This window comes from Micropterus salmoides, unplaced genomic scaffold, assembly GCF_014851395.1.
Source record: "Micropterus salmoides isolate LMB-PRFRI ecotype aquatic unplaced genomic scaffold, ASM1485139v1 Ms_hic_scaffold_8, whole genome shotgun sequence".
NCBI lineage: Eukaryota > Metazoa > Chordata > Actinopteri > Centrarchiformes > Centrarchidae > Micropterus > Micropterus salmoides.
The window spans coordinates 11429694-11550689 of NW_024044570.1; the positions used below are offsets into that span (position 1 = coordinate 11429694).

General features: G+C 39.7%; 4 protein-coding genes across 7 annotated transcripts; 2 read left to right on the forward strand and 2 right to left on the reverse strand.

The window, feature by feature from the left end:
- Positions 1-1325: 1325 nt before the first annotated feature.
- On the forward strand, positions 1326-6463 carry avpr1aa (arginine vasopressin receptor 1Aa). The gene is made up of 2 exons (XM_038706749.1): positions 1326-2374; positions 3326-6463. Exons 1-2 carry the CDS (start codon positions 1426-1428, stop codon positions 3613-3615), a joined length of 1239 nt encoding a protein of 412 aa, XP_038562677.1. The 5' UTR covers positions 1326-1425; the 3' UTR covers positions 3616-6463.
- An 11531-nt stretch (positions 6464-17994) lies between these two features.
- ppm1h (protein phosphatase, Mg2+/Mn2+ dependent, 1H) lies at positions 17995-52036 on the forward strand. Its single transcript, XM_038705935.1, is given in 12 exon segments — positions 17995-18463; positions 18466-18577; positions 28291-28456; positions 31180-31536; positions 38156-38268; positions 38422-38506; positions 38717-38835; positions 44251-44314; positions 46111-46218; positions 49792-49834; positions 49837-49942; positions 50295-52036. Coding segments are annotated over 12 exon segments (1539 nt in total). The 5' UTR covers positions 17995-18345; the 3' UTR covers positions 50443-52036.
- Positions 52037-58887: 6851 nt separating this feature from the next.
- mon2 (MON2 homolog, regulator of endosome-to-Golgi trafficking) lies at positions 58888-98151 on the reverse strand. 4 transcript variants are annotated; one of them, XM_038705340.1, is made up of 36 exons: positions 97655-98151; positions 89469-89532; positions 88214-88341; positions 85408-85539; positions 84867-84996; positions 84229-84326; positions 83679-83804; positions 83224-83418; positions 82738-82862; positions 81732-81871; positions 81207-81360; positions 80070-80260; positions 79613-79694; positions 78890-79071; positions 78057-78169; positions 76644-76748; positions 76330-76410; positions 76148-76221; positions 75602-75692; positions 75256-75357; positions 73550-73552; positions 72535-72645; positions 68673-68848; positions 68377-68539; positions 67654-67947; positions 67185-67383; positions 65783-66426; positions 64916-65059; positions 64112-64129; positions 63483-63611; positions 62164-62354; positions 62013-62073; positions 61806-61929; positions 61319-61526; positions 60079-60161; positions 58888-59630 (listed from the first exon to the last, which is right to left on the reverse strand). In XM_038705340.1, exons 1-36 carry the CDS (start codon positions 97781-97783, stop codon positions 59467-59469), a joined length of 5154 nt encoding a protein of 1717 aa, XP_038561268.1. In that variant the 5' UTR covers positions 97784-98151; the 3' UTR covers positions 58888-59466. The 4 variants fall into 4 exon arrangements, with proteins under 4 accessions (XP_038561268.1, XP_038561269.1, XP_038561270.1 ...); XM_038705341.1 differs by lacking the exon at positions 73550-73552; XM_038705342.1 differs by lacking the exon at positions 64112-64129.
- A 1372-nt stretch (positions 98152-99523) lies between these two features.
- slc6a13 (solute carrier family 6 member 13) lies at positions 99524-119634 on the reverse strand. The gene is given in 16 exon segments (XM_038706419.1): positions 99524-101345; positions 104079-104249; positions 104531-104631; positions 105006-105108; positions 105537-105674; positions 105863-105975; positions 107017-107141; positions 107347-107450; positions 111488-111622; positions 112115-112247; positions 112580-112661; positions 113448-113588; positions 114709-114843; positions 115595-115642; positions 115645-115803; positions 119459-119634. Coding segments are annotated over 16 exon segments (1860 nt in total). The 5' UTR covers positions 119466-119634; the 3' UTR covers positions 99524-101180.
- Between the last annotated feature and the right edge of the window lie 1362 nt (positions 119635-120996).

Here is a 120996-nt window from a genome sequence, read left to right on the forward strand (position 1 = left end):
ACTGGGATACTGAGGTGGCGTTGCGAAAGATACTGAATCAAAGAACTGCTAGACAAGTGTGCAACAGTGAAGACTGGAAGGAAGCTATTGAGAAAAACCAAAAAACAGAAAAAAACACGCAGGCTCCATCCCCTTCCACTCAAATGTGTTTTCCTATTGTTAATTCATGTGGATAACTGTCACTGTGCAGAATGACGCATGTGCAGAGATTTAAACTAAAGGCTGTTTTCAAATGAATCTGCTGAAGGGGGAAATTTCCCCTGTACTTATTTTTAAATCTGAGTTATAGACATGACCATGAGCATGAGCTAGTTTGGAAGCTAATCGTAGTCCCAAAAACTGAACAACTGCATGTGGAAACCTGAAACATCTGGTGCACATACATTATGTTATGTTATGTTTAAAACATATCTTCCAATGAGATATAGCCATGAGATAAATTCTGGTGGTATTTGCAGACATTTAGCAATGTCCACCTCTGAGATTTCTGCTTCCACATCAAAAAACTGTGGGGGAATGGAATTGTGTTTGTGGTAAAAAATAAAATAATATAATAAATAAATAAAATAATAATTTATTAATCAACAAAACCAGTTTCTTGCAGTTTGAAATTTGACTTGAAATGGCAGACACTAAACTGGTGATTTTGTGAGCAGATCACTTCACAAGATAAACATTTTTAGTCAACAGTTCATCACTGCACAAGGCCTTGCTCTGCAGACGGCAACATTCCAGTGTGTTAGTCAGTGCATGCAGTAAATGCAACATCACTGTTAAATAGCTATGTTTGACATGTCTTCATATAGCACTTTGAAATATTTATATATTCTTATTATAACTGTGTGTTACCCATCTTGCTCCCTCGTAGTTTAGCAGATTTATTTATTTATTGACTTTTTAATGCACACAAAATTGCTTTCTATATGACTTAGGCTATGACTGGGAAGATCTGTGGTGATGTGGAAGTTGTGCACACCATGGGGAAGGACTTTGTTGTGCACTGCAAAAAATACTCATCCATCATCTACTCAAAAGGTCGCAAAACAAGTTTCGTTTAAATATATCTTGATTCAGTAAGGCTCTAAATCAGTGCAATTTCAAGAAAATGTGCCTTCAAATAAGTTGCACGAATCATGAACACCTATGTTCCTTATAAATGCCAAGTCCTGCACGGTGCACATATATAAACTTGTTTTAGGACTTATCACCGTAAAAAATAAATTTTGACGGTGTTTTATTTTTTGCAGCGCATTCGCGTTACGCACACTATGAAATTTGATTCAGTTTAAAAAGCCCCGACAGCAGCCCAAGTCAGAGAGCAACGTGTTCCTCTCTGAGCATCAGGTAGCTCCATATACGGATTGGAGAGGCACTTCACAGCCCCTCTGGCACTGTATCTGTTAGGGCGCATAGAGGGGCAGTGCCATGCACACTCCTGACTATGCGCTGCTCCTGAGCGGAGGGAACCAGTCTCTGGTTTTCGGTCCCACTAATGACCTAGCGATGGGAACGGCTGGAAACTACACCGTCTACCCGAACGGGTCCGATCCGTTTGCCCGAAACGAGGAGGTGGCCCAAATCGAGATAATGGTCCTGAGCATCACATTCGTGGTTGCTGTGATTGGGAATGTGAGCGTCCTGCTGGCAATGTACAACACTAAGAAGAAGATGTCGCGGATGCACCTTTTCATCAAACACCTCAGTCTGGCTGACCTAGTGGTCGCCTTCTTCCAGGTGCTGCCGCAGCTCTGCTGGGAGATCACCTTCCGCTTCTACGGTCCAGACTTTCTCTGCAGGATAGTCAAGCACCTCCAGGTGATGGGGATGTTTGCGTCCACCTACATGATGGTGATGATGACCCTGGACCGTTACATTGCCATCTGTCACCCTCTGAAAACCCTCCAGCAGCCCACCCAGCGCTCCTACACAATGATCATCTCCACGTGGATGTGCAGCCTGGTGCTCAGCACTCCGCAGTACTTTATCTTCTCCCTGAGCGAGATCAAGAACGGCTCGGACGTCTACGACTGCTGGGGTCATTTTATCGAGCCGTGGGGCGTCAAGGCGTACATCACCTGGATAACCGTGGGCATCTTCGTCGTGCCCGTGGTCATTCTCATGATGTGCTACGGGTTCATCTGCCACAACATCTGGAAAAATATCAAATACAAGAAAAGGAAAACGATGGCTGGCGCCTCGAACAAGAAAGGGCTAATTGGGAAGAATTCAGTCAGCAGCGTTACGACTATATCAAGAGCCAAACTGAGGACTGTTAAAATGACTTTTGTCATAGTTTTGGCGTATATTGTTTGCTGGGCGCCGTTTTTCATAGTACAGATGTGGTCTGTGTGGGATGAAAACTTCCAGTGGGCTGGTGAGTACTGACGAAATGAACGTAGAAATGTATTAATCATTTCTCAATTTGAAAACTTTTACAGCTTTAGGAATGATGTGAAGTAAAGCCAAAAAATAACAGCACACAGCATGCACTTACCAGAAAGAAAATCTCACCATACCCAAACAAAATTCTTATTTGGCACACAAAAACAAAAATATGCGTAGTGTAAACAATGATAAATACTACTACGATAAATTATTTTTAAAATCGATCTATTCTATACAAGCCGCTTCATTTAGCCTACATGAAATAGCTGAGTGCAGCACTGCGAGCCTTCAAAATAAAAATGTCACCGTTTCACCACTTATCTACATTTAATGAGGGTTAAACTAAGAAATCTGGGGTCCCTGATATCTTTATTTTAGTCTTCCACTTTCTCAAAATGTCAGCCTCCTCAGCTGTGGGCTCTTAGAAATGCCACCACCTTTCACTTCAAGCCAAATCTATTCTTAAATTTTATCTAAAATATTTTATCCATCCATCCATCCATCCATCGTCAACCGCTTATCTTGTGTACAGTGTCGCGGGGGGGGGGGCTGGAGCCTATCCCAGCTGACACTGGGCGAAAGGGTATGCCCTGGACAGGTTGCCAGTCCATCCCAGGGCTTAAATATTTTATCTTGAAATAAAATTACTGGAATTAGGTGATAAAGTCCCTTGTATGCACTTTCTTTTGATTTTTGAACTTTTCAGACAGCAGCAGACAGGTTGCTTCACTATTATCAAGAAAATGATCAAATATAAATTTGATTTGCAACTTGTTGAAGAGTGTGCATTTGGCAGATTGTTTTCTTCTTTCAAGAAAAATTAGGCTTTACATTTCAACACCAGATGAACTGACTTACTGAGGCATTACTGCAGCCTAGCCTGTACCAGATGTTTTGTGGATTAATCATCCTTTTCCTCTTTCCTCTCTCTGTTCTCTAGATTCTGAGAACACAACAGTGACTCTGTCTGCGCTCCTTGCCAGTCTCAACAGCTGCTGTAACCCGTGGATTTACATGATCTTCAGCGGTCACCTCCTCCAGGATTTTGTACACTGCTTCTCCTTCTGCCACAAAGTGAACACTGACTTCAAGAAGGAGGACTCTGATAGCAGTCTACGCAGAACAACGTTGCTGACTAAAATGACCAATCGAAGCCCTACGGGCAGTTCTGGCAACTGGAGAGAGCTGGACAATTGGGCTCCCAAGTCCTCCATTCAGATAGATAATTAAATTATGTCTGGCAATGGCATCAAGGTACATATAGCACGCAGTATTAACTCATCTTAACATTAGGCATGATTGACAGTAGTTGAAATGCCCCCCAAACTCCAAAAATCTATAAAGCAAATCAAGCTTTTTGCATGTAAATCAAGACACAGGGTGAAGACATATGGTGGAGACAGGAAATATGGACACAGTACTTGTGCTTCTTCTTGCTGGATTTTGTGTGCATATTTGTTTTCAAAAAACATCAACAAAAATGTAAGTTTTAAACGGGAAAGGGAGTGAAATTGCAAAGTCACGCTTTTATATCACCACAATTGTTTGGAAAATCACTACATGCTGATGGTTGTGTTGTGTTGAATTTAGTTATACTTTTTCTGGAGTCTTAACATGATTCCTTTTGATGCTTTTAATAGAAAAACACTTTTCCAGTAATACTGATGTTTTTACTGGCGGTTATGTCTCCCAGCAGTGCCGCCGAACACCCTTTCCTGTTAGAGTGTTTACAGAGACAAAACTTACGTAGCAGCCAGGAGGTGTGTAGTGGTGAAAACAACTCTTCCGGACCGCACGTTTCTAAGTAACCAAGGCAGTCACCTCATCCTTTGTGATAGCTTTCCATTTTGTTGTTTTTCTCAGAACCAGATTTAATGGCTTTTGTAAAAATAAAAAATAAAAACGGAAAGAAACCAACCTTTCCTGTGACCTATGAAAAAAAGAAAACATTTTTTGCTTGTGCTTGTGGTTTAGGCTGCATGTATTAATTGGGCCCTTGCGTGCATCCATATTTTTTTTAATTATTTCATCTTGCAGGCAACATGCTGTGTGGATCCCTAAAGAGTGGCTGTCAGTTCTGTTGAGCAAAGGCAGATGGGATCCCCTTAAAAATAGTAGGACATTCATTTAACACACACACACACATGCACACAGTGTATGGGATGGCGGGTGTTTGATGAAGTGAGATTGGCCACAGCTGGAGGAGTCTACCTACCCACCCCCAGACCTATTCCATGGCTTTCACAAAATTTTGGGGAGAAGGTCACACATTCCAAACACTCTATGTACTATTCCTGATTTTTTTTATTTTTCTGACATCCTGCACCTGTTTGTTTATTGGCTACATTTACATTCTACACAGAAACTATTTTCTGAAATTTGAATTTTCTTCTACCATTAATGTGATGTGCAGCACCGCAATGGTTGTCAGACCACCATGAGAACCCCCCAAAAAATATGTATGTTGTAATGTATCAACTAATTTCTTTATGCGTGTATATTATTTTTGTACATAAAAGGCACATAAATATTTGTAAATAGGAGTAATATATGTAAATTGTTCGACATGAATTATATGTGTCTGTAATGGCTTGTGCACATTGAAAATAATCTAAATATCCTATAAATATATATTATAATAATGATGCACTGAATATTACACTGGCTTTGTCTCCTGTTTTCACAACCATGGCAAGGATGGCTTCACTGTTTATGCTTCATACAGTTGCTACACAACCATATAAATCTGTGATGTTATTTTTGCTGAAAATTGAGCAATTTGGAACTTATATCTCTAGCCAATCTAAGCACTTTCAATCTGCCAAGCATCAGAATTATGCAACAGCATGACCTTTCAATTGAAACTAATGCAAAAAAGAAGTTCTGTTAAAGAGTGGCTTCAAGCCAACAAGCTGTCCACCCACACAAAACTTATAATATATGAACAGATACTGGTAATAGCTTCTAAGAATGCAAATTTACCTTTAACTTTCATCATGCTCATTCACATGGTAGAAAGTAGTTGCAAAGAAGAGTGGTTACAGCAAGACTTATAAATTGTTGGGTGTAACATTGATGTCTTTTCTGGAAAGATGTGTTGCTATTACATTTTTAAAATCTTATTTTTCTGTGTCTTGAGAAACCACCAATGTATTGGTGTGGTGTTATAAATCAAAGGAAGATCTCAAAACCTGGGCAAATCAAATCAAATCTGCATGACACCACTTGAGTTCAGTGAGAAAATATTTTTGATCTGACACTTCAACTATCTACTAGACTCCACCAAGTAATTTGACTTGATTATTTAATGATATTATTGTCTAATTGAATTATCACATTCTTAAAAAAACATGTTACACCTCTTTTAAAGTCATAATGTAATAATGCAGTGATATTCAGTCATTAAATACATTTTTTATTCTTTATTGCATCATTGACTAATCTGAGCCAGATTTTAAACATTGTTTTGAAGAGTTGGTGATCAACTATTTTCGCAGATTTCCCTTATAGTAACTAAACCCTCCAGAACACCTTGATTCGCTATAGTTCAGTTTATCTCTGACCATCCAACCTCATCTGGTAGTCATATCACAGAGATATATGAGAGGGGAATCAAAATACTTTGGTATTTTGTATTTTAAAAAAGACTGTAAAATACGTAAGAAGTTTACATGATGACATTATAAAAAAACAACAAAGTAATTTGCTCAGACTTGTTGAGATCAGAACAGAAAATTGATCCAGACGAGAAGAAGGTGAAGATGTAAAGCTGTCCATCGATTTTTTTAGCATAAATTGCTACAATTCTTAACAGTTCCAGTTTTGGTGTTCATTTTAGTAGCGTAGGGTAAATCGTTTACCAACTATTTCACCTGAGTAGCAGTCCTCACACTTAACGTTAGCTTACTATTTTCAGCCTAATTCAAGATTTTATCAGTTGTGCGTGAAAAAAATTATGAAGCTTTTTAGAGTTATTGTACATTACTTTATAATGCCAAGAGATGGTGTAACTTGTTAAGTTGCCTTATTGTCATTAACGTTGTGCTGCCATGCCATTAAACAACAGGTTGTCAACCCATCCACAATTTGTGTTTGTTGTAGCTCACAATTTCTTAAGTCAAAGTGTGAAATGGGGGCTATTTTGTGTTTTGTGAGAATTGTTCCCAAATAAGTCTGCTATTTAACAAGATTGTGTGAGCATTATATGAGAAAATGCACACTTCCAAGTGTTTCTCCCTCATTTGCTAGTCAGAACGAGATCGGAGGCAGACATAGGAGCATGGAGAGGCAGTAACCTATGAGGAGAGACATAAGTGAGAGAAAGGCAGAAAAAGAAGAAAGTGTTAAGGATTCACGCAAGTAGGAGTTTATAGCCTATGCTGCACACCTGAAACACTCATTCATCAGTGAAAAATATAATTGATCCCTTGCAGCTGCCAACCTGTTTTACATGCAGTTAAATTCCATTAATAGTATTGATTCCTCCAAAGCTACTGGATACAATTATGAGTCATTAATGTTAGTTAAAAATTGAACTGTTGGTTACTTTAAAACTAACCTTTATCTGTGAGGTCACAGGGACCTGTGAATAATGAGTCATTAGGCAGAGAAAAGCTGATGATCTCAAACATTGGTCACTTAATCAACCGAGTCAGCGTTCTGGTGAAGGGATTGATCAAACAGGTCGATAGATAGAAGGTTTGTGAAGTGATTTCATGGAACATTTTGAAATACTAAAATATTAATTTATTTTGATACATGGCGTGACTGCTGTATTTTGTAGTTCATTTTGATACACTAAAAATTAGGGTATTTGGTGTTACAGGGTGTGGTGTGTGGACAGAGGACCCAAATGCAGCACTCTGAGGGAAGGAGGTTTATTTAGGGAAAAAGGGTGAGAGGGACTGGAGTGGAGGGAGAGGAGGACGTCGGGGAAGTACAGGCACAGGGAACCAAGGAGTCAGGGGACCAGGGAGCCGGGGAACACAGGGGCCGAGGAAGCGAGGAGAGGCGGGGAAACAGGGAGGACGCCGTGAGGGAAGTCCAAAGAGGAGTGGGCCAGTGGATGAGCCCAGCCAAATGGAGGACGAGGGTGAGTGTACCTGGGAGGGAAACAGACAGAGAGACAAGGTTAGGGAAGACAACGACAAGGCACAGGGTAAGTGTGAAAAAAAAACAAGAAACATGGACGCTTGAACACAGAAGTGGCACCAGGTATGGAGCAACGACGATCAAGCGAGGATGGTGTGGAAAACCGGGGTTGAAATACAGGCAGTCATGAGGTGATTACTGGCAGGTGTGGCAGGCTGACGAGGTGGCTGATGAGTTGCAGGTGCAGGTAGTTGGCTGGGCTCAGGAGCAGAGGGAGAGAGAGCACACAGGGGAGAAAACACAGGGAGGCGGGCAGAGAACAGGAAACCAAGGAAAAAAAACAGAAAAACTGATAAAAAGGAGAAAAAACCAGGACACTCACCGTCAGCCGGGCTGCCACCACAACAATTTGGTATCTTATTGTCCCGCGACCCTGTACGCAGGACAAGCGGTTAACGATGGATGGATGGGTATCTTATTGTAAAATACATTTTGATGTATCTTTGCCTATGTCTGCCTACCATAAAGGAAGGAGGTGTTCATTATGAGCAAAAAATGAGAACAAAACAAGCATCAAGCAATACGGTTGCTGTAGCTATGAACATATCTCAAATTCCCAGTGTAGCACTTGCTCTGCATCTCAAAAGACATGCCAGTCATCAAGTTCCATGCTTCTGAAAGTCTGGCCATGCTTACATGATCTGGGCTAAGGTCATCAGTCAGAATCTAGACCAAGCAAAAGTCTATGTCCAGAGAGATTTGAAAAACTATGACTCTAACTTAGGCAGCCAGAAAACAGTCACATCCTATTATAAGGATAACAAAACTAATAGCAGTGCCATAAAAGAGGCTTTTTGTTCCAGTTCAACACTGACTTTTCTGCTCATAAAAATAGACACGTTCCTCTTTCCATTCAACACATTTCTCTTTTTAAAATGTGTCAACTGTAATTGATCAGTTTCATCATTAGGTTCTTTTGCACTTGGGTCACTTTTATTTTGCCACGACACAGGAGAAAAAGAATCACTAAGAAAATGTGTTTCCCTTTATAGTCTTTCATTCATACAGTGTAGTATGAAATTAATGGAGTAAGAAAAAATACCTGGGTCCGGGGTCTTTGAAGAGCAACAGCAACACACCTTTATGTTCTCTGAGTGTTTTATGTATCAATACAGTACAGGCAAAGCAAGCAAAATCATAGGTGGAGTGGAAGTAAAGAGGACGAACAAAGAAGTGGAATTTAACAGATCTGTGTCCTTAGTATAGAAAAACATTTGGATAGTGCATTGTGCTATAAAAGTAAACAACTTCCACCATGTCTTTCCTTCCTTTTCTGTTTATCTGTACACAGCTGGCTTTCCTCCGCCTGGCACGCTGGTCTTTCCTCAACAAAATACCAAAACCATTATTGGCCAGCAAGCATAAACGAAATAGGCTAAAGCAGAAAGGTTGATTTTTTACAAATGGAAATTCATATTTGTGGCTCAATTAGACTACTGTTGGTCAGTGTTAACCTAGCAAGACAGATGTGTTAGTTATGAGTGGATTGGACATGAACAAGTCTTTAACACAGGAAGTTCTTTCAGCACTCTGATCGGAGGAGTTGGATGAGATGAGGCTCTCTTGGCATCTCTGCCTCCATTACGTGAAGACTCCCCCTTCCTGCTCCATTGTTCTCCTTCCATCGTACTTGAAAACAACACACATGTCTATTTACTGTTGTGTTGTTTAATCACTCCCCAGGGGTCATTCATTTTATTCAAACAAGCAGTTCTAAACATGCTGATACGCAAACTCTGGAATTCGATCAAACGTTGTTTTCTGAAACTTGTCACATCCTTTCAGTGTGAAGAAGACAGAATAGTAAGAAATGTAAAGAAGAGCACAAACACCCACTAAATCAAGTTTGGAATAAATCACCGCATATTGACACCACTACCAAGGAAAGTGATAACTGCTGCTGCATAGCTTGTCCTATTTATGTGTTCAGAGGGGGGTTGCTTAACAAAACTCTTAAAACACTGTAATCAAAACTTTTTACTTCTGATGTGTATAGTTGTTTGTCTTTTGTCTACTTCCAGTCTAAACTGTCAGCATATTTCTTGGGTCAGCTCAGTGGCTATAAGTTATTGTTTCCTATGAGCAAAGGAAGCTATTCCTGGTATTCATTGCTGAGGTCCTTGAAAGGGGGACCACAGGTCATGACTGTAATTTGGATGACACAAGAACATAAAATTTGTCTTTGCTAATATTCCAACAGAAAAAACTTTATCAATAAAGTAAAATGGTGGTGTCCGTCAAGTGTGAGAAAATCTGGTGGGGAAAAAAACTATGTGTTGAAGCGCTGATACCTTTAAGGAACATGACCTTTTCTCTATCATGACCTTCAGCTCAAATATTACATTTTCTCCCAAAATTGGTAAGGATCTAAAAAGGAAGAAAAAAAACTCAATGTCTGCAAACAACCAATAACTAATTATGAACTGACAAGCTCTGACTCAGCTTCACACAGCTAATAGCTATACAGCCCTTTACTCCAGTTTCTCAAATAAGTCATCAAATATTTAATTTGTTGTAAGATCCCGCAGCATCCCGTCACTTGAAGGCTGCACACAGATGATAGACTCACTCTGTGAACGTCCAAACCAGGTGGGAACCAACGGCAGAGCTAGGGAGGTGAGATGCGAAGCTACTACTACTACTACTACTCCCTCATCCAGACGCCACATGTACCTGAATGCATAGAACATACACAATACAAAACATATGTGAAAACAAACATAGGTAACACATCTGTGCCTTATTGAAAAATGCTCAACAAAAATAGTTGCAAGATATACAGTCTGTTATATAGAATATATAGTGCTATGTATACATTCTAAATATACTGTATGTGTGTGTTTATTTGACACAAAGATGTTAAGCTTTATTATTAGAGATGCACACCACAAGCACTAAAATATGAGACGCATGTGATGCCTTGTTGCGTTGTTACCTAGAAACCTATGGCAGTTTAAATTGGCTTGGTGGACAATGATTAATGAAGTGTCACTGCAATAGTTTTTACTGCTCATGCCACAGGCCAGGGAAAAAATGGACCATCTGTAATTATGAAAGCCTTATTTGTACTAGTGGAGAGAGGTTCTTAATGCCTTCCTGCTCGGTTAATGCTGCATGTTCCAGCATCTTACAGAGGCAAACAGTTGTCTTCCTAGTAATGTGTTCAGTTATAAGTGACTGGATTTTGGTAATTTTTTTTCTTGCATTATTGCATAAGAGCATAGAGAATGGAGGTTGGACGTAGGATGACTAGCTGGCATGCTGCGAAAGTTCTGCATGTAGCATTTCATCCAGTTATATTTGCAATCAGATCCAAAGACAAAATCCTCAGTCAGACAACTGAGTTGTGGGATCTCTTAAACACACACACAAATAAAGATCGATGGCTAATGGTCGATGTTTCTAGTATGGGAAATGAGGCTAAGAGTCAGTTTATGAGCAAGCTTTGTAAAAACTATGGAAAGCGCAGTATTTCTCTTTATTTTCATTATTAAATCTCTAACCAGCAGCTAAGTGTTGGCCAATCAGTAAAACCCGGAACACACACAGGAAACAGAGTGACAAAGACTTACAATGTGGTGAACTTCTTTGCACAGAGATGTAACCCACCAAGCATGTGTGCAGTTTGATCAACAACTCAATTATTACAGCAGCCCATCTCCAGTTCTGTGATGTAAAGTAAAATCCCTTTGCACTGTGAAAAAAACACCACTGTAAAACATGTGCCTGTGGGTCATGTGGTCTTCTGATGGTCTACTTTAGGCTAATGTCTCAAAACTAAAGCAGTTGTGATGGACTATATGCAGCCACTTTAAATTATTTGAGTAATTAATAAACTTACCAGGTAGTAATTTTTTTTTGCATTTCAAAATATAAATAGAGTAAAGGCCATGATTGTGTTGTCTGAGTTGGCTGAATGTTTTTTATTGAAGGGTCTATTGGTGCCTATAGTTGCTTAAGCTCATTAAAATTTAAAATATTCTGACTAAGCAAAGAGTTTTCTTTATCATTACACCAGGTAAAATAGAGGCATTATGTTTCCATCTCTCCATTTACAGCGTAGGCTATGGAGTGTTAGAGACTACTTCATGTGTCATTGTCTTGAGGTATAAGGAAGCAGTAACTAACAATTTCTACGTAATAAACAAGGTGTTGTTCTCTGTGATTACACTTGGGCTTCTTTTATGATGATGTGTGCCAATCAGGCATATGAAGACACCAAAATTATCAATGTGGAACTGGTACAGGCACAGTTAATGGATAATACAAAAAAAAACAATAACAACAAGTAACATATCAGGGAGTGATATCTTACAAAATGCATTTTTTGCATTCTAGAAATAAACTTAAAATTGTAAACCAAGAATTACATGTTAATGCAGCTTAGACTGATGTCATCACACTAAAAAATACATTCCTAAAACTTATTTCCTCCCCTCATGTGAATGTAATGGCACAGATCCCTGGAACACAATTTTGATTCTAAACTATTCCAGTTATTTCACTGCAAGTACTTTCAACAAAACACTGATTTAATTTGTAATTTTCTTTCCCTTGGTGCTTTGTTATTATTGCCGACTATCTTTTTAAAATGACTGTCCTAATGAAAGATACAAAAACAAGGGGGTGACTCTTCTATGAAATACATATGACCTAAACTGAAAAAGCAGTAGTGAGTCAAAAGAGGCCCTTCTTTTTGTATATCGGAGAAAGCAACAGTCGTCCAATAATATGTCATACAAGAGCGGGAGCAAACATTGCACAGTTTTATAATATTAATTGACCAGACACTACAGTTAACACATTCTTTGTTTTTCTTTACTCTACTTTAAATATGTCCCTCTCCAGTAATAAAAATATTATATAAGACCAGAGCTTGTGTGATTGGTGAAAGTTCTCCAAAAACAACACATACACGTGCAACAACAACATATGTATCCTGCTTTTCCATTGGCAGAGACAAACTAACTTTGCAGGAGGAAGGTGTTGTTTACTGTGAAGTGAGGACGGCAATAACAAATGGTCAGAGCCCTGACCACCCCCTGCTTTACCCTCTGACGGGCCAGATGGGAATGGAATCTGAACTTATCAACAGCAATAAATCACACACCAGCCCTGGTGGTGGTGTGTGGCCGGTGCAATGTTAGTATTCTCTCATTGCGTCACACAAAAACACACCACCTGTGCTTGGTTTTGTTGGCTCCACGTGTATCCACCGTAGACATGCAGACATATGTACTTAAGGTAACACAGGCACATATGCATACACACACAAACAAATCAACACATTCCTCTTTTTTTGCAAAATAGTGGTCAGATAAAGTTTCTCCTGAAAGATTATCGGTACTCTGGTGACATCTGCTGGTCAAAGATTAAAACGACAAGCTGCTCACAAAACGTGAGAGAGGAAAAATCCTTGATTTTTTCAGCAGACCAACACACACACACACACACACACACACACACACACACACACACACACACACACACACACACACGCACATGCATTCATAGAATCTATGGCCAATATCGTTTTACTCTAAAATGAACACTACATACAAAAATCTTAGAGAGTCCTTTTCAGTGTGTTAGTGGCAGGATAAGTAGCAAATTAGTAATTGTAAATGTTCTAGCACAGTATATTAACAGAAGTACTGCAGTAATGTGCGGCAGCACGACTAGTAGCAGTATAAAAAAGGGTAATAGTATCATTATTGTATTTATAGTTGTGTGTGGTGATGTTGCATTTAGTGCAAACCGTGGAACTGCCTCCCAGAGGGTTTGAGGGAGTGCACTTATGATGAACAGGTTTCAAAATTCTGAATAAAGGCTGACATTTTCAGCCTCACTAGTGGCATGGCTCTGTGGATGGTGATTTCAATTGGCTGGTCTGTCTGTGCATTGCAGTTTTTTTTAATTGCTAGCATGCAGTGGTAGAAACTGAAGCAGCTTTTTCAAAACTCAAAACAGTCTGCATTACCAACATTCATCTTGGCCAAACCGACCACAACACTGGGAGCAATTTTCCCTCAGATAAACCTGACCTAGAAACACTAAGAACATGCAGCATTACATAAATGATGCTTTTTTTATCTTTGAAGTTAGAATGATTTCTTGCATAAATCAGTATTTCCTGATAGAATAAGAATAAAATATTTTCACTGTATTGATTGTACTAAAGCATATGTAACAAGAATACATCAGAAATGTAGACATTTGCTTCAATATCCTTTACAGCATTTTTTCTATATCACTGCATATAGTAATTTACTTACAAATTTACAAACAAATTCCTAAACTTTCAGTGTTGCAAAACAGTTTTTTCTAAGTTGTTTATACAGTAACACTTGAAAAACAATGACCACAACCTTTAATTCATGTACCAACCCCAATGAACCAAGTCCGCTGAAATGCATGCACATTTCCTGCTTTACACTCAGACTGCAGTTCTTTAGTGTTTTCTCAATGACATACGGTGTAGGCAATGAGAAATTAAGGAATTTGTGTGTAGAGTTTAGAGAAATGGTGTGCTTTTTGAAAAATGGAGTTATGGTTTTGAAATTTTAGTTCAATAGCCTGGTTATAGTGTTTAACAAGCATGTTTTTTTTTGATTTTAAGAAAAATATACAAATTCTCTGATTTCAGCTTCTCAAATGTGAATATTTTCAGGTTTACTCCTCTAGGACAGTATACTGAATATCTTTGAGTTGTGGACAAAACAAAACATTTGATGATGTCACCTTGGGCTTTGAGAAACAATGATTAACATTTTTCACCATTTTATGACATTTTATGGACCAAACAACAATTTGATTAATGAAGCAAATGATCAGATTAATCCATAATGAAAATAATCATATATATTCAGACATATATGTATAATCTCCTGTGAAATATGAGTTTACTTGATTTCTATAGTATGGAATAGACCAGGGTCCCATTTAGTGTTCTGGTTAATGTTTACTCACTATGTATGCTGTTTTCCCTGCCTAAGGTAAAGTACGTCCTCTCATGCATTCCAGGACACAAACTGGCTTATTATGCGTAATTAGGTCAATAGAGCTCTTTGCTGGCAAACTCATGAATTATTGATTGGATATAGTCTGCCAAACTGGTAACTCTACTTTCTTTGGAGTACATTCATTTTCACTGGAGACATTCTGTACAATGAGTGAGCTCACAGTTTTAATGGGTATATAAACTTATAATACGAAAATAAGGTACTTTACACTTCAGAGAGTCACATGCTGTGCACTGTCAGAAACAATCAACTTCAAACCTTACAAAAAAGCACATGCGAGTTTATTGCATGAAAAAAACACTTCACATGTTTATCACACATGGAGCCCATTTCATACGTAGAAAGGTTTACACTCAAAACAAGAATTTCACGTGTGATCTGAGGTCATGAAGGAAGTTGCCACGCCACCAATCCCCTTCACACTGGAAGTCTCCACTGGACAACAATTTTGAGAATAATCTAAAAGTTTCATAGCATGTCTGAGAATTGAATACACCATGTAAGGCTTTAGTTTAAAACTTTAATTCTCTAACAACTTTAAACTCTTGGTTTAGTAAATATGTATTTAATAGGGACATGGGGAGACATATCACTTGTACAACCCATTCTCCTACAAATTACATTCATATGCAACTAAGTTTCACTTCTTAATATGTTTTGGAATAAATGTAACACTATCCAGCTCATGTTCAAAGCTCCAAAGGAGGAAGTAATTTGGCATCATATGTCAGCAAAAAAGCATAGAGGTGCTTGTTGTATTCTTGGATGGTTACACAAAGCATGTGACTTTGAAACGAGGAACCGGGTTTCATGCTTCAAGTCAGTGTTTACTTTTTCAATAATACTTTTTTAATCCAACCATAATCTTTTCCATATCACTAAACAAGGATTCACTGTCGACATATAACAAAAACTGAACAAAACAAAACAGAACTTTGTCAATGATTAATTTTATCAAATGTAACCTGGATGGGAGAAGACATTTTTTGCCGCACAGATACATTTTTTGTAAGAGTGATCTTGTGGTCCTGTGATGTAAAGGGGCCATGTGTTAAAATCTAATTCTAAGACTTAATTGTTTTACATACATTTTGTTTTAATCTCATTTCCATGTAGTATTATTTGAGTATACTGGTGTCTGGGTGTACAAGGAAGCAGGAGTTGGGTGTGTCAGGGGCCAGTGAGGGCTGATAGAAAAGTTTTGGCCTGGGACAACCAAACAGGTTAATCTACCCATTGTTGACTTGAGACTTAAAGCAAATAAGTAATTCTCACATACCTGTAGAATTAGTTGTCCTACAAACATGATCATAAGAGATATAAATGTCTTAAATCAGTTGTACTTGTGATTATGTTGCAAAATGTGCATTTGAAGGCTGATCAGATGTCTGCTAACTCTTAATAGACTCAAGCTAAATTTGGCTTAAGGGTTGTTGATAGAAGCAGACTCTGTCCAAATGGCAACATTTTCCAGTGAACATTTGGCCTAAATGGATCTGAATTATCATTCCCAGATGAGTCCCAGAACAGTGCCAATTTGTCACAGCCTTTCTATCACCAATGTTTGGGTCTTTTTAAAAGTTCTTCAGACTGTCATGATTTAAAACTTCACCTTTCAACACTGCAGGTTCATGAATAGAAAGAAGCCTGTGAGTCTGATCTGTGGGTTGGCTGGCCTGCAGACTGTGCTATTGTATAAAAGATCATTTCGTGAGCTTTACTTCTCCAAAATGCAGCTCTAAGTGTATCCACAAGTTCTTGATGTCTAGACACACTTCCTGGTGGGTTGGCAGAACGCCCAGCCAATCAGATTTAAACTGAGTCACAGGGCAGAACAAACTGGAAAAAAAAAATTAAATGACAAAGTAATATTAAACTGTCCAGATACATCATATTTGCAGTAATATCTCTGGGTTTAACTAATGTGTTGTGGTTATTGTAACCTCATCTAGGACAAAAGCTGATTTCTGTGTACTGAATTCATTACAGAGATCAGTTTGTTAAGTTCAGTGTCTGTCAGTTTGAAAGTACAGTGAACTCACTTTGAGGAAATGAAGATGCCAGAGTCCCATGTCTCAATTCTTCTATTTTATCCATATGTATTATTTACCTTTTCCTCTATCTGCTATAATTATTGCCTCTTTTGAAGCACTGGATTACTTGTTTATATTATTATTATTACTATTATTATTATCATCATCATCATCATCATCATCATATTATTATCATCATCATTATTATTATTATTACTACATGGATCATTTCATATATGAATTGCTTATTTGGTTTCTTCTCAATTACATTCTAGGTTGTCCACTCCTCTTATTTACAATGGATGTTTTATCAGGTACAAAGGGCATGCCAAAGTCAGCTGACTACACTCACACTGGCTTCCTGTGTTTGGTGTGTGTGTGTGTGTTTGTGTGTGTCATTTTTAGGTATCTTTTTATTCTTGAAAAGCTATCGTGATCAGGGATTGTGACCTTTAACATAATTAGGATTAAATCTAGCTGTTATAGGGGAACAATTTGTGTTAATCCTTATGCTCTGTTTGGCGGCCTGGGAACACTGACTCCTCTTTAACAGATCAACAAACACATTCAGCATTTTTTTATCAGCTTAATGCTTTCATGACCTTTCCCAATTTATGAGAACTGCCTGAATTGGAACTGTTAGTAGTTACATAAAATTGCGCATTACTTCTGTTTGGGGTCTAAATACAATGGATTTTCATGTGGTATATATCTATGACTGAAGGTGACAGTAATTTGTATGCAGCACCATTCCTCTCAAATCTTAAATCATTCTAATTCCATTTCTGTTATTGGAGTATTATCAGATGAGAGGTCTAACAGGGATTTAGACCTCTCAGGGTCCTAATTGACCCCAAAAGTACAGTCACAAGTAACATCACTCTGTAGGATTATGTACATATATTTGTGTATGAATAACTTTTGACAAACAAAACAAATATATTATATTTGTATATATATTGCATTTCTGTATAACTTATATAAACATGCACAAATGAAATATTGAAACATGAAATATTTTCTTATTTGTTGTAATAACAATGTTTAATGGTCATTTTAGAATTTTGTCACCTTCATCATGAGCAAGGCAACCTGGAAGGGTTACCACTTCTATATTTTAGGTTTTAATGAGGCCAGAACAGTTTTTGCAGTTAATATTATTAACACATGTAGATTACAGCAGTGGGTTTGTGGGATCCCAAAAATTAGGAAGTAAAACCAGTGTCAACATGTGAAACATATTATACTAAATATAAACTGCAATTGTGAATATTATGTGTGTGTGTGCGTGTGTGTTATAACTCTCTTAGAATAATTGGATGAATGAAATAACTTCACAGACATGTGTGTTAATATGTTTTAATATGTAGTCCAAAATGAGGGCCCACTTTTCAGAGCATGGGTTAGCCCTTCATTACGCTGTACCTTGCCCCAAGAAGTAACTCCGGTATTAAGCACCTTTGACCTCCAGCACTGTCAACAGTAAGCTGCTCACTGAGTTGCCAGTGCGGCCAAATCCACCAGCAGCAACCGGTTTGTCACGTGACTAGCGTGCAGCGCTGCCTGCCTATGTGTGTGTGTGTGTATGTGGCTTTATTTCCGTGTTCACAGGAGGGCGAGCTGAGCTGAATGAGTTTTCACGGCGGCTGTGTGTCTGTCTTTCACGCCGCGAAACTGCGTCTCAGTGCGGGGATCTGTCGGGCGGGGGAAAACTCGCTCATTCGCATCTCCTGGACCCACGCTGCTGCAGGACCATGCTCACGCGGGTGAAATCGGCAGTGGCCAATTTTATGGGAGGTATGGTGGCTGGTGGCCCCAACGGTGATCATCCCGGCGGCTCGGATCTGCCGCTGAAATTCCCGTACAGCAGACCGAGTTCCTGGGACTTTCGCCGGACGAGGTCGAGTGCTCGGCGGATCACATTGCGAGACCGATCCTCATAGTGAAGGAGACCAAGCGGCTGCCGTGGTCCACCGGCTACGCAGAGTGAGTAACTTGTATGCGTCCATCTTTTCTTGCACAGCACACACAGCATCCTTCGGGAAGTGAGCGCGTCCTTACTGGACCACTGAGATCACTCACCAAGACATAAACAAAGGCACCAGCCGCTTCTAATATTATTATGTCAGCTTTTATGTGCATATGCTTGTTAAATTAAAAATCAGGTTAAGGCGCAGCAGCTGGCCTTTCTTGTAAATGACAGCCTACATTACTGTATAAACAACACAGACTCCTATGAGGCCAAGACCATGACACATAAGCATGCCTATCTACCAAAAGACAGGGTCTTTAGCCTTTATGGCCTTATAGGAATGCCTTATTATTGTGATAGTGTCGTTAGTAGATGGAAAATACCATTAAATAGGCTATAATAAGGTCAAGTAAGCTAATAGTGCAGACAGATAATAAGGAGATCAAGAGTAAGCTGCACCCTCAAAAGTAGGTTTTATTATATTATTTGATATTAAATAGCAATGACATGTTTTATTGGCATAAGGCTCAGCAGGAAACCTCTAAAAAATAATCACCAGCGAACCACTTCTCCTGTTCCAGTGTTTTGTTGTGTGCACAGTCTTGTATTATTGTATTAATAGTTATTATTTTGCTTTTGTTATCTCAGTAAAGCCGGTACAACTTGACCTTTAGATGTATGTTATGTGAAACACAACACGCACCTAAGATAATCTTTTTTATTATTGATATCACATCTTATGTTTGGGCATATGGAATCCATTTGCCACCCTGCATCCTCCTGCCACATGTGTAATAAACCAGCTATGTTTGATTTTAAAGAGAGCTATTACAAACAGTTTCAGTTCAGTGTAGCAGCTTGACTCATGAAAACCTAAGTACTTTGCTTCTATAAACGGTGCACAAAAAATGTCACAACAAACATGAGATGATGCAGACTTGGTGAAATATTTTGACTTTTTCTAACAGCAACAAACAGGAGAGGGAAGTAGGGGATTACTTTATTTCCATGCTGGTTAGAGCAGCGTGCTGTACCCCACCCTCAGACTAAAACAAGACCTTAACTACACAAATGCTGATTTCATATAGTTTACATTCACCTTTGATAGGACATAACACAAAATATGTGATAGAGTCTTGTTCTCATCATTATCTAACGCCCAAGAGCACAGTCACAACCGCTTCTAGTCATGCAGCCCCATATAAAGTATCCGGGTGGTCTTGTGGTTAGTCAGGCTGTCTAATAACTATAGAGGTCACATTTCATTCCTTGAGGCAAATCTAACTCCACAATGTGTGAAACAGGCAGTTAAGTGCCTGTTTTACACATTCATAAATTCACAAATAAGAGTGAGTTTGTTCTGTGTTTTTCCCTCGACATAGTCTTATCTTCATGCTGCTGATAGGCTGTTATGACAGAGTGCCTTTTTCCTTGAGCTTCATTGTTTAATCGATGATGTTATATGTGCAGTAAGATCACTGTGTGTAGAAACTCCCCCTATCTCTTTGCATCTATAGTTTCAACTTCTGCTGTCCTTCTGTGAACCCAATTTAGATGAACACTTTATCAGCAAAGAGAGACATTAGGGCTACAACTACAACTGTTGATCCTTGATTCACTATTTCAGTACTAAAACAGATGTATAAGGTCTCCTCTTCCTATAGAATGAAATAGAAATTTTGAAATTGTTGGATTCTCATACATGCCCTCCTCTATGCTTTTTCCTCATGCTATATCTGCCATGAAATTTCTTTTTTTTTTTTCTTTTTATCTCAGAAAAGAAAGGATGATAATTCGCTTCTGTGAACCCTCACCCAGTATGTTCTAAAGTGGTTCATATAATTTTAGTTGCAATGAAAATACAGATTTTTGGGCTAGATATCGCCAGGACAGAGCCATACTGGGGATTTGTCAACAGCTGGTTGACCAGCAGACTTTGTTGTTGTGAAAACTCACTGTCGGTGGAAAAATCCTGAGCCCATATAAGATGATGTGATCCATACAGATCCACAGGTTAAGAGGGTCAGACAGGCTACCAATGGATCTTACTGATAAAAGCCAGGATAGATACTTAGTAGTGCATCTAAAGAAGATCATCTGGAGGTTACACTTGCCTGGGTAGCATTGAGAGCGGTTCTTATGTCTGATGCTATTATAAAGTCATTACTTTTTTATATCTTCTATTGGTTGTCATAATGTTAATACTCACAAGTTGGCATCTTTCTCTATTGTACCATCCATCCCATATGACATTGAGTACTCTTAACCTTGTTTATATTTTCACATATACTAAGATGTAACATGCAGTATTTAAGACTGGCTAACAGGAATACAAAACAGATACTTTGAATTAGTTGTTTTTCTTTAAAGAAAACACGGTTTTAAGGGAATCTCTGAGATGGTAAAGTGTGTGTATCCTAGGGCTGCCCCGGTTAAAGATTATCCTTGTCGACTAGTAGTTGTTAGTTTCAAGCCATTAGTCAACTAATGGCCACTTCGGTGGACCAAAGCTCCTGTCTTAGTGGTTTAAACAAAAACCTACACTCTACGCACGGTACTCCAAACTCCAAGTTCGGGTAGAGTCAGCTAACTGAACTAACTAGCTAATGGCAGCTAGAGTTATCAGAAGTGCGCCAGTAGGTGACTTCTTTGTTTTCAGAGAAAAGTTCTGTTTTGCAACTTTTAAACTTTATCTATAGAGCACATATCAACAGAGTACAAAGTGCTTCACTTCAGAGACAAGGATGAAATAAAATACGACCGTGATAAAATACAAGAAAAATAAGAAGTAAAAAAAAGAAAGAATATGCTTTCCTATAAAAGTGCGTTTTTAGAAGTGATTTAAATAAACACACTGACTCTGACAGCCTTATTTCCTCAGCCAGGTTGCTCCAGGGCCTCGGTTCAGGGAGAGACTGGAGACCCCTGCCCAAGAGACAATTTTAAGAGTCGAAAACAGGTGTGATGTTATCGTAAAACTGGGTTGTGGTTAAAAGCCTAGCAGCTGAGTTCTGTACAGTCTGTAGTCGTTTCAAGTCAAATCAAAAGTCAAGTCAAGTCAAGTCAAGTAGTACTTTATTTTCCCCCAGAGGGCAATTCGTTTTGCAGCAGAAAGAACACACAGAAACCACGCTACACACACAATATCACACAAATATCAAAAACAGTTTTTACCAAAGGTTGTAGAGAAAAAGCTTTTGCAAGGCGTAATCCCCTGATACTTTGGTCCCGATGACAAGGAAAGGCTCTCAAATGGAGTGTGAGGTCTTAGTTGTTTTTTCTGCGACCAACTGACCGGTTTAGTCGACTATTAGGGGGCAGCCCTAGTGTATCCTGCCAATTTTGATAAATGTTACACTCATTCTCAGAATATTTGAGAAATAGTTACTTTGCTGCACTTCTTATACTTTTCTTTCAAGATTCATATGCTAAATTATGTAAAAGGATTCTGTAGTATCAGTACCAGTATTTAAAGATAATTTTCTTGAAAATGTCAAATCAAAGTCTAGGGACATGCAGGATGAATTGCACATCCCTGCTCTGTACTGTGTTTTTCTCCTTCATGTTGCTGCCTGTCTATGAGTAGACCTCTCTGAGCTTTCTGGGGTTATCTTGGGTTATTGTGTTGCTCCCTGTGGAGACAAGAAGAGCAGTTCTGCTTTATGAGGAGGATTTTGATGCACTCTCTCCGAGTGGGCACTCTGACTGTCAGGCCCAGTGAGCATGATCATTTAAATGGATCAGTGAGTATTGCTCACTCTAACTTGTGTTACCCTTTTTTCACTTACTGGCCTCACTTTACGGACAGGCTACATTTAGTGCTGATTCTCTGAATATATTACAGTCCAGCACAATATCATCACTCTGCTAAAAACATGTAATTGAATTAACACCTTCACGCAGTGTCAAAAAGCTTTATGACAGAACAGTTGCACTGGATTGCATTAGATTGTACAGGTGTTCCCAATAAAGTGGCCACTGAGTGTATCACAGCTAACATACCTCATATTATTAGTTGTGGTACAGTCAGTGATGTTACTACATACATCACCACCTTCAGGTTAGTGTACAAATGCAGCAGTTTGTGCACATAGACACATTGTGCACTTTAAGTAAGTTATTAAAGGCCACCTCATTAAGTGTAGCTATTTAGCAGTGTTTCAGGAGCAGAGCCATACCTCAACCATGTCAATTCTGACATTTCTATAAATGCCATACTAACCCATACACGTTCTTTGCTCTTGCGTTCTGCACCCCTCCCTACCTACTTCTTTCTCCTGTTTGATCTTCTGCTTCCTCCTCTCCGTTGGGTTATGAGGGGTCTGTCGTGAACCAGGTACTACGGTGGATTTCACATCAAAGCTTCCCCACATAGAAACACAGCTAACCAGCAGATCCAAGCCTTGCACAATCATTTTGTTCATCAATAAATCATTTCAACGCATATATTGATGGCGTGGTCCTTGCTAGTGATAGCCATTACCACTTCTTTGGGTGCAGTCAAATGATACGTTAAGTGATTGATTAATCAAGGAAATAATTGGTGGATATATAGATTATGACAGCAATAATTAGAGGCAGCCTCTATTATATGATTAATTAACCTGGTGTGACTTCAGTCTGATTCTAATTGGGTTGTACTGTTTGGTTCTAGCCTTTATCTGACTGTTTGCTCCAAGCTACGTTTTGGAGGGTGAACATACATGGGACAATATGTAGCTCTAGTTTAGATAAAGTGGGGTTCAACTCACTGTGGTCATGAAAACAAATCAAGGGTGACAGTCAGCATAAAATATAATAGAAAGCTTCTGTCCAGTGGTGGGATGATTATGCCAAAAACAATTCTTTTTCTGAAGTAGCCTGAAGAAGAGGTTCATTAAGAGCTGTTAGAGGAACTTTATCAATTGGATAGATCCAATTTTGATGATGGTGTAGCAAAAACCAAATGCGCTTCACCTGAATTCCCCCTCTCTTCACCTATTCCAACTTGCTTGTTGGTATAGGGGGGTAATGGCACTGAGAGTGTAAAGAATAATTTGTGAAAAAGCTTTGCTCACTCACTCACTCTAATGACTGAGTACCAATAACGCATACCCCTGCAATGTCAGCAGCAATCTAATCAATACCTAATCAATATGTCTGTAAGCTAAACACTAGCCCCATCACTGCCTTTTGTATGTTTGTCAGTTCTTTGGCTTATGACTAGAAGGCTGTAGGTTGGCAATCTCTGCACTTATTTTGTTTTCATGTAAAACACTTTGAAATAATTTTGTGTAAGATTGTGCTATACACATTAGAAAATTTGAAGTTAATTGAATTAATATCTGAAATAAACCTGTAGTGCGGAACTTTTGTCTAATTTGTCTAATTACATAAACACTGTCTTCACATGCACATGACGTATGCCTACAGGTGAGCTCGCCCCCGACTCGTGTTCAGAATTAGCTACAAAAATATAGAGACATTTCCACAGTTCTAAGACCATAATCAATTGACCCTTCGCTAAGCCCCGCCCCCTTAGTTACTGTTGCCACAAGAGTGTGATTGGCCAGCTGTGTATTCGGGGCATTGCCTAGCGAAGGGTACATGTAATAGCTACATAGCCTACTCCAAATATTTTACAAGTTCCAACCTGTCCAAGAGCAGTAATGCAGCATCTGCCTTCAGTCTCTTCTCTTAAGTGCTCTCCAACAAGGAAAAGCTATAGCAATGGTTATCCGTGTTTGTTTTTACCGTCCTTCACTTTCTTTTTTTGACTGTAATTCTTCCTCTGAATGCAGAGTTTCTTTTTTTTATCTGGAGCGTCAGAAACTTTTATTGGACGCCTCATGGGTTTTTCTTCCATAGGCTCTTCCATACTCCTAGTGGCTGTAGCCTCCTCCAGAGTTGCGTCACCTCTGTTCAGTTTCAAATCGGGTGTTTTTTTTGGTATGTCTGCTTACAATGCAATGATGCCGGGGCATATTAACGCAAACTATGCAATCATAATTAACAAAATAAACCATAAACAATTCTTGTTTTGTTTTGTTTACACAATGGTTGATCATGGAGTTCTCTGATGGCTCTGGGTTGCTTCCTCGCTCAGCTTTTGGAAACCAGTCATTGCTGGTTGACATAAAATGCATCATTACTGGTGTGCCAGCGCTGGAATGACGCCTCAGACACCATTTTTAAAGACGCTAATATGCTGTGAAACACAGAGGGATTTACCTGGTGGTGATAGGCTTAATCAGCATTGTGTGAACTCGTTTGGCAAGAGCTTGAATGTGATAGACGTTTGTTTATACGTAAAAGTCCCGCACTCCAGCTTTAAGGGAACAGAGATGAGAAAGTGGCAGCTCCAGAGTGTTTAACAGTGTTAAGCGGTAGTTGTTGAATGAACTTAGGGTATGCATGTTCAACAAATACTTACAACATAAAGAAGGCTTAAAACACATTGTAAACACCACAAAAATGCTATTTTATTGTAGGTTTACCTATAATACTGTAGGGCTGGGCGATATGGCCTAAAAATAAAATCTCCGATTTTATTTACTTTAATTCAATTTACGATTTTTTCCGATTTCCCCCCTACTTAAGGAAAGCAATAAGGTTTGTTGGTCAGTGCGGCTTTGTTCATCGCGGAGAGACTGGCATTTTTCATATTCGGCTGGATGTCTCTGTTTCAGGTGTTGGAATAGGTTTGTGGTGCTGCTGCCTTTCACTGCGATAGGCTTTAGGCAAATGTTGCAGCGTGGTGTCTGTTGTTCCACATCTGTCGCAGCAAACCCATACCAGTTCCAAACAACAGATGACTTTATTCCTTTCTTGGGAACAAACTTCCCGCTCTCACCGGTAGCCATTTTGTCGCTTGCTGTTGCTGTTTAGTGTATGATGTTGTCGCTATGGGAAACGAACACTACGGAAACCCCGGGGAGCCAAAATGTGCTATTACACAAAAACTCGATTTACTTATTTTTTAAATCGCCCGCAACAAAAAATTCGAATTAATTCATTCAATCGATTTTTCGCCCAGGCCTATAATACTGCTTGGTTTTTCTTCTGACTCTTTCTCAGCTTTTTAAAATATTATTCCATTGTAAAGGTCTGATTAAAATAAGCCAGTGCTCATGGGCATTGTCTGTGGAGACAATGCCCATGAGCAGCACTTTTTACATATAAAGCCTCCCAGTGCTCAATCACATGATGCAGCACATGTTATGGCGCGTCACAGCACATCACTCTGAGGCAGAAACAACAGAATGCTGTTTCACTTCAGTGTCAGCTTTCCTTAACATGTAGCTTAACTTTGAGTTACCACTGAACAAATGATCTCTTTGTGGAAGCTGAAATGTTACAGCCGAAAGTAATAAATAGTAACAGCAATAAAAAATAAAAAACAAAGAGAAACCTGAATACAAAGGAATGTAGCAAAGAAGAATATCTAAATACAGATCAAATATGCAATAAGAAGTTATTTTAAACATTTAAAATTACGAATGTAGGTAGGTACACAATATATAAAAGCGGCAGTAATTTTGGGATATAAAGATAGGCGTGTCAATGTACACATACAAATATCCAAAATCTGACCTAATTCTCATGTCAACAGGAGTCATACGGTGCATAATAAGAAATATTTAACATAAAGAATGTAGATGTGTTTAAAAAAATCTTAACTGAAATTGACATTTTGCAAATTTATAATATCGTAATGCCCTAAAACCAACTTGGTTGAATCTGATAATACCTTTGGAGTAAAACGTCAGGTCAAGTGTTACTGAAAAGGAAAAGAAGTGCAATGTAGATTACAGCTCTGACAGGGTAATTAAGGTCATGCCATTGTCTCAAATGTGAAGAAATAAAATGAGGTAACCGAATATGACAGCCCTGCTCTCGGACACAGATCATCCCTCGGGGGGTTGATGGCTTTTCCTCTTATATCAGAGATGAGTTTTGATAAATCTTGTGATCTTCCAGGGTCAAATGAATATCACTCCATCCAGTGCTGTGGTCTCAGACATGCATGATGGTGCATGAAGTTTGTGGCCTTTATTCAAATGAAGTTAGGGAAAGGAGTTAATAGGGCATGCAGTAGGTTTAGCATTTTTTAACCTAATAACTACATATTATTACACTGTGTGTTTACATTACTGTTGATCTTCTTCCAGACCATAACATCATTAAATTGACCATTTTTAAGAGACTTGTGAAAGAAAAAAAAGAAAAACAGAACAAAAAAACTAACCAAATATTAGCACACATTTGACTGATAGATGACTTAAATGATTATGTAATTATAAAAACAGTTTGAGATAATTGATATTTGTGTTGAAAGACTATTCAATTAATTGACTAATGTTCAACACTATTCTTATTCAATGTGTGCATCTTGCCATGCCACTAATGTAGGAAGGTGTGAATTCATAATAGTTGGGTAGCTGTGTAGGCAAATGTGTGTGTTTCCTTTAAACCTGTCTTATTGACACAATGCAAGGAGTGTGCAATTTTTAGGTTTTAGGATCAGGGAAGTGGTAAATAGCCCATTGTGTAAGACTTGTGTAAACCTTACTGAGTGAAGATCTGCCCAGTCAATATCCGTCAGTTTTACAATAGGGTTTTGTTAGCTGGAGACAGAAGATCTCTTCTCTGCATGTTCATCCTCATTAAACAAGGAAGTATTCATGGCTGCCTCTTATATTAACATATAGCCATATAATATCTCATATATTTGATATGATTATGACTTGAGACATTTTGTAAATATTTAGAGGCATGATACCAGTCTGTACATCTTTAAGCATAAACATTGTTAGTGTTATGACAATTATATGTTGAGAGCAGAAACTGACTGCAAGTTCAAAGTGAAAGAATACCGCCAACACACACACTTTCCACAAAAAAGGTCCTGCGTGCCTCTTGCTTGTCTAGCTCTAATTTCAAAAGCTACTATATGCACAGTTTTAATAGAGATACTGTAGACCTAACATCTCCTGCGGTGTGGCTAAATTGAGAACGCCTAGAGTATTGTTAAGCAGTGTGTTCTTGTCCATGACTACAGCAGCTCGCAGCAGCAGTGCACCATCTGCCAGGTGTTGTATAATGCAGTATTTATGTGTCTTTCGGTCCTCTACCCTACATGCGTGGGTCTCAAATTGACATACATGTGTATGTAAAGAGTGTGTGTCTGCCGACTTTATCTCTCATTGTCTCACTTTGAAATAACCTTTTGAAAAGTTTAATCCAAGATACTCATTCTGTTTCTGATAGAAGAGAATATGAAAAAAAAAAAAAAAAAAAAAAAAAAAATATATATATATATATATATTATATTATATATATATATATATATATATATATATATATATATATATATATTTCATATTAGTATTATTATTATTATTATATAGTGGATGTATATTACCTATTGCACATATATTTTGTATACTTTAATGTAATTTGATGTATATTGTATTTGTTATTCATACTTAGGGTTAGGGTTACTTACAATTATACATGCATGCATAGTATACACTTATCTTAAGGTTTTGTAATGTATACAGTACAATGCATATGGCTTTTAAATTAATGTTTTATGAAATGTTTCATGCCATATTTCTCATTAAATTTCTTTAATAATATAATATATCTTTAAATTTCAGTTTTTGTGATATCTTTATCTCATAACATGTCCTGTTCATGTCCCTTTTTTTTGTTCTGTGTGTTGTCGCCTCTCTCTGTTATCCAGGGTGATCAACGCAGGAAAGAGCACTTTAAATGAGGACCAGGCTTGTTGCGAGGTGCTGGTACTCAAAAGGAGACCTGCAGGAAGCTCTGCGCCCAACAGGACCCCCATGACCCGCAGGAGGTCTTCCCTGCCCAATGGAGAGGGTTTAGGCCTCCGGGAGTGCCTGGTCAGTCCAATTAATGGGTCTGGTTCAGTTAGGAAATATTTACCTTTTCCATGTGTCCAACTTGAATGACATTCTGCAGACACATTTTATGAACACAGGAAGGATAAGTTAAGAATGAACAAAATGCAACTGCAGTGAGATCTATTACCTCCCTAGAATTAATAACATACTGACAGGACGGATAAACATGTGTGCTGGTAACATCATGATTTCTGGGTATTGAAGTAAAAAAGAATTTCTGCCATCTGCTGAGGTGAAGTGGAAATTCTTATAAAAACGTGAGTGTAGGAGTTTAACAAGTCATATTCTTTTTTTCTTATATTTTTAAGAGCAAACATTTAAAAAAAATAATTTTAAAGAACAAATAAGAGCTGAATTTTATCATTTGAATTCAAATGCTATTTGGGAGTGGGCCATCATTTTGATAAAATGTTAATGATGGTCACAGATTGGAGTCTACATTTAAACATTTATTCACTGATGAATAGCAGGTAATGATAAGAGTTGATGAAGTCTTTGAATGTCCCTGGGGCCTGCTGTTAGGAACCACTGTCCCCTTATCCTGTGCCATCAGCAGTTTATTGGGGCGTATAGCACAGCGTCCTTTACACACCACAGTTGCCTTTAACAGCTCTTGACAGCCACTAACACGGGCAGGCAAATGCGAGTACGTTTGCTTATAGAAACAAACAAATAGCCTTTAACCTTAGTTAAATATTAAATATTAATTAATAATAGTCCTTCCACGTGTACAGTATGTCGTGTACAAAAGAAAAGTGTTTGTCATTATAAAAATAAACTTACTGCTGTTTGCTTTTGTAGGCCAGTGTACTACATTTACACAGTATATTGACACACTTAAGTCAGTCAGTGACAATGGTGGCTCTGTTCCTTTTTGTTAGAAGGCTGAAAATACGATTAAACTAGTAAACATTGATGTCTATCCCCTGTATTTCACTGTCTTTATGATTTGACATGCACTCTGTGATTTCTGTATTTCCTCATTGTTTGTTCATCTCTAACCCTTTCATATATAGAACTTTGTGATTTCATTTCTAAAGGCAACATGTATCTATATATATAAAGTAATACTTCTGCTAAAAATGTCCCCTCAGTCTGCAAGTATTTTACTCAGGCCCTCCCAGAGCCTACAGCAAACTCATGCAAGTACCTCATGACTCACTACTGCAGTGATACTAGACCAATGAGAGTAGTGTAGAGCTTTTCTAGTGCTCTTTGTTTGCTTCATAGGCTAAAAGTTGTACTGTCTGCCTGCAGTATATTTAGAAAATCAGAGCTTTAGTGTGTGCAGAAATATGTGCAAGCAATCATCTATAATCAGTGACCAGAACATACGCAGTATAAACCCTGTCCCTGTAGAGGTCAGTCAGCCCTCTCTTTTTTACTTTATATATGTATACTATACGTTTTATTATATGTGACTTAATTACTAAGATTGAGTTGTATTTATCAGACATGGAAAAATCATGGCCATTGGTTCCTGGAGTGCGGAAGATCATAGAGTTGCTGCGACAAACTCACAGGAGTACAGTGAATGAAGCAGATCCCAAGACTCTTTGTCTAAACGTTATGTGGAGGTGGCACTTTGAGGATGAACACAAAAGACAATATTCAGTTTTGTAACATGCAGTGCATCATGGCGTTTCTATTAAAACCTGCAGATTGAAGCATTGATGAGCCTACGTTAACATCACAGCAGACCATCAAGGGTATTCTTTCATCAAAGGGTTTCATTGAATTGATCAGTGCAGTCCCCCTGAAAGCGTTCCCACTGAGCATCTACAGAATGGGGTGAATTGAAATGCAGTAGAATATAATGTAGCTTTCACTCATAACACCTGGACCATACAGCTTCCTGTCTGAGTCTCTGGCAGCTGTACGCGGGGCTAAAGTTGGTCCAACGAACAAGGGTTTCTATTCTTCTGGTCACCGAGACAGTACCACTGATGTGGTTCCCAACCTTTTTGGCTTGTGACCCTTTACAAATAATCTCCTCATGCCACCTGCCACAGGTTGCAATACAATTTGTCAGTTTCAAGCAATTTTATCAGTGTTGTTCCCCCCCTTTCATTTGAATATGTTTTAGAAAAGAAGTAAAATCAAGCAGAATTTCATAAAAAAACAACAACAAAGATCAGAGAAAGGCACAAATTTGTATAGCAGAAATCACTTTGTTTTTGTTCCCTTTTTTTTCTTATTTCCGCCTAAGATGTACAGTATCTTTAGATTATTGGGCACTACACTGCATTTTATCATATGACTACAAGAAGAAATTAAGTTTTGACTTATACCATATTCACACTTATATAATGTTGGATGATGAGTCTTTACATTTTGTACATTTGATAACAAATATACTGTACCTTGTAACTGGAAATCATAAATCCCAGTATTGGATGCAGCTGTTGCCCAAGGATCCATTTAGAGATGATTACCGTATTAGATCTTGAAATATCTGATTGGCTGTTATCAACTTCTAATTGATTACTACTACAAAAAGTTAAGCCATGGCTAGTATTCTCAGCTTTTCACACACTGGATGAGTTTACTCCATAGAAAATACAGACATTTTCAGTCACTGTTTGGTTGATCAGTATGAATGTGAAGTCTGACAAAACTCCTCTACTTACATTCTACATCCCGCAGGTGTAAATATTGACACAATTGAATAATGTGTCTGTGTTTGACTCCTCTATATCCAGGACAGCTCTGAAGACCTAACCTTGCACTATTGGGCGTTGTTTGATGGCCACGCTGGCTCTGGGGTGGCTGTTGTGGCTTCCCACCTTCTGCATCACCACATCGCACTGCACCTTCAGGAAGTGATGGAGATCATCTGCACTCCAAACCTGGTGCCCCCCACATGCCTTGGGGAGGAGCCTATCAATCACCACCTCACCCCGACATCCCAACGCGCCCTCACCAGGGCCGCCTCGCTCCGTGGTGCCGCAGGGGCTCCGGGTTCTCCCAGCACCCCACCTATGCGCTTCTTTACTGAAAAGAAAGTTTCACAGGAGAGCCTGGTGATTGGAGCCATCGAAAACGCTTTCAAAGACATGGTAAGAGGCATGTGCTTGGTATGAAGTAGAAATCTGAAAGTTGTCATTAAATAAGGTGCCGACCTTTTGGCAGATAAGATCTTGGATCACCTGTCTGATGTGCAATGAATATTCAATACACACCATTCAAATTACAGAACTTAAATAAATGTTTTCTCGCTGCTCCTAATCCCTTGTTGTACAATGAAAGACAATTTTAAAGATACTGTCCCTGATTCTGTTTTTGTACACATTTGTGCCCCCTAATCTTGTCAGCCTAACTTTGATGTTAAAAGTTGAGTTTCATAAAAAGTGAGCTGGGAGGAAACTTTTCAGCTCTATATTATAATTAGGCATTTTATCCCTAAACTTATGTACAGTATGTTATCAGTTTATGATGTCTAAAAGTATTTTAACTGTTGTTTTTCTGAATATAGACTCTCCTTTAATGTCACTTATGTACTGCTATTTTAGTTAATCATTTCCTATAATCCCCAGAACAACATTGCTTGCCATCCTCCTGTGAAATCACCCAGAGTTGTATCTTCCATCTGTGGTTTTATCTGTATGTGGGGGGAAAAAAGGGTTTTTTTCTGTTGGTACTGCTAACAGAAAAAAAATAACAGTTAATCTGTATTTTTTTTTTCTTTCCTTGCATGTGCTATTTACTATTACTATTTACTTACACAGATACAACATAACATAACTTGGTAAAAACTACACTCTGATACAGACTCTTGTACCAATTTGTGTCCAGCATTTCCAATCTACTGTTGATTCACACAGTAGGCTGCCACATCAGTATCATTGCACATACGGAGGATTTAGTATGGTTATTTAACATCCATTAAAATCGAATTACTAAGTCAATTGATATTGATTCACTGTAATTAGACGGTCAAGCGTAATGCACACAAGCCTCCCAGTTTCCTGCTTTTGGTTTACAAGAACCATTTCCCTGTTGTTGACCTGGGGACACAGCGTATAGAGTATACTTTATAGCACAAACACCCTTGTTTTATTACATATCTCAACCCTGAAAATGATTCAGTCATTCAGTGGAAAACATATATCAAAACTCTTCAAATCACATTAACCCACCTCTCTTCTGCCAATCCATGTGCTCAGTATGTTCCAAACAGTTAGTATTTCACCAAACATGCTTATTGTCGGACTCATTATGCAGCTGTCAAGCCAACATTGGAGTATTAGCATTTGATACGCAAAAGTAGGATTTTTAGGTATTTACTGTACTGCTGTAAGTTGACATGAACTCATCTGGAGTGTTGTTCCCTTTTAGCAGCATATGGTGTCTGTCAGTCAGTTGGCAAACAGCACAAGAGCCAGGAAAAGTGATGTACTTTTCCCTTATAGTTGCTGCAGGTGACACACACTAGCCATCTGGCCGTAAGTGGATGCTGGAGACTTAACTCATGCATGCCAAGAGATCAAGACCAGAGCCAATCAAAACAGTGCGAGCCTGCCTGACAGGCTTTGAAGGTGAAGAAGTCAAAGGTCCCTGCCCTCAGTTTCAACGTCAGGCTTTTGATCAACAGTCTCTGTTATTTTTGTCCTTGTTTGGGTTTCGAAAGAGTAATGATCTTATGTATAGCTGCACTGAGAGATTAGAGTCACACGTCTTGTTCTGAAAGTGGTTTTACTTGCAGTAAATTATAGATTGCCATGTAGACAGTATAATGCATGCCAGCAAAATTTAAACAAGCAAATGACTTACTTAAAACAAGAGGAATTAAACTATTACACAAAAATATAATGCTCCACCCTTGTTGCACCTACAACTAAACTAGATGCAGTATTTATAATGATTAAAGCTACAACTAACAATAATCACCAGTTACTCTTTTTAGCAATTACCAAAAGTTGTCAGTGTCAAAAATCATAAGTTCTCACAGGACATGGTGAATGTGATGTCTTGTTTTGTCTCACCAACAGTCAAATGCCCACATACAGTATCTCACAAAAGTGATTACACCCCTCACATTTTTGTGTGTGCACTGAAGAAATGACACTTTGCTACAGTGTAAAGTAGTGAGTGTACAGCTTGTATAACATATTGCTGTCCCCTCAAAATAACACATCACACTGCCATTAATGTCTAAACCGCTGGCAACAAAAGTGAGTACACCCCGAGGAGAAAATGTCCAAATTGGGCCCAATTAGCCATTTTCCCTCTCCGGTGTCATGTGACTCGTTAGTGTTAGAAGGTCTCAGGTGTAAATGGGGAGCAGGTGTGTTAAATTTGGTGTTATCGCTCTGACACTCCCTCATACTGGTCACTGGAAGTTCAACATGGCACTTTAGGCAAAGAACTCTCTGAGGATCTGGAAAAAATAATTGTTGCTCTTCATAAAGATGGCCTAGGTTTCCAAATTATTTGCTAAAAGCTAACATTTGTATTGTGGGTGAGATCACTTGGGGTTAAATCAGATCTTGACAGAGGGCAGTGCAGACCAATCTCATTAGAAAATATAATTTCTCAGTGCATCCTGGTGTTTTCACCTCTTTACCACTAGATGGCAGTGTGCAGTTAAATATTTTTTACCAAACTACATGGCCAGAAAAAGGGAAACAGTGCATGGAGATACTTGTGGTTTGGTGTGTCTAGGTGTGATTAATGCTTGATCAGTTAATTAATTGAAAAGTCTATTTAGATTTTTTGGTTAATGATAAGGTGTCATAAAGATCGTGTTTTGAATTACTTATGATAACGATAGAACTACAGTTGGACAGTTTTAGAGCAGGATTGAGATCATAGGATATTGAAGTTATGATCCACTACTACACACTAAAGTCAGTACATATTCTGACTGTACAATGCAGTATTTTTTCTCTTTTGGCTTTATTCTTTTCTCTTCATATTTTCCTTCCAAAAACATATATGTCCACGACAGAGTAATCCGCAAACATCAATATGTCTCCTCTCACATGCCTCTCTATTTATCCAGCTCTGAAGCTGCACTTTTTAGCCCTCTCTCTTAAAGTGGAATTCAGTTGAAATCCACCATTTCAAACACTGCAGTTGCAGCGTACCTCAAACCTTACTGCTACAACTGTCTTTAACTGTCATTAATTGTTCATCAAGGTCGTCACAACATTTCTCTCCTCACATGTGGGTTCTAATTACAGTGCCTACTTTCTCACACAGCTGTCATGTATTTAAATTTCAGTGACCATTTATGTAAAATTAGACTCAATCTAGTTCAAGTAGTACACATTTCTGTTTGGAACAAAAAAACTGTCACTTCTACTTTTGCTCATTCTTTATGAAAATGGGAACTGTCAGAGAATCTTGGGAAGGTTTGGTATCACTCTAAATCTTTGTATCAGATTATACAGAACCTGTATCTCATCAGCGAGATGCGCATTTAATTCTTCTCTCGGCCGACTCACTGCATTCCTGTGGAAGTGGCCGGTTTGTGTAGAGCAGCTGATGAAGCCCAGTAAACACTCAGGGATGTGTAAACATAAAAAGGAATGTGTAGCTTGAGACAAGGCTTATCAGCCAAATAGTTGGTTGGCCTGCGACAGTAATAAGACTTGAGATAACTGGCTTCGTATGATCCTCCTCAGTATAAGACATTTATTTGTAGCCCCTGTACCTGGTGTGTATATGTGTTTTTGGTCATGTTGAGCTGGACTACCATGCAGACTGTCACTTGACATCTTCAGAAGAATCAGAAACAGGTTTGATACTTATTGTCTTTTGGCATACAAGGAATTTGCCTTGGTATTTTGGTGCATAACAATAAACAGAGTTAGAGAAAAGAAAAAAATACTACAAAGGTCAAAAACCATAAATATAAACATTTACAACAGAAAATATGATGTTTTTAAAAATGAACACTGCTGTACTCTGTATGAAATGAGGAGATTGACCAAGAATCTGCAAAAGTTAAAAGTTAAGTATAAAGTATATGTGCAATGTACATTGATAACAATCATGTATGCTAATGCTACATCTAGTGTCCATGGGGCAGGATAAATAGTCTGTGTCAGTGAGGGTCCTGGGCTTTGTTGAAGAGGCGTCTTACCGCCGTGTGATTATTTTAGGGATCAGTTTATGATTTGGGTTATCAGACATAGTTTAACATTTGGGGAAATGTGCTTGTTAGCTTTTGATGTCATCATAATCTGCCTAACAGCACCTCTAATGTTACATGCATGACTATTTCTTGGCCGGGAGCACTGACTTCCTGGAGTCTCCGCTGTTTGCCTGGCAACCTCACAGTGATGATAAGACTCTGATTTTAAATTTTTGTGCAGATTATACAAACGCGATATGATGTGGTCCATGCTGAGTTTTATAGGCTAGTCAGGCAGTATTTATCTTTCTGTCTAACTCTTGGCAAGAAAGCCAGTAGGTGTTTTTTCCCAAAATGTCTAACTATTTCTACTTTTTATTTCTGACCTCTAGAAGCGTTGTGGGGATGTGTTTGAACACCGGAAAGAGACAGGGTAGCTGTTTCTTACTAGATCTAGTTATATTAATCGTCTCCTGGCTTCAGCAGCGACAGACCTGAGAGTGGTATCAATCGTCTTTCGCCCAGACAGAAGGCAAATAAGTGGATTTCCCAAAATGCCAATCTATTGTCGGTGTTAGCAATTTTATATACTAAATTAAGCATGCACATTTTGTGTGATATGAATTGTTATGAATAGTAGTTTAACCTTCCATCCATTTTCTATATTTATTAATATTTTTTATCCCAGCTCTATTTCAATGAGAAGCTCCATACAACCAGGACAGGTTGCCAGTCTCTCAGGGCAGTAGTTTAACCATTAATACATGAATATTGACAGTCACAATGGCAAGGTGTGTGACTGTGTGAGTGTGTGTGTTGGCAGTGGGTTATTAATGCTCTATATTAAAGGAGCATTAGCCGATTTTTGAAAAAAAGAATTTGCCCAAAGGTCCTTCTTGCCCTCAAAAACAGCTTATATGCTACCATTTGTCTAATTAGTTCAAATGATTAATTCAGCTAATTACCTGTCTCAATGTCCATCATCAGTTTTCCATCTTTTCTGACGTTCAACCTGTTTCTCTTTCTCTTTCTTTTTTAGGACTAAGGATTTACATAGTCGAATCAGAATCGTCAAGTCTTGCCTATAGTCGACTTGAATCATCTGTGTTTTTGTGCATGGTGATTGCAAGCTAAACTGAGGCTTATTGTTGACCTCTCTCTCTCTCTCTCTCTCTCTCTCTCTCTCTCTCTCTCTCTCTCTCTCTCTCTCTCTCTCTCTCTCTCAGAGAGCGCGCGCGTAAATGTGGATTTCAGAAGAATATATTTAATTCTATGTCTAATTCTGCTCTCACTTGCTCAGAGGATGGCAGATTTTTTTTCACTTACTGGATGATAACTTTATTTTCAGTCTGATGTGAAATCTGGCAATTCCTGATTTGTCAGTCTTAACTTGTGACATTTAATTTGAAGAGGTGCAGAAACTGTTTTTGTATTAGAGTGGTAGTTAGGTTGGTGGAATGGGATATGCATATTGCCTGCTGCTGATTTTGCTCAGTTGGCAGAAGTGGAGAGGAGAAAGGTGTAGATGTTTATGCAGACATTTTCATTATTAAAGAATTTGCCTGCAGCAAAAAGTATGGGATACGGCGAGGAAAAATATGTATGGCTCACTATGGATTCATAATTCATTCAGGGTGAAGGACACATTTGTTCACCCTCCCCCGACACATACATACATACACACACACACACACATACATATATACATACATACCCATCCTCTATACTCATGCTTTCTCACTCAGAAATGTGTTCAACAGCAATAGTGGTGCGCGCGCGTGTGTGTGTGTGTGTGTGTGTGTGTGTGTGTGTGTGTGTGTGTGTGTGTGTGTGTGCAACTGGAAAGTATGATAGAGTGCAGGCACACAGAAGGCGAAATGCTTTAGCTGGGGTAACTTCTCTCATGGGAAAACATGTTCGGGATGGCCTCGCTGCAAATGTGTTCAACATTTTTCATCTCACTCAATCTGTTGATAGTGATGGAGGCATGCCAAGAAGGTGCCAGAGGGGTCATTCATTTTCCCGGGATAACTTCCTGCTTCTGTTTTGCAATTAAAGGCCCCTCAGGAGCTATTAATGATCCAACAATAGCCATGGAAAACATAAAAGGGTTAATCCAAGTGTGAGCAGCCTGGTTCAAATGTGTGTTAGCGTTTTGATTAATTCGCTGACAGGTTAATTATTCATCTAATTAATGAATTGATAGCAAGGGTTTTTTCAAATAATTTTCTTGGTTTAATTAGCAACAAATTAATCTGGGCTAATTAACTGGTGTAATAACCAGTGGCCCCTCCAAACTTTCTCTCCTATCCTTTCGGTTTCCATTCCGTTTTATTGCTCCTTGACTTATGGCGCTGTTGATAAATGAATTCATTATGGTGCTATAATTAATAATAGCATCATGGCAGGTTTTAAGTATCTGGGCATTATTTTTACTCAGTATCATGTTCTTGCTTAAATGCTATGTGCCGCTGCGTGATAGGAAAAATTTTGACTGTGATGATTAGAAACATGATTATGTGCAGAGGATGGGTTTGGATTATGTGCTCTCATCAAAGGATTTATTTGGGTGTGTATGTGTGTGTGTTTGTATTTAGGATGTGCAGATAGAGAAGGAGAAGGCAGTGTACAACATCTCAGGTGGCTGTACTGCTCTGGTGGTTGTCTATTTGCTTGGGAAGCTCTATGTTGGGAACGCTGGGGACAGCAGGTGAGATGCACTCATGCACATGATGACTGTAACCTTGCAATGATACACCCATAGCTCTTTTCTCTGTCACTCACCTTCTGGTGCCCTGCAGCCAGCAGGAGCAACAGTGTCCCAGCTTAAATAAGTTTTATTTTGTCTGCTCTTCTGCCTCAGAGCTATCATTATCCGGGCCGGGGAAGTCATCCCTATGTCAGCAGAGTTCACACCAGAGTCAGAGAGACAGCGACTGCAGTTCCTGGTAAGGAAGAACCTTCCAAGTGAGCACAGCTGTCAGATATTAGAAGAGCTGACCTTGCCTCCCGTTGAGACACCGGCTATGCTTAGCTCTGTCTCTCTTACACTGCCTGCTCTCTCTGCTAGCTTAATAGACTATGGAATTGTTTTTCCTATCCCGTGGGCATGTCAATCTTTTTTACTTTTTCTGTTTTTTTCCCTTTTCATATCAAAGGCCTATATGCAGCCCCACTTATTAGGGAATGAGTTTACACATCTGGAGTTCCCGAGAAGAGTTCAGAGAAAGGAGGTGGGAAAGAGGATGCTGTACCGTGACTTCACCATGTCAGGATGGTGGGTTGATTGATTTATTCATTTTTGGACTGTTTTAATGGTTAGATTAATCTCTTAATGTCAAATACAATGCAAAAGTGTGACACACCATGCAAACTGAGGACACCGCTGTTTTATTTCTCCATTTTGCTCCTTCACTATGTGTGTCCTCCCTGCTAAATAATTTAAATGCACAGTATGTAATTTTCTGCCGCACGGGGTCTCTCACATCAAAACAAGAACAAAAGACGTAGTTTGATGACGTTGTGAAGTGGCATAGGATCATGGGATGTGTTGTCTTCATAACCATTGCATTCATTGCAGTTAGCTTCTCCCAGTTAGGATTCCTTCAGTGCTCACAGTTTTCATAGTTGAGGAGTTTTTTTACTGGGAGCTGAATTATCTGCAGAGATATCCTCCTCCGAAACAAAAGGTCCGGGTGAATAAAACTGGTAGAAACACTGAATAAAGCAGTTTCACATTAAAAATCATTGTTTCTCTGATGCTGTCCAAGAGGGGCTGCTAGCCGAGCTTGAGATTGAGAAGATTATTTTTCTGATAATTTAAGATCCAGACTTTTAGGAGGTTTTTACAGGGAGCTGAATTATACCAAAGGTCTCCTCCTCTAGAAAACAAACAGACCCGGTTGGACCCCGCTAATGTTTGCTGAGCTTGTTTCTGTGATAACTTCAGATCCAAACATTTCTTACATCCCTGTATTATGTGAAAGTATTGTGTTATGTGAAAATTATTTCCTAGAGTTCCTTGAGTTATTTTCTACAGTGTACACCTTATTAAAATAGCAATAGTAAAAAGCTTTATCTTATTCTGTGTACAGCAATGTAAAAAAGTAATCCAAAGCTTCATTGTCAGAAGGAGACCAGGATGGCCTTGACGTTTCTGCTTCTGTGTGTGAGAAAGGAAGAACAGATCTGTGGACACAGCAAGGACCCAGCTCCTTATCTTCAAGTGCAGAGAGCGTTAGAAAAAAAAAAGGTCAGAGATTGAGGGAGATGGTGTGAGAATGAAGAAAATAGAGAATAAATACTGACTGAGAAACAGATGGAAATGTGAAAGCAAGAGAAAACATAGTAGAGAAGTTTCCAGGGTGCAGATTATTGAATTTAATTTGTGACAAGGACTTTGACCCTGATTAAAACAATTATAGTTACAAACAATTATATTTACAAACAGCAGTCAATAAACTACAGTACTATTAATATATATAATACTATTAGTACCTCTACTTTTACATTACGGTATTGCTGAAGTACATGATTTGGATACTACATCCACCACAAAGTAAAGTAGTATAAACAGCAAAATGTACTTCAAGTATCAGATTATATTATTTATTATTATAGTGGACAAATATTACTGGTACACACTAATACAGCATTGTTTACGTTGTTGCTGGTTAAGGCGAGGCAACTTTGAACTAGTTTATATACTACTGGGAGATTGAATCTATTACACTATCTCTTAAAGGCTGGTCATGTGTTTGGTATGTATGCCTATTATTTGCTTTTGAATTGCAGCCATAGAAATACTCAAGTAAAGTACATATACCTCAAATTTCTTTCATACTACCACGTTATTGCTTTTAAAAATTAAATTAATCACTTGGAGTGTTTTAATTATGTCTACCCCCTTTAGAAAATGTGTTATGCGTATGTATACCCTTATGTGTATACATACAGTATGTGAGTGGGAGGTGCAGGTGTCTGAGGAGAGATGACACCACCTCTGTGCGGTTTTATGGCGCCGCTTGGTTAGGCAGATGTAGGTCAGTCAGCGGCGGTGTTCCTTATTGAGCCCAGAACTCTCTGCAGCCTGTCGTCTGCCTGCTTACTGTCTCAGAAGCGCAGACGGCCTGTGATGTATTTTTAATCAGGTTCTACCCATAACCCAGTTCAGCTTGTTTCACCCGGACTACGTTCGGGTCTTAAATTAGTACCGTGTCAGACAGCGCAGCTGATGTGCTCTGCTCTGATGTGCGTGGGTGTGACTTAACTGTGTCATCTTGTATAGGTGCTCTTCAAATACTCTATAGGTACAGGGGATCAGGTCTTATGTCTCTGCAGCTTTCTGTCTGCATGTACACTCTCCTGTCTGTATGTGCAGCCAGTGTGCCCACATGCTGTTTTTGTGTGGGTGTAAGCTGCCATCCAATTCCCTGAAATGCATCCATGATCAAGGCCACGCTCTAATGAAGACATACAGGTCTGCAGCCCACCTCTCTCTGTCTTCTTCCCTCGCTTTTTCACCTCCTCTCCCTTGGCCAATTGGACCAGAGTGTGAGCTGGTTTTGGCGTCGCAAATTATAATAGTGGCCGCTGTCCAGGATGGAAGGCGGTTTTGTTTGCAAGACGTCCCAGAGTGATGGATGTTGAGCGGCTGGCCGTGTTCGACATGATCCAAACACCGCGGCAAAACAGCCTGGTGGAGGGAAGGTGGGGAAGAAGGTGGGTAGCTGGAGAGGAGAGAAAGAGGAGGGAAAATGATCAAATGAAAAGGAAATGTGAGAAGATTGAGGATATAGAAGATAGAAATAGAGATAAAGGAGGAGAGGAAAGGCTAGGAAGAAAAAGGTTGGCAAGATGTAAAGGAAAAATGAAAAAAGATGGTAGGCCACATAGAAAGGTGTGGTAAATGACAATGCACGGTGCTAAAGCTGTCTCTCTTTAGTGTCCACACCTACTGGGTTGTCTGTCCTCCCCATGATCCTATAAACAATGAATGAGAGAGGAGGGTGACTAACACACACCTTCATCACTGTCATACATTTTCACTCCTTCTCCTGCTCCTCCTTCTCTTCCCTTGTTGAGTCATTGGGTCACTGCGATTAACTCTGGCCTTGCTTTGCTCCTGAATGCACCACTCAATCTCTCAAAAGCCCATCAAGGTTGGCCAAAAAGTTTATTTAAACCCAACTGTTAGTTGAACCAATTTGTCTGACTCATCCGGTACTGACACAGGCCCGCCGCAATGTCACCTCACAAAGTCTGTTGACTAGTGTGTGTGTGTCTGGTTGTGCTTGTTTTTTGGACATAGAGATGTTCACTGAACAAAATTTTAAATGCAACATTTGTTTTTGCTCCCATTCACCATGAGCTGAACTCAAAGATTTAAGACTTTCTCTATGTACACAATTATGAGGGAACGTGTAATTGGCATGCTGACTGCAGGAATGTCCACCAGTTCATTTCTCTACCATAAGCCGTCTCCAAAGATGTTTCAGAGAATTTGGCAGTACATCCAACCGGCCTCACAACCACAGACTACGTGTAACCAAACCAGCCCAGGACCTCCACATCCAGCATCTTCACCTCCAAGATCTTCTGAGACCAGCCACCCGGACAGCTGCTGCAACAATCAGTTTGCATAACCAAAGAATTTCTGCACAAACTGTCAGGAACCATCTCAGGGAAGCTCATCTGCATGCTCGTCGTCCTCATCGGGGTCTCGACCTGACTGCAACTTCGCACAGCCATTGAAGAGGAGTGGACCAACATTCCACACATTTATTGTGGCCATGCACAACAAAAGTGTTGCGTTTATAATTTTGTTCAGTGTATATAAGTGTGTGTGTGTGTGTGTGTGTGTGTGTGTGTGTGTGTGTGTGTGTGTGTGTGTGTGTGTGTGTGTGTTACACACTGCTAATGTTTCTCTGTCAGCCCTCTTTGTACCGAGTGGAGATGACATCACTCCTCTCATCTCCTGCCCATCTCTCGTCACCTGCAGAGAGGATGATACAACCCCCTTCTTCCCTGCAACTCTCTCTCTCTCTCTCTCTCTCTCTCTCTCTCTCTCTCTCTCTCTCTCTCTCTCTCTCTCTCTCTCTCTCTCTCTCTTTCTTTTTGTGACACACTTGTCATCTCAAGTCTGACAGGATGGATTTGCTGTAAACACAAGTCTTGAGAAAGGAGACTGTCCCTGATAGCAGACTCTGGGGGTTACATATAAGACATCTTTGAAATAATGACACACAATAAGTGTGTGTCTCTATGTGGTAGTTTGTTTTAGGACTCTAACACTTCTCTAAGGTGAAATACTCCAATGAAAGCTGTGATATGGTGGGAGAAATGCTTTTCCCCTTTTTTTTTAAATACAAAGGAGTAGTACCTGCTCCAGTTTAATTAGTGCCTCTTTCATCATCAAACTGCTGTTTTAGAGATTTTTCCACAGCATGAACACTGCAAACATTAGTGAGGAAAGTCTTCTACGGACCATTATTTTGTGCTACAGCTCTCTGCTCAGAAGCCTCACAGTCTCAGGCTGCTAACTGTATTTCTGTGTTTGTGGGCTGCGTTCGCTCTGATAGTCCTTGCTCTGCACACTGTTAAAAAAGTGCTGAGTGCAGCAGTATAGCGCTCGCCTAAGGTGGAAACATATGGTCTCTCTGAGTGGAACCAGCAGTAATGTAAAAACCATCCTGGTCCCTGCTAATCTGCTTCACAGCAGCTGAAAAACATTGGGTAAGGTGTGTGGGGCAGGTCTGAGTCAACATGATATTTGTTTTAAGCAGCTTTTCAGACCAGATAGAAACATTCATGACACTTATGAACATTTGTTCCTTCATTTCCACCAGTGCAAAGGCTAAAATAAAGAATAACCTGTATTTCTAAATGTTATTTGATCCTGGTGCTTTCAAACTGAGCCAGATTTTTCTATCTGTATCACCGGGTGTGAGTTGTGAATGGAAAATTTTTTCCTGGCAGCTCTTCTGGAAATTGACTCAGATTTGCAATGTTTCTGATACTGTATAGTGACACAGCTGTTCCTCTGAAGTAAAACTGTTAAAAAAAGGTGTGCTTGCTAAGAACAGGGTTTCTTCTCACAGCAAGTTTCTGAGTTGTAGAGGTGAAAAGTGTATCATAAGACCTGCATGGCATAAATACATACAGAATTATACAGTCTTTCTCCTTGTACTGCAGCTCTGTCTGGGCCCAGTCTGAAAAGGTTAAATTATTCATTAGTTGGGGAAGTTTAAACACTGCTCTGAGAGCAGGGGAATGTAAATGTGGATACTCTTGCTTCATTCAGCTGCTTTACATCCAGATCTTTAGATACATACATGCACGTACACAGACACACAACTGCAACACAGTCCCAGAAAACCAACAGTAAACCAAGAGTGTCCCAAACATTCAAAGACGTCTCACTCTTTGTCGCTATGGAGACTTTTACAAGATCAGTTAGAAAGAAAAAAAACAGGAGGAGGAGAAATAGGCTCTGTGTCGTTCTCTGTGCGATGTCTGGGTGGATTTTCCTCACAGTCTCTCTTTTTCCTACTATCCATTCTCCTTGTTTCTGTGCCAGTCGCCTCAGCAGCAGGGCCTGCGGGGGGCGCGGAGGCGATGTATCTCCAGGACACGTGTACGCTGCCTGCCATAAACAAAAAAACCATTAACGTGTACTCTCTCCTCTGCGCAGGGCGTATAAAACCATCGAGGACGATGACCTTAAGTTTCCCCTGATCTACGGTGAAGGGAAGAAGGTAAGAAGTGCTTGGCAACCACTTGCTGACAGAGTTACTCCCACGGCCTTGTGTGCCTCGTCTGTAATCAAAGCTCACCAGGGCACCATTAGTCAGCCCCCCAATTCCCCCTGTCAATGTGTGGCAGAGCCAGCTTGTGGAAAGCATTCCTGACCTCTTTTTCCACAAGGATTCACATCCTGCACCAATATACTGTGCAGAAAATATGTCTTCTCTAATGGACTCTGTGCTTTTATGTCCCTCAGCAGGTAAAATGTAGCACAAACACAGCTAGGGGTCAAAGGTGGGACTCCCATCGGAGCTAGATGATGAAAATGTGATGTAAGCCAGATGAAAAAGTGTCCAATAAGTGGCACATGTTATTTGGAAAATGACATTTTTAAAACACTGACTTGCAGGAGAATATTGTCAGCACTTTGACACAAAACATAAAAGAGAAGGCCAAGAGCTCAGTACACTGTTCATGACAGTTTCCTTTCCCTCAGTGATGCTGTACATGTGGCGATGTGCAGCTTCATGTCCTTGTTGTATTGAAAAGGTCAGAGAGGAAACATAATAAATCTGAATATGTTCTCACAGTGGCGTACTCCAGTTTTCTATTTAACACAGACAGACAGTAGATTTATGTTTGACTGATGACTGGGGCAGATGTCACCCCACAGCGCTCTCCTCCTGCAACCGCAGTCGGGTTTACCCCTGCACAGTTGGCCGTGCCCACGTCGCGTCCTCTCCCTTTGAAGTGAGGCGTCGAGATGGATGGCTAGATAGAGTAAGGGGGCTTTGTGCGAGGGAGAGGAACGCCAGAGAACTTCAAAGCCCGGCGCGCAGCCTGCTGGGCCCCAACGCTCAACAATTAATCCCAGGATGTTTCCCCTTCTCCGCCGGAGGAGCTTTGCCGCCACTTTGAAACACTCTCCCTTCTCTCCACCTCTATGTCTCCTTCTCTCTCCCTCTCTGTGCTGCATACTGATCCAGGCTCTTCCTACCAGGCCTCTCTAGCCCTCATACTCCTCTCCGCATCATTATGTGCCGCCCTGTCTCAAACGCTGTACAGTACAGATTCAATTAGCCCAGTTCCCCAGTCCTGTGCCTGCAGCCATTTTTAGAGGCACTGGTGACGATCTGTGCAGACAGTAGGAGTCAAAAAGAGTTTTGTACTGCTTACAGATTAGTTTGATGGCGTCTGGGGCTCTGGGAACGATCATTAGGCACTCACAAAACTAGAAGATGCTGACGATGAGCTTGTGTTTATTTGCCTAAATGCTGCTCATCCATCCAAATAAAGATTCCCACTGGGAGTAGCCTGTATCCGTCAGTGAAGTATCACTGGGGATGTGTCATGCAGGATATCTCTACAACTACCAGAGATGAATGCAATAAAGTCACACAAGGTTCACAGAAGTCATGCGGTATTTTAATGAACTAAGTCTGAACTACATCCAAGGAAGATTTAGTAGAAATGCTCTTGGTCAAAAATATCTTGCTTCACAGTTACAAACATATATTTCAGAAACCTGCCTGAAATACCAGCAGTCCATTAGAGCAGTTCATCAGAACACCTACACAGCTGTTAAAATCATCACTAAAAAGAAGTCAGACAGGACAAAAAAGAGAAATACGCAGACAAATGAAGGCCTTACAGACTAATTTCCTCGTTCAACTTGTGCTTACGTTCCTCCCTGTACAGAAATCGAAAGCACTTTATTAGAGAAGCTGAACCAGTAACACTTGAATTGGTTGTTGCTTTGTTTGACTCAAATGGAGGTTGTGCTTTACATGCCTCTGCTCTTTTGCAGGCTCGTGTGTTGGCAACCATTGGGGTCACCAGAGGTCTTGGGGACCACAATCTCAAAGTGCACGACTCCAACATCTACATTAAGCCCTTCCTGTCCTGCTGTCCAGAGGTAGACTTCATTTTTAATTTTGTCCTTCACTATGTCCTCCTTCACCATGTGACAAAGTGAAATTACTCATTAACATTATCCTTTATCCGTTTGAATTGGCTAGTTTTTACTAACCAACTCATTATAAATCGTCAGTTCAATTAGTGATTTCCTACATTTCCACTATTTGAAAGTATTTATCTTCTAGTATTTATCTTCTAGACAAGAGATATTAACTTTTTGCTTACAAAAAAGGTTGGGAATCAATAAATTGTTGAATGTCCCAAAAGTGAAGTTTCAATGTTTGCTTTCAAAGTAAAGTAAGGATGATCTGGAGGGCCAGAACCTCAAATATTTATTATATTTATTACAAACATTTCTGCTGCCAAAAAAAATATCAACACTATTGACATTCGAGCATTTATGCATTAAAAAAAACAGAAAAATGCAACTCACAACATCTATAGCAGTGTGTTAGCAGCATTCCAGTGTTTATGGTGGATCTTCCCTTTTATTTTATCTCATAACCTTGGCCTCCTGATAGAACGAGAGCACAGAGGTAACGATGTAAAATGCCTCCGGCTGTTAACAGTCCACACTATGAACTATGTGGTCAATTTGCACATTAACATTCTTCACTGTCCGTCTCTTTCAAATAACTCCTTTCGTTCCCAGTATCTGCTGCACGTGATTGCAGAACTCACGAAGCCCCTGAATTCTCTTGATCTTTAATTCATTGCCCTCTGAGTTCAGTCATAGTTCAGACTCCTTTTTGATGTTGTATTTCTTTTCAGATTTTTACTCTGAGATGCTTCAAGCCGCTATTGTTTCAGATAGAGTGTAAACACATTTTTAGTATTAGCATTAGAGATTCCCCTGGTTGTTTAATGCAGGTTTTAAAAAAAATGACAAGGAGAATATTGTCAGCACTTTGACACAAAAAAAAGAAATTATATGTGTGGGAGAGTGTCCTGCAGAGATTGTGAAAAACACTTCCTGCAAACATATCAAATTAAAATTACTGGTTTCTCTGAGGTTATAAAAAAAGTCTCAGAAATAAACTAACCATGACACTTGGAGTCATCAGACCATACTCATCATGGGATCAAAAATGGGCTTCGGGTGAGAAATCAAATGCTCATCACCCCTCTTTCAGAGATATGTTGTTGCTGTTGAAATCCTCTATTTTAAAATTTAGTCTAGGAACTGCCATCTCTTTCAAAGAGCCTCGGCCCGTTTCACTCTTGCGAACCTTTGACTTAAATGACAAGGTTGACCACGACTTAGAAGCTCATGATCCACGGAGGTCATTCAGCTTCTGGTATGGCCGCTCTTACAGGCGCTGTGTCATGCTGTGCTGTTTTAACAGCAGCCTCTGCAATAAGTTAGTGTGTCTGCTGTGTTGCACTGCGTGAGGCAAATGGTGGTCACACCAGATACTGACTGGTTTCCAGACCCCCCCAAACCCACCCAATACAGTGATACTGCACATTTTCAAGTGGCCTTTTATTGTGGCCAGCCTAAGACACACCTGTGCAATACCCATGTCTGATCAGCATCTTGATATGCCACACCTGTGAGGTGGATGGATTATCTCGACAAAGGAGAAGTGCTCACTAACACAGATTTTGACAGATTTGTGAACAATATTTGAGAGAAATAGGCCTTTTGTGTAGATAGAGAAAGTCTTGGCTCAGGATGAATGGGGGCAAAAACAAAAGTGTTGCATTTAAAATTTTGTTCAGTGTAATTTGATTGATTGTGACATTCCACTTCCCCATCATGCTTAGCTGTAGTCAGGGGTGGACTGTGGCAAAAAAATGGCCTGATTAGCCCACTCTCCGGACAAAGCGTTTGTCGGGGGGCCCTGGGTCTTTAGAGAACTTTATTCCTGCATTCTTTAGATAATTTTAAGTACAGTAAGAGATAAGTAATTAGTATTAGGATATTATGTTAGAGTTATACTATTAGTAAAATGGTAGTATTTAACATAAGTGCATAATAAGATCTGGCTTGTGGTCTAGCAAATCAAACAAAAAAACAGTATGCCATCATATTAATGTCTCAGTGATTGGTAACTCATATAATGGTAGAAGTAGCAGCAGCACCAAAAGAAAAGTCTGTAATTTTGAGTCACTTTGATGCATCTGCCTTGAATGATTTTTTTCTCCCCCAACATTTCGGCACCATCTTTGCGTTTCATCACATGCTTTTTATCCATTATTTTTGAAGCACAAATAACCCGGCTAGAGGTTAGATCCACGTTTCAACTGTCTCATTATCAGAGATGGGGACTCCAGTTTGAGAGTCGGACTCGAGTCCGACTTAAGTCGCACACACAGTGACTTCAGACTCGACTTCAGACTCGTGAACAATGTTTATTTTTAGGAATGGACTGATGAGCTTGCTCCTCTCCCTCCGTTACCTATAACCTGCAAAGGGAACAGGTAGTATCAGCTGCACGCGCGCGGCCACACCATAGACTTTTGTTTTTAGTTTTTTGTTTCTATTTTAATACAGCCCAATTGTCCAGCACCCTACTGGGAAAACTCCCAGTACTCCCCGATGGGCAATCCACTCTTGGCTGTAGAATGTTTAGTGCTAATTAGCAAATGTTAGCATGCCAACACATAAAACTAAGATGGTGAACATTACCTGTTAAACATAAGCATTTTAACATTCGCTTTATGCCAATTCCATGCTAATTTTAAGCAGCTTTTCATTATGTAGTGTGTTAACTGTGGAAAAGCGATAAAATAAAGTATATTCAACACAGTCAGCACTTACTAAATATCACTTGATTTTTGAGCGTCCTGTTGATGTACACTGTTCACATACAATGCATTGATCATGCAGTGGAAAGAAGTCAAACTAATTGGTGATGGTTGTGAAACAGCAACAGGAACACCCCGAACCCAAATGAATACCAAATTGAAGTTCAACTCACTGTCTTTCTAAAGTCACAGTTTGATTTAAGTCAGACGATGTAAATATTGTATAATTCTTCTTTAATATAAAATGGTTAAGAATGTTGTTTTCTTGTATACTAAATGCATAAACAGTATACTGAAAAGATTAGTATATAGGTCATACTGTATGGAGATAGTATGTAGGATGGAATTGGGACATATGGTCAGTATGAGTATGTTATCATGCCAACATTAGCATTTAGCTAAAAGCACTGCTTTACCAAGTCACGTATATGTGCCTGTATTTTTTTTATTGTTTGAGCACCACCAATGAATTTCAGTTTACCTCCATTGTATTGTGGTAGCAGAAATTTCAGAAGCAGATATCACAAAACCTGAAAAATATAAAACCAAAACTGGCTGCATGGCAAGATACCATGAATGGAAAGTAAAAAAAAATCTGATTTCTCATAATTTGCTTAATCAGACGTTTCATAGTCTGATGTCAGTACAATGTAAGCACTAGGGCTAACCCCTTTAGAATAATGCGTGAACACTCCCAAGTCAGAATACGGGTTGTTTTCTCATTCTGCTGATGTTGCGTGAATGCAATGGCCTTTTTTTGACATGATTCCTAGAAACCATGCATCTCTCAACCCTTGCCTCTTTTTCCCTTTACCTTCAGGTCAAAGTTTACCCTTTGGCGCAGTGCGAGCATGGAGCTGATGATGTTTGGTGCTTGGAACTGACGGCCTGTGGGATGTCCTCTCGAGCCAGGAAGTAGCTGAAGCAGTCACCTGTTTCCTGGCAAATTGCGACCCGGACGACCAGCACAGGCACGTTCTCTCATCACAGCTGCAGCCGCCAGTTAGGGCTGAACTTTATCTCACCCCTGTATAATTTGTAGAGGATGAACGCTGTTATCTTGTTGCAATTATGCAAATTTCCAAATATTCTGTGATGTCTAGGAAAAGCTTGTGTGACTATTAATGGGGCGCTCTGACTCTTCTTCTCTAGTGAGCTTAGTTCACTGTAATATTTTCTCGGGTTTTTTTTACAAATCTGACTGCAGGCAAATTTATTTAGTCAAATACTGTGCATAGTTATTATCAGATCTGACCATTTATCTTATTGTATATCACCATACCATGACGACAACTTAATCATTCATCTCTTTTGTTATGTCAGGTACACAATGGCAGCTCAAGACCTGGTAATGAGAGCACGAGGGGTGCTGAAGGATCGATGCTGGAGGATATCCAATGACAGATTAGGCTCTGGAGATGACATCTCTGTCTACATTATTCCCCTCATGTACGGCAACAAGCAGAACTAGCCAAGCTACGAAACTACAACCACCAAGGAAACATAAGCCTGCCTTGACCTCCCAATTTTACTTATGCAGTTTCCCTCAGTTTCCCCCAAGTGCTTCAGTGTGGACTTCCTCCTCTGCTGAGGGAGTTCATTTGCTTCTGGCCAGAGATGGGATTTCTGTCCGAACTGTTTTCCCCTTGATCATCCTCAATCAGGATGAGCTCGTTTCGTCTCGTCTTTTTTGTAGAAAATAATCTGTTCAAGAAACCAAGACATGAAACGAGCCTCAGAAGTGGTTCGAGTACCAATTCTGAGTTGTTGTTGTTTTGTTTTTTTTATCTCGAGGAAGCCATCGTGATTCTTGTTGTGGGGCGATGCCTAAGGTTGAGAACATGGACACTTATACATGAGATGGTGACGTGCATCTCAGGATTGCTCTTACTAACTAATGCACAATATTTATAAATGTGAAAATGTAAATACTCCAAGGTGTGGGTTTGGTTGATCACCTGTACAGTGTAAAAAAAAAAAAGAAAAAACAAATCTGAAGACTGATGTCCTGCATATATAAATCATACCTCCTCTGTCCTATGTAGAACTTTTAAATTAGCCAAGTTCAGTCATGTGCAATTGTTAGTCCAAAGGAGAAAAAAACTTGCAAGCCTTCTCTAGACAGTATGTCAGCTGGTTCTCCTAATGCTACCCTTGCTATTTTTGCTCATTTGCACCTCTTGCATAGCAATACTAAACTCACCATTAAGGAAAAATGGCAACCTTGGAAAATGAAGAATCACATTTATGAAGTATAAACTAACAGGAGGAGTCACCCTCAATGTTTTGGTGTCAGCTACAGAACATGTGACTCTGCTATCTTGTCATGCTATTAAATGTAGGCCAGCTTTTACATTCATTCAGATTTACAAAGGAAAAAAAAGACGTCTTTCTGTTGTACTAATCCACCATCAGCCATCTACCTCCTCATTTTCTGTCCGTCTATTGTATTACACATAACAGATGTTGTCATTGTCCTTTTTAAATGGCTGTTTGCATGCAACATCATCATCACCTGCGACCCGTGCCACTATTTAGTTACATGTTCATACTTTGCTCCTTTTCTCAGTATCAGTTGAAAATATTTTCCCATTTAGATAAACCCAACCTTATCAATAGCAGGTGCCTCTAAAATCTGACTTGCTCTGATTTTTAACATGTTACTTAAAAGGAAGTATACATATTACTATCACTGCAGACAATTAAATAGACAATGCTTACCTGGTGTCTCTAAAATCAATAGTGTTACCTGATTCAGTGATCTTCAAGATTGTAGTTCTTTAAGTTTAGATTTTTCAGCTTCTACTCAATGTGCTCAAATATTGTATCTCAACTCCTGTACGAGTGGTTGAAACGGGTGAAACATGGAACAGAGTAACTTAATGTATTTGTAAAAATGTAAATAACGTCTTCAGTGGATAATTCTCTCTTTCTCTTTTCTGTTATTGTAAGTGATGTACATCTTACTGAAACAAATGATGTAATTTGTACTGTTTTGGAAACCTAGAACAGTGTTGTTTACATGATAATTTTTTCTGCTCTATTAAAAAAAACAATTGACAGTTTCTGACCTTTTAACCTTTTTTCCCCCACATTAATCTGATGTGTCTGTGTCTGATGTGAGGTTGATGTATTAACTGTACTGTAGAGAGTAAAACAAGATACCATATGTTGACTGATCCTGGCCCATGGATGCACTTGTATGAGAACAGTGTCAAGTGTGTGGGAGTAGACAAATGGGGAAAGTGACTCAACATTCAATGTTCTGAATAGATTATTAATATAAAATATAAATGAACTAATAATAAATATATTATTATAGGTTAAGCCACCCATCAGTATATAAAGTAATTAAAATTAGCCCCACCTTTACCAACTACATTATTAAAGTGACATACACATTCTCAAATTAGCCGTTTAGCATTTTACTTTCTGTACTGTGTAAGTGCTTATTTTGATGCTAATACTTTTTTACTTTTACTTAAGTAAGATTTTGAATGAAGGACTTTTACTTCTAACTGTATTTTTACATTTTTACTCTGGTATTGAGACTTTTACTTAAAGTGCTCTAAAAATACCTTGATGCTTGCTTTTCACCTTCATTCTGTCTTGAAAGATAGACATACTTCTTTCACCACTGCCTGCACTGTGTTAAACTGCTGTTTAGATGTAATCAAATTCTTTATATTCAGATATTGGAGACTCAAATCCGCAAGGGAATGTAAGTGATTTTGTAGAGACTCTAGGCTCGAATGGGGACAAATTCCCTTAGACTCCAAACTGTACAGAATAAGACCATCACCACTCTGACAAACCGTGTCAAGCAAGTCCCAGAGTGTGTGTGGATGAACGGTATCAGTTCACGGAATAGCCTGACAGAAGATTTCATGGTCGAGGCTGCTGCAAGGGGCGTAATTCGACTACTAGAGCACACACACCCCGAGATGATGAAAGACAACTTGATAACGTGACAAGGAAAAACGTGCAAGAGATGTTCGTCCCCATTTCAACAACTCTTACACTTAAATACAGAAATGAAAGTGAGTGTGGGACAATGAGGAATAACTTCCTCATGTTAAGGGGAAACTTGTGCAGTACTTAAGTACTTGGCTAACTGTTGTGATACCAAACACTTGAAAATACCTGAGAGACAAAAGATGGAAATTAAGTCACAGGATACAGCTTTCATAGTTGATGACGCGACAGAGGTATCATATTAAACGCGGTGCATTCCATAGTCCTTAGATTGTGAATAGTGAAAGGAAATCTGATCATTTTTTGGCAGCAGACAACCTGTATTATATACCTCCTATTACTCAAAGGTTTGGTGTGAATCAGCATGTTCTCCATGCTCTTTTATACAGTACCCTATAGAGATTGTCTTTATCTTTGAAAGCCAGCATCGCTGAGCTTATTTTTGGGTGCTGCTGCTGCTGCTAACAGCCAACATTTGATTCCCAAATTATTCAGAAATACACAAGTTATCACATTTCTTCACAAAACGCTATTCTTTGTAGGGTGGAAATACCTCAAACAAAATTAAGACCATAATGTGACACTAACAAGGTGAAACCTATGCTAGTAATAGTTGCAGAGGGGCAGGTTTTTCTGCCGTTTTTACAGAGGTCCAAACTGGAAACAGGTAGAGTAAAATCATAGTGTTACAATCGTATCAGACAGCGATGTATCCAACATTATCAGATACTTTTAAGTTCTATACATCTGAAAAAATGCACATTAGCTGTTAATAGATGGACCTGCTGCAATAGCAGGTTAAAATAGGTCTTTTTCACAGCAGTTATTTTGGCTTGTCATAGCAAGAAAAGGACAGGTGTTGCTAACAACATTCATATTATCAAGTACTGTGTTATAGATTTGGTGGTCAATAGTACTTTATTAATTCCTCGTTATTTTATCTATTTTTCGGAGGGATAACAGGGCAGAGAGCCAGGAAAGGTTTAAGGACAACACATTTATAAAAGTTGTAAACAATCAATTTTGAAAACTCAGGTCAATCCATGTTATCCTACCCACACGCGAACATTAAGTAATGAGCACATCATACACACATATATACCACTGTGAATGCCTTGACGCACTCAGATGATCTGTTTGACTGTTTGTGCTGTTGTTGGAGTCTCACACTCCTGGGTCCTCTGCAGGAGCTGGAGGGCCATCTGGTCCCCACAGGCCAGCGCTGCGTCCTCCTCCAGTTAGCCAGCACTGATCTGGCACTCCACTCCTACTCTCCACACGTGTGTGTGGTCCAGATTGGATGACGGCAACGATGACAGTCATTCCTGTGGGTGGCTTGTTTTTCCAAGGTTACAGCACTCCCGCCCTACCTGTGGACAGATCTGAGGGAGATGCTGAGTGGGCTTGCAGCAAGATACTCATCTCCTGTACTGGAAAGGTGACACACTGTTGGGGCCACAGCCTTCGGTCCTCCTTTCAGAGCAGGATTGTATGAAAAGATACTATTGATACTATTTATTGACATGGGCTTTTTCTTGCATTCATGTTCTCAATAATAAACAGTTCAAAACCTGAAAGATATTCAGTTCTATCATGTAAGATGATAAAAGGCAGCAAATCCTCACATTTGAGAGGCCAAAACCAACAAATTTTTGGCATTTTTGCTTGAAAAACAATTCAGTTGTGAAAATAGTTGCCAAATAATTTCCTGGCAATCGACTATTCATTTCAGTTCTAATTGTTGGCAATTATTGTTTTAATTAATTTCAAACTGATTCATAATTTAGTATATAAAAATGAATGAGATAATTTCTCAGAGCCAAAGGCGATGTCTTCAGAGCTTGTTTGGTCCAACCAGCGGTCCAAAACCCAAATTTACAAATAGAGCGGCAGCAATCAATAAATCATTTGAAAGAACAAATGATTGTTTTTCAAGTACACATTTGCTGAGACATTTGATGGTACAGCTGTTTAATATGTTGCTTTTCTTGGACTTAATATATTTATATTACTATTTGGGGCATTTTGAGTGTTGGTTGGATAAAAAAAAAAGCAGTTTAGTGACTGATTAGCCTTGTCCTCTAGGATATCGTGATGGTATCTATCACTGTTTGCTAATGTTTTAGAAACCCAACTATTATTCAGTTAATTGAGAAAATAATCATTATTTGCAGCCCCATTTAAACTCATAAAATAAAGGAGTTTAGCTATCACATATACAAAGCTGAAAGCAGCAAATGTTTGCCAGTTAGCTTGGTAAATGACTATCCAACTGATCAACTAGTTGTTTCAGCACTAATTCCAAAAATGTTGCATTACAGAGGCAGCATGTGTGAAGGCACATGGTGAACACAGAGTACACACATGAGGGTTAACTGTCCTGTCAGAACATGGGTGCGGCTGCTTCAGCGGTGCAGCTGCGGTACCCATCTGAGCGGCCAGATTTTCCACAGGGGGCTTTAATTTACTGCTTTAAGGCTTTGGCTGCCTGAAGTATGATTTATCTGAAGCCCGGCTCAAATGAAAGCTTTGACACAAGATGGATGAGAAGGACATGGGCTGCCTCTGCGCTGCTCACTGTTCCATAGGCTGGCTCTTTTTTATAGTCAGGATATGATAAATGATGTTTGGCTTTACCCTGGAGGCTGGATAACTTGTATTTCTTGCATGAGACAGACACTTATTTGAATATATTAAATTCAGACCTGTAGGACTGCTACTCAACAGGCTTGACAATAACTACAAGTCTCATGTTTTCTTCTGCAAAGGAAAAACACTCCCTCTTTTCATCCTACGCATATCTCTACAGTGACTATCTGGAGTAGAATCTGTTCTACAGCACAGATGCTTGTAGACAGAACTGTGGCCCAAGATGAACATAACTCTGCCTAACACACTATCAAGTGTGAACTCATAAATATTTCATGAGTCTTCTTGGAAGGTCAAACGCAGGATTCAATCTGTCATTGAGTGAGCGGCATGCTCTCATCTTGGCTGTGGGGGTCTGAACACAAGACGGCTGCCCCTGCACGGTTTCATCGACCCAGGCTGCCTTGGCCCCTGCAGCCAAACAAAGCTTATTACCCATTCTGGTCCCCACCCCCATCAAGAGACCCCTGACTGCCCATACTAATGTGATACAGGGCAACTGGGTGATGTTGGGCAGCAGAGAGAGAGGATTACAAAAAGGTTAAATCACAACGCATGACCCACATCAGCGCTTCTGCTCCCAGACCTCAGTAGTGAGGACAGCACTGCTGAACCGCCTGTGGGGGTTAGGTCATGTGGCGTGTTGGTCTGTGCATACCACAGAGTTCAAGTACTGAAGCACACGCCATCCAGCACAATAATCAGATTATTAGGTGAACAGTGCCAGCAGCTGCACCGATTTACTTCTGAGCAATGCCCTGCCTATAAGAGGTGTTTAGGTGCATGAACAGCACACACACACACACACGATGTGCTCCAGCGTCTGATGATAGCATTATCAACAAAGACTAGGGGAGAGCAGATGTACTGTAGGATACCTCTGTGGGCAGCAGGAGCCACGTCACTCCTCTCCTCATAGCAACAGTACTGTTGACCTACATGCTTTACACAGCTCATTCCGCCTGAGGTGGTGGAAAACTATGCAAATCCATAAGAGATATCGACAGCCTCGTGCCTTTTTAAATGTGCATACAAATTATAAAAACTTGCATATCGGATTTCCATGTAACACATGCAAGCTTCCCCCCCTCCATCCTGCAAAAAGAAAAGGCATTATGGTACCAATTAAAATGCATGTTGAGTGTAAATTTCGCATTAGGACTGGGTGTAAAATTAAAACTGCATACAACAAAGTGTTTTTCCCCCAACAATCATTCAGTATTTTATTGGATGAAACATGATACAGCTCTCAAACGGCTTCATCTCAAAAATGCAACCACAAACAATTTCCCGTTTAAAAGCAGTTAAATCACAGCTTCAAATATAACACGGTAGCAAACTGCAGCACTAACGGTGTGCCATGGCATGTTACCTGTTAAAACCGTTTAACACCTCTGAGTGCAGCAGGGCTTTCTCCTCGGCTGAAGTGGAGGCACCAGCACTAGCAAGGCAGTAGCTTGCGCAGTCATCTCCATAGCGGGCAGAGTCACAACCCAACCAACAGCACAAACTACTACCTCAGCCAGTACGTGGTCAAAATGCGAGAGAGGGAGAGAGACAAAAACGAGGACATCAAAGAAAAGACGAGCAATATCTTAAAAGAAATAAATACACCGTCTCGACAGCGGCGAACGACATTCCCATGCAGCCAGAGACAGTCTGTCCTCTACCGATTCGCTCCTCTTCTATGCAGACTTGAAATAAGAGGGAAACCCCGCCCAAGTAGACCACCTCCCTCCTCCTCCTCAGTGCAACCACAAAACGGTCCCTTCCCCTCATATGACCTACTGGATGAAACAAAACTCAGGCTCGGGTACCTCCGGGGGACGCTGAGAGATAGTCAAAGGGTCCATACAGTATGGAGGGGCGGCTATGTAATTTCAAGTGTAGGCACTGAGCACAACCATTTCAAGAGTGAATGAGGCCTTCTATTCCTGAGGTTTCCCTGTTGTCACTATAAGTCCACCTAATGTACAGTATTGACACACCATACAGTAAAGTACAATCTATCTTTAACACCAGAGATTTTTTTTTTTTTTACTAATTATATATATATATTCATACTGCTTATCTGTCTTTACAATCTCAGTAATGTTGAAACATTTTAACTTAAATGAAGAGACAGCTGTATGTGGGTGCTGGTGTGTGTGTTGAACATTACATTGTGGCAGTTGTGTGTGGCGTCGCTATGACGACCAGCTACATTGAGGGTTCCTATCTCTGTGTACTATCTGCAATGGAAAGCAGAGGACGGCCAAACTTAGTCGAGTATGGTCGAGTCGAGTCGAGCTGGTACTGGTAATGGAAAAACAACAAAAATGGGGTCTGGGAACCCCAGGGGTCCTTTAGGGGGTTCCAGAGGGTCCTAAGCAAAAAGGGAAATAATTTCTTTTCACTGTAATTCCATCCATAAGTAAAACAAAGACCGAATGTATGACAATTTTGGTCATGGGTTTCATATACCCTGTACTGGGACAAAATCTTATCAAATGGTGGGTCTGTGATCTAATCTGTCAGTTTAAGGGTGCTTGACGTGGAAAAGTTTGAGAACCACTGACCAATAGGACACAAAAGCAGCAGTTTCGACCAGCTGATGTAGACATTTTAATGTCGCCACCTTTAGGCAAACAAAGTTCCCACTGTAATGTAAACACTTAATGCCACCTGCAGGCAATAGGTTTTATAGCTGCACACCTATTAATAAAGTCTTTCCTTCATTTAAAATGTGGTGGTGATGGCGCAATGGATGCCTTTGGTGTGAGAGACCCGGGTTCAATCCCCCACTGTGACCCATCCACCATTGTGTCCCTGAGCAAGACACTTAACCCCTCCGGAGGTGTGTGACCTCTGACATAAATAGCAATTGTAAGTCGCTTTGGATAAAAAGCGTCAGGTAAATGTAAAATGCTTGGAGACCCATGATACGCACTGTCTCACAATCATTTATAAGAGCATCATTAAGATGATAGAAATAAAAGATTTAATAAATGGTTAATAGGTTTACGACAACGGTGCTGGTGACATTTTTACACCCAATATGATATTGAAATAATTCTAATGCTGGTTTTCACATAAAAACACTACAAATAATCATAAAAAAGGGAACGTTGACAGAAGTTATCAATGTAAACTACTAATCACTTGAATATTTATATATATATTTTCATCAGGGATGTCACATTAAAAAAAACCTAAAGACTGATTAATAAGCAGATTTTTAAAAATGAATTTACTTGTGGTACGATAAGGAAGTTAAAATGCATTATAACGGAGCACACTCACAGCAAAGAGCTGATTGTAGAATTGTCCCATTTATTTTATACAGACAAGTACATCCCTTCTCAGATGGCTGGCTATAAATGACATGGAATGTTACAGTAAGATTTGTTTTCTTGCATAAAATCCTCACTGTTGAAAATGTTGCAAAAGTCTGTGTTCATTTTTGAGATCAATAAAGCCCCAGTTTTTGCATTTTTTTTTTTCTTAATTACATCATCAACACTATCACCACACACTGTACATCGACTCGGCCTCGTCAGCGGCATGAAACAAACTAAATCCAGAGGCAACACTGCAATATTTTTTTTAATCTCTGTAGTTAACACAAGAGTGCAGTCAGACTGTATGAGAAAGGTGGGGGAGGAGAGGTGTTATCAGGTCACATGAAAAGCATACAATGATGCATATGAAGGTCGGGGTCATCGACGTGTCCGGGCAGGCCTCGAATCTCTGTTCACCGTGGGTTGCTTGATTTCACTGTAGATGGGACTCACGTGGAGTTCATGTCTGTGCACTTGTAAAGCACGTGGGTCGCGAAGACACATTCAAGATTTCTCCATTATAAAAAACAAAGATCTGAGACCGAGCCTGGTCAGGACTCTCCGTTCTGGACTCTGGAGACGGGTGGCTGCATAAAGTCTTTAAAGGGCCCCAGGGCCTCCTTCAAGGCTGAGCTCACCTCAGATGAGGAACATGTAATGCACTCTACCAGTGTGGGGTACAGGGCAATCACTTGAGCCCACGTGTTGCCATCCACTGCAGGCGGTAAACAAAAGAATCACAGATCAAGAGGGAAAAAAAGACACAGGAGGAGTGGGGATTGGAGGAAGAGTAAAAAGAGAATATGAATTGTGATAGAAGGCAATCAAAGAAATCATTTCCTTCATACAATTACAACAGGGATATGGAAATTAGTTCTGCTCTGAAGGGCAATGTAATGCAAACATCATAATGGGCACAATATCTCATTTCAATCTATTGTGGTTAGAAAAATATATAATTAATTTCTTGTAATTGACCTTGCTGGGAACATAAACAGTTGTACACAGATTGGAGATAAAACTCATTTGAAAAATGGTCCCAATTGTACTCTGACACATTTATCTGAAATGAACAGATGATACATATGGTGGCATTATTGTATTAAAAAGAAATCCCCTATTGTGTCAGATCTATTTAATCCTTGACACAGTTTGATACTTACCATTTTCCGGCTGTGTCTTTTTAAGCGAGTCCATCAAAGTGCTGACAGCTTTCAAGACAAAGATAATCTCTGTCACTTGTTGCCTAAAATGAAAAAGAGCAAAGAGCTTTATTAGCTACAACGATGTAAAGTACATTAAACCTGTAGATGTTACAGTTAGATGGGCGGAGAAAAAAAACAAGATCTTATTTAGATCTCAGATCTTTTCTGATTAGAGCTGTTGAATGCACCTTTCCGTGCAACATAATAAACCCATCTGTCTAAAATTACGTTACAATTAATTACACAAGCCAACAGAAAAAAATTAAACAAATTCATGGAAAAAAGTTGACTGAAGGTCAAACAAAGGTTTATTCCAGATTCATTTTCTTTCCACCATACAGGAGATAGTAAGCAAATTATTAGACCCGTGTCCATAATAATGAAAGATATTTAGCCCTGACAAGCAACAAAAACATCCACACAACGTTGCTGAAGAGATTAAAAGCGATAAAGACTCACTATGTACTTAACCACTATGGTGTACAGAGATAACGCATTTGGTTAAGCACTTATACTGAAGTAGTTTGATTCTAATTTAAAAAGAAAACTCCATTTGCCCGTGCCAAAATCTGAACAGTGTTTACAAGTTATCAAATTTATGCGAGCTTAATGGTGTGTGTCAGAAAGGTTCATTATAGCCAGAGCAAAGACCATTTTGTCCCGTTTGAATCTTTCAAACCAACTTAAATACAATTATACAATGCACTGCACTCCTATTAACAGTTTAAAAAAGATCAAAATCAGCAGAACCAGAGATATCGTCTTTTTAATTTTTTTTTTAAATATGTAATACTGACTGACATCATTTCTTACTTTTTGTATTTTCAGATATTGCATATATTTTTTACTCTTTAAGTTCTTTAAATGGTCTAATAATGCAAACAATCTTTCCTTACATTCAAATTCATATTCATTCATATAACATTGAAAAAACAAATTTTTGGTCTGAATTTAAGTAACCTTGCATTTGCTATTCATGTGTATATTCTAATTATCCTAATTTCTGAACTAGCCCCACCATCCCTTTGCCATTTTCTGGACAACTGGCGCAATTTCCCGCAATTGGACATCAAATAACTTCAATCGTATTTTAGGTAGCAGTATTAAGAGCTGAATCTCAGATGGAGACGTGCTTTTGCATGTTGCAAAAGCAGGTGCAACATGCATTTTATTCAGAGGTATATAGTGGTGTGTGTACCTGGGCAGGGGGCAGCGTCCGCTCAACCTTTCATCCTCTACGTATCGTCGGAGAACATCCTGGGATCTCTTGAGGAGCACAGAGAGCGCCATACGAGAGATGTAGCCCTCCTGTGGGGTGGACACCTTGTTGCTGAAGGAAAACTGCAGCAGTGTCTCGAAACATACCTTGGAAAACTCCTCCCTCATCCGCACATCGATCTCTGCCTCTGTCAGAGAAAACCATTTACAAATTAGATATTTTGCCGACGACACTCTCCAGAGTGATTTACAATAGGTAAACAGACTCTCTCTGCTCAACACATGAAGAGTTTGACAGGAGCCATTGTTGTAGATGAGCAACAGGAAGTTTTTTTTTTTTTTTTTTTTAAACGAACCAAGGACTAGTGTATGATTGCACCAGTTGGTTACCCTGCTCTCCCATTTAGTGTCAGAAATAAAAGTAACCAACACAGCTAAGTATTTTAGCTGGCAAAGTAACATCTTACCTGTGAACGAGGGAGACTGTGAGTGTATGGAGCCTCTATTGAGCATAGCCATGATCTGGCCAACAAAGTCTTTGGGGATGAAATTGGCAAAAGGTAAAATCTCTGTGCTGATCAGCTGGACCACCTAAAATGAAGAGGGCACTATGATGATGTGGAAAACCTTACAGTATCATGTTGACATACTGGATGCTAGGAGCAAGGATTTACCTCTACATCAATGGCTTCATTCTTCTGAAATTCCTGGATGGACACGTTATCTGGAGGTGTGCTATAAAAGGAAAACCACCAAAACAATGAGACTGGTACTCAGGACATCCAAATTGTGCATACTTAACTTTAAGAGGTTCTAAATGCATACCTTTTGGTAAAAAGAAAGTCTTCAAAGGCATTGGCCAGCTCTGGCCACATAGTGTCGAACTTTCCAGACGAGGCATGCTGGCGTGCCACCGGCAGTCCAATACACAGCACCTTGAGCAGAGACGAAACAGCAAGCTTCCAGGTGCTCTCTGATGGACAGGCATACTTCAAACCCAAGGGCATTCTTAAAGTCTTGAGGGTGAAGGGAAAAACAAAGGAGGAGACAGCAATAACAATATATCATGATACTGAAACACAGAGAAAGACTTCAAGATAAAATCCATAACACTAACTGGAGTATCACGAAAGCCTTTCACCTTCTTCTCTTTTACAATGAAACGTGAGACTGTGGTTCACAGAGTTAACAACAAAGCAGTATGTAAAGACATTTTTGCAGCAGGCAGTGGTGATAATCAAGTGTCATTCTATAAAACCAGAAAAAGTTTCTCTTTTTGACACAGTCCTCTTTTCAGAGAACAGCTGGGCTCCCCCAAGGCTTTTACAACTATCGCATTCCTTGTTTTGGAGGGAAAAAAAGGGCGGGGGCCAGATTTGGATTTGTCTGTAGGGAACCTTCTTAATAGTTCCTTGGCAAATTAACTCTCTTCAGTTCGAGGTTTCGTACAAACAGACTATGGGAAAAGAACAGTTAAACACAGGTGTCAGAAACTGGATAAAATGGAAGACTCAGTGTCAGCTCAAAGAGGCTGCCCAGAGGCTTGTGGACATCGCCAAAGTCCTAAAACAGTAAACAGAACTAACTAGTGGTTTCCAAAGATACCACACATATTACTTTAATTTTTTCACACCCATCCTCTTGGAAAGTAACTTAATCACATCATTCAGTCATTGAATTCCTCATTCATTCATGGTTAACCTTATACGCTGTTAATAGACATGGCTACAGACAAAACACGGCACTATGATCATTCACTTGCCTCAGTTTAACATAACTGCTGAACTATGTAGGCTACTTCACATCTATTGTGTGTCTGTCTGTTAGAACATAAAATAACTGATTCCTTTGGTCACTTTGGGAAAGTGGCTTTTTTACACATTAGCAGAATTAGCATTCAATTGGAGTTGTGTTTGTGTCTATCTGATGAATGTACAATATTAAATCAACTTTTAGCTCATCTGAGAAAAGTGTCCAGTTCTTAAACTGCTAAATGCTCCACTATGTTCACCAACTTGTTGCTTTGTGCCATTTGGTGTTGCGTTAGGATTTTGTTTTTACTGAAAACAGCTGCCGGATATAGAAAGTTCAGAAGATCTGAATGTGGCTGTGACCCCATGAATACGCCATCCTAGCGAAAATACCTTGATGATGTTCTGCAGAACCTTCTCATTAATGACAGCTTTGTGGCATGCTGTTTTATGGTACAGGTCCACTACCACCTCCAAGGAACGCTCAGCAAAGGGCACATAGTTTAAGGCAACCCATTCCGCCTACAAGAGAAAAAATACAACAGGAGTGGACATTAGTCAAACAAATTTGGAAACCGTTATCCCTACCATTTGGCAAAGCCACATTGAAAGCAGTGTTTAAAGGCACACTTTGTATAAATATACAAGTAATACACACATCCAAGTTTAAGTTTCTAGTTTTGTGAATCTAATATGGAGTACCACAGCTGAAATGTTATAGCCAAAAAATGACTTGATACTACAAAGTGTGTCTTTAAAAAATATAAACAGACCATCACATGTGCATATGGACATCACCAAAAGAAAAATGAAACTGCACAGGAAGTGTGCACACAGAGGTATAACCACCAGTTAGTGGCAGGCAAGGAGGGGAGGGGCATGTAGTGAGTGAGAGACGCAGATGAGACGTGAGAGCCTACCATGCGGCGTGATATCTCATCTACCGCAGAGGGTAGGTCATCACCATTCAGCACAGCTTAGTAACAACTATAAAGGGGGCTGAAGGAGATGACGGAACTCACCGGTGCAAACAGCTGGATCTAAAATGGTTATCCAGTGAGTAGTCCCAAGAAACAGAATGAGAGAAGATCGCAATTAAACTGGTGTTTAAGTTGTATCAAATTTGCAGTGGCTTGTTTGCTAAATGAGATTCAATAACCAGGACTGATCTAGGGAAATAACACTCACTCCTAACACAAGACATTGTGAAAGCAACACTGGATACCAGCCAACAAGGCAATAAAGACCACCCATAACATCTGTTTGGCCAGGTGGGAATTTTGTTTGACCTTCTCACTTAAACAGTTTAAACAGATTCAGATCAACAAATATGTCCAGTATAGGGTTCAGTCTGGACCCTACATGCAGGACAGACAGTGAAGCCATAGCACCTTTAGGAATTTTAAGGTTTTCAGAACAACAAGGAGTAAGAAAGACACTGATATCAGAAAAATGTTTGAGTGTGTGGTTTTATAGTGTAGATATTGTAGTATTGTATTGTGTATATATATATATATATATATATATATATATATATAAAATTTTAACCGTGTGTGAACAGAAAATGAGGAAGAAATGGCTTGGGGCTACTAATGGGGGTCCAGATGAACCCGTCAATTTCATGAAGGGCCTCATAAGGACTAAAGTGAAGGTAAGAGGGAGGGGAGGTGCTTCATGAATGTCAAAGAAGAGGGATGATCTTGTTGAGAATGGCTCAAGAGAGAAGAGCAATGTTCCATCCAACATTTTAACGATGCAAAGTGTAAAAAGACATGAACTGCAAATGAAAACCAAGCAGTTAAACGGCCAACTTCATTTCCCCCTACCTGGTTGTATTTGGCATTGGCCACGTGTTTGGTTTCCATTCTGCCATACTGAGGAGGCTTGCAGGAGAACTCCACAAAAAGTAGCAGCTGTTCAAAGATGGCTGGGTACATGACCTGCAGGTTCTCCGGGCCCACACAGATGGCCTGCAGCAGGGAGGGAAGGGAGGAACAAACACTGCTGACATCCACCACAGGAGTGCATATTGCATAATTTAGCAGACTGAGACATTGTTTTCTGGGCTGAGTTGACAAAAATGGGGAGAAATAACTTTTGGTTAATAGGGAGAGTAAGGGTCTGCATTTGTTTAACTGACGCCTTGACTTGAGCAAGCAACTCCAGTCATCTCTGCCATTACTGTAGCAAGGCATCAATTAAAGGTACAAGGAGATGGTAAGTCCCAATTATAATAAGTTTATCAGTCAAATAATATCAGAATAATCCATGATGAAAATAATCATTAGTTGCAGCCCTTAAAAAATCATCTGTAGTATTGGAATATATAAGACAAACACCACATTAGAGCATGGTGGCTGCTCAAACATAACACTGTAGATTTTAGGCCTAATTTACCTAATTGGCTCTTGGCTTTCAAGATATTTTTTTGCATTTTTATATTTCTGTGAAGGTAAATTAGAGAGATGGATGGGAGATTTGGTGAGCGAGAGGGGAAGATGACTTGCTACAAAGGCCCCCTGCCGGATAAGAACCATGAACTACGTTGTAGTAATATGGTACATGTCTTAGACCCAAACTCACTTAGCTCTTACCTTGATGCTAATTTCTTTGGAACATAATGTATAACATTAGTTAAAAGCCTCTTTGGTATCCATATTTTTGTTTTCTGAAAATATTTTTCCTTTGCCCACCTTCTGCAAAACATCCAGAGCGGTGAGCACAGCTTCCTGCAGGCTTGTGAGCACCGCCTCAGTGTAAGAGGGGAGGATGAAGGGCGAGGCATCACTGCTGATAGGCACGGACACGGCCCCATGGAGGATGACCCCCAGCTTCTTCAGATCCTCCATACTGAAGTTGGCTTTGATGTGCTGGTAGAGTGCTGGGAAAATCTGGACCAATGCTGTGAGGAAGGGCTGACTGGGGATGAAGGAGAGCTTTTCTGTCGGGCCGCTAGGCGGCCTTGTGCTGTCCGTTCCTGTTCGGTACCACGTGTTCCATGCTGACCACCACAATGCAGAGTCTTCTAAGGCTGACTCCTCCCCTGGGGGAGGGGCCTGCAGCTCAGCACCATTGTATCGTGTCAGCCGCTCAACTAGCGAGTCTGAACGCACCAGGGGTCTGCCAGGACCGGACGCTGAGAGGGGGTCAATGAGCACTGGGGGGACGCCCATTGCAGCAAGTGCATCACCTGCTTTGTCTGAGTCTTTAACAGGTGTCACAATCTGTAAGATCTCTTGAAAGCTCTTGAGGGCAGCCAGGGAGACCTCGTTGTTTTTGCTAAGAGACGCTGACTGAATGTGGTTCAGCAGCACCTCCCAGGCCTCGAAGAAATCACCTGCAGAAATGATGGGATCAAAATGATGGCAGAGGATGAGACTGCCAATTAGCGCTATGTGTCAACTGTGTGTCACACTTGACATCTGAGGTTGCAAACCAACATCAGGCAATAAACAAAGTTCAAAGAAGCCACATTGTAAAAACTATGTTCAGAACCATGGGTGTTTCTGTCACAAACACTACTTAATGTTAATACATTTGGTCAATTTGAATATAAGCCTTTAAACATCATCCTGGGAGGCCCATGTGGTAATATTATATTGCCAGCAACAGTAATTCATTTTATCTAGGTAGTATGTAGGAAGAGTAACCTTTCTCCAAATGATTTAATGTTTAGTAGGCTGATGTGTTGTATATTATGAGTCACCTCTTGTAATTTGGCACTGGCTAAAATATCATTCAGAGGGATGAGCGCTGTTAATGAGGAGCTCATGTTTTATCATTTCTATCTCCCTGGAATATTAATCCAGGCCGCGTGGGGCTTAACATGACTTAATGTGTGGTAATTTACTAGTAGAAACAGCTGGGTCATTTGTGGATTTTGTTACGCTTGGCACAGATTTATGAATACATTTCAATCTATAATTTTCATTGTTTACTTTTCTGTGGCAGCTGTGGTAAACTGTAGCAGTGTGTAACAGTTGTTCAACCAAGTATGCGCTCATCTGGGTGCTTAATTACGTTTCAAAGTCTACTTTAGCTATAACAGCATCAGATGCAGTGGTTAAGTATCAAAGCAGATTATGCACAGCTCACCTAACTGCTGGAGGAGATACCGCCTTGTGTTGAAAATGCGTGCCACCCCAGCTAGCGTCAGTACCCATGTCTCTGCCCACTGTTTTTCAGCTGTGTCGCGTGAGTGGTGGATGAGGATGTTGCCGCCACCGGACTCAATCTTTTCCTTATCCGCTGTGGTGGAGGACGTCCTCACGCAGTTCAGCAGGTGGAACAGTACCTAGCGGTGACAACAAGATTGTTTAACCAGCAGCAATTTCTGCCACACAGTGAATACTGCCTATAACAGAGCTCCAAAGACAGTTTTAGAGTTGTTTTTATCTTTGAGTCTATAATAATTTAAAATAACATAACATACAGATCTAAGGTAATCATACAAAGCAAAATTAGTTCCTCTGAATGAACCCCTTTATTTCAAATGTATTCTGAACAATATGGATGATATCCTCCTCCAGTGTCCACATGAAAATGACAAATTCTTGCACGCTACCTTCCAGACCACAATATGCCACGTTGGCTGCTGCAGCAGGGTCCCGTGGGCAGCAATGGTGGAGAACAACGTCTGGCCAGCGCTTTTGCGCACAGCAGGACGTGGGTCGACACACAGCTCACCCAGCTTGGCGTACAGGCAGAGCCACAGGCAATCAAAGGGAGGGGCGGGGTGGAATGGCCTGTTTAGGGTCTCTCCTTTCTCCAGGGCCTGCTTCTGCAGAGCTTCTTCTTCCCTTTCCAACTCCTGTATGATGGCTTCGCCCCTTTGAAAGAAGTAGTCCGAAATGTTCCACTGTGTAAAACGAGAAGTGGGGTTAGAGATTGGGGCATAAATTGGAGAGGAAGGTTGGCAAAATGCTTCTGGCGGTTTAGCTATCCTATTACCATAAAGTAATCTCATAGGAACTGCCACCCACCAAAATAAATAATTGTGCAAACCACAGATCAATATCTGGTTTTGCATGTCCTGAATACTGTACAAAGTATCTATAAAATGTCAGAGAAGTGGTTAAGTGCTGTTAAATTAGATAAAATAATGTGAAACAAGGAATTAGGGGATATATAATTGTCTAACCATATAAAAAATACTATGTTTCAGCTTTAAAACTATTGGAAAAGAAAAGTGTCCATGTTTTTCTGAGCATCTTTACAGTACATTATGGGAGAGTAGTGAATTAATCACTTGCAGGGATCCTGCCTACCACAAGAAAAGACATCTCACCAGTAGGCCAATGGAGGTGAGGCTGATGTTGAGCTCCTGGTTCTGCAGGCCGAAGCTGCCAGCTACATCCACTACAATCTGGAGGCACGTGCAAGGCATGGTGGGCAGGAAGTCTGTCACCACTAACTGCAGGCACTGGAAGGCTGTTCGGATCAATGACTCGCTGAAGGGAAACAAGACATATGAATTCAGTTTCTTGATTTACTTGCAGGGTAACCGTAGTTACAACAGACATTTAGGATGGCTCTCACAAATTTACATCATTTCATCTTCTCCTCCCTCCCTTGTGCTCTTACCCTTGATCATTGCGGATGGCTCCTATGACACCCAAGACGAGGGGCCAGCCGGGCCCCAGGCTGTCGCCCTGGCTCTGTAGGATCTGCAGGACACTCTCTAGCTGTTTCTGCCGGATGTCTGCATGCAGCACATTGGACAACTCCTTCAGGGGGTTCAGCAACAGAAGCTGCAGCCGCTTGGGGATAAAAAGAGATGGTACCTGATTTTTTTTTACTGACAGACACTTATCTGCAAAGATTAAATTCTTATTTTGTAAATTACGCTATAACACTGCATGGTACGCATATACAATATATTCTAAATTTAGAACAGTTGAATGTGGTGAATGTATCTTAAAGTCATATTTATTAAGCTAATTTATTATATCCAGTTTGGGGGAGGCATATTTGGGCAGGTTTAAACAGTATAATAAAATGACCATGACTGGTTATCCAAATCAGTTTAAATTTGCTTTATACAATGAGTGGTGCCAGTACATATCACTTTTTGCCCCCATGGGGTTGATTTTTATACTGATCATACACTGGAAAATACATAAAGTGATTCCTCGTAGAAGTCTTAGTAAAATCAGGGCAGATATTTTTGTCTTTCTGCCAACAGAGTTGTCAAAAGTCTTTTTCTTAATTTGTTCTATGACAATCAAACAAATCTACCACTGAAACAGCTTCTTTTAACCCAAGAAGTTTTTTCCACTACTCACTTCCAGTGTGTTTTACACAGTGAGTATGAATCAAATATCTTTCTTTTTCCCCTTTTTATTTTGTATACAGGTGAAACTCGAAAAATTAGCATATCGTGCAAAAATTCATTTATTTTAGTAATTCAACTTAGAAGCACAGTAATTCCATGGTCATTGAACCAGGTTTTGGTACTTTTGGCAGTGCGGGCAGGTGCCAAGTCCTGCTGGAAAATGAAGTCAGCATCTCCATAAAGCTCGTCTGCTGAAGGAAGCATAAAGTGCTCTAAAATGTCCTGGTAGATGGCTGCGCTGACTCTGGACTTAATAAAGAATCAGAATCAGAATCCGCTTTATTGCCAGGTATGTGTACACATACGAGGAATTCGACACAGGATTGTACATTGCTCACGATGTGCTTACTCGTACAAAAATACCATAACACAATAATAAAATAATAATAAAATCAGATACAAACTACAGAATAGACAACACTAACATACACACTACGAACAAAACAATATAGACATATTGACAAATAGTGCAGTGATCAGAGTGCAAAGGATGCAAGAATAAACTATTATTCTCATTATGTACATGTTGAAGGTCATTATGATTCAGGTACATGTACACATGTACACAGTGTGATGGAACATAGTGCAAAGGATGCTGGGAAAAAAAAAAAAAAGACCTATGACCTTATGACCTGAGGTAGGTGTATTGGTATACAGTATATACAATATGACATAGTATGAACAGCACTGAAATAGAGAATGGTGAATAAATAAATAATAAGTGGTAACCAGTACAGGTGGCTGATTAGAGGCAGAGTTACTGGGTTATTGCACAGGAATTGTTCCTGACACTGTGAGTCAGAAATCAGCTGTTCATCAGAGTGATGGCTTGTGGGAAGAAACTGCTTCTGTGTCTGTTGGTTTTGGCGTACAGTGCTCTGTAGCACCTACCAGAGGGGAGGAGTTGGAACTGGTTGTGTCCGGGGTGAGATGGATCTGCAGTGATGTTTCCTGCCCGTTTCCTGACTCTGGAAATGTATAAGTCCTGAACGGAGGGCAGGTTGGCACTGATGATTTTTTCTGCAGTCCTGACTGTACGTTGTAGTCTGTCCCTGTCCTTTTTGGTGGCAGATCCAAACCAGACAGTGATGGAGGTGCAGAGAACAGACTGGATGATGGCTGTGTAGAATTGGATCAGCAGCTCCTTAGGCAGGTTGAGCTTCCTGAGCTGACGCAGGAAGTACATCCTCTGCTGGGCCTTCTTGATGATCGTGTCAGTGTTGGGCTCCCACTTCAGGTCCTGGGATATAGTGGAACCCAGAAACCTGAAGGATTCCACAGCAGACACAAGGCTGTTGAGAATGGTGAGGGCAGAGTGGGGGGTCTCCTCCTGAAGTCCACGGTCATCTCCACAGTTTTGAGCGTGTTAAACTCCAGGTTGATCTGGCCGCACCAAAGAGCCAGCTGATCACCATCCCGGATGAGGCTGATGACCGTTGTATCGTCAGCGAACTTCAGGAGTTTGACAGATGGGTCCCCTGAGGTGCAGTCGTTGGTGTAGAGGAAGAAGAGCAGTGGGGAGAGCACACATCCCCGGGGGGCACCAGTGCTGATAGTCCGGGTGCTGGATGTGATGTTTCCCAGCCTCACCTGCTGACTCCTGTCAGTCAGGAAGTCTGTGATCCACTGACAGGTGGAGGCTGGCACAGTGAGCTGGGAGAGTTTGGTGCTGAAGCACAGTGGACCAACACCAGCAGATGACATGGCTCCCCAAACCAACACAGACTGTGGAAACTTCACACTGGACTTCAAGCATCTTGGATTGTGTGCCTCTCCATTCTTCCTCCAGACTCTGGGACCTTGGTTTCCAAATGAGATGCAAAATTTGCTCTCATCAGAAAAGAGGACTTTAGATCACTGAGAAACAGACCAGTTCTTTTTTTCTTTAGCCCAGGTAAGACACTTCTGATGTTGTTTGTTGTTCAGGAGCAGCTTGACAAGAGGAATACGACATTTGAAGCCCATGTCCAGGACCCGTGTGGTGGCTCTTGATGCAGTAACTCCAGCCTCAGTCCACTCCTTGTGAAGCTCCCCCACACATTTGAATGGCCTTTACCTGACAATCCTCCCCAGGCTACGGTCATCCCTGCTGCTTGTGCACCTTTTTCTTCCACACTTTTCCCTTCCACTTAACTTTCTATTAATGTGCCTTGATACAGCACTTTGAGAACATCCAACTTCTTTTGCAATTACCTTTTGAGGCTTTCCCTCCTTGTGGAGGAGTGTGCTTTCTGCACAACTGTCAGGTCAGCAGTCTTCCCCATGATTGTGAATTCCACTGAACCAGACTGAGAGACCAATTAAAGGCTCAGGAACCCTTTGCAGGTGTTTTGGATTAATTAGCTGATTAGAGTGACACTTTGAGCCTACAATACTGAACTTTTTCACAATATTCTAATTTTCTGAGATTCTGAATTTGGGGTTTTCATAAGCTGTACGCAATAATCATCAAAATTATATCAAATAAAGGCTTGAAATATCTCACTTTGCATGTAATGAGTCTATATAATATATTAGTTTCACCTTTTAAGTTGAATTACTGAAATAAATGAACTTTTGCACGATATGCTAATTGTTCGAGTTTCACCTGTATCATAAGATGGTTAGATGCAGTTACTGCATTTATAGTGACATGCAATGGTAAAAGGTTGCCCACACTGCAAGAAAGGCCTTGAAGAAGTGATTGTATTGTGCATTTCAACAGGACAGCCATAATTTATATGACTCTGTGCTGTTCTATTAACCTTCACACAGTTCTTCTGCCCTGCCCTCTTTTAGATAAGCTCTGTGTCATTCCCTTTATCTGTCTCGCTAATGTGAAGGTTACAGACTCTGTTTGTGAGTGACAAGAAAAGTGACTTTGACGTTTCCGTTTTCCACATTTTAAGCATTTGCCTATTGACATATGCTGCAACAGTGAGGGAGATTTCTCAAATGTCAGCATTATAAACAACCAATATTAACATCTGTATAACAGTCCTGTGTCACTGCAATATTCAAATGACAGAGAAGGACTAAGAGCAAAGTTTTATACATACAACTTCATAAAGCAGATTGTTGTTTTTCTGCTTTTTTGTGTTTTTGACCATAAACACCTGTAGTCTTAGCTACCTGATTTTGGGCCAGTGGAGGGTCGTGTTTGTAGGCCAGTCCAGCTTTGATAAGCGCCGTCAACGCCTCGGCCCCCCACTCTCTCATCCTGGAGTTTGGGTGCTGACAGACCTGAAGGACACATCACATTGACAAAAAAATGCAGACACATGCACAGGACGACAGATCTGATGCAGAGGCTGTTAAGAACAGTGTTTCCCAGCAGTGGTCACAGTGGGTGGGTGTGAAACAAATGGATGAAATAAACCACAGACTGTGTGATAGAGACTGGGATCCCCTGTGATAACAGGATATGCTGTGACAGACAGTGTAATCATGAAAGCTAGTATAGATACACATGGAGAGGCCAGGTTCAGTAGAGAAAACTACACTAGTGTGATACAAAATCTGCTTTCTGCTTTAAGAATCCCTGTTAAAATTCAGTATTCTAAGCTCATCCAAATGAATCATCTTTGGTCTATAGGAGGTTTGTGTTTTTACTTTTATGGAGTCAGACTTTATTCTTGCGAGAGAAGAAAACTTTGCATTGCTTATGAGCATAAAGAGAGACTGCTAAGTAGATCTTGTAGTTGATGCTGATCAGAACCCAGATGTTCCATGTGTATCTTTTTAATCATTTGGCTACCTTAGGCCTGCATGATCATTAATCACACTTTAATCTTAATCTTTGTCTTAATGTACATCTGTAAATAAAGACATAATAAAAGGGATCATTGTCACATTGCGTTTAAAATACAAAAGCACCAAATTTGAACAAGCCTGCAAAGATGCAGTAGGTAAGCAGCGTTTTATCTGACGAAGTATACTCTGAAGGTGCAGATTCAGATTCTATACAAATCAGAGCTTCAAATTGCAGATTGCGCACAAGAATATCAGGTCAAACACTGGTAGCAGAGCAAATGCACTGTGGACAAACTTTGGCAGAGCAACCTCTCAACTCCAACATGCTGATGCCAGACTGAGATGGAAAGAGATGGGAAAGCCAGTTATAATGGAGGAGGGAATTTGAACTTACCTTCTGCAAAACAGACAGGGGTGCAAAAGAGAGGGGAGATAGACAAAGAAAATGTGAAGAAAAGCTCTAAAAACACACTTTTACACACATATCAAATGACAATCCTCTTACAGGTATGAGGACATAGGTGGCAATAACTACAGAGAGTGTAGTATAAACTAAACACACGTAGGGCTGGCCCGAATTCTTTGGGCTTCGAAGCATCGATAGTGATAAAGAGCGAATAATCGAAGCTAGGATAGGAGACCCAAGTGCAGGACTAAGAAAGGGAGGAGTAACATAAAAGAGAAATATTTATCGCGGGGTTAAAGGGATCGGATATTGAGCAGGGGAAGAGCAAGGCAGATTGTAAATAGATGCGTACCGAACGGAGTTGGTGGCTGCTGTGCAGGGGTAACTGTACCAGAGTCCACAGTGAGAGAGTCTGATCTGAGCAGATCCAGAGTAGAATCCGGAAATAGTTTAGTCGGGCGGGGTCCAGGGAGAGCAGACAGAATTTTAAAGTGCTCCCACACAGATGAGGGCTTCATTTTGTTTTCTCTTTGATGTGAACTGGTGCGTTGCGTTCACTGCTGTGCGGAGGTCAGGTGCGCGAATAAACACCCTCCACATTCGAAAAAATTGAAAATCGAATGTGTACCCAACGATCGAATATTCGGCTCCAGCCCTAAACACATGTTCACTTTATCTACAGTATATGGCACTTTACAAGTCCAAAGTGCTTTAAACTCATATCTGTTAGTAACTGGTATATGTACCAGGGTTCTACTGCATGCACCGTCATCTTTCAGCTCATGCAACTTTAGATCAAACATTTTTTAATTTTTTGTGCCAATGTTGTAGCATCAGCGTGGGGATTTTCTTCTTTCTTAGAATTACTGAGCCATCAACAGACTCTGGCCAGGTGCTATTTAATGTATATTCAAATATAGTATCATTTTTGCTAATAATAAGACTATAACAACCATCTAAATTCAAAAATACTGAAAATGCATTTGATTATAATAGGCTGAACACTCTAGGGGTTTCACCAATATGTAAGAACAAAGAGGAAAGGATAGAATCTTGCATGCTCTACAACCTATTAAACATTATCAAGTCCATCACTCTGCTTTTATCAAAAACTGTAATACTAATTAAAAACGTTAAACTCATCTGTAGAGCTTGTTCTACTATTTTTCTCCTTCATGACTAAACCACTAGACTAGAGTGCTGTCACTGTGTTGCTGCTTGCAGCTATTATTCCATTTCATTTTGACTTTGGGCTCATACGCTCCAGACTCCATGGAAAAGCTGTTATTACAGCCTTGATACTGGTTAAAGCAACCAAAAGGCTCTAGCAAAATGGGTCAATTTGGACATTCTTGTAGGTTCTAGCTGTCATTATTTTAAGAATTTTTAATGGCGTTTCTAATGAGATGATCAGTGGTAGAAAAAGTGACAATTACTATTATCAAATTTAAACAACCATTTCTCTCTGGCTTCAGTTTAACAGGTCAAATTCCTTACTCATATTGTACTAAGTGAAGTCTGACCAAAGTGTAACCAGTAAAATGAAGTGATTACAAGGACCTTGCCTGACAAAATGAATTCACATTAAAGATAAGCATCTTTCAGCTTTCACAGAGTTTCAATAAAACGTGGTGTGTTTTAGAACAAAGTCCCTCATCTGCACCTTGTGGGACGTAGCTATAAATAGATGTTACCTCCAATAAGTGGCCGGTTAAGGGTCTCCACAGGATCTCTATACGATCCATGTTTACAAGGCCGGTCTCCAGCAGCTTGGCCACAGCAAACAGAGATGGCTCCTAAAACCATTACAGGAAAACACTATATATAAATACTGGACACTGTGTACCCTGACCTTGCAGATCAAACACATAAGTATGGTTATCGATGACAGACAAACAAGACATCATCCAATTCCTGTACATTTTATAAAGTATTACTCTTAGCCTACACTTGACATTTTAACCAAATACAAATAATGGCATATCCAATTATCCAATATCCAACAGTTTCACCTACTACTAAACTACAGGAAGTCTTCACCTTGTTATTTCCATAAGCCATTTCCATGGCTTCCAAAGAGAGGGAACATAGAGCATTTATCAGGTGATGCAGTGACACATCATCCAGGTACCTAGATCATACAAAAAAATACATATTGCATATTATATATTATATATATGCATAGCATGAATAGTTTCAATTGTTAAGAACTTGAATTTTAAACAAGAACTACTAATCTTCAAAGGAGCATACATCTTATTCTTCAGGTCAGTCCAATTAATATTTATGAAGATGAACAACTCTTTTCCATACCAAAGTAAAAAGATTTAAGCTTGAGATGTTATCATGTTTAGAACTCCTCCACAAAAAACAAAGTTTTTGAATTTGTAGACACAAAATTTTTTTTGCTCATATAGTTAATTATTAGAACTGAACCGAAAATATATCCCCATTGGCCTTAACTTACCAGCAAGTATATTTCCTAAAAAAAACAAACTGTACTGGACAATTTAAGAGCATAGCTGATAAGTAATTGCAGTTTCTATAATGAGTAAACTTTTTCACAGATAAATGACTGGTTCTTACTGGGAGCTCTCGAATAGTCTAGACAGTATGTTGGAGATGACGGGCAGGTCTGTCATCACAGCTGTGGTCAGCACCTGTATAGGTTAAAGAAATAACCACTGAGCACTAAGCGCAACACCTTCAACAATTAAGTGAAAAACATACACAAACAAAAACCAAACACAGAGCTCCTAAAAACTCACCGTACTGGGTCCCTCCACGGCTCGGCCAGGCTTCAGAGCACCGCCTAACCCCGGCTTTAGCCCCAGAATCCACACTAAGTGCTGGAACAGAAAAGTAAGAAGCTGTAGGTTGGTTGAAATGAGGAGAAACTACATCTAAATCAACTTACAGGGTCATGAAATGTACACTGACATTCTGTTAATTCAAAATCATCGTCTCTTGTCCATTTCTGTAAGTTTACAAAACACACAGAAAAAGCTTTTAAAACAACTATAGTATGTGGTTATACGTGTGTGGTTATGTGTAAGTATGTGGTACCAGGTGGTAGTAGTACCTGCAGTGTAGCCAGTACCAGCTGCCAGGAGGTGCCCAGCACGGCCCCATGGCAGTGGGCCAGGTTCAGCAGGGTTCGCATACACTGAATGTTCTTGGCAGTCAGCTGACAGATGGACAGACAGTTATAGGATGCACATCATCAGGCATTTAGCTAATACACCTTTTCAGAGCAAATCACATTGTGTGAAATGGTAGAAAAAGGGGTGATACATGCACATATAGTAGTGTAACAGCTAAGACCAGAAAAAAAAAATGTTAACAATATTATTACAGTGGGAGGAATTCTTATTGCAGCATAATGACTTCAAGTTAGGGTCAAAGGTCACTGAAATATTATATCCCTTGAAGGAAATGTAGATGCACAGGCAGTAGTTGTTCCGTACCTGGAGGGTGCTAGGAGAGAGAAAGCATGTCTGTTTATATGTGGGCATTATTATAAAGGGGGTGTTGTGCATATTAGACATATTAGCCCCTTTTCCACTGCACTGTACCAGCTCGATTTGGTTTTCCATTGCGGAAAAGTTGTACGTTTACCTGCTTCCAGGTACGTTTTTTTTCGTACCACCTCCGTCGAAGTTCCAAGCGAGCTGAGGCGATACTAAAATGTGACCTGAAAACACGGCAGACTACTGATTGGTCAGAGAGAATCGTCACTATTCACTGCATCATCATTGCTCGCGCCAGACAGAGGCCAGCAGCAGAAAGTTTTATATTTTACAGTTTTCATATGTAATTTCATCACTAAATCCACTTCTGAGAAGTTTTGAGGTGAGAAATCAACTGTGTAGATTTTGAATATTGACAGTTTTACGAAAAGTGATGGCGTAAAAAAAAATGTGCTTGAAAGTCTTCGGAGTTGAGGAGCTCCGAAACTGGCAGCGGGGAAAGCCTGCGGCAACCCACAGGAGGAGCTCCCGAGGCTCACAGAGCCCTCTGCTCCCACCGTCACATAGACCGCTGCAGCAACAGCAGCAGAGGAAAACCCAGCGGGAAGGTTTTTATACCGCTTATCTGTCTTTACATTCTGAGTAATGTTGAAACCTACTCAGGGAAACTTCAGCAACATCAGGAGGTGGTAATTGCTTGTCAACTGCACGTTTCAGTGATTCTTTGGGTTATATCTTTGATACTGAAACTCTCAAATAGAAAAATAAAACCATTTCGAATTTGAAGGTTTGTCTTCCAGCTCACTTTTAGAGTTTTCAGGGCATTTATCCTCCACAGCAACGATTTTGCTTAATTTTTACAGCAACTAAAGCATTTCTGGAAAACAGTTGTATTCATAATTTGTCTTGATTCTTGATTCTAAAATGTGTGTAGGCTTTTGTTTTGGGAAATCTGCTACATGAATGAAATTAAATTAAAAGTGTAACCATAGCCTCTTTATAATTGTGTCCCTGTGTGTCCTTACCACCACAGTGCCTTGAGGCTGGGCGGTGAGTGGCTGGCCCACAGCCACCACCTGCTGATGAGATTCACTGGAGGGGCTGATAATCTGTACACTCTGGCCTTGGATCGAGTAGGCTGTGGAGAATACGCACAGACAAACACATGTGAAAACACACCCACACATGCAGAAGTCAAGTCTTTCAATAAGAGTCAGTAATACACACAAACAGGTTTCATAACAAGGTTACGACATGCAAGAAAAGCTTTCTTAATTAACTCCAAGGCAAACATTCAACGAAAGTGGAGACCCAATTTGCCAGCTTTATCTCTACAAGCTAATATGCAAATAATGAATGTCTGAGTGGTTAGTTTGAGAGCAGCTGTGTGTGTGTGTGTGTTTCTACATTCCCCAGACACATTCTGCTTGGTGTTCCTAATTAGAAGCCACAGTGAAAAGTTATGGATTAATGCAATAAGAGTAGGGCAATAGGGACAGGCAGAGTGCCAACAGTTAAGCTCAGTTTAGCAGCATGCATGTCTAACCATATGGGAGATGAGAAGCGCTCATTATTTTAACAAAAATAGACGTGACCAGAGGCCTCAGGGTTGGAAAGGGGGACCTTTAGCTGTGTGCGGTACAGTTATGTATTGGATATCGCAATGCCAACACTAAAGCAAGAATACAAACATGCATGCCAAACTCAAGCCCAAATGGACTGCAGTGTTATCCAGGTATTTCAGGTGTATTTGTGTGTGTATAGGCAATAAAGTATCTGGGTGATGACTTGTACAAAGAAAAAGAGGTGGCAGGAAACCTGAAGTGCTGCTTGCCCTGTGTTTTCTATATATTTTTACCTTTGCTGGAGAGGTTGGTGGCATTGCTGCTCAAAACAGTCAGGGCATAGTGCGGCGGCAGAGAGGCCTTGCAGATGGCTGTAATGAAGGCATCACGGGGCGTCACCAGGCCCAGACGACCACACAGTGAGGCCATGGTCAGCTCTGCCTTTAGGATGTTCTCTGTGGCCGTCTCATCAGTGCTGAAGAGACGGAACAAGAGAGGAAAAACAGAAAAAGTGAAGAGTGTAGTCTGATGTACAGTACATCTAATAGTAACTCTTTGTACTGTCTGCAACAATTGACTGTGTCGTGTGTTTGCATGTACTGTGTTACTACTTAAGTGGCACACCGCTTCCAATCAAGCCTGACTGAAAGATTACTATCATCCTGGAGAATGTTTGTCTGTATTTTATCTGTGATTTGATCTGAACAGTACTTCACATTCAAGCTGTAAAAAATACGTCATTATGTAACACTGAATAAGACTACGAAACCGTCTGTAAGACCATTTACTCTATGCCGCATTGCTAGAAATTTAAAAGTCCAAGTTACCTACTGTCAGCTATTGACATTTTCAAACACTACAGGAAATACATACATATGACAAATCAATGAATTAGTATACAGTATAATTTTGTGATTTCCTATGGGACAATTCATTCTCTCCTGGTTGATTTACAGATATCTGACATGACTGCAGACTGCATCAGACCAGTTGGTTAAAAGTTAGAGTCAATATACCTGGCGTCTAGTAGCAGAGACAGAGCAGCCAGTAGACCGCACCAGCAGGCCCCGACCATCTCCTCCCACACCAGGTGGGCTCCTGAGACAGAAACACATAGAATTTTTCAAGAATCATTTCACTCTAGTTTAGACAGCATCCATACAGTGTTAGACATGCCTCCATTTTTTTATATCTTATTTTTTTTAAATAGACATTCAGGCACAATACTGGCCACCAGGAGTCATAGAAGTGCTACAACCCAGAATCACAATGAATTTAGCAATTATGCAGTGAAGAGTAAAACAGAGTGTACAGTTTAAACAGACAATCTAGTATTTCTCCATAGGATGATGCTTTTCAGTTTACTGTTCTTTTTCAAGCATTCTTATCTACTTATATTTCATTTACACTTCACTGCATTATCTGAACCTGCTTTGTCTTCCTCCCTACACCTCTACCCCTGGCAATCCTCACCGGATTGTGGCTGCCACTCCTGATCAGGATGAGTCTCCCTGAACTCTGCAGCTGCCTCCTCCTCCACGGCCAGTTCTCTTTCGATCATAGAGGTGATACCCCGCACCAGGTCCAGCAGGGCACTGAAGGCCACAGACATGGCATAGCCCTCTGGGATGGAAGGGGGCTCGACCTTGTCCAGCATCTCCAGACTGGAGGATGAAAGAAAGGGACAGAGCAATTGAGTAGGAAGTGCTGGTGTGAACTGCATTTTGCCCATAAATGTCCCATGGTCCATCCATAAATTGAAATGTTGTATGTTCATTGGCGTAGATCCATCCATCACATTTTCTTTTCCCAAGAGTGTATCTTGACATCTTAACCCTGCCTTCCTCTTCAATAATGACTTACTTAATTTACATTTACAAGTATTCAGACTTATTTCTTATGATGATATGCATCACCAATATTTAAACAATTTGTGTCAGTTCTGTCAAGATTCAAAGCATGTCTGTTACCCCTTTGCATCACGCCTGAACTAACTGTCAGAAGTGGATTTAATACCTGAAGTTATTACAAGCCCACAGCTTTTACCTGGATTCTGCTGATTTGTCTGTTTTAGAAAATCAGCTGTTGTTCCTCCTCCACTCCACTAAAAGGTGTGTGCCTAAAACTCCTTCATACTGAGGAAAGTCAGCTTCGGGAATCCTGCAAAATTACCTGCAAGAATCCTAATTACAGCAAATAGATAGATTGCTTTACCATCAGAAAGGGCAATTTAAACAGCACCTCTTTTTGTTACAGGACGGCCTCTGGCTAATGTAATGTAATTCCCTGTATTTTAAACCTTGCTTTCCTGTAACAAAACCAGACTAATGACAATAGCATTTTTCCTCCTCAAGCAGGGTTAAGCCTTTGATCTCTTCCGTATTATGATCCCCATTTTGTTTATTACTGCTTGCAGGATACAGCTAACTTAATAGTGATGCTAGAAGCTTATATTTATGCCACTTAGCAGCACGGAGATGGTAATACTTGCAACTGTTCACTTGTTCTCTGCGTATGTGTTACAGGAATGTCATTTGTGTACACATGAAAGAAAAGGACAAAGGGAATCAGAAAGGTGAAATATAAAGTCAGTCTGGTCACATTACTTACTAGGTGGCCTTGGCGCTACCCTGGACACTAACAGTCATGAGTGGGATCCAGGTACCACGGTATTCAAATGCAGCTTGGGTGGTCAGGTTGCCACTGAGCCCTCCTGTCCCTGGGCCGCCTTGCGCTGCGCCCTGGGCCCCCGAACCTGAGCCACCTGGACAGAAAGGCAGAGTGGAATAAAGCATAAGACAAACAAAAAACCTCCAAAAATATAAGTAAACACATTTTTGCTACCAATTATCCCTGACATTCCCATGACTACTTGTGTCTGTACTTCAAGTGTGTCGTATTTTCCCCTTTCAATCAGGATACTTCTTTAGGGTTTATTTTTGAAAGGCATCTCAATGAATTTCTCATCTAAATCTGAATTACACATTTGACATCTACAGAACTTTATGGACACTTGGAAATTCATTGGTTTTTCTAAGGCTCCAGGAATCCTAATTGTTGAATTTCAAAAATGTAATACATTCTTGAAGAGCTCAAAATGAGGATTTGATTACTCTTAAAAATCAGAGAACTGACCAGCAGGTGCACTGACGGCAGCCGAGTTGCCCGCATTGGGGATGATGAAGAGGGACTGGATAAAGGAGCCTAGGGCATTGACGATGTCTCTGAATACCTTAGTAGAGTGTTGCTTCATGTCGTATGACTGGCAGAACGAACTGAAAAGGGAAAAGAACACAGGCATTTGGCATAAGAGGTCAGTAAGAAAGAACCTGCAAGAAACTGGCCATTTGGGTGCTGGCAACTGTCAGACTTTGCTCAACAAATATTAAAATTAGCGATGACTACATAATGATAGCTTCTGTTATTTGGGTGGTAGAGGAGAGTATGTGCAGCAGTAGTATGTTCTGTTGGTTTCTTGTCCTGCTTAGCTCAACCTTTTCTGTAGATAAATCAGCAATTACTGACACATCTAGCTATAATGACCAGATACAACACAGACGTGGCAACTAACAAGAGTCATTAAGGACTGATTACCAAAATGAAACAGTGTGAAGCGCAAAACACCTCCAGTCTTTTTTCATTCAATGTAGATGTGGAATGTGTTAACATTTACTCACATCACTAAATCCAGTTTTGAGGTGAGCAATCAGCTGTGTAGATTTCTAATATTGACAGTTTTACGAGAAGTGATGGCGGAACAAAAATGTGCTTGAGTGGCGGCGGGGGGAGCCTGCACCAACGCCCGCTCACAGAACACTCTGCTCCCGTCACACAGACCGCTGCAGCAACAGTAGCAGAGGGAAACCCAGCGGGAAGGTTCTTTTACCACTTATCTGTCTTTATATTCTCAGTAATGTTGAAACTTTTAACCTAAATTAAGAGAAAGCTGTGTGGATCGCTGGTGTGTGTGTCGCATTCAACGTTACGTCACAGCAATTGTGTGTGGCGTCGCTATGACGACCAGCTACATTGAGGGGTACTATCTCTGGGTACTATCTGCAATGGAAAATGGAGCACTGGTAATGGAAAAGCGCCATATATAAAATGTGTGGTTAGTTCTGTAGAGCTTTATATTGCTTACCGTAATAAATGTGGCTGCACACATAACCTATGGACTGATTCTACAGCCACTGCTCTCAGCCACTGTGGCTTCTCCCCATCCAGAAACTTTACCAGCAGAGACAAGAAGATCTCACACTCAGTCACCTGCAAAACAAGCACACACACATATCAGACTGGGACATGTTTAGCTGGCCTCTCTTCAGGCTTTGATAAAGCTATTCTGTGGCTTAGCACACATCTTGGCCAAAAGAGACATTACCATTTCAAGGACTGAGAATATCACTAGAAAAAAAAACAGCTGCAATGCTGAATTACTCAGATGCAGCTAAGCTCATGAAAGCCCCTGAGCAGAACTAAGACACAATTTCTACTAACTAATCCAATGCTAATCAGACCAGGTCAATAAAGTGTATCAATTCTGTGCAGGAGAAAATCCCTTGCTCATAGATCATCCACCAGGCAAAAGCTCTGGCCATTCGACCATCACTGCAGACTGGTCCCTTACCAGTAAGCTGTAGAAGTGCTTGATGAGAACTGAAACCACACGCAGCAGCCTCATGCAGATGGGAAAGTAAGGTTTCTCCACAGGTGCTGGTGAGGCGCCACTGCTGCTGCCTTGCCGGAACTTGATGTTGGGGGAGAAGAGCTTGATGACGAGGGGACACACCCGTTCCTTCAGCAGGAAGCTGAACTCCTGGTGCTGGGTAGGAAACAGAGCATAGTAATAAATAGCAAGATAAACAACTGTCAAAGAGCATCCGTTTCATTGCGCTGAGCTGCATAATCTCTGATAATATAACAAAATATACAGGAGGAGGTGTAAAAAGTAACAGAAACATCTGACAAAAACTGACATACATCGTGCAAAGGTTAAAGTTTTCTAGTATTTGAACTTGTGCTATCTGTAAATAATTGCAAAGTGGACACCAAATTAGCCATAACATGTAAGGCTGCATGTACCTGCAGGAATACCCCTGGAAAATCATTAAGAACAGACTCCAGCAGCTCCAGGCCAAACGTCCGAGTCATCTCTGTCATGCCCACCAGCCAGTAGGGGGCATCAGCATTCACCAGCTGGCACAAGTCCTGTAGAGAGGGGCAAAACATGACTTTCAAACAATGTCCTACACACATCACAGTGGTTGAAACAGTACAGTCCACTGAGCTATGCTGGAAGGATAAGCATGGCCAAACAAAAGTGCAGCGTGGGTGAGGAATGATTGTAGACTTTGAGACAAGGGACCATTGAATCACTTCTTCTCTCAAATTTAAATTCACTGCAGAGATCAAAGCAAGTACTAACTTATTTTCAACTTTAAACACAAGGTTAATTGGTTGGAAATATCAGCAATTTCCGGTTGAGGGGCACATTTTAATTTCTTGTTGCTAGTCCACAAATGATGAAATCCTGAGCCATGTTTTAAAACCAACTTGTTCCAACAGTTTCAAATGAAGGCTGGGAAAACGACACAACACTGTGTAGAAGGCTGCTGCCCCCTAGTGGACATACCTGGAAGAGCATATATGCATCTTTTGCGCTGGGCCTCAGGGTGCTAACAGACCGTCTGTTAGTGTTTCCCTGGACAGGAGGAGGCTGCTCCACAATGCCTGAGGGAAATACCATTGATATTTTAGCTTTTTATGCAACAGTAAAATCAACCAGGTAAGTGTTAGTTCAGTGTAGGGATGTTACTGATTAATCAATATTAATAACCAATGACTAATTAATAGGCTGACTGATCGATTACTGGTACTGACTGCCTTCCTGGACTCATTGTAAAACACACTGCCACATGAATTAAGTAGATGACAGGATGGCTGAAACTATCTAGAAAAAAACAAATCACAGTTATTTAAAGATAAGATTCTGATGGCAATCTAACAGGAAACTATCTCTTATCTACTCTGTTGCTGAAGACAGCACGTCAGCTTTTAGCTCATCTTCCCATGAACCTATATATAACCTTTATACTACTCTGTACTCTCTATGTAGACACCTGTCTGTCAGAGCACAATGTCTCATGAACTGATGCATAAATTTTCAGTAAATCGTCTGAGATCAAATGAAATGTTTCTGTAAAAATGTTCTACCCCATAGTCATAATATGGATTCCCTATTTTCCTCAAATAGCACCAACATCTTCTGACCTTTGAAACGCTCATCCTCAGCCACCATCCTCTCAAAGACCACAGTGACGACCTGTCTGACAGTGGCGGCAGCTGTGTTGTTGGTGATGTTGTCCTTTGTGAAGTGAAGACGGAAACACAGCACAATGGCCTGGGCAGGGACAAAACATACAATTATTATGCAGCATATTTATCTACTGAACCTAAATGAGTTACTACTGCATCTGTGGTCCATCTTCAGGAGGGACAAAATAAAAATCACTTTCTGTGTTATCAGCCAATGCAGGTTATAAGGATTGATCTGGTAACTTCACGCAATAAGAGTCATAACATTCAATTTATTGGTGTCATGTAACATTGAACAAAAATAGTGTGAACAGAATGAGTCTGATAGTCCATATACTTTTGCACTGTGTTATGATGCTACACAAACTGAAGCAAGGATACCACACATCTATTTTTTGGATAAAATAAAACATTATAGCCCCAGTTTAATAATAGATCATGGACGATGACTCACAGAGACACAGAGTTTGTGTGATATAGTGTGTTGTTCTTGTACCTTGGAAAGTACTTCATCGTGTACGACTGTGTTGGTGGTTAGCAGGACCAGGACCGTCTGTAAAAGTTTCAGCTCCTCCAAACCGTTTTCCATCAGCTGCCACAACATGTTAATGATGTTCCCTGCAGCTGCCTGTTAGGTACAAACAAACACTAGTTTACATGAATCTTTATCAAACCATAGCATATTACTGATCATCCATCAGTATGTACACATACAAATGCAGTTATAGTTCAACTCAGAAGGTAGTATTAGAGTTGCTAGACTGTAACGGAAAAAAGTCAAGTGAGAGCTCGGCCTGAGGTCACACCACACTGAATCAACGACATTCACAAAAACACACACTTGCGGGACCAGCTGGTGGGGTCACAACATCATGGAGTTCAATAATATCAAATTAGCTGTCAGTTAATATTATGTCACTTGATGCTCACAGTAAGTGACACTGCGTGTCCTTTCTGGGGTCAAACTGCCCAAAATACAACTACCCATCACGCAACCCCTCTGAGCTGCTCTTTTGTGTACTACTGGCTGGAGTCACAAGGCCAGCTCAACATCAGTGAATGTAGCAGATTTCCTCTGCTACTCTGACATTTTGGTAGTTTCTCTTGGCCTTTAACATAGCATTTAGTCTTTGTTTCTGTTTTTTGTTTGCTACCCTCTGCCAAAGTTCTTTATCCTCGTCTCTGAGTGGCTATTGTCACACTGTTGCTCCCAACTAAAATCTAGAACATCCAGGTAATCTAAGACACAGACTTTCTATCACCACATTCTCCCTACATGACAACATATCTAACGTGGTTGTCTCCAATTACACCAACAATCAATAATGAAATAATAGAGTTTTGTCTTGTAAGGCCCTCAGGTAGATTGTAAACCCTATAGTTCAGAGTTACTGAGGTGGAGTGCTGCTGGCTGAGAAAAAGAAAGTCATAAGTTCAATGAATGTGTTGCATAATAATATAAATGTTGTAGAGGTTTTAGATGTTTGTTGGGAGCAACAGTGTAACAACTGCTCTCAAGACAAGGATAAAGAACTCTGGCAGATGTAATAAAAAAAACAGAACACAGACTAAATGCTATGTTAAAGGCCAAGAGAAACTTTAGATTTGCAGAGAAAATCTGCCACACACTTGCTCAGCTGCCCTTGAACAAGGCACTTAAACTCCACCCACTCAAGCAGGCCTCAATAAAACTATGAAAAAATCATATCAAGTATCTTTGAGGTGTGAAGACATGCAACAGAATCAACTGACAGTTGACATAAAATAAATAATCTCAATAATCATGGTTATTTATAAAGCAACAGCTGGGTCCAGCTTCTCAAATGTGAGGATTGTCTGCTTTTTTCCTTTTTCAAATAATTGGAAATTGAATATCATAAGGTTTTGGAATGTTGTTCAGACAAAGCATTCAATGTGAAGATGTCACATGGGGCTTTGGGAAATTGGAATGGTGCTTTTTTAAAACAATTTTCTAAAAATTTATAGTTCGATCGATTCATGAGAGAAACAACTAACAGATGTCAGTAATGATAATTATCTGCAGCCTGACTGTGCATTATATGGACTGAAAAGAGAAAGAGCTTGGTTATTAAACATCCTCTTCACCCATCACATAAGCTTATATTAAAAATACATTTTTGTTAAAAGAAATTATTACAGTTACCAGTATATACTGGGATGGATACCTTCTTCAACTTAGTCATTCAGGGCTTTTTAGCTACCACTGCACACACAGGTCATGTCAAACTACTGGAGAAGCCTCGTAATATTTTTTCTGGGCCAATGTTGTGTTCGAATACCGAGATTGTGCAAAGACAAAACGATTCTGATATTTACATTATCTGATTGGGTATTGATGAGCTGCATCGAGTCCTGTATTGATCTGAATGAATTACCCTTAGGATACTGTAAAGGATGTGCTTAAGGTTGTAGGTGAACTTACATTTGCAAGCGTGTGTACACTGAATGTGCAAAATCTTAAGGAACACTGAGGTTTATCAATATGCATTTATCCATGGCTTGGGGAATTGGCAAGTGAGAATCAACATTAGTCTTGTATTAATTGTGACAATCTGTAATCCATTACCTAAACAAAACAAATTTTTGAAACAGACAAAAATAAAATGGCTAGGAAAAACATTCTCCATGCTCATGCTCTTTAGATACATGTTTTTTAATGAGTACATGGGAAAACATTCTCCACAAGGACTTATGCATTGATTTGGCACTTATGGATATGATAATCACTTTGTGTCATTCTATGAAGTAGGGTGACACAAGGTGATGAATCCAGATGAGAGCAGTGGCCTCTTATTGATTTCACTTGTTAAAACCACCTCACCAAAAGTGCAGATGGAGGAAATGAAGCCTTAGGGACTTTGTGGAAAATCTGGAACAACTTAATATCAGCTAGGTGTTTTTACTGTGTGATGCTGGGTTTCTGATTCAGAACTGACACAAAGAAGTCATGATCCTACATCCAAAACAAAACCTATGTTAGATAAGGTATTATATGGTGGTATTTTGGATCGAGCTATACAACATTTCCATTTTTTTATTTCTCTAATATTTTATTGCCCTAGTATTAAGAATGAAACAGGTTGCGAAAGGCCTAAACTGTGTTTTTTGCATTTTAATAATTAGTATAATAACAATGTTTTGTTTTATCATATCGCTCTTTGATTAGTCTTATAATATGCTAAACTCTATTTTTTTGGGTGCACATATCTCAACTTAGAACATAAGCAGTGTACTGTATGTATATGCAAATATCAATAATATATGCTGCTCATGGTCCTCACCTCAGATACGACCTCATGGGACATGAGTCTCTGGATGGCAGCCAGACACAGCTGGGTGATCTTTGGCTCCTTGGTGCCACAACCCATCAGAAAAGGCTGCACGACCTCTGAGCTGTTCTCCTTCAGAGCTGCAGGAAAAGGACGTGTGTGAGTGTGTGTGTGTGTTAAGTACAAGATGCTTTCATTAAATTTTATTTAAATATTTTACAATTCCCTCAAAATGAATATCTATTATAAAACCCTGTTGCATAAATCACAACCTTTGCTGTCTTAAGAATCTAAAGCATGTTAATATATTCAGCAAATTACACCTGCACAACAGGTTTCACCATTCAGTCTTTTTGTTACACCTCATTACGCTGCTGTGACAAACAAATCCATTCTGAAACCAAAGATAAATGAACTTGTCTGCCGTGAGTTGCTGTGTGCAGTTTACAGCAGTAGTTCTCAAAGTGGGGTCCCAAGTAACACAATTACAGAATGTATGACTCTTTTGGTCAGTTTCTGTAATATAACATCTAAAAGCATAAATGGCGGACCCGGGACAAATTCTTATTAAACGGGGGGTGCGTGTTCTAATTTCCATGGTCAATTTAGGGGTCCCTGATGCAAAAAGGTTGAGAACCACTGGTCAACAGAGGGGCAGTTACAGTCGACAGTGGAATTCTGAACATGTCGACTATGTGTCAACTCTGCAAATGCTACTCAAAGCTAGACTTTGTTTATCAATACAACATAGATACAATTTCCTACTCAGGTGTTGAGACTAGCCACAACTGAAAGTGCTTTGTAGTGAATTCAGACCATGCAGATGTCTAATCAGCTAGACTTAATCAATCTTGGCAATGTACAAATGATGCTGAGGCATGAGCACTAATATATATGAATAGGTCTCCTTTATCTTGCACTGGGTGAGCAACCAAAATGACAGTAATTTGTTTTTACATTGTTTGCTTGGATTGTTTTTTCATATATATGGGACAGTGCACATTTATCAACATTTACAATGTGAAAGAAATTAGTGTCAATATACCAACAAGGTTAAAAGTGTTTAAAACTGCAAGTTTGCACCTGTAATTTAAAGGCAACTCAAAAGAAGGAAGGGAATACTATCAAGAATATTCTCATGAACATGATCAATTCAGTTTAAATAGTTACAAATTTTGTATTCAATTGCACACTTCGACAAAGTGGCAACGACATGATAGATTTATCGGTTGGAGTTAACTACCACTGTTTTCACTTTCTAACTCACCTGCCAGTATGTCTGTATTCCTGGCTGCAATTGTCTTAATCTTCAAAATGCCAGACTCTGCAGCCTAGGGGGTAGAAAGACAGAGCAGACATTTAGGTTAACATTCGATGTAACATGTATCAAAAGGTGCTGATGGTCCAGCACCACCACCACTGTGCTACCAGTGGTAGACATATCTTCTTGTAATGATGGCCACAGAGGGAAAACAGGAAGGCTGCTTAAATCTGTGAAGGAAGGGATTCAACTTGAGAAGAATGTGCTAACAGAAAGTGATTTCCCCAGTGAGGTGTCTGACAAGGGTGGATTGGTAAGCTACGGAAAGGGGGATGGAGGAATTTCAAGTAAGAGAAAGGGCAGGGGTGGGGGTGGGGTATCACAGAGAAAGACTAAATGTGAGTTAGTCTGTGTCTGCGTTAGAGAAACCGAGATATTGAGCATTTACCTATCAAAACAGAGGCCGTTCTTATCTTTCTACAACAGCCGCAAGCAGCAACAAACATGTCAAGATCTTCTTTCCTTCTCTCCAACCTGTGCTCCTCCTCTCCCTAGCACTCTTCCACATCAGTAATCCCTCTCACCCTTTCTACTTATCCTCAATTTTTCTTCCTTCATCAAATAGTCTTCTCCTTTTCTGACTTTTTTGGTCGTCATTAAAATAAATAACCTGCAAAAAAAATATACAATGTGCAAATTTCTACCTCGAGACAACAACCGTACTGCAAGTCCACAGTGACATACTACAACTGCATTATTTATCTCCTTTATCAATCATCTCAATGAGCATTTTTCTTATGGCAACCCGATACAGAGGTAACCACCATCTGCAAAGCGCACACAGGGCAAGAAAGAAGCACAATGTGAACAAAGGAAGTCTGCTAGATTTAGCTATTCTTTTTCCATTTAATGCATTTAATGCTTTTTATGTCGATATGACTTCTTTGCACAAATGGAAAATGTAGCATTTAATTAATGTATTATTTTATTCTTGCATGTTGCAGCTAATTATCACTTGATCACATGTCACACATCAGCAGCAAGCTTCTCAACTGAGCAAAGAGCCAGTGGTCCTACATTACCTTGGTGCATTTTTCATATAGTGACTTCATGATCTGACTACATCCCTAGAATGCATGTGTTGTGACTGGATTCTCAACTCCTTTCTTAAAAGCATCATCATCATATAATCTCTGCAGCCACATAAACTTCAAACTCTGAAGTGTTTTGTGTTGTTTCACTATTTATTTTAAAGGTTAGCTAACTTGCCGTTAGCATATTGCCTCATTTGAATCTCACTAAGGAGCGTAGTGTCCCGGATGCCTGCAGCTGTTTTTCATGTTGCTTTCTGTGGAAATTTAGTTATAACGTTACTACAGCGCTGTGGTTAGTTGTGGACAGCCATTTGGCTCCACACCGGCGCGCGTGTTTGCGTGCGCGCGTTGCTGCAGTATATAAATTGACTTGATAGACATGCCCTGAAGGTAATGATATAGCTACGTCTGAAAAAGACACGGTCAAACTACAGTTTCCTTGGCAATGTTGTTGACTAGTACGCAGCAGCTAGCTTGCTCAGACCATAAAGCTGCTGTTAGCGTCTCGCTGTGTAGTGAGGTGACAGATACGCTTACCCTGCTATATGGCACCAAATTACTTCATTGATGAAAAATGCGATAATACCGCATACCGCGCTGTTGAGCCCCAACATATTGCAGTGGTGGAAATTACTTCACGATCAAAACATTTCATATAATTCGATATCAATAATATCATGATATATGTCAAATCCTTATTTCTTTCAAGTTTAAAGGCTGATTTTTGCTCCTGAGTGAAAACTGAAGAAACCAGATGGTTAATTATGTGGTTAAACTTTTCTTTAGGTCAGAATGTGACACTTGGGATGGAAAACAGTGGATCACTTAACAAATCTAAGGTAGAACATTCAAAACTATTCCGAAAAAGTATTTTTCAACAAATATGATTAGTAAATCTAAGTCCCTCTTCCTCAAAAAATAAATATTTTATAGAAATATTATGTGCTAATTTGTTCGTTGTTTGTTTTATAATATTGTTATTGAGGAAAATTATATTGAGATAATTGTCGTTATTGTTTTATTGCCCAGCCCTACCTCTAAGCGACAATTTCTAGTCTAACACGGTGAAAAATGCTAACAAAACATGTGGCGGCTGGGGCTCAGGGTCGTCCACTAACCGGATGGTCAGAGGTTCGATCCCCGGCTCCTCCAGTCTGCATGTCAAAGTTTCCTTCGGCAAGACACTGAAGCCGGGGTGTGAATGTGCATAAATGTTATTTCCGCTCTGTTGTACAGTTGGTCATCTCAGTGTATGAATGTGTGAGAATGGATGAATGTAAAAGTGATGTGAGTGGTCGCAAAGACTAGAAAGATGCTATATAAGTACAGACCATTTACCATTAACATTACCATTCTACCAACACATTCTCTGTGTGTACGATATCAAGCACAATGTAATGATAAACGTCTTATGACTTTGGATTAGATACCTGTGATGGGGAGAAATAATGAATAATAAAGAGATATGTTAAATAATACACCACCAATAATATACCACCTTTGTTGTTTCAACATTGTGAAAGTCCACAACTCATAACCTGCTGAACAGCCGGTTCCCAACCAGGGTTGGATTGTTAATACAACCACTGTGAACTGGCTTATTACTATATACAGCTCCTTAAAAAGTTAATCTTCAAAAAAATGCTAGTCTCCCTCTCTCTTTTGTTCCTCAGACAGAGCCGGAGGTCTTTACAGGGCAATAAGGAGAGCCTTTTTTAGTCCCAAATAATTACAACCATGATGTGGCTACTTTTGATATTCCCAGAGGCTGTGACCATAACATACAGTAGAAGACAAGTGCCAGAGCAGTGGTAAGGTTTTTAAGGAAAGTGAAACAATATTATTAGCTTTATAATAAAAGCCTAGGTTCTAAGTTATAGCTGTGATCCCTGCTATGTTAACCTGCTTCTGTCACTTTAAATTATATACTGTATGTTTGTGTTTTGAACTGTTGGCCAGATAAAACAAGTTAGTTAAAGACATCGCTCTGGGAACTTGTGATGGGCATTTTGAGTATATTCCTAAATGATAACAATGATAATGAAAATAATTGTTAGTTGCATCGCAATATGAGTTGTGCTTCAGTAGCTGCTTGTTTTCAGATGTCTTCACACCTGTGAACCTGTGATGCTCTGTCACGACATAACCTAACTGCACACACTGTGCTACAGCTGTCAGTCTAGTCAACTGAAATGAGTCACCCTGAAATTCTGCAGTCTGTGGCCCAAATATGAGCATGTTTTCTTCCATTGACAACTTATAAATAGTAGTCAAGTGAAGGAGTACATTCAAGGGGTGTGGAAAGTATTTATCGAGATATCTGGTCCCCAGGATGTGGTTAAATGATAATAGTGGCTTTTTGGGAGCTGATTTAACAGGAAGCTGGTCTCTGTGATTTGCTGAGGCTGATCATGATGAGATGCAAAAATTCATCCTGAAAAATTACCTTGAATAATCTCATCTGACCACTGCACAACTCCTCAAAACGATGTTTTCTTCCGCTACTTTAAAATCTGTGCGTCAAACAGAATGAATGCCTGAAATTAGAAGCTTATTGCTGTGAGTTTCCATTGTTCAGTCTCGGGTGGAACCATGTGCTCCACCTTGAAGCCAGTGACAATAAATCCTTGCATGTGAAAAAAAGATAACATTATGGTTTTGTGCACAAAACTTTATCAATCTCTATAATGAACTTTTTTTAAATACTGGTCTACTTCTAAAATCTCTCTTTCTGCATGTCAACACATTGTTCCACCTACATCCTCAAAGAAAATGCTGTTAAGCTCTCTGTTGTAAAATGTATACCTAATTTCTCTCGTATTTTTCTTACCATGTGGAGGGAATTACCTCTGGCCTGATGATGTCGTCGTTAACATTAAGCAGAAATAGCCCTGTCCAGTTAACGGGTGATCTTATAGAGGATTTCTTTCATCAAACTTTCTGACAACCTAAAACCAGTTTGTGGAGTTTTTGGTCGGGTGTCTACATTACTACAGTCATTAATCAGGCCAATATATGGCATTTTAGGATAATAGGCATTGGTCAATACCTGCACTCACGTTGCTGATATATCATCCTAAAAGACAGCAGCTCTAATCTAAAACTATTACTGGTTAGCGTTAAATATATATTGTTATATTGTAGAGAATAATGAAGTTGAATGACGTCACTTCTGGAAAACTGTACCCCACTCTCCCTTAAACACCAGTCACAATCTGAAATCTACAGCATAACCCACTGTTTTGTTCAATTTCATTAATCAATAAAACTTCCATCTAAAACAACACGTTATTGGCAAAGATAACCATGTGTATTAGAATCAGAAAGAGCTTTATTGCCAAGTAGTATTTTATACGTACGAGGAATTTGCTTGATTGCACTCTGCATAGAAAAATGGAATTATACATGACTTTCTTTGTTTTGATATTGGCAATATATATCAGCCATCGACCACCCTGCTCTATCGGCATAGGCCATTGGAAAACCCATATTTTCCATGCTGAGTTGATTTTAAAATAAACAAAGTAAAACAGGACATTAAATGCTGGTCTCTACTCTGAAAACAAAGTCAGGACCAGGCTGTATCAAGTGCTCAGTACTTTCAGTTCTTCTTCAGCATTTTTTGTGTAGAGATCCTCAAAGCAAGTGACCCACGTCTGAGTGCCAGCTCATTTTAAAAAAATAAATAAAAGCAATATTAGTGAAGCTCATCACAGACTGACTTCCTTAGAAACATGCTGCGAGAGCCTCTGAACTCAGCAGTTTTTTGGAACTGACTTAGCATACTATGAAAAATGCTTATTCAGTCAGAGCCTCAGTGCAATTGTGTCAGTTCACCAAATCCTCGCTCCATGTTGCTTGTTATTTTGTCTCTATATAGCCTGACATGACCTGTCGGGTAAATGAGTTGTGCTAAGCGAGCCATATAAAGGCTGCCCGTATTGCTTTCATTAAATCTGCAGGTTTCCCGAAGACAGGCAGTCACATTTCACCATGAGCTACATACAGCCGACATCACCTGACTCATCCAGAGAAAAAGTGGATTGGGGGGCTGCCTGATGGGTTGTTTTTTTTTTTTTTCACGTAGACAAAAGCAATCAGAGCACAACAAACAGAAAAGCCCTGGTGGTTTCACTGACTGTGCTGCTACTCAGTGAAAGAGAGGTTCTGAGTGTGAAGATGATGGAGAAAAATCAATGGGACTTTTCTTGGCTTCTCTTTACCCAGAGAAACCACTGGCGGTGGTGCAATGTCACTGTGGGAGATGGATTGGGAAATGGGGGAGGAACTGGAATGTAGACTGGCCGGGAAATCAGAACAGAGCTTCCTCAATCTTCTTTTGCAATACAGACACAATGCTTTGGTATTAGGTTTTGATCATTTATAAACAACCATGACAGAAAAATGTCTCAGTAGCTAATTCATTTAAAAGTAGTAAGTGCTGAAAATGTGGGTAAGACAAACAAAAAGGTATCTTTCATAGGAAATTCAGGAGCTCTCTTAAATAAACAATCACATTGAATGGATAGAATTTATATATTTATATATCTATGTACACAATATTCTCTTCCGTTGCAATACATCCGCATAACACAAACCCAGATTAATGCTCATGTAAATATCTGTGACGTTCTTTCTCTGCAAACAGTTGTATTATTTTTCTCTATTGTTTTTAATATTCTTATATAACTTGCATTGTCTATTCCATATTTATATATTTCTACATTTATTTATGTCATCTGTATGTTTGTCTACTTGTAGTACCTTATCACCAAAGCAAATTCCTCGTATGTGTAAAACACTACTTGGCAATAAAGCTCCACTGATTCTGAGTGATTTGTGTGCTCTAACAGGCACACAAATAATTTGAATTCACCAACAACAGCCACCAGTACTCAGCTTGTTTGAAGCGCAATAACATTCTAGCAAATATAACCGTGACAGCTCAAATTGGAAAAGGTTGTTTCAATCGCGACACTATCAACCAGAGTGTAAGTCAAAGTGGATCACTGCACTGCTGTGATCCCCAAGGGAAAGATGTTGGTAAAGACCATGGAACATAGGCGAAGATAAATCAATATTGAAGGAGATGCCAACAACCGGAGACATGAGACCGGATGTATGCTTTTCATGGTCCTGTGTGACTGCCACACAGCTTATTTTGAAGAATCAGGCACTCAAATCAGGGGACTGAATCAGTCTGCAGTGCGAGAAACACGAAGGAACTAGAAGTAATTGCTTAACTCTCTTTCTCACTGTAATGCGGTCTTTAACCAAGGAGAGATATGAGGAAAAACAAACTAAGCCAGCGTAGCCTGATGTGTACTTCCATGCTGAGCTGGCTGATGAATATTTCCATTGCCTCACAACCCTCACGTACAGTACAGCATTTCATCTAATGACCTGTGCAACCACAGTTGCGTATGCAAGCAAACCATGAGCTTGCTATACCTGTGAATTACTGAGAATTAAGGTAAAGAGGCTTTGACTGAGATGGTGTCAGTCGAATGACATAATTTAGCAAACACTAGCTCTTCTCAGTAGTCAAGTAAATGATAGAATAGAGTCTATGTCCCCATAATCCATTACAGAACATGAAAAGATTGTTTTTATCCAATATAATATGTCACCAGCATCAAATTATGTTTTTTTAATAGCAATTAAATGTAATTCAATTCAGAAGTAAATTGACTCTGGCCCAGCTCTGTGGATAATGTAATAAAGAGGGTTGTGTCATTTGGGGTAAAGTGGAATCATAAAAGCTGGGTTGACTGTTGTCTTCTATGTGTGAATCTAACAACACACACACACACTGTAAAAGGTCATGACATCACACCTCCTTGTACTAGTCTGTTCTCATACTAAGCCACGATGTCACCAACACTGCCATACAACGAAGCCAGTCAGCAGCCGCATACAGCGAGTCATTCCAACGGAATATAAAAAAACAAAACATGTGTATGAGCTTGTTGTGAAACCAAGTTGCAATGTGAGATCCTACACAGACATGTGTAGAGCAAGGACTCTGTGACAAATGTCAAAAACAAAACATTTCCCTGAGAATAGCTCACCTTAGCATCATTTGCTCTAGTGGTATATCCATCTAGCCATGCTGATGGTTTGGTTTGGGTTGACAAGAAATTAGTTTGAGGTGCTCAAAGCATTAATAAAATGAGAACATGTTTAGAGAAAATGTCACATTTTGTTTAAGATAATTCACGGAATTTATGGTGCACAAGTGAGGAAATATATTCGTAAGTGTATTGTATTGTATTGGATGGATTGACACTGTATCAGGTCATATATGGGGAATGTATTTTCTGATTGCATGACTGAACAATAATGCGCCTCAACTGTACAGCACCACCATCTAACAATAAGTGAATGCAAAGTGGGTAATAAAACTATTAGGTAGATTAACTTCCAATCCATTGTCTTCTAAAAGCAGACATTCATTCAACTATATAATCAAAACCCATTATTTAACATCTTATCTCTAGTGCCACTCAATGAAATCATTATCATTTGCCCAAGTTTTACTGTCTATGTTACTACTACTCAGGGTGAGCTAGAAAATGTTTTTTTGACATTTGGGTGAACTCACCCTTAAAAGGTACCGTACTTCTATGCAGTTCAGAACAGTGGGACACTGCTAACTTGTGTGTCTAGAGAATATGCATCCTAAATAACTTGACAACAAAATGTGTAGCTAACTAGTCTAGGTGTACTGTACGTTACTGTGTACATTAAAACGTGGGTCAGCTGAGTTTATCACCCCCACCCACCCGCATATGAATGCTTCACTTTAGCAATATTAACCCAACCGTGTGACACAGGTCATTTTAAACACATGTATATCCATTTATTAGAACGCCTGGTCGGCAGGAAGGCCCAGTATCTGATATAACTTAATTTTACCCGTACAGTATAAAGACAACTCATTGTCCACATCCCACAACAGAACAGAGGCCCGGAGGTTGGTGTGGTACCGGGCTCAAAAAAACATATGTAAAAATCTACATTACTACAAATATAAAATCAGATTCAGAAACGAGACAACCGAGGTAACGGCTCAGTACAGCTAACTAGCCGGCTAACCTCTTTTACTGGGGGGAATTTCTTCTTGCACTCCATGGACAGAGACCGCAGGTCCGTCTGCATGTTCTCCAGCAATTTCTTCACCGCTTCGGGACTGCTGGTCGACATCTTTGACGGCGTCTTTGACATATATCTCAAGAAACTTCAAACGATAAGGAATGCGGGAGTACGGTCGCCCCCCACCCATCCACAGCGGGAATATAATCCGTGGCTACTTTACTCGGCTCCCTCAGAAAATAAAATAAAAACGTCGCGGTCCATAGACACAGTATCCCACGTCTCTGCTTTGAGCGCCCGTGCGCAGGACAGCAGCGATGACACCGGCATATGTTCCTCTTCTTCAAAGCCCGTTGACATTAGCTTCGTCAAGTAGCATCGTTTCCCGTAATTTCTGTTGGTCAAAGCTGCTCACTAATCGAAGATATTCGCCAAATTGAGCATTCTGCCATCAGCGGCCGTCAGCTCCACTTTCCTTCCCACAATGCTTCAGTGGACAGTGACACGTCACTCGGACTTCCGTAAACAGTGACGATTCAGAATAATGACTACAGCGACCCCCGCTGGACAAACTTAATACAGACCAACAAAACGACAAGCCACGTCTGGGCTTTATTTTTTTTTATTTATTTTTTTTTACAGTTTATCGTCTGGGCACATCAGCACAGTTACATGTCGACGTGCACCACCTAAAGGCTAGGAAATCAGATGCAGATAGATGCTTTATGTAATTATTTCATTGTATACCGTAGATTATACAGTGGTGTAATGTAATTTCCTCAAGTACCTAGTCTACTGTACACTGTATGTAAATTCAATGTCTATGTCCTGTTCTTTAAACTTCTACATTTTAGAGGGAAATATTGTGTATTTCAACTACATTCATCTGATGGCTGTAATTATTAGTTTTTTGTGCGTATTCAGATTTAGCATCCAAAACATAAAACATGATGAATTGTCAGGTTAAACTGCAGTTGATAAAAGTAAAATAATTCCAACTCATCCAGCTACAACGTTAAAATGCTGCTTCCCTGTTTATGCAACTGTAAAATATTAAATTCATACAGTTTGATAATAGTACTTCTGTATTTTTAAATACATTTTTGAATGTAATGGAGTATTTTTACACTGTGTGTTGCCACTTTTACTACTAGGTGAATGATCTGAACACTTCCACAACCATTGACATCATATAACTAATAATTAAAACTCAGACATTATTTTGACTTACTAGGATCTAGAGAATATCAATTAGTGTAGCCTTTAAGAGACATAGGCTATGAAAATACCGGTAGCCTGCCCTACAAAGGATGAAAGCTGAAGGTACGATATTTATTTCAACTTGGATTCATTTTTATGAAAAATTGTTTGGATTCTTTTGATCGGTGGAGAAAATCAAGGAATGGACACATATTAGGAAGTCACCACATATTTTTACTTATTCTTTGTTTGTTTATGGTGACTGGTATGATGAACTAACCAATTTCAAGGATTATATTTATAGAATTCACTCATTTATGTTGACTTCTGTCTTTAAATCTATTAAAGCCTTATAATAGGTGGCATTTTGAGAGTTACGTATTAAGACAGATGAATATAGGGTATGTCGTAGCTTTTACACATTTTGATAAAAATTCTAATGATAATACACATAAAAAAGCAATAAAATAAATTATATAGTCTGCTACTGAATGTTATTGGATGGATTGCAGCAGCTACTTGTTTACATACTGAGTCTAGACATATTCTACAGTGTATTGTTTGTATTACAATGTGTTACATACAAACATATTTTTACCAGGATCACTGGACAATATGTTAACATTTTATTATGGAACATTGCATGAACTTGTCAATGCTTAACACCTGTCGTATATTCAAATACTTATTTATTATTATTATTTCAAGGGAATTGAGGCTCTATGATACAGTTGACTATAGTGTTAATCAATTACACAACTACCCAAAAGATTAAACACATTGTATTTTACTTAGTTGTACATGTTGCAACTTTGTACTGTGTTGCTATAAATGTAAAAGTACGTAAAACAATACATTTTTGAAGACAGCACATCATCTTACACAAACCACAGTATTCCTAAATTCCTAAATACTAATAAGTAATATCAAGTAATACTAGATTACCTAATGCAAATGAGGTATAACATACAGATAATTGAATATTATTCAAGAATGGGATGTTACTTTAAATGAGAACTGTACTGCTGAAGTTTAGAAATTTTTTTATCATCAATTTATACACATGAATTAATTTCAGACAATTCACACATTGAATAATAAATTGTAGGTCCCACAAAATATAAACATATATTTCAACAGAAATGTATGTTTCAAATTAAAGTATTTTTTATTTATCATAAAAAATTATTTTAGCGTAGTAAAAAGTTATATAAGTGTCCCCTATCAGTAATCAATGATCATATTTATTCCAACATCTGAGGAAACACTTGCTGAAGTTCATTATCATACAGCAGAAAAAAGATGACATGAGAGATGTTCATTTTGGAATGAAACGCTTTAACCAGCCTCCCCTGTTCACATCTAAGTGGCACAACATGTCTCTTCTGGCGCGCACTTATAATGTATAATATAATATAGAGATAAGGCAACTAAATTAAAATCATGTGAATAATGAGAAGATTGAAACAAGCATGTAACATATTCATGTAACTCTGCAATGTTCATCAAAGCAAAATAATTTTTTGAATAAATCAACATAACGTTAATTGTTAACGTTAAATAATTAAGTTGATTTGTGGTCAGTTCAGCTAAATGTAAATTTATAATCTAATTCTTCTTCTCTAATTTTCAAGTATTGGTTATTAGTATGATTTAGAATGAATTTTTTAATTAGAACATTTTACATCCTGAGGTGATAGCTCACTACCGTATAGTATATAAAAATAGAGCTGTCAGCATGATTGGATTGATAGATGGAATACTCTATACTCTCGTACTTTGTATGCATTACAGACATGCTTTATACACAGCTTTTATTCAAGTGAACATTTATGATCTGTGAACTCATGTGACATCTCTCACGCTCCATTCGCAGCAGCCAGCTGTAAGAATCAATACAGTAACGGAATGTCATGTCAGGCTACCTGAACATTAGAGATGTACATAACAGGAAAAAAATGCTTCCTTAGAAAGCAGACACGATCAAATGTAAATTCCTAGCCACTGTGTAACAACAATGGCCACATTTTTTGCAATGTACACGTGACTCTGCCACTGGCAAATCAGAAGGTAACACTCTCCAAAAAAGGATGTAACTTTTTAAGTAAGATGCCATTATATTGCGTGTTGAAGGCAGTGTACAAAGTAGAAAGCTCCAGCAGCAGATCAGCAGTTACAGGTCAGGGGACTCTTAAAGTCTGCACTGTGCCTGTTTCGCCACCTTGTCTGGTGAGGTATTGCAGAGAGAGATGGGAGGCGGCCAGATAGAGCGTCAAAGCTGAGGAGTGACCTTTGACCCCTACAAGCCTCTGATTCCCACCTCAAGTCTCTAGCAATGAGACTCCTTTTCATCAACAGGGAAGTAGCCGTCTCTAGTGGGAGGTGATTTCTGATGGAGGCTGTCGCCATCTGCTGCAAAGATGGCTAGCAGCCTCTCCTGTTCCTGCTTTGTCTTCGGTAACTCAGTGGACGGAGTGGTCAAGAGAGCAAAGCGCTGTGGATGTAAAATTGATAAAATGGTGGAAAATTAGTTATATATCAGTGAAATAAAATTGATGACATTTTCAAACAAAATATTTAATATATTGGAATCAATGTAAGTCACCTAATGATGCAAGCTGTAACATTATCTAAGAGATTATTCAATAGAATCAGTAATGCAATATATGGCAGTATAAAACAGAAAGCAAATGAGGAAAGAAATGGGTATAATGCAACAAAGGTTGCCACTGAATTTTTAACCAGGGACATTGTTATTTGGTAAACGCCTTAACCACTAGACCACAAGAACTTTGTGGAACTAACCCTTTTAAGAATTTAAGATAACTATGATATTTAGGCTTTGTTAAAAATACAATACATAACTCTGTCAACTTGTTAGTTCTTACTTAATTGTTTGATTTATTTATTTTTATTACCACTTGGGGCAGTGCAACTGTAAACACAATATTGACATTATTTGAGTTGATCTGATTTGATTTCACTTGACTATAAAAAAAAATTCTGAAATTTGCCTTGCATCACAAGTCCTACACTGTTTCACATACATCAAAAACAAAACATTTAAGCTATGCATTTAACCTGAACAAATAATACGAACATACAAGTGCATGCATAATTTGAAACTTTCATATATTCTAGATTCATTACCCATAAAGGGAAATATTTCGTGCCTTTTTTGTTTTAATCTTGATTATTACATCTTACAGCTCATAGAAATCAAGAATCCATATCTCAAAATATTAGAATAAAGGACAAAATGTGGACCTGAGAAAAGCCTTTAATCTCTCAGTCTGGTTCAGTACACACAGCCAATATCATGGGGAAGACTCATTGACACCCTCCACGAGGAGGGTAAGGCACAGAAGGTTAGTGCTGAAACACAGAGTGCTGTATCAAAGCATATTCATGGAAGCTGACTTGGAGGTTAATGTGTGGTAGGAAAAAGTGCACAAGCAACAGGGATGACTGCAGCTTTGGAGGATTGTCATGCAAAGCTGATACAAGAACTTGTGGGAGCTTCACAATGCGTGGACTGAGGCTGGGGTCAGTGCATCAAGGCACAGACGGGTCCAGGAAATGAGCTACAAGAGTTGCATCGCCAAGCTACTCCTAAACCAGAGACCCATGCTAAGGTGAAACACAACTGGATCATGGCTCAGAGGCACTGGTCCAAAGTCTCTTTCAGGTGAAAGTAAATTTTGCTTATCATTTAGAAATCAAGGTCCCAGAGTCTGTAGGACGAGTGGAATAGCACAGAATCCAAGTTGCTTAAAGTCCAGTGTGAAGTTTCCACAGTCAGTGATGATTTGGGGTGCCATGTCATCTGCTGTTGTTGGTCCACTGTGTTTTATCAACTCCAGAGTCAATGCAGCCATCTACCAGGAGATTTTAGAGCATTTCATGCTTCCATCTGCTGACAGGCTTTATGGAGATGCTGTTTCCTTTTCCAGCAGGACTTGGAACCCCCCCCACACAGTGCCAAAACGACTAGAAACTGGTTTGCTGACTATGGAATTACTGTGCTTGGTTGGCCAGCCAGCTTGCCTGATCTGAACCCCATAGAGAATCTACGGGCTATAAAATGAGAGACAGCAGACCCAACAATACTAGACTAGCTGAAGGCCACTATCAAAGCAGCCTGGGCTTCCACAACACCTCAGCAGTGGTACGGGCTGATTGCCTCCATGCCACACCACCGTGATGCAGTAATTTGTGCAAAAGGAGACCCGTCCTGAGTGCATAAATTAACTTTTCAACTTTTCAAAAGGTCTAGATTTCTGTATTATACATTTTTTCTTCTAATGTATTATCTTGAGATATGGATTTTTGATTTTCATGAGCTGTAAGCCGTAATCATTAAGAGTAAAACAAAATAGGCATGAATTATTTCCCTTTATGTGTAATGAATCTAGAATATATGAAAGTTTAATTTTTTTACTTAAATTACGGGAAAAAAATACTTTTCATGATATTCAGATTTTCTGAGATGAACCTGTATATTACATCAGACATTACAAATAAGTGGCCACAGTGCAACAGTTCAATTTAATCGCTCCTTTTTACATTCAGTGCTAGGAACAGAGAGGCCTACCCAGAACCCAAACTCTGACAGACTGAGGAACAAAATAGTTCTTTAACCTGTTCAGTCAGGCCTGTGGGACTCAACAGACAACATTCTGTTAGCTTACACAGTTTGAAAACTTGACTCAAACGTTTGATCCATATTTTTTGAGCAAATAGCAGTCTAGCTTTAAGCTGACCATAGACAGCTGCACCATGCACTGATCGTACTGCTCCATACTGAATTACACTTTGTATTATTGAAATGATATGATAACAGGATCTATTTGTTTATCATCCAAATGACACACCACGTCCAGCAGACAACAATCATTTGGAGTTGTGTTTCTGGCTATCCGAGCTCAGTTTCAGCGTCTCCTCCTGAGGGAAATATTTGGGTCTTTAGCTGCCAAATGTTCCACTACATTCAGCTAGTTGCTAACTTCTCTGTCTGCCATTTGGTTCTGGGAAGGTAGTGTACAGTGGGTTTCTCAGACCCGGAAACAAGCTCAGTGACAGCAGTGAGAATGAACTGAACAGTTGAGCTGCAGGCCATGGAATCAAAACAATGAACTGAAAGGTTCTGCAGGGAACTGCAGAGTTGGGTTATTATTCACTGGCAGAGTCAGTTATTCATTTGCATCTAAATTTAGGCAAAACTTACCTCTCTCAGTGTTCCAGGGGTGTAGTACAGTTTCACTGCTACCCAGACAGGAATACACAGCATGGAAGACAGGGCCAGGGTCCAGCCTATGCCATTGCCCCACCATGGGTATACATATTCATTGTTATACTTCAGAGGTGAGTACTTGATCAAGGCAAATGCAAAGGTTCCCTGTTTACAGAGACAGAGAGAGAGATTTCATGGTCTGTAAGGTTAGATGCTGACTATGCTACATATCTGATATTTGAAATACCAGTAAAGTAAATAGCTGATCAAGATCATTAAATTCTGTCTTATTTTTTAACATATACTGTAGATAAAGAAAGCTTTATTTAACCATTTGCAGAAGTTTGTAAATTGAAATGTATTTTCAGTGTTGGCCAGTAGAGGATGCTCTGCTTTCACAAGAGTAGCGTAAAAGTATGTATAATACAAATTAATGGGAAACCCACAAAGCATGTTGCAGGGGTGAAGAAAAGCCAGCAGTATTTGATGACAGGGCTAGGGCGATAGCCAATCATGTCCTCTATGTTGTCATAGAAACGGTCCGCACCTAGGGGAGATGAGGGAAACGCAGTGGCGACATTAATATATATATAATTATATATATATAAATCTAATATCTATCATCTGTGTCAAGATTCACTCTATTTGAACAGCAGAAATGTATAAAGAAACACATTACATTAAGAATCTTCATGACTGGCAGGAATTGTGATTTTTCTTATTATTGGTTTTCAGTAAATAAACCAAATGATTGAAATAACACCCCCTTCACTCTACCTTATGCCTCTCAATCTATGGGTCCAAGAAACAGAGCCTGTGAGGCTGTGTGGACAGGGATGAATAGTGCCTAGGAAGAATAAAGCCTTTGTCTTTTAAATACCCCCTTCAAGTATTCCAGAACAGCCTTGCTAACACACTCACCATAAATCCAAGCAATGCAAACAGTCTCAAAAACAGCCACAAAGAGAAGGCACATCCCACTGGCTGCATAGTAGTCAAAGAGCTGGAAGATGTACATGCCTCCCTGTGGAGACAAACATGGGTTTAAAATGAAAGCCATTTTATACTGGAAGACAACTCTGCAAAGTGTTACACAGCAAAGCTTTTGTTGAAAAGACAACACAGAGATAAAGAAACATTTGGTGGCATAACAGGATTTGAAGAGAATCTGCTGTGGACCGAAGGCTGCTAACAAGAAGCAGCATGAGTTTGGTAGATTGTCATCAATCTCAAAGACAAGAAAGTTTTCTTCTGTTAGGAGTGAAACACAAAAGGGCTCCATCAAGCCACAGTTGCAAGTAAGCCACTGTTTCTTATGTTCTTTGTATTATTTTATTATAGCTGATTAAAGTGATTTTACATAGAAGTTAGTGATGTACGGTTACCATCCTTTGGGCAAGAGTACATGATAATTCTATAAAAACATTATGAAGTGAGGTGACTGAGACCAACCTCTGTCAGCATGATGAGCCCAAAGAGGAAGGACACCACAGCCACTGCCAGGATGAAAAGCTCCCTGCGGTTTTTACGCCGGAAGGTGGAGGGATACATGTCCACCATGGCTGTCACCAGGCTCTCCACACACACAAACTGATCAAGAAAAAAGTACGAGATATTTGTATTGTTTATATGTGTGTATGTATGTTTGTTTGTTTGTGCATGTGAGTGTACTGTGTGCTGCTGACAATGCTGATCCATGCACATTTGCTAGATAAATAATTCACGGTACTTTGTGATCATTTGAAAATGTGATATTGTGCTGCAAATGTTGGTCTCACCTGACTGTCTAGTCCCAGAAAAACAATCATAATGAAGAAAAAGCAGGCCCATAGAGGGGAGAAAGGCATCATGGACACAGCACGGGGATAGGCTATAAAGGCCAAACCTGGACCTGAGTTAAACAGATTTTAAATGTCATTTTCTCATTAAAAATACCATTATTGGTCATTCTTGCTCAAGTTCTGAGTTTGGATTGTGTCATATCAACAATGTCATTAAAACCATAGAGACAATGTGCGAACCATGCCATGGCTTTCAGGGAACATTTTTTTTTTGGGGGGGGGGGTTTGTTTTCGCACATTCCCCTAAACCTGTCCTGCTTGCTAAATAAATCATTTTCTGATCATCTAAAGTGAGTGACCTTTATGATATCAAAATGGTGACAGAATAACATATAATAACATATAATAATAATAATGTCTGTATCTTTTAAGTAAGTAAACTAGTGATGAATCACCCTCATGCATGAATCATACATCAATAATAGCCTCATTTTACACATGATCCATGATGATGAGGATATATTGGCACCTTGTGCTTGACCACTTCACTCTCTAACTCTAACAGGGACACTTGCTACTAGACTGCCCTAGACTGTTTATGCTGCTCCCTGATGAAAGAAAAATGTTTCTGCTGATACCTGTTCAGAAAAAACCCAATAAAACTGGACTCTGATGGTAGCTAGATAAAAGGTAATGCCCTGGCAGAGGCAAATAGCTTTAGTTTATATTTGATTTGATTACATTAATGTTTAAGTTGAGATTTACAAGAAATATTTTATTGCTACATGTAAAGGGAATACTGCTGGTAAAAAGCACCTTATTTGTTTAAAGTGTTTGCAAACCACATGTTATTGCACTTTTGTGTATATAGTAGTCCAGTACTTTACAATTCATTATTTAATTTTGCGCATAACAATGCAACCCAGCACTATTTTTACAAATATTTACAAAAATGTGAGGGGTGTACTCACTCTCTCTCTCTCTCTCTCTCTCTCTCTCTCTCTCTCTCTCTCTCTCTCTATACATATATATATGTGTGTGTGTGTGTGTGTGAGTTTGTGTGTTTGTGTATATATATACACAGTATTTTGGTTGAATTGCAGTGCCTCACTTTTAGCATAAGAAAGAAAAAAAGTAAAAGAAAAACGAACCAGATTCAGCCACTTCTGAGATGGGCACGTTCTGCTCATAGGACATAAATCCTAAGATGGAGAAGATGGCAAAACCTGCAACAAAACTGGTACCGCTGTTCAGGAAACAGAGGCACAGGCAATCCCTGGAAATAACACAGAGGGGCACATAACAATTAAGAACTGCATTAACTGTTTTAATGGGCTGGGACCCAACATTGTCTGGACTAGAGATTTTACTCCTTTCATGTAAACTTTTATTGTAATTTAAGGTAAATCAACAGGTTAAATACAGAATATAGAGGTATTGTTCTGTAGTAAGGCAAAATGCATTATCCTTTCAGTCCTGACCTGTAGCAGTTGTTGTTATATTTATTGTAGCTTCCCAGGGCGGTGAGGCAACCAAGGCAGATGGCATAGGAAAAGAAGATCTGAGTTCCAGCATCCATCCATACCTTAGGACAGAATAGGAACAAGATAATCAAATAGAGAAAATATATTTAACAATTAATAATAATAATAATGATAAGTAATAACAATTTAAACACAGGTGAACTCACATAACATTTTTTGTTTTAGTTTTTTGTTATGTTGACCTTGAGGTGTCCCATGGGAAAAGTTACTTCTGTCTGCTGATCAGGATTTTTTTTTAAAGGGGCTATAGTTTTTTAAATGAAATTAATTACTTTTTTATTGCCTGTGTGAGAAGGGTCTGTAACCTCACATAAAAACGATCCACTTGCCGGGTTATTCTGTTACCTCTGACACAGTCAACATCGGAAAGGTGTTTGAGTCACAGAGAGACCTCTTTGTTTTGGATATAAAAACCGACACAGAGTTGGCTTTCATCCTTTTGGACAGGTAAACTAACATTACTGTGAAGCATGGGAAACGTATGATTTTTTGCTTTAGTTGGCTCAAGTTAGATAATGTTAGCTCGCTGGCTAACGCTGACTAGTTACTAACGCTGACCAGTTACTAACATTATCCGCTGCAAAATGTAATATTGTGGATTTCCACATTACCATTGAAGCCACACTTATGAGAAAGGCCTGTGTCTGCTGTTTGTTATGGAAACATTTCATTAACAACACAAAAGGTAATGTCATGAAACACCAAATTCTTACTACATCAAGTGTTAGGGACTGCTCTCCACCACAGCAGCACCAGAGCCACAGACAAGTTAGTTGTGGAGTCTTTTCAACTAAGTGATGTCCCTTGCAAGGCTGATTTTCACACAGCCTTCTATGTACCTTTTCATATTAAAGTGAGGTGAGTCACCTCCTCTCACACACCTCATCTCTTTCTAAAAACACAGTCCGACTCCCCATGCATCAAATCCCGAAACTCCATACCCCAAAACTCTTAACCCCACCACTATCCTGACATCACCCACCCAGCAAAGAATATTATCCATCCCAGTCTGCCTAGGCATAAAGTGCAGCGCTTTTCCAACCTCTCTTTGAAAACTCACTCACACTTCAAAATTCAAATGAGGTTTCTCTTTATGCTTACAATTCTAGCAGAGTGCTCCCAGGGCACTGGGGCATGTGTTAGATAGCTGGCAGCCAGCACTAAAGATCTGATTGACTGGGGGCCCAACCAACAACATAAGCTCTGGACACAACATAAGACAAAGGCAGGTATTCCCAATGCATCCACTCCACCAGCCTAGCTTGTCTTGGCCTGCACACACTGGGCTTGTATTCATCCCCTGAGCCCTGAGAGGGATTGAAGAGGCCCCCTCTTTTTCACACTGGTTGCAATCTAACAGCAAGTAAAGAATAAATTGAAAAGTCCATGTTACCACCACCCTCCCCAGTCAATTCTCAGTAATGAAAAGTCCTTTGCATTCTGCTGCACACATTATTAAATGATACTGTACCCTCAATAAAAACTGCAGCAGCATTGCTTGTTTGTTAAAACTGCTTATGTTCAGTTTAAAAATATGATGTAATGTAATGTTATTAACACTTGAGGGCAGCAAAAACAAGCTGTGTCACAACACTGACACAATTATTATAATTTAAGTTAAAGGGGCATTATAGAGTTTTCAGCGGCCACTAGCGGTGCGGTTTTAACATTGCAACCAGGTATGCATACTTGCTGGAACTCATGAGCGAGCATAACCCGAAACACAACCGCTTTCATACAGAGATCCTGCAATCAACGCAGAAACACCAGCATGCAGTATGTGGCTTTTCTCCAGACATGTTCAGGCTCAGTTTCTACCAAGGAAAAAAAGGCAGTGTGATAGCGGCTATAGACAGACAGGGAGACAGCTTCACAAAACATGCTGGAAACTCAGGTAAACTCCCACTGCAATGTTACAGTATCAGCTGCTTGAGGTTGAACTAATCCATGCTCGTTACATGATAATGTTACATTTACTGCATTTAGCCGATGTGCTACATTGTTAGCTCGCCTGTTTGCTTTTCAGTAACTAAGATTACTATCAGTGTATCTTTCACCTGAGGCTCAGCAATGTCAACACAGCTAAATGTACTGGATGATAACGAAAAGGTTAGTGATCTAGAATGAATATTATAAATGAGATTGTTGTCACAATTTACAACAGTTAGTTTAAACTTTACTGTACCGTTAGTGGATCTTCCTCTGTGTTATTGTCGGTGTTTTGTTGCATTTTTGTATATTATATGCCTGAGAGGTGGATAAGCTGTTTACCTGAGTATCGGTAAAAGACAATAAATCTAAATTGAAAGCAAACAACGGCAGATCTGAGCTAATGTAGCGTTAGCTGGCTGCCCTGCCTTACATCACTATAGCGTTAGGCTAGTAAACAAATCGCTCCCCATTTGCTTTTTACCGTTACATCCTTACTTGCAGGCTAAGTCAACGCTTTGACCTCATACCGGTTGTACACAGGATAGGTTAGTTGGATGAAGTAATGTGGAAAGTGATACAACTTTGTACTGGATAACATTAGCAACTGCTCGCCGTTAGCCGGCAAGCTAACATGACTCTCTCAGTGTTTCTCCAGCCTTTCTGATGTTCACTTTGTTTTTACTAAGCTGATTAAAGACTCTTGAAATATGATGTATTTCTTCCAGGAGGGAAGTCAATAGAAAGCTTTTAATTCCTAAAATGACATCCTTATACAAAACCAATAATGGTTATACCAGATGATAGCAACTTCCTCCACATGGTCCTGATTTAAGCAACAACTTTTGGGTCACTGGTCAGCATCAGTATCTCTACACTGCTGCCAGATTTAAAGGGAAAATTTTGCACATTTTATGTAAATTTCCAATCAGTGTCGATCATTACTATATTGACAGAGAAAGCAGAGTTTGCCAAGTAGTTCTTCATTTGAAGTGCAGTGACGTAGTTGTAAAGAAATAACGACAGGATACTCAAGCTTCAATTTCTAGCTTCCACCTCTGGGTAGCCAGGGGGCATGCTCTATATGAAAACTCGCGTTTCCAACTGTTAAAATGGCATTCAAAAGGGCAGAGTGTGTGTGTTTCTGCTGTGTGTAAATTTACTTGATAGATATGTTCTGACACTAACGTTATAAGTGAGAAAAAGAAATGGTCAAATGCAGAAATTAATTTTTTTGGCATTGTTTTGTAACTTTGATAGCACCCTGCAGCTAGCTTGCTCAGAGCTCTAGTGGTAGTGGACTTGAAGTGGTTGTGGCGTTCACACTACGTGACTGATCAGTGACAGGGAGACACACACTACACGAGCTGACAGCGGCTCTGTCATCGGACGTGATCTCCAAACCACGTTTTGTCAAGAAAACACACATGAAATGCGAAACGGGAAATGAGCGATCCTGCACACGAAACAGCTTACTTTGGCTAGCCTTCAACTCAACAGTCAATCATGATTTCAGTTAAATGCTAAAGTTGCAGTTACTGTTACCTTGTCTGTGGTCCGCTGGCAGAACACCGGGTGCTTTCCGATCAGGTGCCGTCGTGCTGTGGCCGAGGCGACATAAGTTTAATTTTACGGTGGACGGACGATAACATTACAGACTTGTTGTTTTCTTTAGCTTGAAATAATCCCATACCTTGGACACTTTCTTCTTTGTCCCTGGCATAAGCGCGATGTGCGACAGTAATAATAGTTAATAATAGTATGGATTAAACAAACACTTTATGCAAAGAATTTGCATTTAGTAATCGATTTAATCAATGAATCGTTTGCGCCCTAAATGCAGATGGCATTACTTTTAGTGAGCCTGGGAGAATGAGCTGGTTTTGCATGACCCGAAACTTTGAATAACTTAGTTCTTAAAGTTCTTAAAGATGTGCTGAAAAAATTTTATGAGTATGACCAGCATGGATGTCTAATTAATCTGTATCCTGAGGCAGTAAATTACTGTTCAAGTTTTAATCTTAAGGCATCAAAACATTTTGGAAAGCATTAAAATGTTTTGCATTGTATCTGCTAGTGTAAGAGTTTGTGTTTCTATGAATGTTCAAGATAAGAAGGCTATAGGTCTGGAAGTGCATTTCCATCCTACCTGTGGGTCAGACAGCCGTCCCAGGTCGGGGTAGAGGTAGAAGTGGATTCCCCTGGAGGCTCCTGGAAGGGTGACTCCTCTGATCAGCAGGATCAGTAGCATGGCATAAGGGAAAGTGGCTGTGAAGTAAACCACCTAAAGGGAAACGGTAGCAGTTTCTAATCAGAAATATGTCTACAAGACCTATGGCAATGCCTCCCTTTCTGAAATTCTACCTTTATGTGTTTATACTTAAATTTGACTGTTATATTGTGTTAAATCAGTGACAATGTTATACAAGGTTTGGAAAAATTATTAATATATTGTGTTTGGTGTGTGGATTTTCAGTTGATGAAGTTTGAGTTAGGTGGTAGGTAGGTCAGTAGGTGCCAATCTTTGAGCATTTAGTCATCGTGGCTAACACTGATTATGCTAGCTACCCAGTTTGTGTATTATTTATTATTTTTGCCTCTATTTCATGCATAAGGAGGGCAGACCTGGCCATGCAGCAAGCATATATTAAAACCAGAGCAAAGTGTAAAAAGCACTTTTATAAGTGCTGCAGAATGCCATTGAAGATATGATCTGACTATCATATTTCTATTGTATAATAATATCTGTCTGTGATGAATGAAGGAGAGGTTTCACCTTGCCAGTAGACTTTACTCCCTTCCAAATGCAGAAGTAGCAGATGACCCATGCAATGGCCAGACAGATAACCAGATCAGTATTCAGAGAGCCAATGTGATCAATACCTGGGGAAATTCTCAGCACTCTTCGCCTGGGACACACACACAAATAGAACAAACACTAGAAATAGTTTAGCTAATCTTAGAATTGATTATATACCACTTTTAGCGTATGCTCACACTATTCCAGTATATTCCAGAAGCTAAGAAACTATAGGTCTATAAGCAATTCAAAAACCCTTGTAGCAAAGCTACAACACTTCAAAACCAGATGTATCTAGTCTAACAATCAAACATTTTTAAAAAGCCAAAAAAAATCCAGTATTTATTTAAGAATAGAAGATTAAATTACTTATTGAATACTTGGTGATTATCTTGGCACCTAAGGCCATTTGAGGACATGGCCATACAAAAAGGCACTTACTCCCAGAACTCAATGACGGGAGAGGTGGTGTTCTCATGGTGATTGATGGAGCTATTCCCCCTCTGAAATGCCATACAGGAATCTTGAATGAAGGAAAGACAAAAAGACATTCAGTCCTGTGAAGAAATCCAAGCTTTCTCTGAGGTTTCCAAGTTACACACAGGCAGCGAAATAATGCCACCACTGAGATAGAGAAGTGAAATAGCGCAGGGACATTCACAACCTTAAGATACAATTAAACTATAAATTAATAAATGAGGCAGGGGAACACCAGAAAATAACTGCAATATTTGAAACATTAAAGTTTATATAAACCCTAGGCTACTACAGGTCTATAGCCATGCTAGCAGTTCAATGCTAACATGCTGATGTTTAGCAGTTATGTTTACCATATTCACCATTTTAGCTTAGGGTGTTAGCATGCTGATATACACTAATTAGCAAAGTACAGCTAGAGCTGATGGGAATGTCTTTGTTTTTAAGGTATTTGGTGAAAATATAAACTTAAACCAAAATACTGGACAAGTTAAAAATTTAACTTACGATAGCGACAATGACAATCACCAAAATTTGTAATTAATCCTAACAGGAGTTATTGAGACATTTCACTAAAAGTCCAAAATGTCAACCTCACGTTGGCTTTATAGGAAAAGGAAAGGAATCACCAAAGTCATTAGGATTCATCTGTGGACCATGAATGTTGAGATATTTTAGTATGGCCAAATGTGTTGGACCGACAGACGGATTCTGTCATCCTCAGTTGACTAAAACGTTTATTCAGACCTCCATAATCATGTCAAAATGGAGACTTTGGATTTGTCTATCAGAAGCACATCTTTTGCTTTTGGCATAGTGTCATGTGTCTCACCTGTGTTCCAGGTGTTGTTGCAAGAGGCCCAGGGCAGATCCCAAGTGAAAGAGTTGGAAAGGTAGAAGATGGCCCAGGCTAACACAATGATGTAGTAGACGTTAAGCAGAGCAACAATCACCTGGGTGGCATAACCCACTCCTGGAAATAAAAAAAAACTGTATTATATATTTAAAAAATTGGGTTTGGCGTGTGAGTTGGGACCAAAGAGAAACTCTGCATTATGGCTTTAAACACCGCAGTATGTGCAGTGGGGTCATCTTAATTTACTGAAATTAGAACAAATCAGGTAGAAATAAGGATGGGCATGTGCAGAATGTATCAATCATAACAGTCTCTACCGTTTAAGGTGGGCGAGGCGGACTTATTGGAACTTTCTGTTCACACTATGCCTCAAAGACAGCTTGGATGGCATAAAACAAGCACACCTAGGGTTGCAGTGAGTGTACTTTTGTGCTGTACTCGACAGCAGAAGAACACTACAAATTTGATTTAATTTGCAGCTTCACATGTAAGAAATAACTGTAGTTTATCTCAAATGACTCACAGAAATTATTTTGAATCCATGACCAGACAGTTTCATTCAGAAAAAAGAAACAAGACAAAGAGGCATAATTTAACTTCGGAAAAAAGGCCATTGCAGTTTTTGATTAAACCCACCCTCAGCTTACTGTTGCTGCACTTTCAAATGACTGTAAAGTAATTTAAATGCAAGATACAATATAATAGGCACAGATTTGGCAGGAAATGAAACAGTGCTGGTTGCTTTGCAGCCATCACAACTACATTTACCACCATCCCACCTGCATACGTACTGGTTTGACACACAACCACAGACACACAAAGTCACACATATCCTGTATGAACAAATATGCATAGTGTACACTGAAAAGGATACACGCATGTCTGAAATTCCTCTTTCATCCCACACATACATGTTTAAATGTTGTCACTGGTTTGTTCTCATAAATCTTGGTATGTCCTCTGTGGTACACAAGCAACCCATTGTTTCAGAGTAGCACACATACCGTCATCATTATATCATTACGTTTACATGCAAAACACCATGAAGATGGATAATCCCCCACACTTACATTTTTAAAAAGTACAGGAAACATCTTAATTATGTCATACAAGTGTAAAATAAACAGATCTTGTCAGTGCATGGCTCTAGAACTCCTGGGCTCTTGGTGTGTAAAGTGTTTTTAACATAATTAAACATCCATTAACTCGATTTTCTTTTAGGAAATTGATAGATTACCTTCAAACAATGGGCAGATTTTTCTCCAGCAGGTGATGCCTCCCTCACTGGTGTATTGACCCAGTGCCGTCTCCAGGAAGAAGACCGGGATCCCACAAGCAAACAGGAAGATGAGGTATGGGATAAAGAAGGCACCTGTACAAGCACACAGATTATAAGGAACAGTTCTCAGATACCTTCAATATGGCCTTAAGAAATGTAGAGTAGAAGTAGTAGTAGTAGTATCTATCTGTCTTTCTTTCTTTCATTCAAAAATAGATTTAAAAATAACCATTTCTACATTTAAAGCAGTCTACTGGTATACAAGCAAAGATCATGACAAAGTAATTCGAAAAATTATGTTAGTTGAAGAATTTTACTTACTATAGGACATATTGTTTGTCAGTTTTAGCCTTTGACAGGAAGCTCACATGTAGGTCTTTCAGTCATTAGCAAACTGGCTACAAACATTTGTTTGACTCCTTTCCTATTTTCAGTTAAACCTTGAACTTCATTGGAATAGATCACATATTAACCCTTGTATTATCCCCTCTAAGCTAATTCAAAATCGTTTCCTCTCAGAAGATTATTTTAGCTGTTACACAATTGGTTGCAAGCAAATGCAAAGAAGGAATTTTCAGTAACCACCAGAACCCGTATATTTATGGTGGAACAATTTAACATTTCTTTCAACAACAAAATGTGTGCAGTATTATGGTGCAGCCAGGACTGCTAGCAAAGGGAAAGAAAAAGGGTACTACACCTACTGATTACATGTCCCTACAGATCAAAACATGTTTGAACCAAGTTTTGGTTGCAATCCTGCCCCACACCCCTTACTAACTAAATGCAGAAACTCAAGCTTTTGCGGGATAACAAACAAGAGATAAGTAATTCCAGCACTCACCTCCTCCATTCTTATAACATAGGTAGGGGAAACGCCAGACATTCCCAGACCAATAATTTCTCCGGCCACTGACAGAACAAACTCAAGCTTGTTGCCCCACTGACCCCTGTCTACCATCTTCTCTTCTGTACTTGGCACGATGTCCAGGGGCCTGCTGTGCCCATTGGAGGGTTCCACCTTGGACATGTTCTCCATGTCATCTGTGCGTCCTATCACATCAGAAAGAGTGAAAAAGAAAAAACAAAAATTACAGAGGAGAAACACATATGTGTAGCCTGCAGGATGACAATGGTCCAAATGTCATAGCAAGGCTGAATGCAGCTGGAAGTTCATCATTTCAGGCATCCTGAGAAGCATATCTGATTGCTTTGTTTTTCAATGCCAGTTCATTGGACAAAGAATACAAAAGACAATCCAATGTTCTACAGCTCAGTTTTAATTTATAAATTTTACTTATTCACCACTAGAGCTGGGTTTGTCTAAAATCAATATTGTCACATTGATATTTTTCAGTATCGAGATGTAAATCACAATATGGCAAATGGAAATGAAATTTTACAACAAGTTCTTTATGTGTAAACAACAGCTTCAATAACTAATTTTGTTAATTTAGTTAAAATAAGAATTGCTCCAAATCGTACATTTTATAGAAGGGAAATGCTATGACCAAATCATCACAATATGATTCAACTGACTGACTGAATAAATTATGAATTATTGTCCTGCCTTTTTCAGCGCCAGCTAATTCAAAACATAGCAGCTAGTCTTTATGCGTACACTCATAGCCAAACATTTTACTCCAGTACTTAAATCACATCATTGGCTCCCAGTACAAAACAGAACCAAGAAATTTCACCAAGTAATCCTTAAAGCACTGACTGTTTGGCTCCAGTTGGACTGATCAGGTCTATTTTCCTTAATAGATGCTTATAGTTACTGTGTATGTGTGTCTTTTTCTGTTACTGTTGCATTTGGTTGTATATCATTCATAATATTTTAATATACATGTTACTTTATGCAGTTTTAATGTAAAGCACATTAAGTATACTTGTAGTAAAATCTAAAAAATAAAATAAAATGTAAAAATAGTTCCCTGCCGTGTAAAGGGGTACTCAACGTACTTAATGCTTGGAGAGAGAAGAAGGAATATCAGGACCTGGTCTAGTTCACAAGGAGAATTCCCATTGTGTATGTGATGTGACAAATATGCCTGTTGATGAGTTGGTATGTTATTACTTTTCCTGTGTTTGATGAGGTCAATAATGACTTGATGTTACGTGACCGATGACCACATTAGAAGTTAGTCAAGCCCTCAGCCAGACTCTGTTTAGGGGCCAGTGCTGCTGAAAGAATTTCTCTCTGTGGAGGAAACACACAGCTCACTGACTGTGCTCAGTCCTGTCAAGTTGCATTAAAAGGCCTCTCACCAGCCCTTCTGTTACCCCCGTTCCTCTCTCTGAAGCACATCATGGTCACTGCTGCAGTCCAAATTCAAACAAATTGGTCATCAGTCTGCAGGAGACATGCTCGAGCTAATTCAGTCCCAAGAATACATGTGGACACCGAACCTCCTTCCCTTCCTTCATGCACACAAACAAACATGTTACATGTTGTGTAACCTGGACTCCCAGGACCAATGAAACTGCTTGTTTATTGTTTTTTTTTTTCATTCGGAAAACAACACGGGGGATGGAAATCCCATTTTGCCAGAAGCCTTGTGTGAAGCCACTTTTAGGAATGTGCTCTTACTGGCAAAGGGCAGAGGTGGAGCACAAGAGTGACTCTGTGTGTGCTGTTTGGATGGGGCTGGGCGTTGGACACCCTTTAGGAGCCAACATCTTCAGCACTGGAGCCAAATTGTGGCCTGAGGTAAAAATAGAGCCCCTTGTTTTCAGAAGGTACTTGGTGGGAATGAAGGCTTGGTGCAACAAAAGCGGAGCAGCCCCTCTGTTCTGTGCTGGCAAATGAGAATCCTCACTGATTTTGCAGCCAGATCACAGTTTACCTCACTTTTTCACAGTTTCTATGTGGATGCTGGGAAGCTCAATTCACAAGCCAAATAAATCACTTCAAACAGTCCTTTTACATGGTGAGACTAAATATGATCATTATTTCTAGTAACATAGTCAGGCTGAAATAGTTTTCATACATACATGATTATAGAACATCGGAGAGGCACACTGTGAGAAAATATGCTAAGACTGAGAATGAGCTCATCTAGGCACAGTGGAGCTTTATCCCAGGAAGCAGTGCCAACTTCACCTCTCTCTGAAAAGCTGCGGACTGACTGAGGAAGTGACTGACAGACTGACCTATTAAATGATTGACTGATTGAATGAATGTCTGGCTGACTTACTGGATATCATTGGCTCTGTTTTCTCCCAATACAGTCATTGGCCTTAAAAGAGCAGAGTTTTTGCATTGCTGCCTCAAGTTATGTAGCTTGAGGCAATTTATCAGACTTAACACAACTCCCTCTGGAGCCACACAGGGCTTTATTCTTTAGGCATCAACATAACATCAAAATCAAGATGCTGAGCTACATGCATGCCTTTTGGAAAAACTCTTCGTAAATATAGGACATTAGGGGCATTTTTCTGAAAGGTGTCTCTAGTACAGGTCAAGCTATCCAAACCATCAAATAAGATGGTTGAATACTTTACCATCTGCATTGTGGACAGAGGGAACAAGCTGTAAACACTGTTGACATATTATTACAAGTTGATTATTTACATATCCACCAGCTACAGAGGAACATTAACATTCATTTTTTCTTACTTGCAGTCAAATGTAAGTCCAATATTGACTCGTTCTTTAGCTCATCCTTCTGTTTGCCACCAAATTCTGAGCATAATGTCTGCTCCTCTATGATAACCAGCTAATCCCAAAAACCACCAAAGGCTACACTGATACTGTAGATCATTCAGACATTAGTATGGTACATAGTCTTATTCATAATATCAATATACTGTACGTAGGAACAAAACCTGAGAACAGGGAATAATCATGAGTGTTTTCTGGCGTCTCATGGACAAAGGCAGTAATCAAGCTCTTCTTCTAAACATGTGTCCTCTACCCTGAAGCTCCCACAGTTGGATAATCGCAGGCTAATACATAACTGGATTCGTTACATAAGACAGGGACATCAGTGTCACACATCTACATGTACACCATAAAGATTTACAGTTGCAGCATGTGATGTTGAATACTTACTGTATTGTACATCTAGATGGAAGTTATGACTTAATATAATTGTTTAACCTTTGATGAAGTTCAATAATCTGCTATGATTTCCCATCAATTTTGTAAGACAATTTTGAGTATTTGATTTACAAGTAGACCTTTGATAGCAAAATAATACCCATGTTTTATGTGACATCACTAGATGTGAAAAAAATGTTGCAAAATGAGTAACACGTGCTTATTAAGTTATTTATGCACTGATGAATTACATTCCATACAAGTAGATTTGCAATTGAGTCCAATTTGATCTCCTTTCTGATTACAGCATGGTACAGCATGATTATCAGCATGGAAAATGTGCTGGATATGATAACAAAAATTATTAAAGTTTTGACTCTTGGATGTCCAGTCTTTGCACCTGAGCATGTTTTAATACTGCAGACCTTTCATAAGATGGACAAACCCATAGTTTACTTATATTGCAGCGATTTATCAAGAAAATGAAATATGCCAGAGATCCTTTAAAACAATAACTTTCACTGAGCACAGCTGTCAATAAATAAATAAATAATAAGATGTTTATGAATTGTTAATTATATCTCTACACAGCAATAATTTCACTTATCCTTCTCTGACTGGAAAAAAATGTAATCATACAAGCAATAATCAAAAGGCTCTTACCTTTCATAATGCTGTCCAATGACAGTTTCAAGAAGAGAGTGGGGCACCAAATATAGGCCTGCTGCAGTTTCAGGTTTCACCGTATACACTATATAACATTCATGGAGGGGCGGAGATCTGAGAAACAGAAAACTTCAGTGCAGCCTGCAGTGAGATTTTCCCTCTGAGTTGCCCCTCTCTGAAGACCCCCCCCCCCCCCTTTATCCAATACCATTCAGACACCCCCACACACACACAGTGACTCCCCACAGCACACTAGAGGTCTGTGCTGTCTCAGCGTGGTGGGCTGATTGCGTAACCTTTTGACACACGCATTCTGCCAGTGCCTCTCTGTCCAGAGAGCAACCAGAAATTAGGGGGAGAGGCTGGTCAGACATGTGTGTGTGTGCATATGTGCAATGATCTCAAATATTGCTGAGATTGGTTTGAAAAAGATTTATCCACAAACCCTGTAAATCTTAAGTACTTTGTGCACAACAGTTACAATAAGAGCCTCACAATATTTCAGTGGCCTTTTCTGATTGAGCGTAATTAAAACATCACTCCTGCTACATGAAGCCCCTGCTCCAAACACATTCTTAATCCAGCCCCCCTTAAAAAGTCTTTATTCCCTCAACTAGATTCCATCCTAACAGACCGAGTAGACCATTCACAACGACCCAGTAGCCCATTCAGAACATTTTCCCACCGCAGGGGTCCAGAGGTCACAATCCAGAGGGTCTTTATGGAGGTGGGGATGGGGGGGAGGGAGTGCTCTGCTTCTCCTTTTCCTGTCTCAAATCTTTCAGCGTTAGGTCCCCAACCCCCACCTAAAATCATATTATAATTCAAGACACGCACAGATCAGCTCTCTATAAAAATGAAGCTGTTTGCCTGACTTTAGTTTTTCGACAGTGTCGACTTTTAATCTATGAACCAACTTGTTTAACCTTTTTTGAATCCCTTAAAAAAATAACTATAAAAACATGAATTAACAAAGCCTTGAAAACTTTTATTTTAGTAAACCTACTGTAATTTATAGAATTTTTTGTCAAAAATCACTGCAACTGGTATGGCTGGTGCAAGCATGGGGACAGAAATACAAAGGTAGGACAATGCAGGAAGCTTCCGGTCTGAAATGCGAAGCCAGTGCGGAAGTCCCTTAAACCTGCATTCTATTGAACGGACAGCAGGGAGCGACTCTTCTGGTGCAAAAAGAAGTCCGTTCCATTAGAAATAATGGTAAAATTACCCTGCTTCTCAGCACTTCCTAATGGGTTTATGGTCTCAATCGCTAGTTTCCGGTCTTCTTCAATACAAATTGATGTTCATTTAGTAAATTATGGTCCCATTTAAAGAAAAATAGACTATAAAGGAGAGTATGCTTCAGAGCAGGATTATCTATGATTGACAAGTTGTTACCATGGCGACCTGTCAATCAGGCTAGAGTGACTCGTACCTACGGCACTGTGTAAATGTAACCAACGCTGCTGAAAAAGCGTATTAGGAGCTGGCTGTTCACTTTCTCTGGTGAGTATATTTAGTTTTAAGACTGTTGT

Excerpts from the sequence above, each read along its gene's own strand:
- avpr1aa (XM_038706749.1), top strand. The coding sequence starts at position 1,426 with ATGCACACTCCTGACTATGCGCTGCTCCTGAGCGGAGGGAACCAGTCT. Across the intron at positions 2,375-3,325 it reads TGAAAACTTCCAGTGGGCTG|ATTCTGAGAACACAACAGTG; the intron begins GTGAGTACTGAC and ends TCTGTTCTCTAG.
- mon2 (XM_038705340.1), bottom strand. The coding sequence starts at position 97,783 with ATGTCAAAGACGCCGTCAAAGATGTCGACCAGCAGTCCCGAAGCGGTG. Across the intron at positions 76,411-76,643 it reads TGGTACTGGCTACACTGCAG|CACTTAGTGTGGATTCTGGG; the intron begins GTACTACTACCA and ends TTTCTGTTCCAG. Across the intron at positions 59,631-60,078 it reads AAAGACACAGCCGGAAAATG|TGGATGGCAACACGTGGGCT; the intron begins GTAAGTATCAAA and ends TACCGCCTGCAG.